Here is a 144,179-nt window from a genome sequence, read left to right on the forward strand (position 1 = left end):
TCTCGAAAACATTGTTCGAATCCATGGATTTCCTTCCATATTGGTCTCTGACCGAGGTAGTCAATTCATTTTGCAATTTTGGAAGAAATGCTGTCAATTGTCACAGATCGACGTAAGGCTATCAACCAGTCACCACCCCCAAACTGATGGTCAGACGGAGAGGACCAACCAGACTCTTGAACAATACCTATGTTGTATGCTACACCAAACCGAAAGCAATTGGAAAGATATTTTATGGATTTCCGAATACGCATACAATAACTCCGTACATTTAGGAACCGGACAAAGCCCCTTTTATACCATATATGGACATCATCCTCGAACCTCAGAACTCCATTTGCCTCAACACTTAGAAATGCCTTCAGTGACTCATCTGCACTCTACTATTACACAAGCCTTTAAGGAAGCAATAGAACACTTAAAACAAGCAAAGGAGAAATACAAGAAAAATGCTGATCGACATAGAAGTGAAACTCCACAATACCAGATTGGAGATCAAGTTTGGCTGGCTACAAAACACATACCTCTAAAGGGAACTCGAAATTTCACTACTAGATATTTGGGACCTTACACCATTAAGGCCATTATCAACCCGGTGGCCGTCAAATTGGAATTACCCTCTAGTATGCGGATTCATCCTGTCTTTCATGTTTCACTTCTAAAACCAGTTCAACCTGGGACAAGATTAACCAAACCACCTGACCCCATCCTAATAGATGGAGGATCTGAATTCGAGGTAAAGAATATTCTGGACTCTAAGATGGTTAAATCAAGACTTTTTTATTTAATTGACTGGAAGGGTTACGGACCACAAGAAAGGTCATGGGAGCCTAGTGACCACATTCATGCACCTCGGTTGGTGAAGAAATTCCATCGGAACTTCCCAGACAAACCAGGACCAAGGGGAAGAGTAACTTTATGAGGGGCCTTGCAGGGGAGTGCTGTCATGATGTCTATCCCCGGGCATCCGGATCAAGCCCATCAGCCCCAGGAGCAGGCATCCATATATTTAATAAAACCTCAGCAGCCCCAGCTGGGGGCTGTCTGGGTTCAGTCCTGGCGCATTAGGCGCCAGGCTCATAATAGAAATCAGTCCTGGCGCCATAGGCGCCAGGCTCATAGTCTTTACTTTCCTCATGCAGACCATGCTGCAAATGAATCCAAGCCAATGTGAGGCCTGGATGGGACTATTTTACGACAGCGACTATTTTTTACTTGGGTGTGGTTCTAGGGACTTCTTACCTGGAACTACTTTGGAGGCTATTTAAACCACGCCCGAACAGCAGCACATGATTCACGTTATTCTGCATCCAGCAGCGTAACGCTCACCGTGCCTGCAGTCAGCATCCAGTCTTCAGCCACGCCCGTCTCAAATCCAGAGTTCCTAGCAATAGAAGTAAGGAGAAGTAAAGGTTAGAAAACAGATATTATTTCAATCCTTACCTGAATTCCGGATCCATCACGTCTTCGAACTTGAAAAGGACATTATTCTACACGCGTTGCATCGCCAGCTGCAGCGCTGCGCCATACTCACCAGTCCTCACAGCATTTTTCGATCCGTCGCAGCCTCCATCATTTTCTCCGCCCAATTCCACCATATAGGGGACAAAAGAAACATAAGGTGAGCCGAATAAGCCAACAAATACAACCTCTCCACCATAGACTTACCTGATTAACAACCAGAGGCATTATTCTGTAACAAACCGCAACTTCTTACGCCGCACCTGTAAGGAGAGAGAAACCAGCAATTTAAACACACGCATCTTTTGCCAGACAGTGTTGGGTAATACAGACTCTTACTTGAACACCATCAGCTGCCACCAGATAATGTTTCCTTGGACCCAGCTGCAACACAAGAAAAGAATGTACAAGAGTGAACATCGGACATATTGAACTCTTTGAACTTTATACTTACGGGTTCTCGGCTGGAACTTCAGAGTCAATATTCATCCGGAACTCTTCCAACACCTTCAAACCAGTGAAGTAACTGGTATCAACAATATCTGCTTTAGATCATGGCTCAACAAACTATTGCCATACCACTAGGTTGTGGTATCTACACGCCCCTGCATTCCACGCAGGATGGAGAGCTCATCATTTACAAACATAAGGTGAGCTTACTGAAAGTGAATCGGTGGTGATTAGTCAGGAGAACAGTGGGGTGCCATTACTAGAATCAACGGGTGGCTAAATCCCTTTCTCCACTTGCAGGAGAATACTTCTACGGGTCAAGCAGACGAGGTTAGGCGGTCCAGTCCAGTCTGTCATCTCGGCACTACGCTTCACGTTGGAGGAGGTCACAGCTGTCCGGGTCCGATCGACGCCCCTGTGGGAGCCAGTTGAGCGTAACACCTACACGGCAACTGTGTATTTTGGGATTTCCCATGCAGGTCTTATCATACATTAATACAATGTAGTTAAACAAATGTTCTTAGTTCAATATTTGAATACATTGTTCTTAACATATGCTCATGGATTAATTTCATTGACGCGAGTAATCCTTTACACACAGGTCAACGAAGGACGAGGTCTCAGTTCACAACCTCAACAAGTGGCCTGCAGGCAAGTTACATATTAGCTACACACAGAGGTCAAGATGGCCATGTTGTATTTCGAAATGACATTGTCCACCATTTTAACTCACAGGGTGACTTTACAAAGCGGACCTAAAATGGCGGATTGACCTAAAATGGCGGCTTACATTGATTTTAAGGTCAGGATTTCTTCGCAAGTGACTCACAAGCAGCTTGGCGTAGACCAATATACATATATTCATTGCAATAGGAGGCACAATATAATTTCTCATTTGACAAACCCTCCTTTTGGCCTATGCCAAGAGCTAAACTATTTCGGATCTCCTTGCAAATAACTCCATGTCTCATCGTCCATGCAACCTGAATCGCTGTCAGAAATATCTATTGCCATCAGGTCATTCGCTAAAATTTCTTTTAACACATATTCCTTGGAAGTTTTATCTGGGGCATACACTTTATGTCCCATCGTACCTACCGCTTGTGTGCAACATCCACCTAGCATCGAACATATACTAGGTAGACACTGGATACAACAACAAAGGAACATAATTCCCAAAATGATCAGTAAGACCGAAAGTACCTTCCAACCCCAAGATCGCAACAAGTCCCAGAACCAAGCGCTAAGATCCCATTTTCCCTCAGGAACATGCACTTCTGAACTAAGGACGTGTAGATTCTGTATTGCCTTGAAGATAGTTGGGGAGGAATCTGGCACAAAAACACAGCAAGCAGACCCCACTAATTTACACACTCCAGACATCTAATGCATTCGGTTCTGAAGCGCTACTAATCTTATCGCTTTCTGTTCTAATGTCATATTATGTATGTCCGTGGTCCGGTTGATGGTTCTCTTCAGTACTCTCGCTAGTCTTCTGATATCTTCGGAATTCACTATCTGCCCCCAAAATGGCACAACTGATTTTGCTATATCTCCCAAGATTTGTGCTGGAGTGTAACCGTTCTCGTCCCGCCGTGGATGAGCCTTTGAAACTTCTATTGTACTAGCTATGAACACCCCAGGTAACAGGATCCCTAAATAACAGGTTCCCTGTCAATCCCAAGGTCTGTCTTCCTCAGTCAAATTTGCAACGTTGGCACAACCTTTGAAATCTCCCATTGACTGAGTACCATTCCTCTGTATGCAAAAAGAAACTGAATCGGGGCTATGGTTAACAGTGTAAGAAGGAGGCATGGCATCCTTATTGCCTATCGGAGCAATTTTAAAAGAAATCAAAGATTGGAAAGGATGAGACAGTCTATCAAAAGGCCTAATAGAATCAACGTTGGGCTTACGCCTATTTGCGAAAAGCGAGCATCCCAGGGGAGTCAGAACACGTTTCTCAAAGCTATTTAAATTAGTGCCATCAAAGTTCTCCGAGATGCTATCGTTCCAACGGCCAAAGAACAGTGCTCTAAGAGAAGTATAACAAGCAGTTGTCAAAGGTAAAGGATGAATATACCAACCTAGCCCCTTATCCCCGTGTTGCGGTAAATGTGAGCAGACCCAACAGTTAGACTTATTAAAAATGGCATGCGTAGCATTCATGATAAGTAGCAGAGTATTATTGTGGTACCTTTGTCTATGCTGGGAGTCCCTAGGGGACAGAGTATGTGAATGTACGAAGGGAGTAGGAACAGTAGGTACATTTTCAGTCGGAAACAAGGACTCTAAAGGATGAGTTTCCTCGAGGTACCATAAACCTAAGACAGTGACTATTATAAAACCAAATATCATTATAAAGACACAGTAATACGTTTTCGGGGCCCAGGTGCATTGTCCATTGTCCCGGTTGGTCACACAATCATTTACAAGTCCCATACGAGTGGTAGCGGTGGCAGGCATTGTATTCTTCAAACGGAAGCCCCCAATGTTCGTTGCTGGCGACCTCCCGGCCGCGCGACTCCTTCCACAACCCTAGCCAACAGAATCCCCTTTCTCAAATTTGGGCAAAAACAAGCCCTCGATAATCCTTTCCTTCTTCGAATGCACAGCCAAACCGTGCCGTAAGTCTATTTTCTTGGAAGCAGATTGTACCTTGCTTTTCCTGGTACTGATTGATCCGGAAACAATGTGTTGTCACTTCCCGTTGGAAGCAACGTATCAGAGACAAGTGAAGATGCCGAATTTGAAACAGCAGTTTCCGGATGCAAAACTTTTGGCGAGTGTGGAGACAAAATGGCTGCTTCCCCAAGCCTCACGGGCTTAGAAAGATTCTCCGACACACTCTCGGCGCTATTTACTGCTTTGGGATCGTTGGTTGCAGCGTTAGCGAGGGGTTCTGTTTCTTCTGTATCACGTGGCACTGGGTGAGGAAGTTTCTTGACGTGTGACGCGTGGATCCAATACTTTCTTCCTGAAACCCGCACCGCTGTTTGGGTGACCAACAGGACCTGGAACAGGCCCCACCAGTGAGGTGCAAGGCAGGAAGAGCGTTCAAATGCCTTGATGAGCACCCAGCTTCCAGGCAGTATGCTGTGGCCCAGGCCCTCGTATCGCACAGGTAAAGCCTCTCGTACCTGATGATAAATCAAATACAGGTTTTTAGTCAATTGGCTGCAATAATCTGAAAGTAATACATTTTCAATGTTTCTTAAAGAGCTACATTTAGGAAGGTTCCAAATATTGGCAGGTCTCCCCATTACCACCTCAAATGGAGAGAGCCCAGTCTTAGTTTGAGCGGTTGTACGCATAGATAATAACATGATCGGTAAGGTGTCCGGCCATTTTAATTTAGTGCCAGCACACGTCTTAGCGAGCTTGTTCTTGATGATACCATTGTGTCTTTCCACTAGTCTGGCACTCTGAGCGTGTCTGGCTGAATGGAACGGTTTGTCGATCTGTAATGCCGCACATATCTGCAGAATTACAGAAGCGACAAAATGTGGACCATTGTCCGATCAGATGACTCTTGGCAGCCCAAACCGTGGGAAGTACTCCTTTAACATGGTTTTTGCAGTAGTCATGGCTGTAGCATCTTGGACAGGGAAAGCCTCAACCCATTTACTAAAAGCACAGATGACCACTAGTACGTACTTCTTATTGTTGCATCGTTCCATTTCAATAAAATCAAAGTGGATAACTTCAAAGGGGACAGAGGGTGGCCCAAAACTTCCCCTTGGAGTTGCTGTCCCCTTTCCCACATTGTGTTGTAGGCAAATCATGCAATCCTGGACATAGCGTTGGCAGTTTTCGAAATCTTGTCATTTACCCAAACTTTCTCTAACATTTTCGTTACTTTCTGGGCACATACATGCGTAGGACCATGGGCCATGATGACCATCATCATTACATACGCGTCAGGGAGTAGCCATTTCCCTTCAACTATGTCCACCCAACACCCGTCATCATCAAGTTTCCCCAAGCCTTCAGCCCACCTCTCGGATTCTTCTAACGTGGCATCAGCTTGGATATCCCATACAGACCCAACACCCTCATCCATTGCATAAGCATTTACAGTCTCCCTCGAAACATACATCTCCGTACAGAGATCGGTAGCAGTTTGTCTAGCTATCTGATGAGCGAAAGCATTCCCTTTTCCTATGTCATCTGTAATCTTTCGATGTGCTGCACATTTCATGACGGCTAACTGAGTAGGGAGCGCAAGCGCTGAGAGTAGTTGTACTATTAGGGAGCCATGTTGGATCTTAGTGCCATGAGAAGTTAAGAACCCTCTCTCTGACCAAAGTCTCCCAAAGTTGTGAACCACCCCAAAGGCATACTGACTATCAGTATATATGTTTACTGCAAGCCCTGTGGAAAGTTCACAAGCTCCGGTCAATGCTAAAATCTCTGCGGCCTGCGCAGAGTTATGCATGATTCTGTTGGTTTCCACAACCGTGCTTAATGTGGTGATTGCATAAGCAGCTGTGGATGTACCATCCGGACGTTTAAAGCAGAAGCCATGACAGAACAGCTCTCCTTGCGGATTATCCAATGGAGTGTCTTTCAAATCAATTCTACCCTTTGTCTCTTGTTCGGTAGTATACAGACAGTCATGTGACTCTTCATCGCCGCAAGTAGTATCTTGTGGGAAAGGTAGGAGTTCAGCCGGATTAAGAACACAACACCTCTTAATTTGGATGTGAGGAGCAAACAAGATCAATTCATATCTCGTCAACCGTGCAGAAGTGAGGTGTTGCGTTTGGGTTCGGTTCAGTAGAACATCTATAGAGTGAGGCACCATCAGGGTTAGATTATGGCCTAGGACCATTCCCTCACTCTGTTTTACAGATGCAGCATAAGCAGCGACAGCTCGCAAACATCTTGGCAAAGCGCATGCTACAGGATCAAGGACGGAAGAAAAGTAACCGCACGGCCTATTCTTCCCTCCATGTTCCTGTGTTAATGCAGCCAAAGCACATCCATCACATTCATGCACAAACAACACAAAGGCCTTTGATGTGTCCAAAACTGGTGCAGAGCATAATGCAGTCTTGAGCAAGTCAAACGATTGCTGGTGTTCCGCGTTCCACAGCAATGGCGAAGAAATGCCCTTCTTTGTCAAAGCCAACATCGGTTTGATTACTAGTGAAAAATTTGGGATCCACAACCTACAGTAAGAAGCCATACCATTCAAGGCTCTAACTTCCTTCTGTGTATTTGGGACAGACATGCCAGAAATGTGTTTTATACATTCAGGTGTCAATCTTCTTCCCTCCTTTGACAGGAGATAGCCTAAATAGGCGACCTCCTGGCAACAATATTGAAACTTTTTAAGCAAAGCTTTGTGACCATGCTTAGCTAGATGAATAAGCAATAACAAAGTGCCCTCCTTACAGGCGCTCTCAGAATCAGCAGCTAAAAGCAAGTCATCAACATACTGAAGCAATGTACAAGTAGAGGGCAATTCAAGGGTATCAAGCTTTTCTTTCAAAGCCCTACTATAGATGCTAGGACTCTCTGTGTACCCTTGAGGTGCACGAGCAAATGTGAACGAGCATCCCCCTAAGGTGAACGCGAACAAGTATCTACTATCCTTGTGTATAGGAATACTAAAGAAAGCATTCTTTAGATCCACAACACTAAAGTAAGTAGCTGTAGCTGGAATCATGGTTAAGATTGTCGTCACATCAGGCACAATTGGAAATTGTGGAGCAACAACTTTATTAATGGCAACAATCAAGTCCCAGACATCACTGTTATCTATGTAGGAGAACAAACTGGTGATGGGAAGCCTTCTCCATTCTTGAAAATCAACCTCCATCCCAATTTTAAGTGACATTTCACACTGGAAGGAAATACTCTGAAGCTTTATACCAATCCACAATCAGCGGAAAACCAAATCCCATGACAGAAGAGGATGAAAAACCAGCTCAAAATTTGACCGAAATCCAGATAAAGGGTGAAGAGCTGTTTTTCCTCTTTCAAATAAATAAGCAGGGGAGAGCCTGTTCTCACCAGTGTATGACTGGATAGCAGAAGAAGCTTCATCAGTGAAGCATTATTTAGGAAACTTTCAAAAGATCAGGCCATTCCCACATTTAAACGGGTTGTGAGAGATGTCACCTCTCCCTTTTACTTGGTCCCGACTGGGGGGTAACCCCATGGGCATCGACAACACTGAGAAAGCATTCTGCTCAGCTCAATAACCGCCTTATGCGGTTGAAGTTCAAGTGAAAGAAGAGGTTACCATCCCAGGACAGGTGCGACAATTTACAATTCCCCTAAAAATTAAGTGAGGACTGAACCTCAAAAACAAGGACGCCTACATACATTTGGATTATCATCTCTAACAACAAGGTTTGTATTTACATCCGAAACCTCTAGGTGACCTAGTACACGACACTATTCGAATATTGGTGGATAACAGCAACCCTCTAAGTATCACTTTTGGTGCAGACACCTTTATTGGAATGGCAGTTGATACCCAACATTACTCTATTGATTTAGGTAATGAGATCATCTGACAAATTTCAAATGACGGCTTACATATAGATGATGGTATCCCTTCAGAAAGGATTTTCACCGGGCAAAGGGCGAATTGCTTGTACTCTTCCTGCCCTTATGGAGTGGAAGAGGTGACCTGTGACATCAGGAAGGATGAGGTGTATTCCGACTCAACAGTAACAGTGACTACCTCCCTAACTTAGAACTTAGAACCTCACGTCCAGGCAAAAACCATAACAAGAGATCTCTCCACCCATCTGGGGGATATTGCCAAAATTGCCATGCCCAAGGTCTTTCAAGGCTTTAAGCAGAGAGTCGAAGAAGGAATCAATCTCGCTGATGCCTGTGAGGTTGAGGAACAAAAACAGGAGCTGAAACAGTTGTTTCTGAATTGTCAGGATATCTTTGCAGTGTATTCAAATGATTGTGGATGCACAGAGATACATTCAACCACCAAACACACAGATCCTGAGGTGGCTCCAGTATTTGTGAAGCAATTCCGGTTAACTCTCACGTCTATGAAGTCACTCACAGAGATAATTAAAAATGTATAAACCTGTGGGATAATTCGTCCAATCCACAGCACCTTTAACAATCGGTACTGGGGATACTCAAACCAAATGGCCAATGGAGACTTTGCGCAGACCTGAAGGAGATAAATAAATGGGTCGGAATGTCAAGATTGCCTCTTCCATGCATAAATCAGGGATTGGACCAGATCCAAGGGTCAAAGGTGTGTACCAACATTGATCTGACCAACGGTTACTGGATAGTACCTGTGAGTAGGGAAGACCAGCACAAGCTTGCCTTTAGCTTGGGGGGGCAGCAAAACATGTAGACCTGAACCCCCTTTGGATACATAAACTCTGGCAATGAATTTAACATCTTCCTACATAAGGCCATGCCCGATTTGGGCGAAAGGGGAAACCTGGCCTATGTAGATGATGTCTTAATCAAGAGCTGAACTGTGGAGGAACATATAGCGGAAATACTCTATGCTCTGACCCAGTTGGAGAAAGCCGGAGCAAAACTGTCCTATCAGAAGGCACAGTGGTGTAAGACCCGAGTCAACTTCTTAGGGCACGAAATCACGCCTGAGTGTCTCAGTCCCCAAGCAGAAAAGGTGGAAGCATTATTGAAATTGAAAGACCCTACTGCTCTGAGAGAACTAAGAAGCCTTCTTGGACTCACTAATTATAGCTGAAAGTTAATTGAAGACTACGCAGAGGTTACTCAACTCTTGCTTCATTTATTAAAGGCTGGAGTCAAGTGGGAATGGGATCCGGAACAATCTGAGGTAGTAAAACAACTAAACTAAACTAAAGAGAAGCCTTTCCCAAGCCCCTTGTTTGGCTTACCCCATAAAGAACAAGGAGTTCTTCTTGGAGACGTGGTTTTCAGATACTTGCTTAGCAGTGGTTACTTCCTCCCCTCTTCGTGCAGTGCCTTTGACATTGTTGATAAAATCTCACATGTCACCTATAGGTTCTGCATCCCTAAAGGAGAACATACGAAAGAGAAATGAGTCCATATAAATCAGTTGAAGAGATGTCACCCCAGAGAGGGTCTATGACTGATTGAAGAGCACAATGACAGTAAAGCTCGGGGGATATATGTGATTTCTTCTAATATATTTCTCCTAATGGAGATTGCATCGAATCCATTTCACTGAAAAAACACTTTTTTATGCAGGGGGCAACCCCCCACAGCCCACACCCACCCTCACCCCTCCCTACCCTAACTTATACCCTTACCCAACACCCCACCTATTGTGTATTACACATATACCATTTTCCCTACCATTTTCAGGGAGATTGATTTGGTGAAATCACATTAGGGGAAATGGAATTCAAAGAAATCTACAGTAACAGAGCTCAGGAACCATCTGAAGAATGAAAGGGAAGTATGGATACCCGGATGAAGAATATTGTACATATATAAAGGGAGCAACATAGTACATACTCACAAAGAATGTATACAAATCTGGGGAAATAAATAAATAAATAAATAGTATGTGTGGAAACGTTCATGTAAGGGAAAGAAATGTCAATGGGCCTCATTACGTGGTAGGTGGTAAGGGATTACCGGCACCGGTAAGATCACCGGTGCCGGTAATCGCTTACCACCCTATTCCGAGGTCCCTTAGTGGGTCCCTTCCTCAACGCCTGGTTTTACCAGGCGTTATGGATGGGACCCGTTAAGGGACTTCACAGCTAATTGCAGTACCGTTATTAGCTCCATCCGCATTCCCATTGAGCCCTCTGGGGGCTCGAATGGGAATGGGGAATGGTTCCCGGAATGGGGATTTACCGGGTCCTCCAAGGTTGGAATGACCCGGAAAGTCACTATTTCCGGATCGCATGGAAAATATGCCAAATGCATTATTACTCTTATGCACACAGATAGGCCACAGTTAACAAAATCAGTGTTCACTTTTACAAAAGACGAAATAGGCCTTTCTCTTTTCAGGCTGTCATTTGTATGATGGAAATTAAGTCTCTTTATTCCTCATAAACGCATTCTGTCACTTGACTTTATTTCTTAAATGTCAGGTATCATTCCTCCTTTATGTCTTCCAAATGTGCAGTGTTTCACATGCGTTTTTTTTTCTTTCCACATGCACTGCTGCAGTTTTACATAATTTCATGCCATTTCACTAGAGTTTATGTCTAAATCACTGTTATGTAGTGGCTTTTATATTTATGATATGATATGTTATTTATAATGCGCTTAATAACCAGAGGATTCTAAGCGCAGACCGGGGGATCGAACCTGTGTTGCTCTGTGTTGTCTTGCTTCCAAGGCGAGCGCATTTCAGCTGAGCTATCCTCCCGAGAGCTCAATGGAACTCTACACTAGCCAGCTTCACTCTGAAAATAGGGGCCTAGCATGGCCTCTCCAACTCTGTCACTCTGAGGCTGTCTTTCCACCCCACACATTGTTGCACAGGTCAATACGCTGCTGTTATTTTGATGTATTCTGTAGTATACGTATTCAGAGGTGGTTCAAGGCATGCCTACCAGATAAGGGGAATCCGGTAATACAATACATACTTATATGATATATAGGTACATATGCTCCCTTAACCAGTGCCTCCCTTCAATGGCGTTTACAGTTTCCACATAGGATGACTTCATAGATGAAGTAAATCAAGGTATAAAGCCTTTGTCTAATCAAAGATGTGAGTGCGTGGAATACAGTTTGTTGTTGGCCAGATTACCTTACTGAATTCCGAGCTGATAATAATAGAACTTTGCCATATTCTTTGAGTCTGTCCGGTTATTTGTGTCTGAGATCATTATTGGTAATTCCATGTAGCACATGAGACACTGCAAGGTGCTAGAGCACATGTTATTCTTTAGTTCCAGATACACTGCATTCCATAGTGAAACAAGTCACCATCATTGATGTTTGTTCCAGACTCAGATGTGTGTGCTGGTTTCAATGAAGTATCAGACACATTTGAACCACTGATGACATTCAGGGCCTGTTTTACAAAAATATTTTAACATGGGAAAGTCCCACTGAAAACATTTTCGTAAATCAAGCATCAGCGTAGTAGTCACTCGAATTAAGCTTTATTTCTGTTTGCTTGGAGGCTTAGTCAATGGCCGTGCCATTAGTGCACCCCCAGCACATCCAGTGGTAGCTATGTATGCTCCAAACTATTTAGCATTTCCATGACTTTGATACCTAGTATGACCCATTTGGTGGCACAGACTATGCCTGAGTTCCCCTGCATGGAAACGGTTGGCGCACGTGACAAACGTGAGCGCAATCTGTGCACACAGACTCCCACCAGAGCTAGAAAGAGGTGATGCGGAACCTCTCCTATCAGTACTAAGAATATCCATGTGCATCCTTCTAGCCCTGAGGAGAGAAATGGAATGTGTTGGGCTCTGGCAATGCTCAAGGTTGGGTGGCGTTATTTGGCACTTTTATTTCTCATAGGCCTCGAGCCAAAGGCACGCTAGATGGATACTAGCAGAATCTCAAATGAGGAAGAGCTTTGGTCTGAAAGAGCTGACCTGGTAACAGCTGCGTTTAAAAGATCGCGAGACCATCCAGAAGTGCTTGGTTGAAGCTTTATGGGGGACGAGGAAATGCATGAACTGATGCTGGTCTCTATTGGGCATGATCTGCATGGACCACTCTTGTTATGAGTTGCTGTTGCCTTCTTCTCTTAATCGAGGGCAGTGCGGTGAACACCGAGCTCACTTACGTGCATCTATTTCGCTGTCAGGAAGTTCAATTGTTTCTTTTGGAATTAGGATAGATAAACATGCACGTCCTATGCAAATTGAAAGTGCTGAGGCAGTTTCCTAGTGACTAGGTTGAAAGGTGCATATTGGGCAGAAGTGTCGGTTGATGTGTCCTGCTTAACCATAAAACAGCCAGGCAATATCACTTTTCATAAGCATTGCTCGAGGTGAGCAGGGCATTTTGATGGATGGCACAAGTAGTCATTGGTTAAACAGTGTTTTGGAAACATCCAATTAGTTTCAGTTGCAGGCTCTGCATTTCACTGCAAGATTATTGCAATTGTGTAAAAATAACAATGCAATGCAGGGTAAATCAATGCAATGCAAGCCCAAACAAAAATGTGATGAGGCCTTGGGAGTGGGTAGCCTGGCAGCCAGGCAATAAAAGAGGACATACATAGCATTCACACGCTTCACCTTTATGGACCCCCTCCACCAAATTACATGTCATCCTTTAAACATACCCATTCCAATCAAGAACTGGTTCCGTCCTGGTTGAAGAGTTGAAGTGAAGTGTGGTTAGTTGAGAAGGGACACCATAGTGATCCTTTAAAGACACAATTCCGTTTGTCTAATCCCCCAGTCAAAAAACATGCTGTCATTTTTTATTTAGAACTAAATTATATATACAGAACGTAAGGGGGTTAAAAACTGTTTTCTAATGCCAGCAGTTGGAGCAAGGATACAGGAGTTGCAGGTGTTTGGAGGTATGCACATCCTGAATTAAATGAAGACTTACCTTCAACACACAACTGTGTCCTGTTCGCACAAAGGCAAATGACAAGATGCTATGTTGCCTCTGTCACTTGGCGTGGAAACAGTAATTGTAATTGTTTATTTAAACAGCGCTTATACACTGGTGGAGTTCTTCAAAGCGCTTCAAGGCGGTATGGGAGCAAGAGAATATAGATGTCATTGTTAGGCCTTGAAGTTTCTGACTGATTTAACAGTAGAAACTAGCAATCTAGGCCTGACAGCATTTCTCCTTGGACAATTGCATAAGTGTTACAGACACGACCAAGCTAGGGAGGGAGACAAAAAAAAGTTGGTGGGGGGAACAGTACAAACAAACCTACTAGTCCTAGTACATTCAAGTCATGCATGCGTACATCCAGAGGTGCGAGGAAGGGGTCAGGGGAGAACAAGTGTGTCCAGTCAAGCAGGGTTCTGGGTTAAGTGCAGAGAGGTTGATCCGCTCATGGAGAGTAAGCTGAAGGTGCAGTTCTGCTGAACATAGTGCAGCGGCCCGGAGGCAAGTGAAGAGACTGGGGGGAGAGCCTGGGACCTGTAAGGCTCTGGAGGTGAACCAGGCAACCAGTCAGCAAAAACTGAACAGAGTTAGGGAGAAGAAGGAGGCAAGAGGGTTCAGAGAAGAAGAGAAGAGGTTAGCAGGGGAGAGGTCTTGAGGAGTTCCCAGAACTTAAGGTGCTTCGGCTCAAGATGGAGAGAGGCAGGGAGGCTGCTCCTGAGGGAGGCACCCGCAGAGGATAAAGATCTACCCTCAAACCTCTTTTCGGAAAAACTGCTCTCCTGCAGAGAGTTGGAGGAGGCCGAGCAGAGGGCTCTAGAGGGAGAGTATTTAGGAAAAGAGCATTGTAGATAGTGTGGGCCCCGGCCCCAGAAAGCCTTGTGGATTATGCATAGGGTCTTGAACTTGATCCTTGCAGCCACAGGGAGCCAGTGGAAGGATTTCAGCACCAGAGAGATGCAGTCCCTGGGCTTGAGGCCAAGGATAATTCTTGCGGTTCAGTTCTGATGAGTTGTAGAGGACGGAGAGTAGAAGTAGGAAGATTGAGAAAGAGGCTGTTGCAGTAATCCAGCTTAGAGAGAACCGGGGCTCTGGAGATGGTGAGCCTCTGGGGGAAAGTCAGGTAAAGTAGAATACCTCTGAGGATGTGCAGTTGGTAGTGGGCTTTTTTAGAGATGTCAGAGATGTGAGTAGAGAAGGAGAGAGTGGAGTTGAAGATAACCCCTAGATATTTTGCCTCATTGGTCAGTGATGGTGCTGGCCCAAGAGAGGCTAGCCAGTGTGAGAGTGGGAAAGCGGGTGCACAGATCCCAAGGAGGATGATCTCTGTCTTACTGGCGTTCAGGTATAGATCGTTGGCAGCACACCAAGATTGAATTGCGGACAGACAGTCAGGGATGAGCGAGGAAGTAGAGCAGTAGCCTGAAAGAGAGCTGTGTCATCCACATAATACTAAAGGTTAGAGGTAAAGGTAGAGATCCTGTGGGCCAAGGGAGCCATGTAGGTATTGTAGAATCAGGGGGATAGGTTAGATCCCTGAGGGACACCACAAGTAGAGAGAGTGATAGAGGCGTGAAAGGATCCAAGTTCCACCTGGGGGGGCCGTCAGAGAGAAAGGATGCGAGCCACGCCAGAACCTGATCTGTGATGCCCAGGTCACAGAGAAGGGAGATCATGATGTTGTGGTTTACCATATCGAAAGCAGAAGAGAGATCAAGAAGAATGAGGACATAAGGAGTTAGAGTCAAGATTTGAGAGCAGGTCTTCACAAGTGTTCAAAAGACCAGTTTCCGTGCCTTTGGATGCTGTAAAGTCAGACTGATGGTCATGGAGAAAACCAAAAGATTCAGTGTGGAGGTTGAGTGATAGCCAGTTTCTCCAGGAGTTTTCCCAGGAAAGTGTTGATGGAGATCGGCCGATAGTTTGCCGGAAAGAAGGGTCGGCAGAGGGTTTTTTGAGCAGAGGTTGAACGAGAGTGCTTGAGAGGAGAGGGGAAAACTCCAGTGGTGAAAGAGAGGTTGCAGAGGTCGGCCAATGCTGGAGCGAGAGTGTCAATATTTTCCTTGATGGTTTTGGAGGGGGAAGGAGTCCACCTGTTTGGAAGAGGCTTTCCTAGATCAGACTTGTCTAGAGAACTCTTTAGGTGTTACACAGGAAAGGGAGGAGAAATGAGGGGGAAGGGTGGGGGCAGCCGACGGGCCCCAAGAGATGATGGTGCAGTTAAAGGGTGAAGTAGAGAGAGAGAGGACAGTATGTCCTGTTTTTTGGTAGTGAAGTGTGCGGTCAGGGGTGAGAAAAGGGCCTGGGTGGGTGCAGTAGAGGATGCAGCTGCAGCAGGGTTGGCCAGTTCCTTGGAGACTTTGAAAAGTTCAGCCATATTGTTAGATGTCGAGGAGATGCAGGCTTAAATATAAACTCTTTTCTTGTGGAAGAGATTCAGGCCAACCCCCCCTGTGGAGGGATACATTTGGCAATATTTTTAATAACCAGCTGCCAAGTGGTTCAGGACTTCCCACATTGGAACAGGAAACAATCACAAGTCCCTTTTACTACACACAGTGGCTAAGCAAGCTGTCTTGACCAGGGACAATGACTTTTGAATTGTGCAAATTTAGGTGTTACAAACTGTGCCTAATTCGTGATTTGAGGTCCACACCAACTCTGACATTTATTTCGGCCTCAGAATACATCATGATGTCTGGACCGTCTTGACAACAGAAGGTGGTCAAAACCCTATGCTAGACAAATGAGGAGCAAACGCTCTGCTACCTATTCACTGGGTGGCATTGCCCTGTCTGCTAGTCAAGACCAGAACACTTTCCACCCAGCAGCCCCGATCCCTGGGCCTCTATGTCACACCACCATGGAGGCAGAGGATGCTGTTGTTTCAGAGATCTGGAAGGATAATTGGAAACATCAATATCATAAACTGAGTTTCACCTTGCATACCACAGATTGAAGCAATTGTATGGCACCTGTATTAATCCTCCCCCATGCCCTTCCATCCCAAACCTGGGGATGGGGTTTATACCAGTGTCATTGCTACACAGAGCAAGAACATTGACCATTAACAGCCAAGGAGAGATTTCCCAATGAGCATGTGCAACAAGAGCAGACGTTGAACTGTAATTGAATGTTCTCTCAGTATCATTGAGTGTTAACTCTGTGAACAGTGTTTTAAATGCTGAGCTGGGATTTGGTAATTATAATTTGCAAGGGGTCCAACCACTTAAAGGTACTCAACTCAGCTTAGAAGGTCCATTGCATCATAGACAAGTGTTGCTAGTCACACGGTATGTTTGGAAAACCAATGCTCCTTTCTGAGCTGAGAAGTGTCACACCAACGTGCATTCACCACCGGTGACACAGTGGGCCCGCTATCTCTAACAGTTGCACACTCAGATCTAGACATATTGAAGAATGCAGAATAAGAAAGTGAGTCACATAGGTGTGTATGTGTAAGAGTCAAACACTACACGTGGTTCCCCTCTACCTGACACAGTTGCACATGAAAAGAGGGGAACACAGAAGGACAGAATTGTCACTGGCTGTTCGAGGTGCACAGCTGTTGTTTGTACGTCATACCTCTTCTCTTAAAGCAAATATTCTTGCAAATGCCTCTCGAGTGCACTTCAAACTAGAAAGAGCAGATTGTTTTTGTCAGTACCTTTTAACATCTGTCCAAATAGATCCTTAGATTCATAAAGAAAAATTGGCATATTCTAGAAGGCGACTCGAAAACCTCTAGTGCACCAGATTTGCGCTTTTAGGAGGGTCAAAAATCTCAAAGCAATGATATTGAACTACTAGTAGGTAGACAAATTAGAAATACAGAAACCCGGGGGCTACCTAAACCACTAGGTCACACCCCTTGAGGCCATTGTAGCTGTTGTCCACAGAACAAGAGAACCAGTGAGGTGGATATATGCCTCAAGAGAATAATGATACAGAATGGATTATCCAATTGTAATACTCTGATGGTTGTCTGCCCATGCCGTAAACTGTACGTAGGCAAGGCAGAACGCAAGCATAAAGTGAGGATAGGAGAGCACAAAAGCTGCATCAGGAACCATGTCCTGAATGCAACACTGGAGGGCCATTTTATGGCGAGGGACCACCAGTGCGGTGAACTACACTTGACCATACTCTTAAAAATCTCTCCAAGCAGTGATGGGACAAGAAGAAAATGTATGAACAAGAACATCGACTCATTCTTCTCACCAACAGTGTTGAGACAGGACTCAACGAGAGCATTGCCCAGTTTAAGGGGGGCAGTTTGAGCTTTAGAGTGTTGTGATTATTGTGCACACAGCACTTCGACGAGGTTATACTTTGTAATCATCTGGTTACCTGCTCCTCCATCTAGTTACATTGCCTTTCTTTAAATTGTACAATATGAATATCATACATTACATCAGCATATGTGTTCCGATAATACATTGTGATGGAATTACTGGCAAGGTCACTAATGGTAACGTACCGTTTGAGAACTCTGCCATATATCTAATATAGCAATCTCTATTTGACAAAAACGTCATTAAGTATACCTTTTCTTATTGCCTAATGATGTTACACTTCACTTAAATATGGCCGGTTGCATATTAAAGCTGCTTGTATTACGGTATCAAACAGCCCCTGTCACTATTGCAACCACGTAACATCTGCAGATGCTACAAAGGTTTCATGTTTAGTTGACACGAACGCAGCCGGCAACAAAGAAAGGACGTTCCAATGACGGAAGCCAATGTTCGCCTTACTTACGAGCGTTAGTACCCGAATAGGTACGTTCATTTATGTTTTTGGCCACGCAAATACATCTAGAGTAGACTGGACAGGGCAACTAGGATTTAAATTGATGCTCGTGACATTGGGTCATTACGAGTATGGGGGTAGGGGCTTAACAGCACCGTTAAGGATGGCGGTGCCGTTAAGCCTCTACCGACATATTCCGAGGTCCCAAAGCGGGTCCCAGTAGGAACGGCTGGTCTGACCAGCCGTTCTTTGCGGGACCCGTTAAGGGACCTTGGAGCTAATAACTGGCCCGCAATTAGCGCCGTTATTAGTGCCTTCCCCATTCCCATTGAGCCCTATGGGGGCTCAAATGGGAATGGGGAATGGTTTACTGAATGGGGACTTGTCGGGTCTGCATAGGTCGGAATGTCCCAGTAAGTCCCCATTCAGTGACACCTGACCTGGACCCGGGTTTGGAGGTAGCCATGGCGCTAACAGCGCCATGGCTACCTCCAAACTCGTAATGACCTCCATTCCATTTGTAAACGCTGATTTAACGTTACTGCATGTCCCACGCTACATCAACAAAGGCGACCATTCATATGCATAGGGCTCATTACCATATGAAGAAGAACTACAATAAACATCACAGGTCAGCGTTGTTGAGACTGTACTACTGTATGTTTCCATAAGACACTATGCATACAGTGTTCAGTTAAGTTACTCTATTGCATGGTTCAAGACGGATATACATGGTCTCCTCTCTTACCCTCATGTTCTCTTGCTCTAGGTGGTTTGCAACACGCTCTACAAAGAGCAAGAATTACTGCTTCTGCTTGATTTACTTTAAATAAAGTCACAGATATTCCTGATCTTTCCATTTTAGTTGTGTCCTTTAATCTAGTCCACAGCTATAGGATTCCCTGTGCATCTCGTGTCCATCAGTGTATATTTATTCGCTTTGTACACACTCAGTGGTTATGCAATACTGGTTTAAGGAAACTTGCATTATTATGTTTTGCCTGTAGGTGAACCTATTGGAAACAATTTTTTGCAGTACCAGTGGTAAGCACCTTTTAGAATATTTGAATTTAAAGGTTGTGCATATTAGTATATTAAAAACAGCATTAATTAAGGCTGTTCATACATGTCGCTACAGGTGGTCACGGGCGCCCGTAGACAGGTCCAGTTTATTGAAAGAACGAGCCAAAATCCAATGCATGGTGCTGCTTTAAATGCTTGTGTGATTATCATAATACACTGTGTAACTAACTAAATTCCATTTACTACAACCCTCTGAAGAAGTTCTGCGAACGAAAGAATAACCATAAGTGGAACGAAAACATGTCAGACATAATCCGGCTATACTGTAATAGCCATGCAATATAAGTGTGTGTGTTCTGCTACATTTAAGTAGCACGCTGCATTTAAGATTAAACCATCGGTTTTGCAACACTGAAGTGCTACGTGTTGCATAATGCTTCTGGAGATTAGTTAATACTAAGCGCTTGTGTAAGCAAAGCGTTTTATTTTGTTATTTCTATTTAGGAATTACTTAGCTTATTGTTTATATCAGTGTGTTAAATAATTAAAAATGAACACTCAGTATTTTGTTGGGGAGCACAAGTCACTTTTACGAGGAGTATATTGAATCTTGTAGTTTTAACCAGAAAATTGATTTGATGAATAAAGTATATATATATTTTGGATACAAAATTGGTGGTGTGGTCTCACACAGTTTTAGCATTTATGCAAGGTCTTTTTTTACCTACCTGACCAGTTACACATAGCATTAACAGTTAACAGCTAGTTATTCATTCATTGTTCTGGACCGGACAACTGTACTGTGTATTGTGGGTTGGGTCTTTATTTACTGTTGTGTTATTTAACCAGGGGTGACCCACCCTATTCCACTTCCAGGCAGTCTCATTGGGCCTCATTACGAGGCTGGCAGCTGACCCGCCACATTACGAGGTCTGCAGCGGGTCCCGCTCTGGACGCCTGGCCAGACCAGACGTGCAGAGCGGGACCCGCTTTCAGTACAGGATGCTAACAAAAGGCCCGTCATTAACGGGCCCGTTGTTAGCATCCTCCCCATTGAGTCCTATGGGCGCTCAATGGGAATGGGGATGTACCGGGTCCGGGTCCGAAGAATGGGAATTACTGGGCCCGCTAAAGTCGGCATGGCTCGGTAATTCCCTATTTTCGGGACCTGGTACCTGGTTTGGGGGTAGACATGCCGTTAAGAACTCCTAATGAGGCCCATTGTGTTTAACAGGTAAATCATATGCCTTGTGCTTTACTATTGTGAGGGCAAAACAAGGCAGTAATGGGTCTAAGGAAGTGTCAACATAGAGTCCATTATATATAGGGATGCCGTCTAAGGTTAGGAAATAATACTGTTTCCACAGTCCCTTGAAATAATCGGTAACACCCGGGGCATAGCAGGAATCAATAAACATGTTGGCAGATTTGTCTTTGCTATAATTTCACTCAAGGAGTAAGTGCTGTCAGAAGCGGGCAGTACTGTCAGCCATAGAGTTAGCTGGTGCGGCTTGACGGCCTGAGAGGTGCTTTCCTCTAGTTACTGTTGAGCTTCTGTGGAGCGTTCTGGTGCTGTGCTGTGCTCAGTGTCCCATGTGTCTCGCGTCTCCCGTGCTCCGGTCTTGTGAGCTAGTGATCTGCGGTCTGAGCTGCAGGGACGAATCTGGGACGATTCGAGGACAATTTGAGCCATAAATCAGTTTTGCCTCGATTTTGACAAGTATATTATAATCTCTCCCCAGCGGGCGGGCGAGTCGCTACTGACTGTGACTAGGCATTGTTTAGGCCGGGGAAAGCGCACAGTGGGGGCTGGGGAGGAAAAATTCTTGCAGCATCAGACAGACATAAACTCTTCAACACATTGATTACACGGACACAAGTTATTGAGAGAGTGTCTGCTAACCTTCGTAAATAGACCTTGGGATTGTGACAGGCGTACTGCCATAGCCCACGGTCTGCCCCAATCCCGGGAGCAGGTTTGATTATTGTGTTCAGTGGCCATTAAGGAAACTCCAAATCCCCCCGTTTAAATCCCACCAATAAAGACACCAAAATGCCGGGGAAAGCGACAAACCGTAATAAAACTGCTATAACATAGGGGAAGAAACCCTATGACCTACGACCCAATAAAGTGGTGTCTACTGACACGAGCAGCAAGACGTCCTCGGAATGTGGGTTAATAAAAGAATCTAGAGCAACCAGACGTGGACGCCCTGCTCACTGTGCTCAGAGAGGCACAGCTTCACCTCACTGATGAGGCCCAACAAGGCTAAAACACGTGTATGGGGTTGCTGGTGGTACTCTTGTTCAGAGAGGAATTGCCATATCATTTCGGTGCTGGACTGCCCATGTGGGCGAGACAAAGACTGATATGCAAATGGATATTTCCCATCTTTGAAAGGTACAGTGAGCAAAAAGCGTGTGCTGCAAACTCTCATCTCAGAACAGGTTATCATGCCATGTTCTTTCTGGAGAGGAGTGCCTGCTACCTTTTTTAAATATGGGGGCAACCAGACGTTGATGCCCTGCTCACTGTGCTCAGAGAGGCACAGCTTCACCTCACTGATGAGGCCCAACAAGGCTGAAACACGTGTATGGGGTTGCTTGTGGTACTCTTGTTCAGAGAGGAATTGCCATAGCATTTCGGTGCTGGACTGCCCATGTGGGCGGGACAAAGACAGATATACAAAGGGATATTTCCCATCTGTGAAAGGTACAGTGACCAAAAAGCGTGTGCTGCAAACTCTCATCTCAGAACAGGTTATCATGCCTTGTTCTTTCTGGAGAGGAGCGCCTGCTACCTTTTTTAAATATTTGCAAGGAACTTGGGGTTGGTCACCCTGAGTTACCTGGGGGCAACCAGACGTGGACTCCCTGCTCACTGTGCTCAGAGAGGCACAGCTTCACCTCACTGATGAGGCCCAACAAGGCTGAAACATGTGTATGGGGTTGCTGGGTGTACTCTTGTTCAGAGAGGAATTGCCATAGCATTGCGGTGCTGGACTGCCCATGTGGGCGGGACAAAGACTGATATGCAAATGGATATTTCCCATCTGTGAAAGGTACAGTGAGCAAAAAGTGTGTGCTGCAAACTCTCATCTCAGAACAGGTTATCATGCCATGTTCTTTCTGGAGAGGAGCGCCTGGTACCTTTTTTGAATATAGAGACAAGCCTATGGTCCCTCAAAAGGGCCCATTAGATGCCTACTTCCCAAGCAAATGTGTGGAAGGAGAGGCCTGACCGGCCCCAATAAAGGCAATGCCTCACAATTAAAGGGAGAAGGCAGTTACCTCCCCCTAGATCTAGACAACCATTCCCTACTACAATTGTGCTATGCATTACAAGAACGTGTGGGAACACAAGAGGGGAAACCAGCAAGAGAACATACCCGGTGTGCCCAACAACCAGTGACAATGTACCAGATACACAGGTGGGGAAAGGAGATATTGCACCTAAACTGGAGGAATTAGTGGAAATCTCAGTACCAGGGGGTATGGACCTCCCTATCCTTGTATCTTCATCATCTGAAATGGAGGCTGCTCCAACTATTCCCACCCCTTTCTCCTCAACTGCACTAGCATCTAAGGTACCACGCCTATCAGCTGGCCCCAACATGGCGTTCGATTCAGCAAATCTGTCATGTGAACCTATGCAATCGGAATATAGCACTCATGAAACTTCACAGCCTGGAAATGCCATACTTAACTTTGCCATCAAAATATTACTAAAATTGTGTGGAACAATGCATGAGGACCTAAAAGCACAGGGGAGGGTGATTTCTGCCCTCCATAAACACCTGAGATCACCCAATAAAGCATCTATGATCCCCTGCATTGATTGGAAGGAAATACCGGCAACAGCTGCCCCGCAAATTAGCCAGGACAGGGCAAATCCACCACAGACTGTGGATAAGGAAATTACAACCCAGGAGGAGAATAGTACTCCTGGGGCAAGTGTGGAGGAACCTGAAACTGGGGGGCACCCATCCAGGAAACAGAGAAGACTGGAAAATAAAAGTTTGGAGAAAACTAACAACCCTCCTCCTCGGAATTCCACCCCACGACCCCCTGGTAAAAATATATCCAAGAAGCAACGTAAACGAGCAGCACGAAGGAAAAGAAGATTGGCTCAAGCAGTGGGTACCCTGACGAGCTGGTTTATGGATGAACAACCGGCCCAGATAAGCCAACAATCATTCAACCAGTTGGTCCCCTGTGCCTTAACTGGCCCTGTTCTACAGCACCTGGAGTCAGTACTTGTGCAGGAGCCCGTGGACATGCCTGGCCTAGCCCACAAATTGTCCATCGTGGGGGGAGGCGGGAGAGTGAGGCCGAGTAAGGTTGACATAAAAAATGTGACCATATCCCCGGTGGAGAATGGTAAATCGGGTCCACAATTGAATCGACCCACACTCTTCGACTTCTTCTCAAAAATACCATCACTTCGAATCCTAAATTCCAGTGATATTGACTTTGTGGAACCTTTACGAATAAAAGGAGGGAAATTCACAACCATCCACTGTTGTTTGCCCGAAACCGCTTCCATGATAAGGGCAAACCGAGCATCGCTGGAATACTTAGGATATGTGTTGGATGTGTCTATACCGACAGAGTCGAGGGTGGAAAATTGTCACAAATGTAACTGCGCATGCTCAACTAGCCCTGCTATAACAAAATCAGCAGAAACTGTCCAAAAGCTTAGTGATGAGAAAAGCTTAGTGATGAGCAGGTATGGGAGTGGCTACAAGGAATGTTTGCAGAGAAATAAGAGAAACATCGACCATCTTTAGGTGGAACACGAGGGGCTTTAGCCACTGGCTGAGTGAGGGGGCCTCACGTGACTTGATCTGGACCAACGACTTATTCCTGTTACGGGGAATTTGGGTAACTTTTGAGTTGGAATTTGACGGCTATACAACATATCAAACCATGGCAAAAAGGGGAGAACGGGGAAGACCTAAAGGGGGACTCCTAACAAGTGTTAAATCCGCATATAACTCTAAATTAATTTACCAGGATAGCCCGGGGGGGTTATATTCTGGTGATCCAGATAAGCCCGCCGGGTGGTTGGGCCGGATGTAATGAGGTTCTGATCATTAACATCTGTGACCCCCCTGGGAAACTGATTACGGAGTCCTTGGGGATAAACTGGATACATTGTTAACCACCTGGTGTACGGGGGAAGAAGTGACTGCTATCATTTTTGGTGGGGATTTGAATGCTAAATGCCTAGACCCTGAGGGATGTGGGAATTACCCCTTTGTACAGAATCTCTGCAAAATACCTCAGAGTAAAAGTAAAGGGAGATTATGGCTAGACATCCTTAAGGAATGGAACCTGACCTTACTAAATGGCCGTACTAGGGGGGACATGCCGGGTAAAGAAACTTCGGCAGTAGGAAAAAAGTGCTCTGTACTTGACTACATGACCGTCTCTGAATTCTTATTGAACCATGTTGTACATCTAAATGTTAAGTTGAACAATTATAGTGATCATGGTACTTTAACATTGAGCGTGGATGGAGGTGGGGAAATGGCCGAGGGGAGTATTTGGAGAGAGTTAATATCTAACCATGCTGGAAATAAGATCATGTGGACCCAGCGAAACATTGTCAAAATGATCTCCATAACATTCCCCAATCATACCAACATTAAACAGCTAATGTGGGGAAAGAGCCCAGAGGATATTGAATGTTGGATAACATACTTAACCCGCACATTGTTTAAATGTAGCCCTGCTCTGGGGCTGAGATGGAAGAGTGGGGGAACCCCAACATTTGATGTCAACATTAGAGATCAGAAACATATGATGCGATGAGCCCTAAGAAGTATAAGAGTGCTAAAAACTGCTCAAATAGATGAGGGTGCGTTAAAGTTTGAGACTGCAGAGATAAAACAAAAATATCAAAGGTGGCTAAGAGAGTACCGCCAAATATTAAAAAGAAATCAATGGAAGAAGTTTGTTGAAGCTCTATGTAGTAAGAATAGTCGCAGAATTTGGCACATATTAGCCAAGGCGGGGGAGAACAGAAGTTGAGAGTCCTCAACCCTATTGCGGGGGATAAATGGGTAGAATATATCTCTAATAAATTCTACAAAGAGAACATGACTACCACTAGTGGTTTGGTGGGTGTAATTTCATGGCCCCTTCCCCTGAGCTATAAGATCATAAAACAGACTATTATGAACTTAAAAACGTTCAACGCCCCAGTTCTGAAAAGAGATCTCCATAATTGGGCACAGATTTTGCTAACTCTCTACTCCAGAATACGTAGAACTTGTCAGAGACTGTCCTCCTAGAAGCTATCTGTGCTAATTCCAGTGTACAAAAAGGGGGAGCAGACAAAAGCAGCTAATTATCGACAACTCTCAATGCTGGATGTAACTAGCAAAACCTTCAACACATTGGTACTTAAAGAAATAGAAAAGTGGGTCACGGAAAATCATATCCTTAATCATGCGCAAACGGGATTTAGACCAGGGGCAGGTACTACCCACAATATCAGGGTCCTTGACCTATTAATAAATAACATGAGTAGCAAAGAGCCACACTGTACATCGCTTTTGTAGATTTCAGTAGCGCCTTCGACCTGGTGGGGCGGAACATCCTGTGGTCTACATTAAAGACTATGGACTGCCCAAAGTGGATTTTAAACATACTAATAGCCTTGCACAGTAACACCTCCACCAGGGTTCGACTTAACGACCAAGGCGATGTAACTGATACAATCTAAATGAATATGGGGCTAAAGCAGGGTTACGTTACTGTGCCCATGCTCGACAACTTATATATAGCTGACCTGCTGGCTCGTATGTCATTAAAGTGAAACAGCCCTTCAAAGTTGGGGAAGAGGCCCATAACAGGAATTCTTTATGCAGATAACTTGATCCTCTTTGATCGTACAATGTCTGGCATAAAGAACATGTTGAATGGATTATTAGTCTACTCCACACAACTAGGTCTCGTAATCAATTTGGAAAAAATGAAAATAATGACAATCGCACAAAACTGGGAACCCCACTGGAAATTGTCCCTGGGGAACCCTCAAACAAGGCCCATCAACATAGAGAATCAACTCATGGTTCTGTAAGGGTACATCTTTCAAATCTAGTGGGAGGTGTTCTGTAACAATTAGAAAATAATGCAGTTCATCATTCGAAGGTTCAACATTTGAGGGTGCCAGGAACATAGAATCTGGGTACAGAATATAAAAACAAGAACAATGCACAATAAGCATCAGAAAGTAACAGCTATTCATCTTTAAGTAAATGGGAATTAGCAATGTTCAGGTTTTTCATTTTGCAATTCTGTTGGAGTCCACAGCTGAGCTCAAGTAAGTAATAGGACAGTGCTTGTCACTGTGCAATTAAAACACACCTCCTTGAGGAATACTGTCACGTTCATCACAACAATGGATACATGGTTTCTGGTAGTTCAGGAGACCCAGGGCAGAGACTTAAGATAACTCTTGTGTGATATTGACAATGTCCTTGTCTACTTCTGGGGAACAGCGAAGGGGCTCGGGATTGAATCAAGAAATCAAGAGGAAGGACCTGTAGGATGTTTTCAATAAAGGCATAACTCATAATCCACCGCTTGCAGTATTCAGCCATGCTGAAAAAGCCTTTATTCTGTTTGCAGCTTACAGGGTATCAGTAAAACCCATTGTCAAGCTTCTGTACTGGTAGAATTGATTGGGGTATTGCAAGGTCTTCGGGCGGTACATCAATCCCTTGCTGAGGCAGCCTCAATGACAGGCTTCATAACTTCTCTTGAAATGGAATATTGTGGGATACGCAAAACATCTATCTTCAGTTTCCATCTGACATCATTTTCATGAGAGAACCATGAATGCAGATGAACCTGGTGCACAATCCCTGTTCCAACATAGAACACCTGTAATGTCAGATGGGTTCTGTAACACAACCAAAACATCCAGTTCCCTTTGTGCAGAATGTCCAAATAGATACCTCCGGAGGAACAGGAAATAGTTTAACCAATTTTACATAGCAGATATAGTCCCAAAGGTACACAGGTACTGAAGAGCTCATCAAAAAGGCGTGATGTTCAGAGACAGAACTCAGAGTGACAGTCAAAGGTTGTGAAACAGGTTGGGGTATAGGCCGATCACCATTACCCAGGGCATGTATTGTTAAATGACTGTAATCAAGCAATCCCACTAAGTCAGTGCCTGGTCTGGGATGCCCAAGGGAAGCCCTTATTTATATATTTTTATGTCCGGTTCGTGTACTCTGGATGACCACCCTTATTTAACACCCCTCTCTTAGAATCCCCCTAATCCCACTGAGCCAAGAAGTAAGTTTGTTTTGCAAATTTAAAAGGTTTATTTGAGAATTAAACAATATATATATATATATCACACTTTTTTAATAAATTAATAATTGATATCACACTTCAGAGAATGCTTTATGGTTTCCAGGAGATGCAGAGATGAATAAAAGGCAGTACAGAAATGCAGTTTTCAGTAGGTCAAAATAGTTTGAATTAGATTATATTAAACTAAGAGATTGGGTTTTGCACAGTTCTGGCTGAGTACTCACACTATATTTTGGACAGGAATGCGACTTCGTCACGGATCGGGTCAGGATTGGCTGTGGTTCTCTCGCCACTGGGTACTGGTTCTACGCACAGCGATTTGGGTCAGCTCTCAGCGATCTGGTCTGGGTTTGGTCTCTCTGGATCTCTGGTCTCTCTGGATAATTCTGCCTTCTGGGTCTGCTACCGGTTCTGGAAAAAGTTCTTGGCAAAGAATTCAAACAGCTCTCCTGGCTGTGAATAGTTTGGTTGGGTTTTGATGCCTGCTGAAGAGAACTCAGCTTGTGGGTTAGGCCTTTACTTTGAGTTCTGGAGCCGGAGTTCTAAGTTCTGGTCTCTGTCTTGCTGGAGTCAGTCCAGATCTCTGGATGTGAAGTCGTCTGTCAGCGTGCTCCGCAAGGAAATGGAAATTGAATGTCCCTACCTGTCCTGCACAGTCTCCTTTTATGTGTTTAGAAAGTGGGTGGGTCGGCTCATTCTGCATGCCCAACCCTCTCAACTTATCATTGGCCAGTTCCTCCTCTCTCTCTTGATTGGGGGAACTGGGTTGTGAGTCAGAGTGATGAGGTAGGTTTATGGTCAGAGGATCCTCCCCTTGTCAAATTGCACACACATCTATTTCTGATACAAATACCCATTTATCTATGTACCATTTTTCTAATATTATATGTCCAGTTATCATATTTTCTGTAGCACCAAACCATCCGATCCCTGTCTTTGTAAGATGCTGTGTCCACTTATGACAGACTTCTGCCCTTTTCATCAACCTCTAAACTTTTCCAGGTTTTACACACATGTGCACAAGGAATATGGGTATCAGATGATAAGGTGTCAGATTTTTAACATGCATACATTTGGAGTACCAACCTTTTTTTCTGCTACTATCCCCAAGAACATACCACAGAGTCCTAACACCTCTTAAAATGTTCACAGTAAAAATCACAAGAATTATGATGTTATTTATATAATTTTTACAAGTCCGCACTGTGAATTATCCATCTTTTTAAAATTATGCTCTGACCCCGAGGGGTGTGGTTTTCCCACGCATATGGTGGAATTTCTGGTTTATCCACTTCCCCCAAGCTCAGTTTGCTCACAGATGCAGTGCCCCTCCCCGTTTCCTTCCAAGAGGAAGCCATTTACGACCCCCCTAATTTAACATTTGCCTAGGCCAAGGACAGTGCTTTGTTTAGTTTCCTGCAGTCCCCAGGTGCCCCTCCCCTAATTCAATCAGAGAGGTGTCGTCTCCTTTTGGCAGGGGCAGCAGAATGCAGCCAGGCCTGGGAACACAGCTGCTGATCAAGTTTCAACTCCTGTCGGGGGTAGTTGCCGGGCAGAATTCACTCTCTTCAAGCCAGGCTTCAGCCAAATGTCACTTTGGTTCCCAGTTTTCTACATTCAAACCAAACTTGCAATTTTTACACATGCAGCTAGAATGCTGATTCTAAGTTCAAAACTATGACATTTAACAGTTGAAAACTATGTGACACTCAACAGTAGGTCACTCATTTATTTTAAACATTTAGATTTTAATGTCTTTCAGTCCAATTTCACTTGAGCTGCTGACATCCACAGCTCAGCCAGTTTTGTTATAAACATTGTATTGGACTCTTTCTCTTTCCAGATTTAGTATGCACACAAGAATACATTCTGCCAAATGTCTGCTGGTGTTCAGTGAGATTTTTGAATATCTTGCAATGTTTAAAATAGGCATTTTTAGCTTGCATTTCAGAGAAACAAAGGTGATTTCAAAGCGCTTTTTGAGCCAATAGGCCCTGCTGTTTTTCATTGGGCACCACCTTTTACCCATGGCGCTTCCGGTCCCTCACGCTCACACTGGTGGGTGGCAGGTCAGGTGACCATTTTGTTGTGCGCAAAGACTGTGCGGTTCTCCAGGATTCTGGCGCAAATGTGGGCTTTTCCACCCTCTTGGATTTCCTAAGCCCACAGCACCAAATGTTGCAGCATAATAGTCCAAACGTGGGTCATGCCACCCAACAGTATGTCTGCCTCTGAACAAGAAGCTTGTGGAAATTCCGAAGCTTTTAGTGCAGACCATGAAGTTCTAGATTACAATAGAAAAGATGTGTTGTTGACACTACTAAAGCATTGCATATAAGCAGCAGATGGATCAAGTGGAATTTGTTGCACAAAGATGTTTCTGGACCCTGCTCACTTATTGGGAAGTGAGGGGAGTAGAGAGCAGGGCCAGAGGAAACATCGGAGTAAAGAACTGAAGAAACAATCGGACTGTTTGCTGAGCTGACTAATTTGTACATTTACATTTTCAATGGCCGAACTACTTACAATAGTCTACTCAGCACCGTATTGATTGTGGCATATTGTTGCCTATTCAGAGATCCACATGGATCAGGACTGACAAATATACCCTTACGTGTAGCCCTTATCCTTACCCACTAGGCTGGTCCAGCTCTGGGTCCTACTCTCCCTTGAGACGGTTGGAGTTGCTGAATATTTAAAGCCGTTGAATTAGTTTCAGTTGCCTCTTTTTCTGTCTTGCTTTTCATGAAAATGCTGTTCAGCTAGAATGACTTCTGTTCGTTTATTTCCTTGACAATCTATGAGTAACCTCTAATACAATTCAGAATTCTGGGCTGTTACAATTACGAATGTGGACACGGCAGCTTTGTGCACTGTTTCAGCTGCATGGGGTATCCTGGAATAATGATCGACAGAGCGTTTTGACCTTATCATAATATTCTGGATTGTTGTTCTTTCACTGATTTCCAGCCTTGATCTTTGTCTGGTCTGCTTTCCTAGGCCAAGAGAAGTGTGCCATGAATTCTTTCAAGTTTCCTTTCCAGTGTTCTTGTACAGGCAGGTTGCATTTTTGTAGGTTACATGTGTCAGACGATCCTAGTGTAAATAAAAAGCTGATGGGATTGTCTCACATTGTAGGGAAGTGTTGGCCAATTTTAAACATATCTGTGTTTCTCCACAAGGCATGAACCAGTGCAATTTAGGCGCTGGGCAATCATTGTAAATGAAGTGATAATTGGCCGTTTGGATGTGTGGAAGATGTTCCTGCCTGCAAAGGTGAGGCACTAAAGATATCTCACTTAATGAATTTTAAGGCTGAGAGTGAACATATGGCGGGCTCAATGGCAATTGTAGAGGGGTAGACAGCTGTTGGAGTTTCACGCATAGTAGAATATGGGCTGTGTGACTCAACCTGTTCATCAGGTAGGTGTGGAGGTGTGATGCCTTCACATGTTTGTTTGTTTGTTTGTTTTACATGTGTCTGATCAAGTGGTGGGTTCATTATGGCAGGATTGTAAGAGGCAAGAATGCTTTCAAGCGATTCTTCATGTGAAGTGCTATTGGAGTTGTGGACTGAGCTTGTTATAGCTTTTCTTATTTCTCAGGATGGCCCTCAGACGTCTTTTAAGTCCTTCAGTTGAACTTACAGTTTTCCATGGGCATCTTTCAGGACTATAGCTTTGGATTTGATCTTTCATATGGTAGCTTCAAAATACCACTCATGAAAGGCATTCCAGTGAGTCTGCTGGACTTGCATGCCAAGGGATTCCAGAGACCTCCTAAATCTTTTTATCCAGATCTAAAGTGCTTGGCGAGATCATCTCATGTGAAATAGTGCCACTGATCCAGAAATGTGTCTGTTTTCGGCGAATAATGTATGTACATGATAAATAAATGGGATTTCCATTAGGATAAAATGGAACTTGTTGTGATTGACCTTCCCCACTCTCATAGGATTAAAGCAAGTAATGTCTTATGTAGGAGTCGGTGGCAATACTCCACAATGATCCGCGCTATTGTGCCGAGACAGTGTTATACCCACATAGTAGTGAAAAAATGGGGAAAAAGAAAGGAGACATTGTTACACACATGAATGCGGAAGACGGGTGAACCTAATCAGGTTTGCTAGGACAAAAGAGGATTTAAATAGAAATAGGAAGAATGAAAACATCTTGTAAATAGAGAAAGATTGAATAAATAGATGAGTGTCAAGTAACTCGCGACTCCCTGCTGAGGACACAGGATCTAGGATGACTCAAAAATTAAGAAAGTCAAAGAATTCCCCAACGTCAGATATGCATTGAACATTGGACCAATAGCTGCACATATATTTCAGATGCAGAAAGAGACATGACAAATGACATAAATGCTTGCATTCATGCAGGTCACTTGCTGGCACTCAATATTCTCTGCTGCATTTCCTATGTAACAATGTATCCCTGGTTATAATACCTTGTGGGGTTTCGTAGGATGGAATGTGCAGGTCGTAGACAGTTTTGAATTGTGTTTTGATCATATTATTTCAAAATAAATAATCAAAATATGAAAGATAAAATAAAAAACTTCTTCAATCAGGGCAACACATGTGCGAGAATAATAACACTGATTGCATAGAGTAAAAAAAATAACACATAGTGCAGTGCCTAAATGCAAGTGCTTTGGGTAGAATAACCAGATAAATCTTCCGTTGGGCTTTCAAGTGCCGTTATACAGACCAGTTTACGAAAGATAGGGGGGCCGAAAGAGTGAGTTAACAGGGAAGTGCCCTTACTCTATAAACATGATACCACAAAATGTAGGGCAACTGCCAACTGTGATTCTACTTTGGTTAAAACCAAAACTCGTCTGATCTCCAAAAACAGGCAAACTGCCTGTTTTGTGGATAAAACTACTGTGGTTGAGGGCAGAATTAGTTTTAAAAGAGGACTACAGAGATCTGCTGTGGATTTAACCACTTGCAGAAAAAGAAGAAGAAGGCTGTGAGAGAGGACAGAAAGGGATAGAGTTGAATTTCTAAGTATCCCTTGCTCCTATCCAAAACTGTCCCTGTGTAGCGCTGATGTATCGCCTACAAATAGGAGACAGAATAAGAAGGTAAACTATTCACTTCTAGTTGCTGTTAATAACATCCAGCCTTGTTGAAGTCATGCTCCTCAACCACTATCTTCCACTATGTGTCTGTGTTGGAAGAGACAAATAGCCAAGCTAACACTCGGTAGTGTGTGCACATCCACTGAGTTATAAAATCTTTATTGACCCAGGGATTGTGTAACAACCCCACACACCGAAGTTTAAAAAGGATCGCAAAAACAAACACAAATTATGACTCCTCATGAATTGTGTTTTAAACCAACATAAAGACGATCCTCACTTCACTATGAGTTTCCCTAGATGTTAATCTTACTGCATACAGTGGAGTGAGGTAAAAAATTGCTCATATATAGAAGGTTACGTTTGTATCTATGGACTGTAGCAATTACTGTCTACCGGTTTCAGCGACAGCATGTGTGATGTGGTTGTTTTCTTCAGGACAGTCTTTTGGTTTTCAACTAGAAGGTAGGTCTGGTTAGTACATACCAATATTTGGATTTCAAGCAAACAAAGAAGGCGAGAGAATTACTTTACCTACTTACTCCTTAATGTGTCTTTTTGGCTGGGACAGACGGATGACCCTGTGTGATAAAAAACAACAATATACACATGTCACCGTTTGGTAAATAACTGCCAATAATGGCTTTTGAATGAACAGTGCTATTGATACTATTCAAACTTAAGCATACACAACACAAGATATGGTTGGTTCCTACATCTTATCATACATTCTCAATCTGGTGTTAATCTATGGTCCGTTAGCTCTTATCCTAAAGGGGACCTCCACTTAGCATATTAATGCCTACTGGTCTCATTTTGTAGTGTAAGCGTGCCAATTGTGGTATATTTTTCTCCAAGACCCAGGTATATATAATATCATATAATATATATATATTTACATCATGTCACGTCGGCAACCATTAGGGATCACTAACCTGTGTGTTATGGTTGTATTACCATGGTGATTTCATCTGGGGTCATGCGGTAAAATTCATGTGGCAATTTGTGTCCTCCGTTCTCTGCAGGGGGGTTCTGACCTGGTAAATAGGGAGCGTTAGTTAAGGTGCGCCCTATCTTTGTGTCCTGGTCTTTTTTCTCGGATTTGTAATACGATTATAGGAACGTGTGGGCAGCGGGATGGGAAAACCAGCCGGGAGTCTAAAGCTAAGTGACGTGAGTCACTTGCTCCCAGGCCGTAATCCCTCTGCATATGCCTTTGTTTCCACCCCGTGGATGCTCGGTCTTACCTGGTAGTTTCAGATACGGTGTGCTGAAGTTCGTCCGTGCGTGTCCGGATATCTGCAGCATCCGTCTGTTCTGCCCGTTGTGTTGTTCGTCACACATCATGTGACTGTTACCGAACGCATCGTGTTAAATTCTCTAACACGAGCGTGCGTTCATATTCCGCCCCGGGTCATGTGACGAATGCCATGAAACAACGTTGCATTTCATTGGTTGTCACATATGCGTGTAACCCGGAAGCCAGTCACCTCTTTCCATCAGACATCAGTGCCTGGCCACTTCAATCTTGGCTAGTCCTACACATATCAATGAGAGCGGGTATGAGCAATTGCTCTCACTTGCACCACCTGATATTATTCGTTGCCCCTGTGTTGTTTTGTATGTCATCTTATAGCCAAAAAGATGGGATGGCTTTGTTCTGGGTGTACAGGTTAACCCTGGTTTGTTTAGGGGAAATGATTTTTAGATTTTTTAGATGGCATACCTATATGTCATTTTGTGGATAGAAAATCAACAAATCTCCATATCAATATGTATTAAATTTGGAAGGCGTGGTTTGTACATATTGAGGGCTGAATTCATTTCATTGTGCTAACATTTCAAGAAGGCATTTAGAACATATTCCATCTATGCCCAGAGGTTTAGCTGATCATAGCTAAAGTTTATCAGGGGATATTCTCATTCAGACCTAATTGGTCTGATTTTAGGCGAAAGAACAGACCAACAAAAAATTTAACAAAAGACAGAACAGAAAAAAACAGCTAGACCAGTCTTCATTTAGATTTTTCAGACATTGACTTGAGAAAAAATGGTTTCTTTTCCCAGTTTGCCAGGGGACTCCCTCAACACATTGACATTCCCTCTAGTGGGTAATGGGAAAGGACACTGGGGGACACACCTACATACCCACGGTGCAGATTCTGGCCAGTGGATCCGAGGCACACAGGCATCAGAATTGACATGTAAATCACACACCAAGATCGTTTTGAGTCAGATCATGTTCAGGAAACATCTACGCACAGCGCTGCAGGAGACAAACTCAAAATCGAGAATAGAGACCCATGTCAGAGGAACGAGTAAGCCCACCTTTCTCGGAATCAAAACCAGCTGTTTACAGATTTTTATACATGTATCATCATAAAAGAATCAATACAAAGTGGGTAAACGATTCTATGATCTCATCAAAATGAAACTAACATATTAATTAGTTTTTTGTGTGTTCCGCTTACAACCAGGTACCCAATATCATGTACACAGTTAGTGGGCAGATTAACACTTGCAGCGGAGTATGGGTGCACATCACCTGCTTTGACGCTCATCCTTGCAAACTGCCAGAAACAGAGGCGTACCCATCCTACTTAAGTTCACAACGTGCAAGCAGTCTTTAATTCTAATTGTGCGAATTTGGCATAACATAAAACATACAGTGAATGCATGTGTTTTCTTTCGCTTTAATATTCATCAGTTCAAAATGGCTTCCAAATCAACCGGACTTGTTTATGTTTGTTTATGTTTATTCATTTATATAGCGCTCCGAACCCGGAGGTAAAAGGGCGCTTGGGTACCCGGTTACATGGTACAGTATATACAGTTTACAATTATATATTTATATAGTTTGAAAGTAAAAACATAAATACGGTATTGTCTGTAGCATCAGCCCTAGTGGAGAGAAAATGGTAAATGCTAAATGCTTGTGCTTTTTGTGACAAGTCCCTTGGTACTGACATCATGTTGCACTTCAAATTCTGTTTTCACCTCACAACAGTGAAAAGTTCCTCCATGCATATTTTTGCAACACGTTTACATTTAAATCCCCCGGGCATAGCCAGCATGGCCCACATGATGCTCGGAGAGTTAGAGTTCTACTATTGTGCAACCAGTCATCTCTTAGTAGAGCTATTACACGTCTATACCATATAAGGATATGAACTTCAGGCGTTCCCTGAAAGTACACCTGCTTCATTTCAATCTGGAAAACAATGATTTTCTGAACTTAGTTTTCGTATAAGTGTTTGTTTTTGTATGTATTGCTGCTATATTTGTTCAGTTTTATAGTACATTGAGCAATTTTTACTTACCTACGGGGCTTAATTGATGGAGTGGGAAGCTCAAATCTTTAAAATATAAATTAAGGTGTTCGATCTATCATGGCTTTTAGTTTTGATATGCCTTAGCTGCAACAATCTGCACTATTAGGCACTTCTTTTAAGGGCGTCACAGGTTAAATCCCCAATATTTACACCATTAATCACTTTCTATGTTCCAGTCCTTGCAAATATCCCACATCCAAAATAGGTGATATTTGAAAAAGAAATGACATTTATAATATCTCCTGTTTCTCTGTTGCCACCACACACATAAGAGCCACTTTCTGGCACAGGGTTTCTTTTTGAAACGAATCTCAGGCTGCTGCCGTTGGTTGACCAACACTCTGCTTCTAGAATTCGAATCTCCTTCATTCAATAAGTAGTTGCCTCTACGCTGACTTTTTCTTGTTTTCCCACAACCTGAATTTTGGGAGCTTTCCCTCAAAACCAAAATGGTGCTCCAATATGCCGTATCATCAGGGCTAGACGTGCCAGGTCCTGAGTTGAACCGGACTTCGCATTTGCAGTGTGTTCAACCCGGCCAGTAAGTTGTCACGGGATTCACCAGTGCCCACAAACCATGCTGAAGTGCACAGCCAAGTTCAGGAGGGCAGGGAGGTGAAAGGGGTGGGGGCTCATGGTCAGCTGAGCTGCTTATCTGAACTACCACTCCTCAGGGAAGAGTTAGTGGGCTAATCATGGCACTAGGATCTCTGGAGAGGGCAGATAACCATATCAGGTCCCACTTCCTATGTCTGTGTTGGTTGTGATTGGCTGTCAAAGGCGGATGTGTGAGTATCAGTCCCAACCGCCAGCCAGAGGCATCTGCTAGAGCCATCAGGCGTGTCTTGGCTCCTAGTACTCCAGTGGTGTAAAGGATTACTTTACCGCCATACAAGGAGTCATTGGCATCAGTGCCGGTTCCAGCATGCAGGAAAACATTGCCTGTGTGGCAGCGAGGCGGACAGCCAGGATGAGCCGGAGGACAGCACTGTGCACAATGCTGTACAGATAATCTGCATGCCCATCACCACAACAATTCTCACTAATGTGAGCAAAAGAAGGTAAAGACCAGCGTTGGATTTATGAGGAAGCAGCTGTCATGTGTCAGAGATTCTGAAGAAATATGAATGGTTTGTACTATTCCATAGCAGGGAGATATTTTAGGAAGACCAAAATACATATTTGCATTTGTAGCACAGCGTATCATCGAGAAGCATAACAATTTCCTGGTTTGTAACTCTCGAATAACAAGGAGAACATGACAAATTCTACCCAGCTCTCGTACACCAGTGAGAATCTGCAAATTACTCACATTCATGACTCTTGTGTACTGGGAAGAGCTCAAAGAAATTAACATGTTTGTGACTCTCGAGTATCGAAGACAGGGAATCTGGCACTGAATATCAAAAAGAGTGTGATCAATTCTTATGTTAGCTGCGCTCATGCATTGGGGAGAATTTGAAAATGTCTCATGTTCACAGCTTGTGCGCAGCAAGGAAAACCCAAAGACATGGGCCTCATTACGAGTACGGCAATAACCCATCGGTGTGACTGGTGGGTTGTAGCTGGAAACATAATACTTTTCCGGCACCTGATATCCCGGCGCCACTGGGATGTTGCAAGTCCCAGCCGCCCGGGATGTCAGGCGCCAGAAAATGTTGTTTCTCATTCCTGTGGAATCCCATAGAAGTCCATGGGAGTGGGGAGACGGAAGCAGCGTTGCTAATATAGTGTGGTGGTCCGGAAAGAGTGCCAGTATGGTGCTATCAGCACCCTTATTCCCAGACAACCAGACTTGTAATGAGGCTCATTACCATGACTGTGAATCTCAGGTAGTAGGCAGAATCTGAAAAATGTTCATGTTCTAGGCCCTTGTGATGGAAGAAACTGAAAACATCTCATGTTTTGGCTCTCGTGTTGCAGCAAGAACCACGAACCATTCTCAAATGTATGTCTATTGTGTGTCAGGGACATTGTTTAAATTGTTTTAAATTTTGTGTACATTTGTACGAGCGCGCACATCCCACAGGCAGATAGGCGCTGGTCACGAGGGATGGTGGGGAGGGAGGTACCAGGTAGAGGTGGAAACAAGCTACATGAAAGTATCCATTAGATAAATAGCAAAGTTTGAAGTGTTTCCTGAAGACATGGTATGATGGTCCGTTACGTAGGTAGGAAGGTAGTTTGTTCCAGAGCGCTGGTGCACGGACAAGGAAGCTGGCGCCCCCTGTTCTTTTCCTCCGGTAGCGAGGAGAGAGGAGGCAGTGTTTGTAGGCGGACCTGGTGGGTCTGGAAGATGAGTGCTTTTTATGGTGTCCGTGAGGTATTGGGGAGCCTCATTGGCAATATATATGAAAGTGATAGAGAGTATCTTGAATTGTATTCTGTCCTTAACTGGGAGCCAATAAACTGATTTTCTGGCTTCCGAGATATGGGCATACCTTTCAATTTCTAGTGCTGCCTGTAGAGCATTATTTTAGTGGCTTGGAAATTGTGTAGATTTTTTTCTGAAGTTACAAAAATAAGTCATTGCAATAGTCCAATTTGGATCTTAGGAGGGCTTGTTCAATTTCTAGTCGATTGTGAATTGAGAGCAATGGCTTAGTAGAGTTGATTAGTTTGATTGCGTATCCCAAGGAGGCAGCAACGTGGTTGACGTGGCAGGTCATGGTTAGAGAGGAGTCGAGGAATATCCCACGGGTTTCGGCGGACGTTGCTACTGAAATCTTGTGGCCATCAATGGTGAGTATATTGTAATCCTGGTGTAATTTGGCCAGGCGTGATGAGGAGTTTGTTTTTATCATCATTAAGGCAAAGGATGTGATCTGCCATCCAGGCCTGGATGCTTTCGTAGATGGCATTGATGCGAAGTTTGTCTGTAGGGTAGTCTCCAGAGAGGAGTATGAGGATTTTTTGTATCATCCGCGTAGTGGGCATCTGAGATACCAAGAGCATCTAGGTGGTCAAAGAGGGGTTTGGTGTACATGTTGTACAATGTGTGTGAAACACAAGATCCTTGGGGGATGCCACAGGATGTGGGAATGGGGAGGGCAGTGGCCTCACCTGCAAAGACACAGGTAATCTGTTGGCTAGGAAGGATGCAATCCATTTGGTAGCATCTGGTGAGAAGTGTGCAGAGGTAGACAGAGTCATGATCGATGAGGTCAAAGGCCGTGGAGACGTCAAGTAGTAAGAGAAGTGAGAGGAAGCCCTGGTCAATGACTACATCAAGTTGGTTTTTGAGGTCTGAGAGGGCCGTGTCAGTGCCATGTTTGGGGACTAGGGCATGATTTGTTTCTAATTGGTTTGGATTTGTAAATAGGCAACACTGTCCATAATTTTGAGCAAGAACGGGTCTGTAGTAACTAGACGGTAGTTGGTAGCTGGGTCAAAAGATGTTTTCTTTAGGAGAGGAGAGACCCAGATTTCTTAAAGTGAGCTTGGAACCATGCAGGAGGCAAAGGAGATGTTGATAATGGTGGTGATGAGTGGGAGTAGGGGTTCTGCACACTCTTTGACTAAGGAGGCTGGGCAGGTGTCACCCTTGCAGTGGGAAGGCTTGAGGCCTTTGATGAGTTTGGCAAGGGTGGCTGTGTCCATTGGTTGGAAGTGAAAGGGGCGGGATGCTGGGCACAGCATTGGGTATATGGAGGCTGGGTGTAGGTTGAGGGGTCTGCGGTAGGATACCTTGTTGTTTGAGTCTTATTTATCTTGGAGTTCAGCGATTTTGGCCATGAGTGTGTTTTGGATACGGTTGCACCAGGCATCATCCTTGAGGATCGAGGTGGGTGGGGAGATGGGGGTTTCTAGTTCTTTGAGGATGGAGAAGAGCTCAGGGGAGCTGGAGTAGGCTTTGGAGTACTGTCATTTTAGGTTGCCGCTTTGGAGGCTATAATGGCTTATTTGTATTGAAGTGATGTGGTGGAGAGGTGAGTTTTGCTGGATGTGGTTGGTTATTTGCGTCACAAAGCTTCAGCTGCTCTTTTAGAGGCTCTAGCAGAGTAGAGGTCAGGGGTGAACCCGGAGTTAAGGTGTGCCATGTTCTTGGCTTTCGTAGCTTTGAGGGGAGCTAGGTGGTTGATTGCTGAGCCTAACAGAGCGTTGTAGTGCTCCAATAGGGTAGAGGTATCCAACGTGGGTGGGACAGGCTGTTCGGGGAGGGGGGTGAGGCGGTCACAGAAAAGTGTGACAGAAAAGTGGCTGGGGTGGCTAAAGGTTTGGGTGGTGGTGCAAGGGTGGAGCGGGAGAAGGTGATAGCGTGGTGTTCAGACCAGGAAATGGGGGCAAGGGACAGAACATTGATATTGCTGTTGTGATCCACAACCCAGTCCAATATGTGGCCCTGAGTATGGGTGGACTGAGAGATGTATTGAATGCAAACTAAAGCTTGCAGTGAGTGGGAGAGGGTGGTTGTGTCGTGATCAGATGGATCATTGAATCCCAGATTAAGGTCCCCCAGGAGCAGGAGTTGAAAGGAAGGCTTGAGTTTAGAGGAGATGAGCTGGGTGAGGTCATCCTTGAAGGAGATGATGGGGCCCAGAGGCCAGTAGAGGAGGTGGATGGTGGTTGAGGCAGTATGTGAGCAGGCCAGTCATGAAACATGTTTGCTGCTTCCTTGCATTATGGAGAATATGAACATGTCTCATGTTGACAACTCTTATATATGAGGTAGAACTTGAGAAATTCTCATATTTGAAACTCTCATGTTGCCGGGAGAACCTGAACATTCTCATGTTTCAGACTATTGTGTAGAAGGGAGACCTTTAAGAATGCTCATGTTTGTGGCTCTCCTGAGTTAGGTAGAACATGAAAAATGTTAGTCTTTACAGCTCTCAAGTAGTATGGTGAACCTGAAGCATTCTCAAGTATATGGCTCTTGTAGCCGGGAGGGCATGATATATTCTAATTTGTTAGGCTCTCTTGTTGCATTACCTAGAGTGCTCTCTACCTTGTAGAAACGTGGTTCTCTTGTGCGTATTACTGTATGTCTAAATTGGCAGGACTAAAGAAAAATGGCCATAAATGATAATGACATTTGAATGTTTCAGCAATCACAGTCAGTCATTAGAGTTTTCCAATTCACAACCACAAGCTCCAACAAGCAACAACATTACTACTCTGTGTGTGTGACATGAAGCAGTCAGCACGTCTTCATCAAAGGAGCTAGTGGTATGTAATTGTGTCTTGTCGTAGACTGCCACTATGTAGTGCTCATTCATCTAAATGAATAGCCATAATTTGAACTCTAGCACTGAGATGCTTCTCTTTCGGTTAAACACAATAGACACAGTAGCACTAAACACTTGCTTCTAGTTTCCATAGCTTCTCTCACAAATTCATCTGGCCAAATGGACCACTTACTACAACAGCTCTAGAGTCAATCATCATGTGCTATGCGTCAAGTAAGTAAGCATCTTTTACCTGACCTGCAGAAGGTTCCCTATATATTCTTATTGATCCAACTGCATTTATGATTTCAGCCTATGAGTAGTGTACACAGAAGATGGTTCAGGTGGTGTAGACAAAAGAGCAATGATATGTCCTGACGATGAAGAAGACAATGAATTTGTACCTCATAGGTGGTTTGTTGATCATGTGGCTTTTCACATGTTTTTCTTACCTCAGCTCTTCACACAGTTTATTTTCAGTATTAGCACAGTTGACCTTAAAACAATTTGACCTAAAACATTTGATTGAATGTGTTTGACCTTCTATTCGGTTAAATTTAATTAAATATATATATATGGGGGTGAGTATGGGTATAGATTAGGTTGAGGCGAAGTGGAGGGAATTGCGGGGGTCTGCCACGGCATTTTAGACCAAAAAAAGGTCCAATAAATGTGATCAAATGTGATTAGTTTATGTCAAATAGTCTCAAACCTTATTTTCCAAGTACTGCATCAGGGCCTCTGTGCACAGTTTAACAGTGTCTCATGCTGGAGAGTGTGGGTTCTCTGAATTCTCACCTGACACATATAGCTGACAATCAGCCACTTTAGCATTGAAACATGGGTTAAGAAATTCCGTGAGGAGTGTTCATTGTTGCATTTAATTGCAGCTATACATGTATCGCCCAGACGAGGTTGGAAGCACATCCTTCACCACATGCAATGAATCCACATCACCCGGCAAATGGTGGGCTCTTTACATGTTGGACAAGTTCAGGCCAGTAGTAAGACCTCACTGAGAGATGCAATATCCCACATGACACGTCTTGTGGACTCTCAAATGGGTACAGCAAAGATCAGACATCAGTCAGAAGATGGCACCAACGTTGTCTATGCAATGGAAGGTGTTGGGTCACTGGCATTCTCTCCTATTACCCATAGGACGATAGCACACAGGTTGCATACTCATTTACAGCAACCACATGTCATCTTTTGCCACAACCAACTCTTGGATCATTTTTTCTCCTCCCACCCACTGTCAAATGATGTCACGTGTTTGTATATGATGGGAGGAGGTCATTGGGATTCTCTCCTCCCTAGAAGCCACAAAAAGACAAAAGGATGGCACATGTGCAGCTCACTCAGGCAGAGCTACTGCTCCAATGTCCTCTCAGATTTCCTCCTCCCAGATGTCACTGATCACAAATTTGACAACACGCATGTATGTCATGAAAGGCAGTAACTGTGATTCTTTCATTCCTTGCCATCACAAAATGAGAGAATATTCACTTACATCCACAGACTGGTAACGTCCTGCCATCCTCCAAAAATCGGTAGGATGCTAAACAAAATAAACAACCTATCCTAATTATTTTCTATATATCCCTAAATTAAATCATATTCCCTTGTTGTACCGCTACTCGAATTTAAATCAAATGAAATGTCCTTCCCTATTTACCTACGCTATCCGAGCCACCAGCAACATCTACTATATATGCAAAGAGGTCCCTGTGGTGGGTGGAAGTTAGTTTTGCAAATACACCAGTTATATATATATCTGCTTTTCCCTGCTTACAAGACATATCACCCCCAACACAAGTCTTTTATGTATCCCGTGGGGCTAAACTCTCACAAACCATGAAGACATTTCAGGAACTATCAGCCTGACTGCATCTGTGGAAAAAGTAGATAGTTCATAGTTTACCCAAATTATCCATGACCATTTATCAAATTGTCAGAAACTTGAAGCGTCTCTTAGTTCAGAAGCCCACACACAAAATGTCATGAATACAACTCAGTATTACCTCAGATTACTGAGATTAGTGAAACCCTATGTATCAGAGTCTAATTGTACGATCTTAGCTCGTGCGCTTATTCCGCCCAGGATCGACTATTGTAATGCCTTACTCATGGGGGCTAACAAAGGTAGTCTTGGCCATCTGCAGGTTTTACAAAATGATGCTGTGCGCCTGGTAAGAAACGTGTGCAGGTACGAGCCTATTGCGGAACACAGGAGAAACCTTGACTGGCTCCCGGTGGAGGCTAGGACTCGATTTAAGACACTTACTATTGTGCATAAATGCTGCTATGGTCAACCCGCAGAATATTTAAAGAGACGCATGAAAGGGCACGTCCCCAAAAGAGCCACTAGATCTAGTGACTTAATAAGTATTGTGGTTCCTAGCAGTAACAGGTCAGAGGATATGGTAGATCCTATCCTGTGCAGGCAGCTACAGCCTGGAATAAACTACCAAAAGAACTGCGTGCCAAATCTAATCTCTTGAAATTTAGGAAACGCTTGAACACCTTCCTGTTTGAATAATACTGGATCTTCATGTACTTTGATCTAGGTTTCTGAATCTTGTTTTTCCCTTGCCATCTTCTGCACCCTGATTCCTGCGGGCTGGGGCACTATACAAATGGATAAATAAATACAAAATAAATGGACTTATTTTCAGGATTACATTTTTGCACTTTAAACTGATTGCCTCTCCTGTCCAGTTCACAAGCTCTTTTGTGTGCAGTCTGTTTCCAACCACAGGCAGTTCACGTAAAATGTTTTTTTTTAAGTGTCTTTGTCTCTTAAGATTGTTTGTTGTTCTCTAGTCTTTCTTTCTTGGTCTTGCTAGACAATGAACTCCAAATTGCAAACAAAAGGTGCTGCAAAGCTCTTAAATGGCAAGTAGAGACTATAGAAGTTATAAATGGCAGGCATTGTTTCTCAGTGAACACTAGACAAGAGTCAACTGTCTGGCGACTTGCTCAACTTTAGCTTCCCATAAAAGCAGCAGGCCAACACTGGCAATGAATGGAAACGTATTTTGGGTGCAGGTCGTCATTACACGATGCCCATGCACCCTAAACCTGCAAGGATTGCCATGCCATTTTTTTCAAGCCATCATTAGGGAGACCATTTTTGAATGTTATGAATTGGGTATGCAGGGTATGTCCTATTTCCTACTAATGGAGAAATCCTAATATTTGCCTCATGGAGATGATAGCATTCGCAAATGTCAGACCCGCGGTTGCCACAAGCGACCCCAGGACTTCTCTCTTTTATGCAACAACCTCCATGTTGTGTAACACGATGGGTGTTTGTATACACACACATTTTACGCTCAAGGCTATTTCAGTGTGTGGTCATGGTATCTTGAACGAAGACTTTTGAACCAGAACTAAGTTCAATTTTGAATCCGAACATAGTGAAAATTAGAGTTGTGCTGACCACTTTATAAAGGATTTCTGCTTTAGGCAATCTGTTGTATTGCCTCTCCAGCTTTGTTTTGGGGTCTGGTGCAATAAGGGCCCATCTTACTCCCTTTTCTCTAACACTTGGGGATCAACATATGATATATCTGTGTTGATATAAGGGGTGGAGGTTGGTTTTACCCAACAAAAGCTCCCTGTGGATGGAGAAACTCTTTCCCCAGAAAGACCTGCTGCTCATACTGAGGCTCTTGAAGGAATTTGTTGTAAACCAACAACCATTGCAACTTGATCTATACTGGCCGGATTTTATATCTATGCTTAGGTAGACTAAAGATGGCCCTGTGTCTTTGTTTTGTAAGCACTGCATTTGAGTTATGGAGTAAGCTCACAAACCAATGTACAGAGAGTGACATTGTCTAGCAATATCACTATTAGAGCTGTAATTAGCCGGTGTCAATGGCAAGTGGTAAGCAGGAGTTCTTTGACAGCCTCAGTTTGTAGCTGCAAGATTTCACTACTTCAGAGACGTTCTACTTGACGGATAGGCGATGGTCCAACAGAACCCATTCTCCATGCCTTCTCTTTGTCCCCTACGACCGGCCTGGAACTTTTAATTACATTATTGCAGCAACGTGCTTTGGACACAACAACCGTGTTGATCACACACAGACATAAGAGAAGCCTAAGCAAAAATGGTGTCCCCAGAAACTCCACTATGAATTCGATAGATACTCCAAGGGAAGGAGTTGGGACTCGGGAGAAAATTCCATTGCTATTTGAGGGAGAGGCATGGGAAAATACTGGGTGATTTCAATAAACTGAAATCCGCACCCGGGGGATAGTGCTCAGCCAATCAGGTGGCTGGAAAATTGGGTGAGAATACACTGTGTACCAGCTGCTTTTTCCAGCCACCCAAGGCCATTCCCCATATGGTGTCATATTGATTGTGCGGATGCAACAGGGAGACTATCCCTGTTGCCTCCCCACTTCCCCACTGTCCCTCCACCCCGAAAGACAGCTGAACCCTTTCCTCTCTCCCACCTTATCTGCTGGACTAGATTTGTGCTCTGGTCCTAGCACTCTCCCGCCCATGGCCACCTCCATGCAAATGGAAAATGCACTAATTCCCTTTTCCTATGGCGGTGGTCATCTTATTTTTTTTCTTTTTTACGGGAGATTGGGCTTGCGCATACCAAAACTAAAATGAAACTATTTGCAACTTTGGAGAGCCAGAGTGTGTGAATAGTTAGTATCCCCTTGTCGGGGGTCTACATGGCTGGTAACAGCCCACAGCCCTCGCTGAGGCTCAGTCTCACCGGCCATTATTGGCCATGTATTCCCCCCATATCCATGAGGCTGGATTTATTGCTAAATAACCTTCAGAATTCTGAATGGGCAGTTCATTGTTCAGCGGCTTGGTGCCTGCAGGCATTGTGCACTTTACAAATGCAAACATAAATAAATACATACAATTGTGCAAGCCATAGTAACTGCTGTTGTTCTGCTTGTACTGGGTAGCTGGAGACACCACCAGGCACGAAATGGACCTGTTTGCAAGTTCAATGTATACACGTGCATTTCACAATACATTGCTGAATTATTTTGTATGCAGAAATGATGGTAAAGAAACACGTTTTTCCATTAGTGCTGATTGATGAGCCAAAATCTGTGAAGATGCGGTATGTTGCTGGAAGGAGAGCACAACTCCTCCACTGCCATTCCTTGCTTTGGAGTCAGGACGGTCTTATCTTTGATGAAAACTGTCAAGCGAAGTGACAGCTTTCGACCTCCTCCATCATCACGTTCATTGTTGGAGCTGTGGACCTGATCTCAGAGTCATCTGGCATCATGGCAGCAGGCATCTTTAAAGCTCACATTTGGCATGAAGATCAGACAAGCATTGGAACATAATTTACTCCTTTTTGTTTTAGAAACTTACGGAAGTCTGTAGATAGTATGCCGACCGACACATTCTGTGAAGTTACCCGCAAGAAAGGCGTATAAAATACAAAGTTCAAAGCAACAGTAAAACCAAGAAACCCTCCAATAACGTGCTGCTTTTTTATCTCAGATTTTATTTTGAAATTTTAAAATGTATATGTTGGGTCCCCGCTTCGCTCTGAAGCGGGCCCAGGCAGCTGATCCGGCGCGCGCCGGAATAACACGCAGGAGCCGGGTCTTGTGTTCAACCTGCTTTATTAACTGCCTCGGCAGAACTGCCGAAACCCCCCTCGTCCCTCCCCCTTCCCCTGACGTCACGTCCGGGACGTCATGTCCTGGGGAACCAACAGGGGTCCGCCCACACAACGATGTGGGCAACCTGACATCTCCCCCCTTTTTCACACGTTAGTTGAAGGGCTCCTTTCTTACCCCATCTCCTCGATAAGTCGCATTGGTTTCATGCGACTCCTCTGCGGTCGTGTTGTCTTGCTCGGGGTCGGTTCTTCCATGGCGGGTGGGGAGCGGGGCGCTTCGCCTTCTGACTCTTCTCCGTCTCCCTGATATGCTTCTTCGCGTGGTCTGTCCTCATCGCTGTCTCGGTCCCAGGTCCATTGGCCTGCTGGAGCCAGTCTGACTCGTTTGAAGTGCGAGCTGTTCCGGGTTATTGTTGAGTGGTCACCTCTTTGTGCGGTGACCATAGGACCCTTCTTATGTGTCACGACCAGCGGTGTGGGTGCGAAGGTGGCTTCCTCTTTCCTATTCTTGGGTTGTCTTAGCCATACTTCGTCTCCTGGTTGCATTGTGTTCTCCCGAGCCCTCCTTTTCCTGTCCGTGATCTCCTTTGTTTTTGCTTTGTTCGCGGTGTCGTTTGCTTGCGCTTCTTGTTCCAGCGGTGTTGGATTTTGTGGTCTCGGGTCCTCGGGTAGTCGCGTGGTGATCGGTCTTCGGAACATCAGGTCTGCCGGGCATACACCCGTTGTGCTGTGGGGGGTGTGCCTGTATTCTCGTAGAAGTTGATTAAGGGACTGTTCGAATGGCTTGTTTTGCACATGGGCTATTTGTAGGGTCCTCTTTATGTTGGCCATGAATCTCTCGACCATGCCGTTGGCCTGTGGCCATCGGGGGGTTATGCGTCGATGTTGAAACCCCATGTATTTTGCGAATTGCTGAAAGTCTTGACTGATGAAAGTGAGACCGTTGTCGGACTTTATGGTCTTGGGGATGCCATAGGCAGAGAGCATCCTGTCGATAACTGGGATGACACATGTCGTGGCGCTGCTCTCTACTATCTGGGTGTCCGGGTATCTTGAGTGCTCGTCCATGAGTATAACCACGTGTGTCCCATTGTTCAGTGGTCCGAATAAGTCTATTGCCACCTCTTCCCACACTTTGTTAGGCAGCGGTGAGGATTGTAGGGGGTTCGGGTGTGGCGGGGGTGCCACTTGTGCACAGACGTGGCAGTTGCCCACTATGTTTTCCACCAGGCGATCAAGTTGGGGGAACCAGACTTTCTGGCGAAGGAGGCGCTTTGTGGCGACTACGCCCCTGTGTCCTTCATGGGCTAGGTATATTATCCTTTCCCGGAGGGTTCTCGGGACGATGACCTTGCAGCCTTTTAGTATGACGTTATCCTCCACCACGGTCAACTCGTCGCGGACTTGATCTAGCCACTTGATGTCTTCTTTCGTGGTTTACGCTTCACCTCTGGCCTGCTGTTTCATGAGGACCGTCTTGTCTACCTGAAGGCAGTGCCGGGCAATTCGCAGTGCTGGTTCTGCTTCTGATTGGACGGACAGCTCCAGCCACCCTACCAGAAGTGGTTGTAGGTGGTGTATGATGTAATTTATGTACGCGTCCGCTATAGACGGTTGGGACGCCGTCGTGGGCATGGGATGTCGGGAGAGATAGTCCGCAGGGTTTTCCTCTTTTCCTGGTCGGTGTTGTATGGTAAATCTGTAGTCCTGCAAGCGGAGTCCCCATCTGGCAATTCTTGGTGGCATCCTGGCCTTCGGGCTGCCGTATATGGTGAGTAGTGCCTGGTGGTCCGTGATGATAGTGAACTCCTTGCCAAACAGGAATAGATGAAAATATTCGCAGGCCCAGACAACCGCGAGGCTTTCTTTTTCCGCCTGAGAGTATGCCTGTTCTGTGGTCGTCAGGCTCCTACTGGTGTATGCTACCACGTGCGTGGACCGTGGCTCCTTGGGGTCTTTTTATGTCAATATGGCGCCCAGTCCCACAGGGCTGGCGTCCACTATCAGCTCGGTATCACGGCTGTCGTCAAAATATGCCATGTCCTCTGCCTGTGTGATGGCCCTTCGTATTGCTTCGAATGCTGCTTGGCACTCCTTTGACCATGTGAACGGCGTGTCCTTCCTGGTGAGAAGTCGTAGGGGATTGCTGACAGTGGCATAGTCTTTCAGGTACCTGGAGCAGTAGCTGGCCAGTCCCAGAAACGATCTGAGGTCTGTAATGTTGACGGGGGGCGTGGCTGAGTTGAGCGCTTCCACTTTCTCTGGGTCTGGCCTTATGCCTTTATCTGAGAAGATGTGCCCGAAAAACCTCAGCGATCCTTTGGAGAATTCGCACTTGGCTTTGTTTAGGGTGAGCCCTGCGTCGTCTAGCGCCTGACATACTCTGTGCAGTGCCAGGTCATGTTCTTCCTGTGACTTGCCGTATACCAGGACGTCGTCCGAATAGTTCAGACAGTTGGGAACGTGCCTGATCACCTTGTGGATCTCCTCCTGAAAGATCTCAGCAGCTGAGGATATGCCATAACTGAGCCTTTTGTATTGAAACAGGCCGAGATGAGTGACAAACGTGGTGATGTAACGGGATTCCGGTGCTATTTCGATTTGGTGGTAGCCCTTTGTGAGGTCTAATTTGGAGAATATTCTCGCCCCGTGGAGGAGGTGAATCATGTCCGTGATTCTCGGCGCTTGATGTCGCTCCCTCTCGATGGCTGTGTTGGCTCTGCGCATGTCGACGCATAGCCGTATGGATCCTTCTGGTGACTTCTTCGGGACGGGGACGATGGGTGAAACCCATGGTGTCGGGCCTGAAACGGGTTCTATAACATTCATTTTGATGAGCTTATCCAATTCCTCTTCTACTTGTCTCTGGATGTTGAACGGGATGCCTCAGTAGTGTTGGGCTACCGGTTTGACCTGAGGGTTGATGTGGAGGTGCACTTTTCGGTTGCGTAGTTTGCCTAGACCTGTGAAGAGTCTGGGGAATGATTGTTCAATTGAGTCCGGTTTGGCGAAGTACTTGTGGGCCATCAACTGGTATAAGATGTGTACCAGTCCCATGTCAACTGCTGTCCGGAAACTCAGTATGCACCCGCTGTTGGCTTCTGTGTCTAGAATGTACAGTGGGATCTTCGCCGAGTGTCCTTTGTGTGTGCATGTGGCTGTGATCACGCCTTTGCATGGCAGGGGTGTCCTGGATCCATAGGGGTATATGTCCACTGTGGCTTTTCGGATCTTGGTGGGGCGGTCAAGGACTGATATGCGCTTTCGCTGATGATATTGACCGTCGCTCCGGTGTCCACGAGAAACTTCAGTGGTGTGTCATTTACTTGGAGTGTCAAAATGGGGCTGTGTTGGGTGGCCGCCGTGTTGTCCTCTAGGGCCCACACGTACCCTTTCCTTCTCTGATCCTCCTCTGACGAGAGGGTATCCGTGCTGGTGGGGGATCGGGTCTCCACATACCTTACGAAACGCCGCCTGTGTGATCTTCTCGTGTCCTCAGATGACCGTTTGTCTTCGCGTGTGTAGCGACTTCTGCGGTCTCCTTCTTCTTTCCTGGTACGCCGCCTTTCGCTGTCCGCTGGCGGCCTGGGCGGGCTCTGTGGTGTGGGCCTGCGCCTATCCTGGTATCGGTGCTTGGGCGTTGAGTGGGTCGGGGCGTTCTTGCACATGGCCCTGTAGTGGTTCATTCCCCCGCACGCGGCACACTTCTGCCCTATGGCCGGGCATGTACCAGTGTGCGGATATTCGTAGCCGCATTTGAAGCACGTAGCATCGGGGTGTTTGTTGGTCTGACTTGGATGAGTGTATATCTTGTTGATTACTTCCGCGTTGTCACTGGGTTGGTGTATGGACACCTTGCTGAGGTTGTCCAGTTGCGAGTCCACCGCTGCTTCCATGTGGGCCAGTGCCAGGATTTCTTCTAGTGACCGTTGTTTCTGTAACAGTTGTTTGCGGAAAGGCTGTGAGAGGCATCCAGCTATCACTTGAGATCTGAGCGCCTCTTCGTTGGAATATTGTGGAATTCACAATGTTTCAGTTTGATGCGTAGTCGCATCACAAAACTGTCTATGGACTCCCCTTTTTCCTGTCTTGTTGTGTGGAACATGTGACGCTCATAATCCACGTTTGTATGCGGTGCGAAGTATTCGGACAGTTTGGCATGTAGTTCCCCATATGTGACGTGTCTACGTCCAGCAACTCCCCCGCGATGTCTCTTACCTCTGGTCCCACTGCCATGAACAGTGTATTTTTCAGCCTCGTGTCGTCCGTCAATCCTATGGCCCCTGTGTAGAACTTGAAGTCTCGTAACCATATGTTCCATCTGGGCCCCAGGTTGGAGGTGTCTCTGATTTCAAATGGGTTGGGCATATGCATGACTTGGGCTGCTCCTTCCTGGTGTGCATGCAGGATGTTGTCCTGCGCTGTGTCGGCGCTTCCAGATGCCTGTCCTGCTCCTCCTGAGGAGGACGCCGGGGTGGTCGCAGTGTCCGACATGACTGCGCCGTAGTAAGGGTGTTGTGGCAATGACCTTTGTGCTATGTGAGATGCCCTGTGTGCACCTACTTTGTTACTTCCTTGTGGTGTGGCCTTTGACCTGTATTCCTGCTGGGTGCTGGATACACCAACACGTCTTCTTTTGAACACCCGCGTGTGGAGGGGCGGGGCCGCTTGTGGCGGGTGCCTCCGCGGGTCCAGAGCGCCCGTGTCCCCTGGGCGTCTCTGAGCGGGTGTCTGCTGTGTCACGCGGGGCCGGGGCCGTGCTCACACGGCGTGCTCGAACTCGGCGGCGGGGCCGCTCGTAACGAGTGTCCTGCGGCGCCGGAGCGCCTGTGTCCTGGCTTGCGAGTAATGTCACACGGGAGCCGGGGCCGCGCTCACACGGCGCACCCGTTGTTGCTGAGGGTGAACGGGCTGAATGTGAGGCCTCTGTCACGCGGGAGGCGGGGCCTTGCAGGGTTGGCAACCGTGCCCGAGGCGCGCCGACGTGCTAAACTGCTCGGCCGCAGACCTCGGCACGGCGCCTGCGGGGTCCGCGCCCGCTCGTCGCCAGTGTTGGGTCCCTGCTTCGCTCTGAAGCGGGCCCAGGCAGCTGATCCGGCGCGCACCGGAATAACACGCAGGAGCCGGGTCTTGTGTTCAACCTGCTTTATTAACTGCCTCGGCGGAACTGCCAAAACCCCCCTCGTCCTTCCCCCTTCCCCTGACGTCACGTCCGGGACGTCATGTCCTGGGGACCCAACAGGGGTCCGCCCACACAACGATGTGGGCAACCTGACAGTATACACCAAATCCTCTCCCTGCAGTCGCATTTCTTTCAGAAAGCCACTGCACGTGTTTGCAAATGTCCATTAAGAATGGTGTAGTTTTTCCTTTTACCGTGCTTTCATTTTAACAGTGAAGGAAGGAGAGTTAAGCAAGATTACTGTTATCTAGTAAACTTTTGTATATGTTATGTTACTGTGTCCCGCACCCATCTTCCCCGTAATGTTGTTACGGTGCCTAGTCTAGCCCGGATAATAGCATATTGTGGCGACCTCCCTCCACGACCACCAGCGCCACTTCCGCCTCTCCAGCCCAGGTTAAAGCTGACCATTTCCTGTATAGGAAAAGAAAACCTAAAAGACACACACACACAAATCAGTGTTTTCCTACAGACTCCAGAACCAGATCTGTCTTTGCCAGGAAGGCTGTCCAGTCATTTGGTCGACAGACAAATGGTCGACGCAATTTGGTCGAAAGACAAATGGTCGATTTTTTTTTTTATTTATATATATATTTTTCAGGTTTTCGTTTAGGAAACAAAAAGGGTTTTTTAGCAAAAAAAGAGGGTTGGGGGGCGACCCCCCCCCCAAAAAAAAAAGTGAAAATACAAAAAAAAAAAAAATTCGACCATTTGTCTTTCGACCAAATTGCGTCGACCATTTGTCCTGTCGACCATTTATTTTCGACCAAATGACCTGTAACCGCCAGGAAGGCCTTTGCTCAATCCAACTCCTGTGTTCCAGTCTCCACTACGAAGGCAGGAAACCAGGAAGTTGGTTTCATGTCACGCACAGTGTGACCAGACAAAAAGTAATGTTCTAGTGGCTTCAGAGTGCCGTGTTGCAACTAGAGCATTACTTTCTGAAGTCGCAGTGCATGCAACCATTTCAACTGTAAAGTACTCTGTGGTCTCCCCATCCAGCCCCCACCCCACAGAAGCAATATTGTTACAATATAAGGATTGATTATTAAACAGAAGTAGTTCTGCAATGCACTTGTCTCTCAATAGTGCCAGAGTTTATCATGGGAAACACTATCAAAGGGCGTGCGAACGTCCACAAAGACTGCATAAATCCTGGAGTGCTGGATTGTGATGTATTTAGACAACATTGCATTTAATCTGAGGCATTGGTCCAAAGTGCTAATACCAGGGTGGAACCCCGCCTGGAGATGTTCAGAAAATTCTTCTCAATAACCCATTCTTGTAAAGGTGAGTTTAAGCTTTTTGCAAACATTTCTCTGGGAGCATCCAATAATGAGATGGGTCTATAATTACCCGGCTTTCAATTGGCACAATAATCGCACTACGCCAAGAGATTGAAACAACACCCATTTTTGCCACATAATCAAACAGACGTTTTAACATAGGGGCCCAGACAATTATTTCATATTGGAATAAATGAATTGGGAGGCCATCCAGGCCAGAGCCTTCCCCCTACCCAGCCCCGTGATTGCATCAGTCACCTCGTACAATGAGAAAATGTCAGGCATGCTTCTATCTACTGTCATTTCATCACTTTCCCAACAGGCTTTACAATATAGTGTACAAAAATAGCTAAACCACTCACTTGGCGAGATATGGCTCATCAGCTGATCTCCTTTCTTGCAATAATTCAGCAAATCTTGCCATTTTTTTCTCATTAATAACCAATTTCTTATGGGATTCCCTAAACTTCTTCAAATATGGTTTGTCTAACAGAGTAGTTTTCTTAAGGTAGGTTAATAGAAGTTAATTTGCCTCTTGGCAATCACATTCAAACCATCCCTGATTAGCTAATGCCTGTTTTCTACTTCTCCCTGTTTGTTTGGTGAAGGAATGGGAATATATCATTGTCAGATCATTGTACAGGTCTCCCACATTTGTGTTCGTCCCATCACTTAGACATATACCCTTACCGAGTCCTACAATACCTGCATAGATACTTGGTTTAAGTACGCACAGATCTAGTGTGGAACCTTTCAGAGCTTTTTTAGAATGCCCCGTTACCACAAGAGAGTTCCCATCCCTCTGGCCCCCTGGATTAATACTGCTCTTAATTCCATGGGTCATTGATCAACTCAGAGGATAGTGATCACTGTCACTGTGTTTGACCACTTCCAAACTGTTAATCCTATCCCATTCAGCCATACTTACTGTTACATAATCAATCCAAGACCTTCCCTAGTAGCCTACACAGATAGAACTCGCGGGCTTATCCGGGGAGACTCCACATTGCATGCAACCAATGCCAACTCACGCATCAACCCTGCTACTTCCACTGCAGCAGGGTGTGTTCAAATTGGTTTTGCTGACTCCAGTGGGGGTATCCCAACTTCAGCATCTTGGGCATCCTAAAGGCCATCAAGAAGTGCCAGTCGTTCATATTGAATGTTAAAGTCCCCCATTGCCATAATTATTGGGGTAAAATTGGACTGTGCCTGGAGTTTTTTAATTAGCTGACTCATACACTTCAAACCAACCAAACTATTCAATCCACCCACTCTATTATAATGCCAATAGCCAACTCAAGGCACAGAAGGTCTGCCGTCCCAGTTGGGATCAATTTAGCTGCCATATCTGGGGCCGGATTAATAAGTGTTACCAGCCCACTAATAGGCCTACCTCTTAAACCTTTAGTTGTGTTTACACTAAAGAAACTAAACCCTATAAGCTCCAGGGAGTCGGTTTCCCATATCTCTTGGAGGCAGATTATATCATAAGAATGGATAAACCATACCCACTCAGAGTCTGACAGTAGTTTATTGAACCCTGCCACATTCCATGATAGAACTTATATGTTTAGCTTCTCATCTGCCCCTCCCTTGAATTGCTGGCCTCTTTGGGCCAATACAGCTGGACCCCCCCCCAACCATACTTAGTAGTGAATGCACCCCTTCCAACCCATCTTCCCTTGATCTATCTGGGACGGCTTTATAATATGGCAAAACTTGGAGCAAAATCTGCTCCCATAGCAGTGCCTCTCACTTGTAAATAAAATCGGATGACAAATAATAAAAAGTTGTTTTGTAGGGCAATGGTAATTAATTAGACAACACATTTTTCTGGCACCCTATTTTGAATGTCATGGTATGTTAAGTGTTCTCTGATGCAGTCAATAGTATCCTCCTGCAGGATACTGATGTAAAGGGATTCGATATCCACAGTCACAAGTTGGTTTATGTTGGGAAGGAAGATGAGACCTTCATAGATTTAAAAAACTGAGGAGGTGTCCCTCAAGTATGTGGTTGTACGTTGTCTCAAACGTTTTTAAAAACAATCAACACATTTGCAAACAGGTTCCAGAAGAGAACCAGTCCCGGCAACTATGGGTCTGCCTGGAGGATTAACCTCATCTTTATGAATCTAAGGAACCACATAAAAGAGTGAGACCGGATGCAATGAATTATTGAGATATTCAAATTCATATTTTGTTATCCAGTTTCTCTGGAAGCCAAACATAGTAGTCTTGTGGAAGTAATTTAGAATGTCTGGAGATGGGTATTTTCTAAGACTGATATAGTTGTCCTTAACATTGAGAAGGTCCAATACATTTTTAAAAAAAATATTGGTTGATATTCATCACTACTATTTTACCTCCTTTATCCACTGGTTCAACTGTTAAGCCAGGATTGATTTAAGTGCTAGCCTTAAATGTTGGAAATTTTGTTTCTAGTGCATTTGTTGGTATTTTGAAGCGGCGCAAGATCAGCAATTATACATTTTTCAAATGTAATAATTTCATTTGGAATTTGATGGTGAAAGGGCGTGTAGACAGATACAGGTCTTAAGTCAGTGTCTGCCTCCTGAGCAAATTCTGCAGTATTGTCAAAGACAACTTTGAGCTGGACATTGCAAAATAAAATGTTCATTTCAATTTCAGCCTTAAACCACTCTGTGGAGCTAGATTGAATCAATGAAAGGCAAGGACTGAAAGTTGTGCTAGTGTGAGCTCACTTTCTGATAAGTTGAAAATAGGTATAACGGAGGTTTTGTTTATCAGCAAAATGGATGCCTGCATGATCTGAACTGCCTTGGCCCTCCTCGATATAGTTAAATTTGAAGGTAGGGTTCCCAGTATCTCGCCCCCATTCTAGTCTCCCTAACAAATGGGGGCAATTGTTTCTAGTAGGTATGCGTTCCCCTCTATATAAGGTGTCTTCGGGGGCACAGTCACTACTCAAAGTATCAGAAAATATGACTCACCTTCTCCTATACCTTGGCCTGTTTTTATAGAGGAAGTGACGTTCTGTGTTCCTAGTTTCTAAGCAGTAGTTAGCTAGATAAGGGTATATACTCTCAGCTTAAAATTGCAGATGTCTTTTGCCAGTTTGCTAGATTTTTTATTCAGAGTGAAAGTCTTAAAATCCTCAATTTGCTTATTAATTTCAACAAGCTTGTCTCTGGCATTAGAAATTACTGTGTTGTCAATAAATATACGTTCTTCTATATCTAATTCTCGTTGTAATGTGGCACTAATCTGTTGGGCATTTGTTATCGTAAGGATGATAAGGTCCCTACTGCATTTAGGGCTGATGGAGCTGAAGTTAGTTTTATATTTACTATCATCTAGGAAAAGATATGGTTCTTGCATTCAACCCAGATGGAAAGATATTTGCTTTTGGATATTCATGTACAAAAATGCCTGTGGCATTCTGTCCTGAAACATTTTTTCTTAGGTTTAGGTAAATCGTTGCCAGAAATGTGGGCAGAAATCTCCTGATTGTTTCTTCTGGGGTAAAAGAGGGAAGGGCCTCTAATGATTTCTGAGGTCTGTTCTTCACTTTAGCTCAATGTAGCACTCTCTGCCATAGTGGATACACTAAGAAGAACAAATAAATCGCACTGTGTTTTGGTAGAGGATCCCATTCAAGTCAAGCAGCACATTACACATAAATGAGGACGAGTTAAGACTTACTGGACTGTAGAAACACTTTTAATACACATAACACAACCCCCTCAACATAATGAGCGAACAGCAGAGATTTCAGCTGTGTCACAGTTTGTTTGTCATCTTCCTTAATCAGGGTGTTAATGATATGATATGATATGATATGGCATTTGTAACGCGCCTATACACAAGTGTTTCAAGGCGCGACGAGGCAGGGGGGGGAACAAGGGGAGACAGACAACGATCCTACTAGGCCAGGTGTCATTCAGATCGCGCAAGTGCAAGGGTAGAGGGGAAGGGAAAAGTGCAAGGGGGTGAGTGAGAGGGGAAAGTGCAGTACAGGGTTAAAAGCATACAGGATATATAACAAGGGCCAGCTGGTGGCAAGTGTGAGGTAAGTGCAGACAAGTGCTGGGAAGGGGGGCTGTAGGGATACAGACACAGTCCGGAGTGCATGGGTTGCCCGGGAGGCAGTGCAGGGGAGTGTGGCTGGGCCAAGGACCGAGAACGGTGAGTGGCCCAGTTGCAGATTAAGTGCAGTTTCAGTAATTTTAGCAGGGGAGAGGGGGAGAGAAAGTGGAGGCAAAGAGGAAGGTTTTGAGGTGCTTCCGGAACTGGAGATGGTTCTCCTCAAGTTTCAGGGAGGCAGGAAGGCTGTTCCAGAGGGAGGCCCCTGCAGCGAAGAGAGATCTGCCCCCAACTCATTGTTTGGAGAAGCGGCTGACCCTAAGGGAGTTGGAGGTGGATGAGCGAAGAGCTCGAGAATGAAGATATTTAGGAAGAGAGAGTTGAAGGTATTTTGGCCCAAGGCCCCAGACGGCCCTGTGGACAATGCAGAGGGTTTTGAACTTGATTCTCGCAGTCACTGGGAGCCAGTGTAGTGATTTCAGTCCTGGAGAGATACGGTCCCTGGGCTTGAGGCCAAGGACAAGTCCAGCCGTCCTGTTATGGATGAGTTGCAAAGGGCGGAGAGTAGAGGCGGCCAGATTTAGATAGAGGCTGTTACAGTAGTCCAGCTTGAAGAGAACCAGGGCTCTAGAGACAGTGAGCTTCTGGGGGAAGGAGCAGAAAGGAAGGATACCTCTGAGGAGGTGTAGCTGGTAGTGTGACTTCGACGTCGGATATGTGAGGAGAAAAGGAGAGGGTGGAGTCGAAGATGACCCCAAGGTTTTTTGCCTTGCAGGTAGGAGCAGGAAGAGGGCCAAGAGAGACCGGCCAGTGAGCTGCAGGGAAGGAGGGAGTGGGTGTGCCGCTGAGAAGAATCTCAGTCTTACTGGCATTAAGGCAGAGGTCGTTGATGGCACACCATTCCTGGATAGCAGAAAGACAGTCAGAGATGAGGGAAGGAGAGGAGGAGGCTGAGGGTAGCCTGAAGATGAGCTGGGTATCATCCGCATAGCACTGAAAGTTGGGGCAGAGAGCGGCAATGTGGTGGGCAAGAAGTGCCAGATACTGGTTGAACAGCCAGGGAGAGAGGTTAGATCCCTGGGGTACACCACAGGTGGAGAAAAAGATGTCAGAGAGGAAAGACCCGAGTTGGACCTGGGAAGGTCGATTGGAGAAGAAAGAGGTCAACCACGCCAGAGCCTGACCAGTGATACCCAGGTTATCACGGAGACCGTTGAGCAGGATGGTATGGTTGACAGTATCAAAGGCAGAAGAGAGATCAAGCAAAATGAGAACACATGGAATGTTAGAGTCAAGGTTCGAGAGCAGGTCCTCACAGATGTTCAGGAGAGCAGTATCCAGGCTTCTGGCAGCTCTGAAGCCAGACTGATGGTCATGAAGACTACCAACAGATTCAGTATGGAGGTTAAGCTGTGAGATGGCCAGTTTCTCCAGGAGATTGCCCAGGAAGGGAGTGATAGAGATTGGGTGATAGCTGGGCAGGAAGGGTCGGAGGAGGGTTTCTTAAGAAGGGGGTGCACAAGGGAGTGCTTGAGAGGGGATGGGAAGACTCCAGAGGCAAAGGAGTGATTGCAGAAGTCAGCAAGGGCAGGAGCCAAGGAGTCGATGTGGTCCTTCATAGCTTTGGAGGAACAGGGGTGGACCTGTTTTGACAAGACTTTCATGGATCGGACTTGACTCGAAACCTCGTCAGCAGTGGAAAAGGGGAAAGGCAGAGAAGGAGAGAGGAGGGGTGGCTGCAGAAGGGCCGGAGGAAGGGCAGGAAATAGGGGGGGTGGGTGATAGGAGGAGAGTGAGGACAGGATGTCCTTAGTTTTTGAAATGAAGTGAGAGGCAAGTGCCGTGCAGAGGGCCTGGGAGGGGACAGGAGAAGTAGAGACTGCAGCAGAGTTGGCCAGCTCCTTGCAGATTTTAAAGAGTTTGGGCGAATTGTTAGATGCCGCAGAGATGCGGGCTTGGAGAAGGGCTCTCTTCTTGGTGAGAACAGAGAGCCGGTATTGCCTTTGGAGCAGGCGGCAGGTCAGTTTGTCAGAGGATGAACATGAAGCACGCCATTTCCTCTCTGCCACCCTGCACTTGCGTTTATGGGTGACGAGATCCGAGTCATACCAGGAGTTACATTTGGCTTTGGGCTTCAGGCAGATTCTCATGACAGGGGCAAGGATATCAAGAGTATCAGATATAGCAGAGTGGAGCGTGGAGAGGGCTGTGTCAGGGTGGGAGAGAAGGTGGCAGCGAAAGCCTCGACTGACACGCGCGTCATGGGTCGGATGACCGAGTAGGAAGGTGGCAGTGATGAGGGTGGCTTTGCCTGTGGGGTAAGAGGGTGAGGTGGGAGGAGAGGAGAAAGTGATCACTCCAGGAGAGAGGAGTGGAGAGAGAGAGAGAGAGGGGAAGGTCAGAAGAGATAAAGGCATCAAGAGTGTGCCCTGCAGAATGAGTCGGCCCAGATGGGAGAATAGAGAGTGAGAGAGAGTCGCAAAGGTTGTGAAAGAGTCCAGAGGGGGGACAGGAGGCATCCAGGTGGATGTTGAAGTCTCCTAGAAAGAGGAGTTGAGTGGTTGAGGACAGGAGTGAGGAGGAGAGGTCCGCCCACTCGGAGAGGAAGGAGGAAATTTGACCAGGTGGCCGATAGATAGTAGCCACAGTAAGGGAATGGATAAGAGAGAGAGAGAGTCGGCAGACAAGACATTCAAAAGAGGAGTAGGTCTGTGTGGGAGTAACAGTGGCAGGAATCCACTTAGGGAAGATAAGGGCCACACCCCCCAGCACGGTTGGGCCTGGGCACAGAGAGGATCTTGTAGCCGTCAGGTAGGAGTGTGTCAAAGCTGGTGACAGAGCTGGCTGTGAACCATGTCTCAGTGAGACCGAGTGATCATCCTTCCTTTTCATTCTTCAGATAGTTCCACTGCTCGACTTTTATTTGGCCTCCCAATCAGTCGTAAACCATGTCTGGGGAGACAGCTTTTCAATTAATTCATGTGGACCCATTTTTCTTCTGTCTGTTCTCTTTTTTGGATGCAGATCTTGTAGGAAACACATGATATGTTATCTACAATTTCAGGGACACCTCGGCATGATGGAAGGACATTGTTCTCCTTGTACTGTTTCCTTTGAATATTGTACAAGTAAACCTTGTCCCCTACTTCATATTCTTTCTTAGTGATCTAATAGGTCTTCCTTCCTTCAGACAACTTTTCTAAATTGCTCTGAGCATATGTAAAAGCATGCCGGAGGTGCTTCCTTAAATCTTCAGTGTACTCATGAGTAGTGGACGCATTTATCAGTGTCTGCTCTTGAATTCTATAGAGCAGAGACTGCGGTAACACTGCTTTTCATCCATTCATGAGGTCAATTGGAGACATCTTTGTTGCAGAAGATGGTGTAGACCTAATAGCCATCAGGACAAGCGGTAATCTGATTTCCAAACTGGGTCCAGAGTCTGCCTCGAACTTCTTCAAGATACTCACAATAGTTTTGTTGTATCTCTCTACTCAACACTTGAGGCCGGCGGTATACAATGTGGAATTTCTTTACCCCTAAAACCTCCCACATCTTTGCCATCACCTCACTGGTAAAATGTCTTCCTCAGTCTGACTCAATCCTTTGCGGTAGGCCGAAATGAGAGAAGATTTGGTTGATCATTGGTGCATCAGCTGTCTCAGCCTTACAATTCAGGGCTGGAAGACATTCTACCCACTTTGCGAACAAGCATGTCACAGTCAACATGTACTTGTTTCCTCTAGAGAAACGAATCACGGGACCGATGAAATCGACTTGCACATCTGACCAAGGCAGTGTCATTCCCATTTGTTGGAGGGAGCTCTGTGTGTGAGTGAACTCTGTTGAAATTGAGCACACACAAGCCACCCCTTTAGGTAACTGTTGAGGTCCTGTCCCAGGTGTGGCCAGAAGGCAACTTTGTGCAAGATTTCTAATGTCGTGTGAAACCCTGTATGACCGGCAGTGGCCATTTAATAAGTGTGAAATGAGGCTTAGAAATGAGGTATGTACCACCCACTGCTCACAACCCGATAGGGCTCTCCTTACCAACACCCCGTCTTGTATCCGGAACATCTTTGAAAACTTCATCAACACCCAGAGGTCGCCTTTACTGGTATAATCTGACACTGTTAAAGGAAAGCTTGGGGTCTTCAATGTGTCAATAACATCTCCCAATGATTGGTTCCTCTTTCTGTGCAGTGATCAAATCTGCATCTACGGTATCTTTACTCCACTGGGCTGTTGAGAGTTCACTCTTTGCACAGGTTTGCGATCTGGTGACAGCTGCAACTTGGATTTCACCCAGCAGCGATTCTGTTTCTATTAAATCCCCCTGCAGAGCTCCAGTTTTAGCCAGCTGGTCAGCCACGTCATTCCCAGTCTTATCTGGCCCGTCTATCATGGAATTACCTCTTTTCTTCCAATAGATCATCTCATTGGAGGTCACCAGATCATCAATTGACTGGATCAGTTTGTTGTTGGCACAAAGCATGCCTCGATTTTTCCAGTTAAACAGGTGCTCCACAAACCCATTCCTGATATAATCGGCGTCAGTAATTATGAGCAGTTCATTGAGTTGGTGGTGCACTGCAGTGAGGATGGCTTGATGAACGGCCATCAACACTGCAACCTGACTACTTCAGTGTACTATTTTAAAACCAGCAGAGGGTTCCGGGGTATCATTCACCCAGGCATTCCCAATGCCAGCCACCATTTATTTTTCCCTATTGTGATCAACATGGTAGAAATACCCATCCACATAAACTGTGGGTATCCCCTGACACGTGTCTTCTTCATAGACCTTGTGTGGGAAGGGAAGGTATGCCTCCATGAGGTTGGTCATTAGACTTTCGCCCTCAAGACAGTTTTCTTGAGCACAATCATGCAAGTCCATCAACCCTTGCGCTAGGGAACTCTTCTTGGTTTGGCCATATCTGACCTCCACAGGAAAGCCTTGCATGGACAGAATCCACAAAGTAATTCTGGAATTACTAACATTCCCCAACTGGATTCTGTCACTTTTGTCGATATTTCAAGGGTTGGTGAGGAGTCTCGACAATGATGTGCTACCCTGGATGAATGAGCGGTAATACTTCAATGCCCATACCATTGCCAGGAGTGCCTTCTCGCAGTCATTGAATCGTTTCTACACAGAGGACAGTGTCGTGCTTATTATATAACACCACTGTTAGGCAAGTATTTGAGAACCCTCTCTCCAAGAAGAACTCCTTGTTCTTTATGGCGTAAGCCAAACAGGGAGCCTGGGAACTGCTTCTTTTTAGTTGTTTTAACTGCCTCAGATTGTTCGGTATCCTACTCCCACTTGACTCCAACCTTTAATAAATGGACCAAAGGTCAAGTGACCTTTGTGCATTCTTCAATGAAATTCTGACTATAATTAGTAGGTCCAAAAAGGCTTCTTAATTCTTGCAGAGTAGTAGGGTCTTTTAATTTCAATAAGGCTTCCATCCTCTTCGCCTGGTGATTAAGGCCCTCAGGGGTCAACTCATGCCCTATGAAGTTCACACAGGTCTTATACCACTGGGCCTTTGAAATAACAGTTTTGCTCCAGCTTTCTGTAACTAGGTTAGAACATAGAGGATTTCTGCTATATGTTCCTACACAGTTGAGCTCTTGATCAAAACATCATCCACATAGGCCAGGTTTCCCCTTTCACCCAAATTGGGGATGGCCTTATGTAGGAAGATGTTGAACTCATTGCCAGAATTTATGTATCCAAAGGGAGTTTGGGTCCATGTGTACTGCTGCCCCCCAAAGGTAAAAGCAGGCTTGTACTGGTCTTCCCTGCTCATGGGTAATGTCCAGTAACTGTTGGTCAGGTCAGTGGCGGTGTACACCTTTGACCCATGGATCTGGGCCAGTCCCTGATCGATGTACAGAAGGGGGCATATTGACATGTGGATCTGTTTGTTCAACTCCCTCTGGTCTGCACATAGGCTCAATTGGGCATTTGGTTTGAGTATCCCCAGTACCGGACTGTGGAAGGTATAGTGGATCGGATGACCCACAGGATTTTACATTCTAAATAATCTGTGTCAGTGACTCCATGGACGCGAGAGGTAAGCAGTATTGTTTCACAAATACTGCAGTCATCTCAGGGTCCATGGGAATGGTGGTTGAATAAATGGATCTGCATCCACAGTCATATGAGTCCACTCAAAAGATATCTTGGAAGACCTGTATCAGCTTTTGTCTTTGCTCTTCGGTCCCACAGGCATCAGCAAGATTAATCCTTTTCTCACCATCTGCTTGAAACCTAGGAATACCTCTGGTTTGGCAATTTCAACGGTATCCTCCAGTTGGATGGAGACATCTTTATTGATGGTGTTGTCCTGCACAGGGGATTTGAGGTAGTGGTCCATCACTCTGAACACTACCTCCTCCCTCCTAATGTGACTGGTCACCTCTTCCACACTGTCGGGGCAGGAAGAGTACACCATGAAATTCCCCCCATGCCTAGTAAAACTATTTTCTTTAAGAATACTGTTGCTGATGTCGAAACAGTCGTTTGGGCATTTGTCCCATGATTTCATTACCTAAATCAATAGAATAATGTTGGGCATCAACCGCCATTCCAATAAAGGTGTCTACACTCAAAGTGATAATTTGAGGGTCACTGTTATCCACCAATATTTCAAATAGTGTCATGTTCTACATCTACTAGAGACATCGGATTTAAATATCAACCTTGTTGTTGGAGATGGGAATTTAGATTCATATAGGCGTCTTGATGTTTGAGGTCCTGTCCTCGCATAATTTTGAGGGGAAGAGTAAATTATCACACCTGTCCTGTTAACCTCTTTTCGCACTTGAACTCCAACCGCATAGGGCAGCAAAGAAGCTAACCGGAATGCTTTTCAGTGTTGTCAAAGCCCATGGGGTTATCTCCGGGTCGGGACCAGGTTTTATTATTTATTAGGTCAAACTGATTGCGAATCGGCTCAGAATTTCACTTCCCAGATAAAAGGAGGAAGGCACATATATAAGGACCCAACAATTATGTTCTATGCTTTTGTTGCCAATGGAAATGTTTAGCATACACCTGCTAGGCAGGAGATGTTTGGAATTTGGGATTTCTAGACCTGCTTCCCATTTGTCAATCAATTTAAATGTGGAATGGTCTGATCTTTTGGGAATTTCCAGAATAATTCTTCGCTGATGAAGCTCCTTCTATTATTCAGGCATACTAAATGGGGGGAAAAAACTGCTTGCCCTTTTTTTTTAATGTCTGTCAAACTTTGAGCCAGTTCTTCCTTGTCTGGTTTCATGGGACTCAATGTTTCTTCTGATTTTGGTCTGGTGTAACATTTTAGGGTGTTCGCTTCCAGTGTGCATTACCACTCAAAACAAGAATCGGGAAGGGTTCCCATCACCAGTTTGTTCTCCTACAGAGATGACAGTGATGTCTTGGACTTGGTTATTCTTGAAATGGAACTCTACATTCTTAGAGTGTTGATCAATTAATTATGTGACAGGTACCATTCAAGCTTACATAATTGTTACACATTTTCTATTTCATAGGCGGTTAGATTGAGTCCAGAGGACCTTGTTTACACAGTCAATAAGAGGTAAAAAAACCTTCTCAGGAGATCGTTCCCCAGTAAACAAGGTTTGCCCTCGGGAGTCACAACTATCACCGGATGTTTCAGCCAATGCCATCAAATTTTTATTTCCACATCCAGAGTCCCTTCAACGGAAATATAATTGCCGCTGAAATTTTGGAGTTGTCCAGTAAGTGGTGTGAGTGGAATTTGGTGGCCCTCGCTCCGTCCTGAGTTTAGTTGGTCAAAGGCCCTTTTGGACAGGAGAGTGGCTTGGGATCCAGTATCCAACAGATCTGATCATTCACACTCACAATGCACCTTGACTGGTGCATAAAATCAGCCTTCTTTCTCCTCCAAGGTGCAAAAAAAAGTGTGAGATTTCTAACAGCCCCGTGGTCATTTTCTTAATATTGAACTCCGACACTGTGATTTTGAGCAATGTTCTGTGTCGGAGTTCGGGAATCTGTAAAAAAAACTTTGCAACTCACAATGGGATTTGTTGGGCAATCCACATTTTCCCTGGCTCTGTGGCTCTACCCTGTTACCTGGCAACAGTTCTCAGAACCTGTTTGGAGAAAGGACACCACCTCCGTTTCAATTCTGTCTGGCTCACATATTTGGGGTTGAATAGTTTCTGGTCTGAGTCGGTCTCCATACTTACCCTGTCCCACTCAGGGTCCTCCAGCACCCATTTTCCTTTGGAGGTCTGCTTACCTAAATCCTCCAGGGATTCTTCTCTTTCAAAGGGATAATCTGGAGTTCTATCACAAAGTGGGTTCTTCTTTGACCTCTCCTACTTACCCTTTGCTCTTTGGGTTCTAACATGTTGGGGTTAGAAGATACTCTTTCAGCCTGAGCAGTTTTTAAGGGTTCTGTTTTGGGTGGGAAAGGAAGCTTCATCTGGGCTTGGCATCTCCCCTCCACCCAAGCCCCCTTCTCAGGATACTGTGCTTTGTCAGAGGTTTCCTCCTGCCATTTCCCCCATGGGACATCAGACCTGATGTTGGGCAATTCTGGGAAGCAAGGTTAGGTTGAGAGTTGGTCTGAGCCCTCAGCATGCGCTCCAGGTCACCAATCAGTTGCTGGGCCTGTTGCTCCAGTTGCAAAACCTTGTCTGGTTGGTAGCGAGCACTCAAGTCATACCTCTGCTGCTTCCGAAAAGGGTAACTGTCCCTTCTCCCAGAGTAGCACGGGAACTGGAAACTTCCCACAAAATGTTCCATCCTGAATCTCCCTTCTCCTGGGATTAGAGATCTATTGTCCTGGAACCGGCGAGAGAGAGGATTGTTTTGGAAGTTCTGGTTTGGGACATATCTTGGGAAAAAGCTCATATTCGGAGGTGGAGTGATACTTCTCTCCTGAGGGAGGTTGGCAGGGAAGTTTACCAGGGCAGAACTTACCTGATTAGTTCCCCCCCTTGGGCCAGGGGAGTATATGCATCCCCCAGGATTGGTTTAGTACTCTTGTACCTAGGCCTTAGATAGGTTTCAGTTTCAGAGGGATCATTGTTCTGGGCCCCTGCCTCACTACCATTCGATTGGGCCGGTTGGGGGTTCCCTTCTGTCTTCCTTGTTCCAGGAGGGTTACTTTAATCCCCCCCCACCAGACACAATAGAGAGGTAGTTTTTACCTCTTCCACTTTTTCAGCATGGTTTGGGGGGTATGGCTGTGTTTTTACTCTCAGTCGGCTTCTGGACCTCGTAGGTCCTGGTGGCCTGTTCAATCACCCAATCCAGGGTCCTATGCTTTTGAAGTCATGCACCAAATCAGTAATTATGTATTTGGGGAGCACATGGAAATATGTAGCTATGAACTCCCTACTATTGGTGTTCACCCACCGGGAAGTCTTAGCAAATGCATGCTTTAGCTCCTGCACAAACTCCCTAGGCACCTGATCCTCCCTACATTGCAAGTTATATGCAGCCTTACGGGCCTCTAGTGGTATCTGGTGGCTGGAATTGTTTTTCATTATCGCCGTCTTATAGGTGGGAATACATATATTAGTTAAACCAAAAAAAGGTCAGAAGGTAAATATCATTGTTATTATCCTCATCAATTTGTTGGGTGATCATTGAACAAATAATAACCCTACCCAGTGTTGACAATCTTATGGAAAACACAATCTCAATTTTATTACACAATTAATATAAACAATGATTATTTTCCACACAATATTACAATTTAGAAAATTCAAAAAAAACATACAAACATTCTTACAACAAATTGCATAAAACAGATTACACAATTATCCACATAACACACCAATCATTATATCACAAGTCACTATAACCTGGTTACCAATAGCGTGGATCCACTAAGCACATTTGTCCCGCTATGTTTCTCTGGCCCAACTTATACAAGTTTCTCTCCTATATGGCTTGACTCTACTGGACATTCATCAAGGGCAGAAAATGTGTGTATCATGGAATAGCTTGTGGTAGATTCCACTTCTCTATCACCCGGGTCTTCCTGAGGATCCCTATAGGGATAAAGCACCATTTTTTTTTTTTAAACTTTATTTTATTAACATTTTCATAATATAACAAACAGGCTGGAAGCATTACCATAGATTCAACATGTCATCAGCCCCCAAAATAAGAGAAAAGAAGAGGAGCCCCCCCCCCCGCCCACCCAGATAAGAAAAAGGAAGAAAAGAAGAGAAAAAAGGAAAAAACAAACCCTCCCCCCCATTAACTTGGATCCAGTAGAACCCCCTTTGCAGGGAGATGCGTTGCAACCTTTGTGTGACCGGAGTTCGGGAAAAAAGCAAGAAAATTCCAACTGCGTGATAGGCTGTATGTCGTCCATTCTCCCCCGGGACGTGGGTCCTCATTTCCATCCACCTTCCCTCCTCGAGCCTCAGTGGACCTCCCATCCCCAGATCTGCTGTACTCCGTACCAGTTAGTCTGAAAGGAGGTCATATCATTGTTCATCATCGCTGTTAATTTGTCCATCAAGAACATGTTTTTAACCTTGTGTGTCCAATCCTCCTTCGTGGGCATCTCCCTGCTCTTCCATTTCTGGGCCAATGCCACCCTCCCGGCCCTCAGCATTGTTTCCCACATCCTCGGGTATCTGTGTATCTCCGTATCCTCTGGGGGGAGGCCCAGCAGTACTGTTAGGGGATTGTGGGGAAGCGATTCCTCCGTGACTTCGGCGATCCAGCCCCTTACCCTCTCCCAGTATGTTTGCGCTTTCGGACAGTGCCACCACATGTGGCCCCTCGTGCCTGCTTGGTCACATCCCCTCGGGCAGGCGGGGGAAGTTCCCGTGAACATTTTTGACAGTTTGACGGGATCTCTGTGCCACCCCTGTAGAATTTTAAAGTTGTGCTCCATGTCTGCAGTGAACAGGTTCCCGTGGAATGCTATTTTGAATATCCTCGACCAGGAGTCCTCAGATATTTCTTCCCCGGCCAGCTCGTTCCAGAAAGTGCGGAACCCCCTCCTTTTCTCCAGGTCAACCGTGTTGAGGATTCTGTACATTGCAGATACCGCCCCCTTCCTGGAGGTTGCAGTATCGAGTAGTTTCTCGAAGGGGGTCATCTGCCTCTTGAGCCGCTGGCCCCATGCTTGATCGCACAGGATCCCCTTCAATCGGAGGTACTCGAATATGGAGATTGTCTCCGGGCCGAGGGCGGCCTGCAAGTCCTCGTATGGTAGGAAATCTCCCTCTTTGAACAATTGTCCAGTCCATTCCAACCCTGAGTCCGACCAGGACTGTGCATTACGGAACCCCTTGTTTCCTAGTCTGAGTGGGTGACCCCAAAGGGAGGACATCGGGGACGGCCATGATGTCAGATGTGCCGTTTGGGGGCCCTCCCTCCATATTGCCCAGAGAACACCCAGTGTTGGGTGGGATTTGAGTCTGTTCGGGATGAATTTTGGTGGGGCCCATAAGAGGTCGCGTACCTTGAGTGGGTGCGCATCCATATCCTCCAGATACGACCAGTATGTGCCCATCCCTTCCCTCATGTGTTCCAAGAGGACGCGCAATTGAGCGGCGCGGAAATAGAGGTGAAAATCAGGGAGCCCGAACCCCCCCTCCTCTCTAGGTAAGGTAAGAACGGCCTTCGCGGTTCTCGGGGTCCTGCCCTGCCATACAAACTCGCGCACCGCGTTCTGGAGGACCCTGAATGTTTGGTCGGGGACGATGGTGGGGAGGGCGGTGAAAAGGTATAGTAGGCGCGGGAGTATATTCATCTTCACTGCCGTCATGCGGCCATACCAGGACAGGATCGTGGAGCCCCATCTCCGTAAATCAGCGGTGATCTGTGACATAACAGGGTCGTAGTTGGCAGGGGCGACTTTGTGCAGGTCCCTGGTCAGGAGGATCCCCAGATATCGGATTGAGGTCTTCCCCACCGCTATTCCCCCCAGACTGTCCCGGGAGTCTAGCCCTGGGTCCTGAGTTCTCATGGGGAGGAGGACTGATTTAGATGTGTTGATCTTTAGGCCTGAGAATCTCCCAAATGCGGACAACAGGGACAGGAGAGGTGGGAGTGAGGATCTTGGGTCCACCAGATAGGCCAGAATGTCATCTGCAAACAGGGAGAGCTTGAATTCTACGTCGCCTCTCCTGATCCCCTTGATGTCTGGGTGTGATCTGATTGCTATTGCCAGGGGTTCCATAGTTAGGACATAAATCAACGGGGATAGTGGGCATCCCTGTCTTGTTCCTCGCGATAGAGGGAGTGGGGCCGACAGTCTACCATTCACTTGGACTCTGGCCTTAGGGGCCCTGTACAGTGCGGCCACCCAGTCCCTAATGTGGGTCCCGAAGCCCATCTTCCGGAGAGTGAGCTCCATGAACCTCCACTCGACCCTGTCGAATGCCTTTTCTGAGTCTAGGGAGAGGACGCTCGCGTCTAGGTCCGACACCTGGGCATAATGAAACAAGTCTATGGACTTGCGAATATTGTCCGAGCCCTGTCTCCCCCTAACGAATCCCACCTGGTCCCCATGGACCAGCTTCGGTAGGACCCCCTCCACCCGGCTCCCGATGACCTTGGCCAGGATCTTAACATCAATATTCAGCAAGGAGATCGGGCGGTAGGAGGAGCACTCCGAGGGGTCTCTACCGTCCTTGGGGAGAACTACGATGATTGCCTCCATCATGGAGTCCGGGAGAGGACCACCCTCCAGGACCGCATTGAACACCCTGACCAGGTGGGGGGCGAGGGCCGACCGAAACCTTTTATAAAAGTACACTGAGTATCCATCTTCGCCCGGGGAAGTGCCCACCTTCATGCCGCTGATCGCGTGTTCCACCTCCTCCTCAGTCACCGGACCCTCCAACCCCTCTGCCATCTCCCTGGTCAGAGACGGGACCTGTATGGAGTTTAGGAATTCCTCAATCTCCCCCCCGTCCCCTCTGTACTCAGACGAGTATAGCCTTTCGTAGTATCGGCGGAAGGCCTCTCCAATGTGAGAAGTATCGTGTCCCAGCTCCCCCACCTCATTCTTTACCGCCTTCACCATTCTACTCTTCTGTACTTCCCTCAGCCTCCAAGCTAGAATCCTGTCCGCCCTGTCCCCCTTTTCATAGTACTTTTGTTTGACCAGGTGGAGGCTTCTCTCTGTTTTGTGGAGGAGAAGGTCTTTTAGTTGGAGCCTATAGTCGTCCAGGGCAGCCACCCGGTCCCGGTCTAAGGGCTCCGTGGGGGAGCCTCCCGGCTGAAGTTGGGCAATTTTTCCCCTCAGATGCCTCTCCTGGGCTTCCCTTTCTCTTTTCCTCCGGGTTCCCAATCGGATCAGGACTCCCCGCAGGGTTGCTTTGAACGCGTCCCACAAGGTGTCTGTACACACCTCACCGTTGTCATTGAATTCAAAAAATTCTGTAATGGCGTCAAGGACTTCCTGGGCTAGGACCTCGTCCTTCAGGAGGGCATCGTTACACTTCCATCTTCCCCTGTGTTCATTAAAGCCCCCTCTCGCTATGGTGACTCGCACCAGGTCGTGGTCGGACCAGGGGACAGGATCCACCCTATGGCCAGAGATAAATGGGTGCAAGGTTTCATCCACCAAGACATAGTCTATCCGGGAAAATGATGTGTGCACGGACGAGTAGTAAGTGAATGTGGGGGTGTCCGTTCTAGGGGACGGGACCGTGTCCACCAGGCCCAGCTCCGAGTTGACCCTCTGGAAGCCCCGTGCCATGGTCTCATCGAGTGCCCTGGGGGCCTGGGGACCGACCCGTTTCCTGTCCCGTATTGGGTCCAGGACCATGTTGAAATCCCCCCCCACCACCACCGTCCCATGGACAAAGCCTTTAAGTTTATCCCTCACCTCTTCCCAAAACTGGATTTGGCCCTCATTTGGGCCGTAGACAACGGCTAGGGTGAGTGGGGCACCCTGTAGGGTTCCCCGCACCATCAGGTAGCGCCCCTCAGGGTCCTTCAGCACTGCCTCTTTCTCTAGCCCCACGTTCCTCGCTACCAGGATGGCCACCCCTCTCTTTTTGTTCTTATGGGATGCACTGAAGACCTCCCCGATACCTCCTCCCCGGATTTTGGGTTCCTTCCCCCGTGGCCAGTGGGTTTCCTGCAGGAAGAGGATGTCGAGGTTGGCCCTTCTGAACTCTCTACAGACCAGGGATCTCTTTGTGGGTGTGTTCAAGCCTCGTACATTGAGGGATCCCACTCCCAGGGCAGGTAGACTGTCAGCCATAGTCCCAGATTCCCTCCCTCTCGGTCATTACCCACGCATCTCTCTCCTTCGCATGCTCCCTTGGTTCTACTTTACGGATCTCTTCCCCTCCCCCCCCGGTGGGCCTGAAACTCCCCAACTGCCCACCGTGTCCCAACAGTGTCTGAACAACCCCTGCTCCCGAATATTCCCCCACCCCCCTCCCCGGCGTCCAGCCAATTAGTTCTGCCATTGCTGGCTTTTGGCCGAACCACCAGCCTGCCCACCTCGGCCAGGCATTTCACCCATAAAGCTCATCCCCTCGAGCCCCTAACGTTCCCCCCCGGTCGTAACCCGACCGTGTGACCCCTGTACTTGCTGTTCGTGAAGACGGTGGTAGTGGTAGACTCCAAATCTGCGCATCTCCGTCTCGGATTCAGTGGGGCACCCCCGTTCTCAGTCCTCGGAGTCGTGCCGTTCTCCCTCTTTTGCTGGAGATGGAGTGTTCATTTTCCGAAATTTCCTTGCGCCGGTGCGCCTTCTCCTCTCCCCGGATGGACCGGGGCTGTTCGTTCTGAGGTTTTCTGGTCCCACTGGACCCCTCCGGGGGTGCGGTTCCGCTGTATATTCTTGAATTGCGTTCCGGATGTCTTCTTCCGTGATCAGGGTTGAGCGTCGGCCCATATATTCAAAGCTCAGGGAGAAGGGGTAGCCCCATCTATAGCGCACGCCCTGCTCCTTGAATAGTAGTGTGAGGGGTCGGCATGATCTGCGCTTGGCCAGCGTGTAGGAGGAAAGATCCTGATATATGGAGACCTGGGCGTTGTTGTAGGTAATTTCTCTGGTCTTTCGGGCCTCCTCCAGCACCTTTGTCTTCTCGGAGTAATAGTGGAATCGGACCAAGATCGACCGGGGGGCCCCCGCTCTGCCCCCTGCCCTATGCACTCTGTCAAATGTTGGCTCGGTTGTCATTGCCTCTGCGAATAGGAGGGTGATAATGTCTTTCACTATTCGAATGACGTCCCTCTCCGTCTCCCCCTCCGCTTCAGGCACGCCGAAAATTCTGAGGTTGTTCCGCCTCTCTCTGTTTTCAAAGTCATCCATCTGTCGAGCCCTTTCCTCGTCCCTCTTCTCCAGGGCTTCCAACCTCATGCATAGTTGTATGTCCTGGGCTGCTGTCGATGATTGGTTGGCCTCCACTTGTAATAGTCTATCTTCGACCTTGTCCACCCTCTGGTCCATTTTTTCGAATTTCTGGGCTATGTCTGAACGCATGTCCCTGATTTCCTGCAGTATCGAGGCAAAGCCTCTTTCCATTGCTGCCGACGAGGGGGCCGCGTCTTCCTGTCGGGCCATGGTTTCCCTGGGGTCCGTGCTCATGTTGCCTCTGGGGGTCTCCTGGAAACGGTATCCCTGTAGGGCTTCCCGCCAATTCATCCGATAATCTCCTGCGACTTGTGGTGTCGAAGCTCCCCCGCTCCGGGTCAGTGTCCGACCTCCCTCAGCGGTTCAGCTGGGGGTTTGGCTCTTTCCTGGGGGTTAGCCTTTGCCTGGGGGGGGCGGGCACACGCCCCACCCGTTCCTGGGAGGGGGCCTCACACCCCTCTCGATGTCGTTCCCCGTGCTCCGGGGCTTCTTCCGGCCCGTGCGGCCTGGTCCAGTGGGCGCGGAGGGCACCTCTGCCTCGGCGCCGCGCCCGAGGGCTTCTGTGGCTAGTGTAGGGAGGTGGGGGAGGGCACACGCCCCGGTTTCTCCTTTCCACGAGGGGGCAGGGCGGAATCGGTGCGTCCCGGGGGTCTTCCCCGTGGTGTTCTAGAGGGGGGGGGGGGGGGCGGGCCCCTCCGCGTTGCTACTGCTCACTTTTCTCGCCCCCCTCCTCCGGGGCCCAGCGGTCCGCTTCTTCTGGCCCGTACGGCCTGGGCCTGTGGTCTTGTGGTGTGTGGGGGGGGGGGTGGGCGCGGGCACACGCCCCGCCAACGGCAGGCGGGGGCCTCTCACCCCGTCCGCCCCGAGGTCTTCCTTCCGCAGGGGGGGAGGGGGAGGGCGGAATCAATGCTCCCCGGGGGTCCTCCCCGCGGTGTTCTTGGTGCGCGGGTGTTTCCACTCGCGCCGGCGGGGGGGGGGCAGGCCCGGACCCCTCCGCGTCGCTGCCGATCACTCCTCTTGTCCCCCTCCTCCGGGACCACGCGGACCGCGGCAGCCCGATGGGGGCGGGGGGAGGCCGAGCGCCGGTCCTCTCCGTTCGGGCGGGACCGGCCACGGGGGCCCCCGGCCGGTCGCTGTGCCTCCGTACCTCTGTTCCGTGTGGTGGGGCGGGGGGGAGCCCGTCTCCCAGGCCGCCGCCGGGCTTCCGGACCTCCGGTTCCTCGTCGCGGCGAAGGGGCCTCAGCTGCGGCGCCCGCTCGGACGCGATCACGTGTCCGGGCCGCGTCCTCCTCCGCAGTGGCCTTTCTCGGGAACCCCGGGGTCTGCGGACTCCGTTCTTTTTCCCGCGGGGTGCCCCGGGGGTTCACCCGCTTCGTCCGCCGTGTCGGGCCCGCCGGGGGGGTCTCGGGGGGGCTCGAATCCCGCTGGACGCCTGGCTTCGGGGAGAGCAGCACGTTCAGGCAGCCATTGCCTGCGCGCCCCCTGGTGGCCTCTAAAGCACCATTTTAATATACTTATACAGTCTTATAAATAGATGTAGCACAATAAACCCTTACCCTAAGGGTTTTCAGGTGTTATATTCAATAATCTACCTGTGTGGTGTTACTGTGTCAAATACTGTCGACCACATGTAACCATTTGTTTGCTCTAGCTGTCTTTCCTGTTTGGAGGAGTATCAGCCTATCTTCATCTCCATCAACTAGAAGGAAAAAACAACAACTTAAAAAGTTGCAGTTTAAAAGTCTCCCAACTATCTCTATTATGCTGTGTCTCTCCGACCCATCTTACCTCATACAGTGGTCATGGATTCTTGCGGTCTATGGAGAGAGACAAAACATAGTGCATGATGTATTACACACCTGACCTGGTAGACTTGAACCGTCCTGATCATCAACACCTTTGTACAAAAACATTTAAAATCTTACTTGGTGGGGCATAAGGAAGGTTCTCTCTCCACACCCCACAACACGGTGTTCATGTAGGCAATCTTGCCACAGTATGTGGAAGCTTTTTGTTAAATCTCCCAATCTTAGGTGCTGTCAAAATATATATAGAAAACTCAGATAAGGGCTATGCCTCACAAGGCTTAGCTCATGCTAACAATGGCTCATTATGCCTGAACACTTACTTGGGTATTGCTACTGTGTTACATCTCAAATTGTTCTCACGTATGACCCCTATTGTCCACTACAGTGTTGTTCCAAACATGCTTTGCCTGAAAAATGCCACCAAGAGTTAATTAGTCCAAATTGGCCCCTTAGTCTTAAGAAAGATCTAAAACAAAATTTGATTCTCCAAGCCTCATTAATGATTCTAGAATGGTATCTTACCCTGCATTCTCAAACCGGCTGAACACGCTGGTCCACGGTGGAACACACAGGAAAAAATGGCCGCCCTGTAGAAATACAGCGGTGTGATGTCATTGTGTAATGCGATGATGTCATCAAAGTGATGCGCTTGAAAAGGTAAACAAACATATCCTCTCGCGGCTGCAAATGAAGGGTGATGCAAGAATCCCTTGATCACAATGCACGTCCAAATAAATTAAAAGTCGAGGTATGGATTACATCACTGCAGTAATATTAGAATACTAAGTCTTGTCCAGTCTCCTGACTGGTACGTTATCCAAAGGGTAATGATCCCACACAAAAATCAGGGGGAGATCTCACAAGTGGGTTGAAAACCAAGTGGCTCAAGGCACAATCATTCTGCATGACATTCACACCACTGTAATGCGTACAAGAACCTCTGTATGCTTGCATGTTATTCAACTCATATATACATACACAAATTTCGATCGGCAGTGTTAGCAACACATCAGTGTGTGCCTTTCACACCACTCTAATACCTTAACATGATACATAACAGATATTTGCATGTTATACGATAAGTGTGTATATATATATATATATATATATATATATATATATATATATATATATATATTACATTTTTGGGTGGCTTATAACTTCGCTCCCTCTGGACGAATCCTCGCCAAACTTTGCAAAAAAAAGTATATGGGCCACTCTGAATTCTTTTGCAAAGCTTGGAGAGGTTTGGTTAAGGGGGTGTGACGGAGTGAGACTCCGTCAGAATCAATGAGTAGTAAAACATAGACATTAGGCATTCAGGAAGACCAGGAAGCCACCGATGTATGGTCTTTCCTCTAATGTTTATACTCTGTTTTGGGTTGCCTAGGGGACGGCTCGTGAGGAGGAGAATGCGGAGGACGAGGTGTTGACGTGGGCTGACTGAAGAAAGGGCGGTTGAGAAAGTCGTCGACGGAGTGAAGGGGAGAAGAGATGGAGAAAAGAAAAGTGTAGATGAAATTGACGAGGCGATTCCCAGCGAGCGGCACAGACGTTGTTTCGCGGCATACAAAGCCGGCTGACAACAGAAGCTGAAATTGACGAGACGAACCTCCGAGGACTGCAGAGTCGTTGCTTCGCGGCTCTCATAGCAGGCTGACCCCGAAAGGAGAAACTGACGAAGTGATTCACGAGGAGCCAAGACAAAGTAACTGCAGGCTGTCGGGGCTTGAATTACCAATTTCCAAGGTACGAAACTGACAGAGAGAGAAGGACAGAGAGAGAGATTGCTGGGTCCAACGCGAGGAAGAGAGAGGATTCGGGCGTCTGTTGCCGCAGGAGGGCTGTTAAAGTTAGCGCCGTTGCGCATTTTAGAGATGATCTCACGGATGACGAGTGAGATCTCCAAGCTAGTTTGAAGATAAGAAATGAGCGCCGTTGCGCCAGTATTAAGGTTAAAAGTTAAAAGAGACAGTGCGACAGCGAAGGGGAGATAAGGACTGAACGAAAGTTGGCACACATCTGACCCAACATTACGAAGACAAGGCAAAGTCAAGCAAAGCCAAGTAAAGGGCGAGAGAGTTACCGGTCAGAAAGAGAGTGAGAGGGAAGAATTGTAGAGAACGCCGTAAGAGGCAAAAGCAACCATACCTAAAGACCAAGCTCTGACAAGTGAAAGTAGTGAAAGAGAAACTCTCAACTGTTCAGCTTAGGGGGGGCTAGTACAGGAAGATTTCAGCAAAAGAGTACATGTAAAGGGACATTTCAAAATACTTAACGCTGGCAGCAGTTAAGAGACCTTTGCCAACCAGAGGTCTGAATCCACAAGGGAATTAAGAAAGCGAACAGAGAAAGAGACAGTGGCGGTTCACTGAGAGAAGGCCTTAAGAAACAAGAAGAGAGAGAGAACTGAAAGAGAAGAGACATTAAGTCAAAGTCTTGAAGAGTTCAAAAGAAAAGAAGTGGAAAACATACATCCCAGACTCCGGCCTGACCTTAGAGAGGCCATTTGTTCCTGCTGAAGTGCTACCCGTTCAAGAAAAGACATATCCTTTTTGTTAATCTATGAAAGAGAAAGAAAACGTTTAAAAAATTAAAAGAAAGGATTACCGTTGTAATCCACAACCTACGTATTGGCTCTGAGTCTCATTCATGTGTTAGAAACATAGCCTGACAAGTGGTGTCAGAAGTGGGATTCTGAGAGCGTCATGGAGGACCTTATTAAGACCCTTTCCGAGGGACAACAGATGCTACAACAGGCCATTCAGATGCAGAATCAGCAAGCACAAGCAGATAGATTAGCGTTTCAACAGGCGCTACAAATGCAGCAAGCGCAGTTGTTGGAAGTCACCAGTATCAGGAATACTCCACAAGTCCCTACTTCAGTATTACAAAAATACTCAGTAGGAGAAGACCCAGCCCATTTCTTCGTAAACTTCGAGAGGGTCGCTCGAAATGCCCAATGGCCTACCGAGAGATGGTGCCACTACATCGCACCATTGATGACCGGTGAGATGCAGTCAGCTTATCAGACCGCAAATCCCACTGGGGATACCACCTATGGAGACATGAAGAAGGTGGTACTAGAACGGATGGGACACGATGAGGAGACCTATCGTATCAAGTTCCGAGAGGTCAAACTGGGGGGAGAGGAGACACCCAGACAGCTGTTCTACCGAGTGAAGGAACTGGCCGAGAAGTGGTTGCAACCCACGGTGTCTTCACCGGCTGAGATATTGGAAAAGGTCATCATGGAGCAGTTCGTAGAAGGGCTACCCGGCCCAATACAACGATGGGTCAAACAACACCATAGATTAACGTTGTTGGAGGCAGTGGAAGTAGCGGCAGCATACCAAAAAGCGGGACAGGGCCGGGTATTGACCTACGCAGCAAGTTCTAAACCACACGTCCTGATGAATAAACCCACAACCCAGGCAAGATGGCCTCATTCCATGTTGAGAAAACCCGAAGGGGAGAACCTCCGGAGCAGACCTAGCAGTGAGGGACCCTCAAATTATCGTACAGCGACAACGTCTATTCGAGGCCCTCAATGTTTTGATTGTGGAGAATGGGGACACCTCGCCAGATTCTGTCCAAAGAAACCAAAACCAGAACCAATGGATGTGAGTGTACTTGAAGCTATGAAAGAGAGAGACTACCCGGAAACTTTGCACGGAAGACAGTCGCAATACTTGTATACCTGTGAGGCGGAGGTCGATGGGAAGCCTACCACGGCTCTAGTTGATTCAGAAAGTCTGCAAACAGCGGTGACATCAGATCTGGTAGGTGATAGTCCTCATTCAGCAGGGGAAATTCCTATTAGATGTGTGCATGGGGATATAAAAGCTTACCCAGCAAGAAAGATACAAATCAGGGTGGGTGGAGAAACAATCGGAGTGAAAGCAGCAGTACTACCCAGCCTACCGAAGCCCTTACTGATTGGCTCCGATCTACCAAAATTCTCTAAACTAATTCATGAGATTGAGAAGAGCTGGTGGGAAATGGCCCCTTTTCATGGAGAGGAAATAACCTCCCCGTACCCCAAACCTCAGAAGAGTCGGAAACTAAAGAGGAGGATGAAGGAGGAGTGGAGAACTAGGAATGTGTGCCCAGTATCCGTAGATTGGAGGTTGGATGAGGAGGGCGATAGTTTCAGAACCGCTCAGGACCTAGATCCATTACTCCAATATGCACGAGAGCGGGCTAAAGAGGATTCACATGGAGAAGGTCCTTATTTCATCAAGGAAAAGGGGTTACTGTACAGAGTGAGTCGATCTAGGAGTGGAGATGTGCTGAAGCAATTGTTGGTACCCAGCAAATATTACACCACGGTTCTAGAAGTCGCCCATTTACAGGTTGGGGAGGGACATCTCGGAACTGAAAAGACCTCCAAGAAGATTTTGGATAGATTCTACTGGCCAGGGATATACCAACAGGTGGCTAGATTTTGTCAGGCATGCGAGGAGTGTCAAAAGAAAAACAGAGCGAACATCAAGAAAGCACCTTTGCAACCTATGCCGTTGGTTCTTGAACCCTTCAGCCGAATAGGAATTGATGTTGTCGGACCCATGGAGCCGACCCGAAGAGGTCATAAATACATACTTGTTATTGTAGACTATGCTACAAGGTATCCGGAAGCTTTTCCCCTAAAAGCAACAAATACACAACAAATATGTGATGTCCTAGTTCCCTTCATTGGACGAGTGGGAATTCATAGAGAAATTGTCACGGATCGTGGATCCAACTTCATGTCCAACGTTCTGAAGCAAGTCTGTGAAACCCTAAAAATTGATCATTTGAAGACAGCGGTATATCACCCACAGACCGATGGTTTGGTGGAACGTTATAACCAAACAATCAAACAAATGTTACGGAAGACAACCTCGCCAGAGAGCAAAGACTGGGACAGAATGCTACCCTGGATATTGATGTCCCTGAGGAACACTCCCCAGTCGTCAACAGGCTTTTCACCCTTCGAACTGTTGTTCGGGAGACCGGTAAGGACTCTATTAGATGTGTTGAAAGAAAACTGGGAGGAGCAGTCGGATAATGAGGTATCGTTGACTGAATATGCCTCCCAATTACGGGAGAGAATAGAGAAACTACAGGCTATAGCTAGCAATAACCTACTCCAAGCTCAGGTAAACCAGGAACGGTATTACAACCAAAAGGCCCAGCTACGTACTTTTAAAACAGGAGATCAGGTCCTGGTACTTCTACCCACTTCGGATAATAAGATGTTGGCTACCTGGAAGGGGCCTTTTGAGATACAAGAAGTGTTAGGGCCATTAACCTACAAAGTGAAACAACCTGGCACTAGACTGTCGTGTCAAACATATCATGTTAATTTACTAAAAAAATGGATACCACCGGTTCAACCTATAGCTATGATTTCTAGTGAACCCTCATCGGAAGAACATTTTCCCCAGCTTAAAGAAAGAATAGGAGTTGAAAGTTTGAATATCAATACTGAACTGAAACCTACCGAAAAGACGGAGCTGTCCCATCTCTTGCAAGAGTTTGCAGAGATCTTTTCTTCTCTTCCAGGGAGAACCAATCTAACGTGTCACCACATCACCACCAAACCCGGCTCTGTAGTTCGTCTCAGACCATACCGAATTCCTGAGGCGAAGATTCAGGCTATCAACCAAGAAGTGAAAGAAATGTTAGATTTAGGGATCATCGAACCATCATACAGTAATTGGAGCTCTCCGGTGGTCCTAGTACCGAAGGCGGACGGCACCGTAAGATTTTGTATGGATTTTCGGAAGGTAAACGAAGTTTCTAAATTTGATGCCTACCCAATGCCACGAATAGAGGACCTCTTGAATAACCTGGGAAAGGCCAAGTTTCTCACTACCATTGACCTAACCAAAGGTTATTGGCAGATTCCTTTGTTACCATCGGACAAAGAGAAGACGGCATTTGCAACACCTACCGGATTATATCAATTCACAGTTCTACCCTTTGGCTTACATGGGGCTCCAGCAACATTTCAGAGGCTGATGAACCATCTAGTAAAAGGTCATGAAAATTATGTCGGAGCATATCTGGATGACATCATCATTTACAGTCAGAGCTGGGAGGAGCATCTAACCCATCTACGGAAGATGTTTGAGACTCTGAGAGGGGCCGGATTGCACATAAACCCGAAGAAGACTCATGTGGCAACCTTTCATACGAAATATCTGGGGTATTATGTGGGTCAAGGGATGATAAAGCCACAAGAGGAGAAAGTGAAGGCCATAAAGCAACTAAAATTCCCTGAAACACCAAAGCAAGTAAGGGCCTTTCTGGGGTTTGTGGGGTACTACAGAAGGTTTATTCCGCATTTTTCCACGTTGGCTTCTCCTTTAACGGACCTATTAAAAAAAACTACTGGGAATAGAAAAGAGTGGAAAACAGATGAAACCATGAGGGCCTTCAATGGCTTAAAAGAAGCTCTAACTAATCAGGCGGTTTTACACTGTCCTGATTTTAGTGAACCATTTGTTCTACAAACGGATGCTTCAGGCACAGGATTGGGGGCCGTACTTTACCAAGATGAAGGGGGAAGAGAAAGGCCTGTCCTATTCATAAGCAGGAAGTTACTTCCTCATGAACTAAGCTACCCGACCATCGAGAAGGAATGTCTGGCAGTCAAGTGGGCCATTGAAACACTTAGGTATTACCTACTCGGTCGAGAGTTTACACTGATAACTGACCATGCACCGTTAGTTTGGTTATCCCGAAACAAAGACTCGAACCAAAGAGTATTGAGGTGGTTCCTTTCCCTTCAGCCCTTCTCATTCAAAACTGTTCACCAACCGGGGAAGATGCTTTCACGGGCTGATTTCTTGTCCAGAGCAGAAACCCTTCCCGAGCGTAAGGGCTTAGTAGAGGGGGTGTGACGGAGTGAGACTCCGTCAGAATCAATGAGTAGTAAAACATAGACATTAGGCATTCAGGAAGACCAGGAAGCCACCGATGTATGGTCTTTCCTCTAATGTTTATACTCTGTTTTGGGTTGCCTAGGGGACGGCTCGTGAGGAGGAGAATGCGGAGGACGAGGTGTTGACGTGGGCTGACTGAAGAAAGGGCGGTTGAGAAAGTCGTCGACGGAGTGAAGGGGAGAAGAGATGGAGAAAAGAAAAGTGTAGATGAAATTGACGAGGCGATTCCCAGCGAGCGGCACAGACGTTGTTTCGCGGCATACAAAGCCGGCTGACAACAGAAGCTGAAATTGACGAGACGAACCTCCGAGGACTGCAGAGTCGTTGCTTCGCGGCTCTCATAGCAGGCTGACCCCGAAAGGAGAAACTGACGAAGTGATTCACGAGGAGCCAAGACAAAGTAACTGCAGGCTGTCGGGGCTTGAATTACCAATTTCCAAGGTACGAAACTGACAGAGAGAGAAGGACAGAGAGAGAGATTGCTGGGTCCAACGCGAGGAAGAGAGAGGATTCGGGCGGCTGTTGCCGCAGGAGGGCTGTTAAAGTTAGCGCCGTTGCGCATTTTAGAGATGATCTCACGGATGACGAGTGAGATCTCCAAGCTAGTTTGAAGATAAGAAATGAGCGCCGTTGCGCCAGTATTAAGGTTAAAAGTTAAAAGAGACAGTGCGACAGCGAAGGGGAGATAAGGACTGAACGAAAGTTGGCACACATCTGACCCAACATTACGAAGACAAGGCAAAGTCAAGCAAAGCCAAGTAAAGGGCGAGAGAGTTACCGGTCAGAAAGAGAGTGAGAGGGAAGAATTGTAGAGAACGCCGTAAGAGGCAAAAGCAACCATACCTAAAGACCAAGCTCTGACAAGTGAAAGTAGTGAAAGAGAAACTCTCAACTGTTCAGCTTAGGGGGGGCTAGTACAGGAAGATTTCAGCAAAAGAGTACATGTAAAGGGACATTTCAAAATACTTAACGCTGGCAGCAGTTAAGAGACCTTTGCCAACCAGAGGTCTGAATCCACAAGGGAATTAAGAAAGCGAACAGAGAAAGAGACAGTGGCGGTTCACTGAGAGAAGGCCTTAAGAAACAAGAAGAGAGAGAGAACTGAAAGAGAAGAGACATTAAGTCAAAGTCTTGAAGAGTTCAAAAGAAAAGAAGTGGAAAACATACATCCCAGACTCCGGCCTGAGCTTAGAGCGGCCATTTGTTCCTGCTGAAGTGCTACCCGTTCAAGAAAAGACGTATCATTTTTGTTAATCTATGAAAGAGAAAGAAAACGTTTAAAAAATTAAAAGAAAGGATTACCGTTGTAATCCACAACCTACGTATTGGCTCTGAGTCTCATTCATGTGTTAGAAACATAGCCTGACAGGGGGGGCAAAGTTATAGGGGGGGTCCCAAAACTTTTGCTTTTTCCCATAGACATAATGGGAAAAAACATTGTGCACGCTTACAGCCCAAACCGCTGGACGGATTTACACCAAATTCGCGGCAGGAGCAGGGGCTTGGTCCCGAAAGCGTGCTTTTGCAAATTTGGTGTAAATCCGTCCAGTAGTTTTTTAATAAATGACCAAAATGTAAGTCAAAAAAATTTGGGATATCTCCGTTCGCTCCGCGGACGGACTTCCTGGTTCGCTCCGCAGACAGTGCCCTGATTGGCAGAGCGGCATGCGTGATGTCCGCGGACATACGACGTGTTCACTGATTGGACGGCGTGGTGCGTGAAGCGCGTCAGATTTTCTGTGACGTCCGCCATCTTGCATTCGCCGACGACCGCGGACAGCGCAGTGAAACTTGGATTTAAAATTGTATTTAGTGGAGTGTGTTGGTGTGTAAGAGTGTTTTGGGAGGGTGGGGGAGTAGGAGATAGGTTCAATGTTCTGTTTTTTTGTATGTGCTAGACACTTTTGTTGTGTTCAATTTGTCTGCGGACAACACAGCTGTTCTGAAATTTTCTATATAAACTAAATGGTGGGGTGTTCTGAGGACGGAGTATGTGTCCGTTTTGTTCGCAAGCAAGCTAAAATTGAGCTAAGAACACTTGTGGTGTCCTTAAATGTTCATACATAAACAAAATGGGGGTGTCCTGAGGACGCTCTCCGTATTGTACTCTGGCAAGTTGAATGTGTTCTAAGAACACTCGCGGTGTCCTGAAATGCTCTGATTACTTACCAGTAATCTTCATTACTCCTAGTCCTACTCTTCCTCGTCACAGGACTGATGACCCTCCTCACCCTCCCTGCGGGGAAGGTCCCATGCTCCGGCTTGGTAATATGAAACTGAGTGATGTGGATGTGGGGGAGGAGTTATAGGAATTTAAAGAAATAGAAGAAGGTCCTTTGTCGAAGGCAGGGGCCTCATGAAGTAAGTACTGGGACGAGGAAGAGTGGACGTGGAGGTAATGTTTGCAATTAAACAAAATGGGGGTGTTCTGAGAACGCTGTTCGTATTGTTCATTGCCAGGTTGAAAGTGTTCTAAGAACCCTCCTTATGTCCGTTGACATTACAATTTCCTATCGGACTTACCCGACTTTTTGTCCACTAAACAAACGATAAATCATTCTGCTGTGCGCCGACATTATCTGATAATCCTATCACTTGCCCCATCGACCTGGCTGACCTGCTTTTGCGACACTAAATCATATCTCCCGCCCCTAAGCCTGACATTATCAAAGCATTCATATTCCCCGTCTCTCTCCGTGACGTTACAGGGTGCATAGCCAAACGCGCCCAGTCTTCTCCAGTCCTACACGACTTACACAGAACCCGGAAAACAACACAGATCATTTCACAACACAGCGCGCCACAATTCGGAATATGAAACTGTGATTTAAAAGCAAACAGCAAGATTGTACATTTCGTAAAATACTTTTATTTGACATCAAATGTTTAGAGAATATTCAGCGATTTGCATTTGTCTTTGCTGTCGATCCGCAAAAGTTCATCTTGAGTCACGCGCTGTTCCTTTGCGGTACACAGGGTGTTGGTTATGATAAAGAAGCACTATGGTCGCACTGATAATTGGAAGGCTGTTCCAACAACGAGGCATTAGACCACCATCATGGTTGGTATTTTGCTTCTAGCCACTAGTACCGCGTAAGGGCATATTGGTCCTTGGCGATTGTCCCATAAAATGGTGAGGGTCATGAAGTTGTTTAGAAGTAGCTGCACCTGGCAGTTAAAAAATCAGTCGGCCGGGGTCTGAAAATCGTGGCATTGACAGTAGGGAAGGATGTACCTGTTTTAAAAACATAAATTTGTCTCACGAGCCGATCTTCATTAAAAATATTAATTTTATTTATTAGGGCGTGAAACTATTTGCTAGCGAGGATAGTGCGACGGAGTATGTTAAATTATTCCCACTAACCCACCCTCTCTCCTCTGCCTTTTTCAGAGCCGTCTGAGCACCAGGGGACCACTTCAGCGGTGATAGTGCGCGGTACAAAACAATATGCCACATTGAACGAACAAGTACAACTTAACCGGGCTTTAACGCCACGCTATTGTTATTATATTCTGTATAAAATAATCCAAAGGGTTACTTACATTATATTGGCATTTTCCATTGTATACGCGTAATGCAGTCCCTAAATACGACTCTGTCTGTGCCAACGATCTTTCTCATAGTGATATAATATATAAAAGCGGTTTAGTTTCAGAAATTTCATCCTTATCGTCTCTTACGTTTCTGCACCCCTCCTTCAAAAGAAGTCTTTTGGCACGGTCCCTGTCTGTCAAGGTCAAAAAACAATAGAACCTTATAGTGCAAGTCGTGGGCCACTCAGGCCCGCGAGCAAAAAATGGAAGCAGCTGACCTTCACTGTGAACGAGCATAAATTCTTACTTTGCAACATTCTGTGTAAAGCCATCCCTGAGAAATTGCTTTTTACACTCCATCTTTGTATATTGTCTGCGTGCTAATGAAAAAAGTTTGTTAAAGGGAGTTTATGGTTAACTTGCGCTACTAAAAACCCATGAAATTCAGTAAAGAAACTTTGTTAACGGGTTGTTATGGTTAAGTTGCGCTACTCAAAACCTATAAAATTCAGTAAAAAAACTTTGTTAAGGGGACGTTATCATTAAGTTGCGCAACTAAAAACCTATGAAATTCAGTGAAAAAACTTTGTTAAAGGGACGTTATGGTTCTATGACACTATATCTGTCCATAATGTTCTCATGCAAGTTGAAACTGTTCTAAGAACACTCGTACTGTCCTGAAATGTTCATAAATAAACAAAAATGGAGGTGTCCTTAAGAACACTATGCCTGTTCGTAGTGTTCGCTAGCAAGTTGAAACTGTTCTAAGAACACTCCTGGTGTCCTGAATTGTCCGTAAGTAAACGAAAATGGAGGTGTGCTGGGGACGCTATGTCTGTCCGCATTGTTCGCAAGTAAGTTAAACTGTGCTAAGAACAAACGGCTGTCCGTAACTGTTCATTTTACGTGTGACGCACTTTTAATTAGTTCAGGACCCGAACACTGTCCGTAGAACATCAACACGCATGCGCAAAACAATGTCCGTACATTGGGTGGCCTGCGGACGGCCGCTTCCTTAGCGAACATGCTCACGAAGCAATCATGTGACCGCGCCCACGCTGATCGCGTGTTCTGAATGCGGACACTGTTCGTATCTCCGAACAGTTTAAAGGTACATTTCCAAGTAATCCACAATATTTCTCATTAAAAACTCACCATACCACAAATCCCACATACTAATCCTAAATTTCCACATAGTTTTTGTGACTTTTTGAAACTTTTTTGGTGTTCGATCTGTCTTGCGGACGGCGCGCATGTCCGTGAACCACGTACACGCACCCCTATAAAAGACCACACCCTAGAGCTTATTCTCATTGTGTTTCTGGCTATTCCACAGAGCACACTGCATTTTTCTGCAAACTTTGCAGATTTTGAGATTTCCATCTCCAAGACGATGACATCCACGGCTCCACTATTGCCACCTGGTGCTACATCTGCCTCAGCACCACCCCCACCCCCTCCACCACCACCATCTCCCCAAGGGCCTGAAGAGGGGAACAGGAGTGAGGATACAGAGGAGGAAGAAGAGGATGACGAGAATGAGGTAGAGGAAATCCCTACTACCCGCCCTCGGCGTGATTCTTGGGTGTGGCGGTTGTTTACCGTTCATGGGAATGTTCCTAAGGCTTGTGCGAACCGTGTCACCTGCAATGAGTGCAAAATGGTGCTCAGTCGCGGGAGGCATGGTGCGTACAGCTTTGGGACCATGACCGTCAGGTTGTACCTTGCGAAGAGCTTAGTAGGTTGTTTGCCTCTACTTCATCCTCCGTTTCTGATCCTGTCACCACAAGGAACACCTCTGTGGGACAGCGTCTTCCTCAAGCTGCCTCACAGGCCATACAGAATTCTGATGACCCTTACCTTTCGAGGGTCACAGTTGTATGTATGTACTGTGACACAGTACTCTGCAGGGGGGAGTGACTTTGCAGTGCTTTTGAGACTATCGTCTCAGAGCACGAGAAGACCTGCTCACTACCCAAATAAAACCCACTCTACATCTTCCTCTCTCAGCTTGCCTTTCTTATCCCTGTGGTTGGTGTCCCCCCTTCCCCATCCTTTCCCCTCCTCGCCTACTGTGTTGTGTATAAAAAACCAAAAAAAATACAAAATAACAAAAATCAAACAAAAAATAAGGCTCTTTTCAGAGCCGCCTTTCACAGTTAAAAAATAGAAGTGAAGATAAATAAAGCAGGGCCCTTTGTATATCTTAAAAGTCTGCGGACAGTTCGTGAACATAAAGAAAATTGGGGTGCTACCCTATTGTAACCATCGCATTTTTCTCTGTGAGCAAGTGGTGGCTCTGAAAAGAGCCTTTGGGAGGTGTTTGTATGTCAAAAATTATAAATACTTAACACCTACATTAAAATGGATGCTGTATTTCTAAAAAAGGTTGCAATGCATTTTGTACATTTCTCAGAAAAATCTGATTGCCAGCATAAGTAAGATGGACTCCATCTCTGCGAAAAATGTATGTACTAAGAAACATAATATTTTCATTGTGAAAAGAGGACATGCCAAAATCTCTTAGGAAGGCACACACAGCCTTGTTGACATTACACCTTGCTTTCTCCATTTGTGGACCACATGAGAAAGAACAAAGCCACATTTGAATCTGCGCAATCCTTGAAAAAATTACTTTGGAGTTTGGAAACATGTCCATGATCTTCTGAAGTCCTTCTTTCATTGCAAATTGCAAAGAAATTCCAGACACATGTCCTAAACTGTTCCCTCCACAATGAATTACAATTATGTCTGGATGTTCCTCTATCTTCAAAGTTGCACAGAGAGGTAGCAAGTCCAACCACTTCATTCCACGCACTCCATGCCAGTGCACTTCCACATGTGGCAATCCAAGATCTATAGATACTCCACAGCTTTCTGCATGCACCTTCAACCAATGTATCCATGAGTCTCCCAAAATCCACACAATCTGTTTTTTGAAACACTCAGACATAGCTATCTGTTCTTCTCTCAGCAAAAAGAATATCTGAGAAAACCTCTCCTAGCACAACACACTCACTAAACTTTACTGACCAATCCCTTGCTACATACAATCTCATTTGCATGCCTCCCACCCCAAATTCCCGGGATGTAATACGCAGTGTCCTAGAACTTCCGCCATGTCTGCGAACATATCGTAACATGGACAGCCCTTCTACCATTTCCACTTCACTCTCTGTACCATTCCCTCATTGGATGTAGCTAAGAAATCCTCTACATGTAACTGCATCATCATAGATCAGCACTGCAAATGTACGGTGAATCTCTCAGAGTACAAGTCTCATACCATTGGCAAGCACGATCTACGAGAAATACTTTACAAGTCTCCAAGATTTCTACTTGCAGCTTCGTCCATATCCATATGCATGAACACAAACTACAGGTATGCATATTTTCTATACAGTACATGAACACATTTTCTAACCGACTTTTACCTTGTATAATCTGTAAAATGAATCTACGATCATTTTTTCATTGTCCTAAAATGAACTGTGACTTACAAACCTTTATACCGTTTAATTTCTTCATACACACACACACACGCAAATAATGTTAAACCAACATTTTTGAAATAAAATATATAGACTACATATAGTCAAACAAAATTACATGCACACTCTATGATCAAATCTCAAACAATAATATTTGTACAAACACATAATTGGTTTTAATTTCTTCAATTTATATAATTACTTACATTTATATAGGACAAGGAGGCTATGACATTGACTCACTATTACATGTAAAAGCAGGCTATGACATTGACTCACTATTACGTGGAAAAGCTTAGCTACAGGAATAGTGGTATACAGTGGTACATTATGAATTTCTCAAGCCATAGTAAAGATATTTTCTTTCCTACAGTTAGTCATAAGATGGTTTTAATGGTTTTGAGGAAGGCGCTGAGCATTTCAATTTAAAAAAATCTATGTCTAAATTAAAAACACTGCTATATACAAACCAAATTACTAATTTCTTTCTTTTACAATTGCAGTGAAGACCATTCTCCAGAAAAGAAGCAGCCGAATTTGAAGTACAAAGAAGAACTAAGAAGCAAACTGCTCATTTTAGAAAAAAAGTAAGTACAATGTTACCATAATATTTGAATTATTACTCAAACACACTGTAAGGTTAATTCATGCTATTTCTGTGCCTAAAAATAGAGATTCTGCACCATTCTGACCAAAAATCCCCCTGTCTTAAACAGTGATTTACTGCAGAATGGCCCACAACTTCCTATTTTTCGACACACAAATTACCCAACTCAGCCGCTAGAATTTAGATGTTATAGAACAAACAACTGTTTTAATTGTATAGCTTTAGATATACTATTTATACTTCTCCAAACCACTGGCTTACTTTTTTCTGTCATCTGAACCCAGTTTAGTAACACATTAATTCAAGAATACCCGTCCCTAGTAGTTGTACTTCCCAAAGCACAATCACACACCATTAGATACATCTTTATCATCTTACTCAAACATTCATGCACACAACACACATGCATTCCAGAACGCCCCAACCCATACCTTCTGTATTTTTTTCAAGAGACCCTAAAGAATGCCTACCAAAAAGCAACTCCGTAGAAAGGAACACAGAAGTAGGGCAAATGAAAAGAAAACTCTCCAACATAAACATCCATCTATAGCAGAATTTGTAAAAAAAGTTGAAACACAACTGCTAATACAGTCATGTAGTGAAACAGAAGAAGTTTCTAGTACAAACACTTTGCCTCCTCTATCAAAAGGTAAAACAAACCAAAAAAAAACACAGAAAATCAACTATCACTACAAATAAAACTTCTTCTATAAATCTTGATGTAGTACAAAGTAAGCATACCAAGGAAAGTATATTAGCCAAAATGTTCCGTCACAAAGTCCTTCAAAATCTTATGAAAACAGGAGAGAAACCAGGTTCAACACTTCAAACCTATCATAGAAAAGTAATCTTAGAAATGTTGATAGACAGTGCAATTCTTCTCAAAAGAAAGTTATTTATTTTAGTGTTAAACAGAATAAAACCACTAACAAAACTAATAACTAAATTACAAAAAAGGCTTCTCAATAAACTAAATGTCAACAAAAATAACTTCTTAAATATCTGTGGAGGTGAATGGAGTCACACTACAAGCACAGAACCATACTTTAATGAAGAAGCATACAAACAAAAGCATACAAATACAATTGCCATACATAGCAGTGGTCGAGGTTATGAAAAAGTTAATAATACCATAAAGGAACAAGAAGTACGCCATACAAAAATATGCCCTGAAAACGTAGATTTACCCCTCCATTCAACTGAATCAGAACATCTAGTGTACAAATGACCATGCACGTCAATGTGTAACATTCCCAAAAAAATGTTCAAGTCTTTACGCCAATTCCTCAATCTATATGTGAAAAGCAAAGAGAAAATCAAAATTAAACTAATGCAAAATATGGATGCTTGTTCAGTACGCAAGTACACAGGACTACAAGGACATTCATTGGCCTGCATTAAAGGACCTACTTGCAAAACAACCTTCCATGATATCAAAAGGATATGAACACATCATGCAAGAATAAGAAATCTAGTTTATAAACTGTACTATGCTAAAAGTCCTGCTTTAGCACTAGCCAATTTAAATAACATTCTTCTACATGGTACAGCAAAAGACCTACTAAAAGAAATCGACTATATCCAGACAAAATATTTTGGAAGTGAAACCCACTTACAAGATGAATTAGCTGTAAACCAACTTCGTAACAATTCTGCACATGGCAACCTTTCACTACACACATACAAAAAAGAAATACTAAAATTCCAAAGTACTTCAGCTGAAGTACCAAACCACGTGTGTGTATGTTGCCGCAGAACTTTTTATAAAAGTAACACAAAAACTGTAGACCTATCATACAAAATAGAAGACAATGAAGAATCTAAATGGTTTGAATTAGCTCTCTACCTTATAGCAGAAAACAAATACGAAATAACTGACCCCATAATACTTTGCAGTTACTGCACTACAAAACTTGACAACAACCAAACTCCTTCACGTGCTATCACAAATAACTTGGAATTATATCCACTACCAAAACCCCTTCAACAACTTCATTTATATGAGAGCATCATAATTCAAACAGTGCACCCATTTCAAGCAATAATACGCCTTCAACCAAAAACTGCAAAATTACCTCCCTCTGAATTAGTGAAAGGTATTCGTGGAAAAGTAGTGTATTTACCATTAGATCTAAAAGAAAATGTGCACACTCTAGGAGTGCAACACCCAATGCAACAATCTTTAATTATCTTGGTAAATGGAGTACCTACAAAAGACAAAAGAAGTTGGCAACAACTGGTAGATTTACATAAAGTTAGAGAAGCCCTGCAATATCTTAAAGAGAATAATGAATATTACAAAGAAATTAATATTGACGAAAACTTGGAAGATACAACTGAAATAATTCAAGAGACACAAGAAGCTTGTCAATTTCAGCTCCTAGATCCTGCTACAATATCAAACACTTTAGACCATTATACAATTCATCCATTGCACTCTAATGACACCATAGAAGGTGCACTGGAAATGTACCAAATGCATCAAACAAAAGGATCACCAATCAGCATATGGGAAAAAAGTATAGAAGCACGTGCTTTTCCTCTACTCTTTCCGACTGGCAAAGGAGGAAGATACGATGATAGACCTATTCAAATATCAGCATCAGAATATCGCTCATTACGAATGTATTCTGAAGATCCCAGATTTCGGCAAAATGTGGAATACATATTCCACCTACTCTTTGAAAGTGAACTAGCGACTTTATATTACGGAGTTGCAAACATATTAAAATCAGGATCACACTTTCAAAATATGACAGCTACACAATTATTACAAAAGGTTCAACACAAAGATGAGGTTTTACAAGCAAATCTCACAAATCTATTAGCAAATGTGCGTGGTACTAAAGAGTACTGGTTTCGACGTCATGGAGATGTACGTTGTATGATCAGAAACCTTGGCCCACCCACTTGGTTTGTTACATTAAGTTGTGCAGAATATGCATGGGAAGATTTACATGCTTTCCTATGCATATCAAACGAAAACAAAACAAACATAGATATACTAACACCTGGAGAACTTTGTTCTCAGGATCCTGTTAATGTTTCAAGATATTTTCACCATCGCTTCATTGCTATGCTACATTTTATTTGTAATAAAACTGTTCCTCCCCTTGGAGAAGTGCAATACTTCTTTTGGAGAAAAGAATACCAAGCCAGAGGAGCACCACATGTCCACATGCTTTTATGGATTAAAGATGCTCCTAAATTTGGTCAAGACAGTGATGCCACTGTTTTACAGTTTATTGAAAAATATGTCACTTGTGAAATTCCATCAGAATCCACAAATAGTGATCTTCATGCAAAATTTTACAATTCCAAAGACACAAATGTGGTAAATATTGTCGTCGCAAATACAAAAACAAAGGGAAATACTACACCAAATGCCGATATGGTTTCCCTAGACCAGTTACAAATACAGGTCAAGTGAACAACCTCATGTCTTCAGTTAGACATAGTGTTAAAGGTAAGTCACCTAAAAATACATATTGCATAAAAAGAAAAGAAGAAGAACAATATATCAATGATTACAATGCAATCATTGCCCACTTATGGAATGCAAACATAGATGTGCAGTACATTGCAGACAATTCTACTGCAGTTGCACGATATGTCACAGCATACTTAACCAAATCAGAAAAGACAGAGCTCCAAGACTTCTGAAATGAGCTGTCATCAGATAAAACAGTGTCTCAGAAATTATACAGCTTGGGCATAAAAATGCTGTCCCATAGAGAATGTGGATCCTATGAAGCAGCTGATCGATTAACTGATACTGCATTGTATGGTAAATCTGCAAATATAGTATGGCTAAGTCTTGGTCCAGCTAAATCTAGAAAAAGAGTTCTAAAATCATACGAAGATATAGAAACAACAGCCAAGACATTTTAAAAAACAATTTATTGGACACATACTGCCCAAACAGGAGTACCACTTTGGAAACCATGTGTCTATACCACATAGCCGAAAACTACACATACAAAAATAATATAAAACCTGATGAACAAAACCGTAAATACAAAGTGACAAACTGTGAAGGCAGCTTAGTAAAACTCACCAAGCCAAATTTAATTAATCATATCAAATTGTCATTAGAGGCTCCTCAACATAAAGAAGTATATTACATGTCCCTGCTACAACTCTTTAACCATGGAGAAAAGAAGAAGAAATACCAGATAACTATGACTCATATTAAGACTCTTTGAAAGCAAATGAAAGCAGTATAACTGATGTAAACTTTGCACAGTGCAAAACAATGTTGCACAATGAACAGCAACACGAAGAAGAACTCCAGGCTCAACTAGATAAGGACACTCCTGACAGTAATCAACCTTCTGTCACAGGAAGCCAAGAACCACTGGGAGGCCCACTAATAACAAATGAGGCAGAATTAGCTATAATAGAAGTAGAAAACACCATGTGTCAGTATGAAGATGAAGAAGACTTATCAATCAAAGCTGAACAATGAGCAATGTAGCATTTTTCAAGAAGTAACAAAAGAAATTGCACATGGTGTACAACATGAAAACAAAGAATGCACCTGTCAAAATTACAAACCTATCCTATTGCATGTCAGTGGAGAAGCTGGTTCTGGCAAAACATTCCTAATCAAAATCATCAGTAAGTTCCTTCAACAATTGACAAACAACAAACTTTCAGCTGTTGTCACTGCCCCCACAGGTTTAGCTGCCTACAACATCGGTGGTGTCACTTTACACCGATTACTACACCTGCCAGTAGAACACCAAAACAAAATAGATTATTACAAACTTTCTGCAGAAGCTGCAATGGAACTACGCAGAGTATTGAAACAAATGAAAATGCTACTAATAGATGAAGTGAGCATGGTGTCCAACCTAATGTTGGCTTTGATTCACCTCAGATTACAAGAAGTACTCAAAACAAACTATGACGAGCTCTTTGCAGGAAAACACATTATTGTTTTCGGAGATCTTCTTCAATTGACATCAGTAAAAGGTGAGCCTATTTTTAAAACATTAGGACACAAACTCTGCCGTAAAACTGTTGGCAGCATAGGAAATGTCAACCTTTGACAACATTTCCAATACAGAGAATTAACAGAAAACATGCGCCAATCTGCAGATCTCACTTATGCCAACATCTTAAAAAGTATCAGAGTTGGTATACTTTCTAAAGAAGCAGAAGCAATATTGAAAACCCGACACATTTATGCACTTTATGGTGATAATGCATGTGCTACAGATGTTATGGAACAATTAGCCCACAAAAATGTCAATTGTATGGCCTTAATGCCAACTCTTGCAAGCTGTTTCAAATTCAATGAAATAATGTTAAGTAAAGAAATGCCACCAATAATGGAAATGAGCGCCACAGACAAACTAGAAGTACATGGAATGACACTACCCATGTGTGACCAAGCCACAACAAGACTAAATAGTTTATAAAAATCAATCTCAAACACAGCAGGCTTGGAAAAGATATTAAAATTATCCTTAAATTGCAGAGTAATGCTGAAACGTAACCTTGACGTGGACCAAGGACTAGTTAATGGAACACTGGGTACAATTGTTGGCTTTCAAACATACCCACGTGACAACAAAATTCAGTTTGTCAATATTCTCTTTGACAAACTTTCAGAAGTAAAAAGAATAGGACGCTCAACAGCTTGATTGCTTCTCTTCAAAGACATGTATGTACGCACGGAACAATTTTCTCTAACTCTTGCATACGCAGTCACCATTCATAAATCACAAGGTCTTACCTTAGACAAAGCAATGATAGACATTGGTAACACAGTCTTTAAAGAAGGCATGAGCTACATAGCACTATCGCGCTTACGTACACTTGACGGTCTATTTCTAATCAACTTTGATGCAAGTAAAATAAACGCTGATATTCCTTGCATTTTAGAATACAATAGACTTCGTTCACTAAACACATCCCATCTAAACACATATTCTGTTCCACAAAAAGTAAAACATCATAAAAGAAAAATAAATCAAACAGAAACGCAACAGGATGTCACTGCAAATCCTCCAAAGAGAGTAAAAGAAAGTAATACTTCATCAAGTGCCACAAGCAAAAAAGAATCAATTAGGGAAAGTAAACCAGGTACTTCTTCAAAGAAGGAAGACAAAATCCAAAAAAAAGCAGTCAGATACAGAACTGCCTGGTCCATTTAAACTCTCAAATATAGTTGGTGTAAGTTGCTACGCAAATGTAGCAATGAATATTCTATTTCAATTACCACCAATTGTTGAGAACATTTACTTACACAGTACAGACCCATTGTGTTTGCAAATATTAGTACTTCACAGAAACGCAGCAAACAATCCTGACAACACGTATATTGTTTATGGAATAAGACAACAATTGGACTACTGTGCTGGAATGGTGAAATTCACTATAAACTCACAGGAAGATCCACAAGAAATTCTAATGTACTTACTATTAGTACTGGAAAACAAAAACATACCTATAAATGGAATCTTCCAGATTTCATACATGTGGAAACATACATGCACTCTCTGCAACAATGTGACACAAGAACAAATCCCAAATGAACGCTTTGTGTATATATCAATACCTAATTGTGAATCCGTTCCATTTCAGCAACTTGTACAAAATGCAAACCATGGTAGATTATGTTTGACCTGCAATTCAGATAATCACTCCACGTTAATAATACAAACACATAGTAAATACGTAATACTAATGCTTCTACGTTACAATGCAGATGGTACCAAAAACAACTGCAAGCTGACTGGATTCACACATGGTCAAATATCACTTGTTAGGAAAACCTTCACAACAATAGGTATAATCTACCACGCAGGAGCCACAACCAATTCAGGGCACTACACTGCATATATAAAAAAGAAATGTGGATGGATTGAATGTAATGATAGTACCATTACTCTAAAGCAGAGATTACCAGCAAATCTTACAAACGCTTATTTAATGTTCTTAAAACCAAAAATGCTACAACAACTAATCAGATAAATTAATACCACTCAAATAGAGAAAAAAACAGACAGTTAGAATACACCAATTGGTATCTAACTGTCCCAAAATTTAGAAATATCCAAACAGATAAATCAATACCACGAAATTATATAAAAAAATAAACAGTTAGAATACGCCTACTGGTATCTAACTGCTCCAAAATGTACAATATCCAAACAAATATCTAATATCTTACTGCTCCCAAAAACTGGAACAATCCAAAGTATAAAGCATTAGCCAGAAACAACAAGTAAACACTGAAAACAAACAAACAAATAAACTGTAGCATAACACAAAAAGTTTTTTTTTTAATCCAACATGGATTTTTTTTCTCCCACAGACCCAATGATTTTAGCAACAAACACAGAAACTGAGAAAATTGCACAGTACTCTGGTTTGTCATCTACTAAATATGAGGGTCAAAAAAAGAAGAAAATGTTGATTGTACAATGTAATAAGTCTTTTTAAAATACTAATACTAACATGATATTTTCTTTTATCACAGAAATGAACAAGAAAAACATGGACTCCCGTTACTAAACCAAATAGTAAGTATAACATGATAAATACAACCATCGCAGCATATCACACCCATACTGGCTTATACCAATGTTCCTTATAAATTTGTTTTTGACCCAAGGTTATAAGCCACTATGAGTGTGATATGCTGCGGTGCTTGTGGCCAGAGCATAGACTCTTGGGTGCATGGCATATGAGTGTGATATGCTGCGGTGGTTGTGGCCAGGGCATAGAGTCTTGGGTGCATGGCCAAATGGCCGTGAACCCAACATTCTATACCCTGGCCACAACCACCGCAGCATATCACACCCATAGATTCAAGCATTGCAACCATTTTAATGTCCGCAGACATAAGGAAGTTCCTAGAACACATTCAACTTGCCAGAGGACGATACGGACAGTGTCCTCAGGACACCCCCATTTTCTTTATGTACGAACATTTCAGGACACCCCGAGTGTTCTTAGAACACTTTCAGCTTGACAGCGAACAATACAGACAACGTCTTCAGGACACCCCCTGTGAACATTCCAGGACCCCACGAGTCTTCTTAGAACACTTTCAACTTGACACCGAATCCATTCTGCTTATTTACGAACATTTCAGAACAGCTGTGTTGTCCGCAGACAAATTGGACACAACAAAAGCATCTAGCACATAAAAAAAATACAACATTGCACCTATCTCATACTCCCCCGCCCTCCCCAAACACTCTTACACACCAACACACTCCACTAAATACAATTTTTAAACCAAGTTTCACCTCGCTGTCTGCGGTCGTCCGCGAATGCAAGATGTCCGGCGCCACCAAAAATTTGATGTGCTCCACGCCCCACGCCGTCCAATCAGCGAACACATCGGATGTCTGCAGACATTGCGCAAGCCGCTCGGCCAATCAGGGCACTGTCCGCGGAGCGAACCGGGAAGTCCGTTCGCGAAGCGAACGGAGATATCACTAATTTTTTTGCCTTACATTTTGGTCATTTTAAAAAAAACTGCTGAACGAATGTACACCAAATTTGCAAAAGCACGCTTTCGGGACCAAGCCCCCGCTCCAGCCGCAAATTTGGTGTAAATCTGTCCAGCGGTTTGGGCTGTAGGCGTGCGCAAAGTTTTTTCCCATTATGTCTATGGGAAAAAACAAAAGTTTTGGGACCCCCCCTATAACTTTGCCCCCCTGAACCAAACCTCTCCAAACTTTGCAAATAAATTCAGAGTGGGCCATATACTTTTTTTGCAAGGTTTGGTGAGGATTCGTCCAGAGGGAGCGAAGTTATAAGCCGCCCAAAAAATACTCTTCCTATGGAAACACCAACTTAACCATAACTACATGGATGCTATAGCGTCCATGTTATATATATACATATATATATATAGCAAAGCTGCACTCCCGGCGTGGCAAACAAACATCTCCACATCAAACTCTGAAGAAATGAGAAACTCGTATGGTAATACATATGAGTTTATTCTTTACAAAAAAAAAGGGGGATGATAGCAGCAAAAACACAACAACAGCAGGACGCCATGGGGCAAGTCCTACACCACAACCAATTTTGTGCTACACTGAGCTCTTGATCACATACAGGGAACTAGGTAAACACAACGTATATATAACATTGTTTAGTCCTACCTCTATCACAATTACACTCCCAAAGTGTTGTAGCACAGTGCGGCCTGCATGGCAGCCATCTTAAAACATACCAAATAAACGGTATGTATCTTGTTTTCCGATATAATCAAATCATAATAAAGGTAAAATGATATTAACAAAGTGCAAATTGAAAACAAGGAATTGTAATACCCTAGAATGTACTTGGTGTAAATACAAACCAAGACCATAAAAAAGTGTAGTACGATGCTGTAAGCGATGACCACACTTACATAAAATGTATTTAAACATCAGAAGCAATAATCAACCCGAAGTGGGGCTTCATTTGGCACAGTAGATAAGATATGTGGACAACATAGTACGGGCATGACACAGTGCTCCAAAACACATAATTAATAAGCGCACACAGTATTGAATCTTAATACTCTTGAGGAACAGCCATTCCATTAGTGCTATATAGCACCAATGAGGAGCGATAATATTAAAATGTCCATGACATGAAGGGAAAAGGTACAAATGCAGCCGGAATTCAAAGAAAACCAGATGTATAGTCTTGACAATTCGAATGGAATGAAAGTGCAAATGCAATTGGACTTAATAACACTACATATATAAAATGCAAACATGATAGCAAAAAATAGCAGCATATCAGGGTTACAAATAATTATATTGATCTTGACATATACGATAAAGTGCAATTGCAATCAGAGTTCAAATTACTCCCAATCTAAAGTGCAAGAACAGTGGCTTAAATAGCAGCATAACAACTACACCTATAGTCAAAGCATATTGCAAGGAATAGAAAGAGCAAATGCAATCAAACTTATTAGAGCTCCAATTATAAACCTGTTATCATACCATAGTGCATAAGATGAAAGTGCAAGTGCAATCAGGCTTATTATGACTCCACATGTATGGTGCAAGTACTCTAATGGTCAAAAGAGCCCACTGCGGCAAGATAGTTGCAGCACTACATAGTCCCAAACAACAAAAGAATGTTCATATCCACTGATAGTCCAAATATGAAAAAATACACAGAGAGCAATAAGAGAAGGACAACAAAGAAAAAATCAAAACAAATGGAAAGACCAGTAGTCACAATTAAATGTTCATGTTCCCCATGTAGTAAAAGACAAAGACAGCTAGAATATGGAAGAGAGATACCAAGTAACTTACAACATTGAAGCTTGGGGAAAAAACAAGGACAATCCCCTGACAATATTAAAGATAATATACATATAAGAAAAGTGATGACTAGAGCAATAGGAGACTGGTAAAGCACAGAAAATGTAGGTACCCAAGAACGTATTTAGCTCCTCATCCACATTATGACCATTAGGGTACTTCTTATCAAAGTCTAAGATAGATTTTGTCTCCATTTGTCGTCATTTCAGAATGTGGTCTCCACCTCTCTGATGAATAGGAACATGTGCCAAATGTTAATAAATGAAAATCATTTTCATGTTCTTGTTTAAAATGTTTTGCCATGGGGTACGCTGGGTCAGAATTTTTAATAGCTCTAAGATGCTGCAAAATCCTTAATTTCAATCTTCATGTAGTGCTCCCGACGTACCACTTCATGCAAGGAAATGAAAGAACATTCACTACAAAAATGGTGTCACAATTAATTGAGTACTTGATCTCCTGATTAAGTTTGGTAACAGGGTGTATAAATGATTTCAATACTGTTGCGTGTGCACAGGCCATACACTTGGAACATTTAGTAAATCCAAAAGGTGGGCCAGATAGCCAAAATATATATATAGGAAAGTCTGCTACCCCTCAGTGGGCTTAGCCGATGCAAGACTAGTTGCCTTATAGGTGGACCATTTATAATGATTCTGGTCCTCCAGTCCTGAAAAGAAACTGGAGTACTCCAGTGAGAAGGTCCATTTAGCAAATGCTACACAATTCACATCATTTCTGATCTGGAATGGTGCCATCATTGGCTCATAATGCTGTAAGTGCTCCCATAACATATTTTTTGCATTCTTATGGTAGGGAGTCAAACAGCTATTTATGGCCTTTATCTGTTGGATCGGGTCTTTAACAAAACCCTTCTTCAGTTGCCCTGTCTTTTTCTTCTTCTGCACCAGAGTCCATTCACCTTCTGACTCAGAAATGCGACTGGTACTCCCTTCCCTGTCTTCTAGGCACTCCCTATCTCTATGAGACTGGGAATATCTTACAGAACCATGGGGTCTGGACTCCTCCCGCCTTGAACAAAGTGAACTCTCAGGGTCACTCTCCCTGGAGTTCCTTTTAGGCACAGGGTAGAACCCAGTTTCTTCAGGGAGTCTGGGGAATTCCCCCCTTCCCCTGAATATACAGATGTTTTTAGAATGCCTTTCCTAGGCTGAGGTTCTGGCTTTAATCTTCAGTGAAGCAAGCAAGGTGGTATCTTTGTGGTATAGATGAATTGTACTGATGAATAGACAGCTCCATTAAACTATTACTCCTTTTTAGGATTTGAATTTGATTGTGCACGACAAGGCCTAACTCATTATGAGTCTTGTCTCTTCAGAATACAACAGCTGAACAGTAGCCTTTACAGTAGTTACCTTTGCAGGCTCTTTTCCTCAAGGTTGTTGAATCGAGCGAAAAAATATTGCCACCCCACACAGATAGTGCATTTGGTCCACTTGGGACTCCCAGATTTAATTATGTGCATAATTGTTTTGATTTGTTTTTAAATGTCCTCTCTCGACCAGATGCTATTATCTCATTTCGGCTCTCTTTTGTTCACCTAAGGGCACGGGCAACATGGGCACTTTAGTCATTGTGGATTCACCTGATATTGTGTAGGTGGGTCCAAGCATGGGTATTCGACTATGATATGTAAAGTGTAAAGTGTGGCTGTGTGATGGATTCTTATCTTTTTTAATATTTGTCAGCATTTTTGGGCAATTATTCTCAAAAATAACAGCACAGGTGGGCACTGACATTTCTATGCATCACATTTCAATCAGCACTCATCAGAAGAGTATTCTGGGACAGCGAGCCTGCGGCAGATCTAGCAACAAAACAATCAGTAATTCCATTTTATGATTAGGGCTCTCACCTATGCCCGCTCTATAAGTTAATATACTTATCAGGGGGGGCATCATGGATTACGCGTATAACACTCTGACAAATAATTCAGGGAGCTTCCTGGGCCAAGCCCGTTTTCCGCACCATGTGACGTTCAGCACATGACCGAGGTCAGTAATTTACATAAAGCTGAAGCTGTTGCACTTCCGGGCTAGGACTTCTGCCCAACTTTGTAGTGGACTCTACCGTTCTGGCCCAGTCTCTTAAGGTATATTCAGATTTGTAAGGTCTCACAAGCCAGCCTAAATTTCCAGCTGAGTACTGGATATAAATGGGTTTATTTGCTTGTTCGTTTGCCAGGTTAGTAAAGATTCTATAGGTAGCCGGCAGTAGCTGGACGCTCACTATTTTTCTAAAATCCTAAAAGGGCAAATACTTGCTCCACATCCCTGGAAAAAAACACAACAGGTCCTGGGTATTGCCCTAAGAGCGTGTCTTCGCGGTATTGACTCATTTTTAACCATTGTATGAAATTTGGGCTTCTCTGGCAATCCTGGATTCGCCCTTTTAGTTGGAGCATCAGGGCAGTTAATCACTGTTACATTTGGTCTCTCCTCTCTCTTTTTTAGGAGAAGTAAGGCCGATTTCAGTATGCCTCCTCAGTGTCGTACTAGCTTTGAAGGCAGATGATAAAAGCCATGCCTGTTGAATGAGAGTAGGTTACAGTACTCACACTGTCAATTGGCCAACTGAATGTAATTGTACTCATTAATAGACAGCTCCATTAAACTATTACTCCTTTTAAGGATTTGAATTTGCTGGCACACAACAAAGCTTAACTCATTATGAGTCTTGTCTCTTTGGAATACAACATCCGAACAGTAGCCTTTACAGGAGTTCCCGTTTCAGGCTCTTTTCCTCAAGGTTGTTGAATCGAACGAAAAAACATTGCCAACCCACACAGATAGTGCATTAAGCCCGCTTGGGACTCCCGGATTTAAATATGTCCATAATTGTTTTGATTTGTTTTTAAATTTCCTCTCTCACACCAAGGTTTGGTATTGGCATCATCTGACCTCGCCTCACATTTGTTCACCTGAGGGCATGGGGAGCATGGGCTCTTTAGTCATTGTGGATTCACCTGATACTGAGTAGGTGGGTCAAGCATGGGGTATTCGACTATGGTATTGATTGTCATGCATGCATGTAAATGCAGATGATTGCCGATGGGTGAGCACAGGTTGTATTAATTGTTAAGCTATATTGTTGATTCTGGTGGCCATATATATGTATATGTTTTTCTTTGTAGAAATGTTTTTATATCCCTGATGAAGACGTCGTCAAATAACACTGTTACGTCAAAACCGGTTGATTTCGTTAGAGCCTTGGAAATGCAACAATATAGGATAACTCAGATGCACTCCAAGAAAGAACAAATGTGAAAAAGTGAAAAAAAGAAACACACATTTACTATAGATTGTGGTTTTTAATAGATGAAATGTTTTGGTGACATATTTTGTATCTGTACACTGTACCATTATGTTTCTGGAATGTTCCAGATGAGTGTGGTAGGGTATTCTGAATGCTGGATGAGTGCTAATGTTTCCCTTTTTCCGTCCCGTAGCTTTGTGTGTGGCCATTATGTAGTTTTTTCTTGTATTTAATTGTATTCTGTAAAATTAATTGATGATAGATTTTTCATCCCTTGATTTTGTATCAATTTAAATATTTAAATGCATACTTTTGATACCTTTGTAATAATTATTAAGTCCTCTGATTCCTCCGTCAGTAATTCTATAATTGTTGATTCCTCACTACAGAGAGTTGGGATCCCCTGCTTTTCCTGCATAATAATAAATTAATTTGCATCCTTATTAGACAACGTCTGGCCTTCTGGATCAGTTGGGCTAAACCTGGGTGAGTCCACCTGCCTCATGCTCCTGTGTTCTTTGTCGGTGGCAAACAAGAGGTCCCCTCCCATTTGTACCTGGGTGGTTGTAAATGACAGGCCTAAGGCCCCAGATTAGATGGGAATCTCACCTTGATCAGTGGGCCTTGCCCCATATCGTGACTGGTTGAAGTGCCTCAGAGCCTGTTTGTAATCCTCAATTTTGTTTGTGAGACTCCCAGCCCTGCTTCTCTTTGTCGTTATTTCCTGTTGGTATTCAGAGAACTGGCTTTTAAATTCGGACACTATGGCCTTATTAATCTCATGCACCCTGCTCTGAGCTACCAACCAATCTTTTGTTCGCTGCACCTCATGCTGAAGTTATTCATTCACCCTCTGTAAGCCTTGTATGCTGCGTGCATATTCTTTCAGGAGACTAATCTCTTTCTCTTGCTCATCCCTACAATCCACTTCCTCTGATTTTTTATCTTCTATTTGTCTCCCACACCTTTCTAGCTCATTCCTTTCTTCTCTAATTCAGGTCAGTTCCTGAGACCCTGACTGTTCCTTTTCTATCTCCATTTCCAACTGATTTATCCTCTGTAATAGGACAGGGATCTCCGGATTCAAGAGTTCTGTTTCCTGAATTAGCTGTCTCCTCTGTTGTTTCAGAGTACTTATACCTTGGTGCATTTCATCAAACTCCTTTTGTGAGTCAATTTCTTTAATGATAAACAGACTATTTTCCCTTTCTAAGGTCTTGATTTTTTGCTTGAGGGCCACAATGTCATCTAGCAACCCTCTACTATGACCAATGTGGTCATTCAATTGGCCTTAAGGGTGGATTAAGGTATCCGCACCGTCAGTGTATGCATTATGCAGTGCTGAAAACTGTATCTCTCTCTGCACTCCTGTTGTGTTTTCAGCTTATTTTTGAGTTTCTGAACAAGATCCTGGGCCTGTGACAGGTCTCCAGCCTGATTAATCCTACTAGCCTCACTATTTTGCCAATGCTCTTCCACTAAAAGCAAATAAAAATATAACTGAGCAGTTACCTGAGCAATGTGTATCTGTTCTTCACAAGCATGTAATTGCTTACAGAGTTTAACTCCCACACAATTCTGGTTTGCCAGTTTCCATCGCCCTCAACCCAGTCTCCTTTCAGAAATAATATAGCTAGGAAATGCTCCCTGGCTTCACAAATGTGTAAAGTAGTCATTTTCACAATGGAATTTTGCACCTTAGTCAAACTTTCTTTATGCGGGGGCAAAGTCACCCTGTTCCTGCTTGATTTCCTCACACAAATCATTTCTTACACAATCTTTATAACACAATACACAATAATGTTTCACCTATACAGGGGTCAAGTCCTTGTGGCACTTTAATAAAACAAAGATGTCTTTCCTTCCACTTTAATGCAATTGCATCAAAATGTTGTCTGTCACAATTAACTTGTCATGGATCCGAAATAGGTAGCTAAATCCTGGCCACGAGCCCTCAATTTGTAACAGTTTATTGAGAGGCCATCCTCAACATGGGGCGTTCCTACACTCACCACTCAAGGTGTTATGCAACAGACTCTTTAACAGATTAATTTATTCAGCCCTACTTCAGACATATATGCCCGTTGGACCCCCTCCCCCTGAGCTAACAATGAGCCAAGAACCAGGCTATATCTGTGCCACAACAAAATAAAACTTCTCTCAACATAAATAAATCACAAAAGTGAGTTGAAAAGAACACGAAACACAATTCTACACTTTCTACAAATTTCATTTCGAGAAATAATTAGCTCTGGTCAGTGGACACATTTATAGATGTAGTGATGTGCAGTTTTTATTTTCCTGCGTGCTTAAAAGGCTAGCAGTTTAATACAAATGTGTCCAAATGCATATGGCAATTATTATTTCACCCACACTTTCACTTTACAATAAACACAGGGTGATTTAGCGGTTTGTTTTTCAGACCCCCGCTCTACTATGATGGGGTGGGGAAGTCAGACAGAAAAACTTGAATGATTTTGGGAATTATGGATTACAGACCTCTCTCCACTGAAAGGCCTGTTTTAGGGGAGATTTGGGCAAAAAGATTGGGCTGATTTAAAAGCAAATACACCCCTCTTTCTTAAAGAAGGCGGGGTCGACAGGACAAAAAGGATTACCTAATTAAATTATATGCTATAGTTTTTCAGCGCACACTGGGAAGTATACTTTGTTAATTTCTAAATTTAAGAAAAATTACCCTGTGTTACATAAAATGGGCAATTAATTAAATTAATATTTTTTGTTAATTAGGTTAAGGATATACTCAGTTTTACCACCCCGCCCCTGCCCACTATAAAGAGAAAGGATTTAAGACAAGCAGATATCCCCACCTTTTGGTTTCCCAGGGCTCAGTTCTACTGACACAGAAAGCCTCTGTTTAAAGTTCAGGACTGCCAGCTGCATGTCAGGACCCTCTGGAAAGATAGGGAAGGGGTATGGTCACTCCACTCTCAAGGATGTCCTCCCGCTCTCCATCCTAGGACCCAGTCAGTGTTTAGGCCTTCCTAGCAATAGACAGCTCCACCCAGATGCACTTTCAGCAATCTCCTCTGGTGTTTCCTTGCAGCTGTCAGATGTACGTTGCACAGCACTATTTTAATGGTACATTTCAGCAGCTCTGTGACTTCCTCCTAGTGCAGTCCCCCTTATATAGAAGCAATGACATTATCAATTTTACGATCTTGGGGGATTAGGCTGCAAGAGGTCACACAAATAGACAGTTACCCTTCTTTCGTCTCCAAAATCCAGCCCATCTCACCATATTGGTAAAAGAGGCTGGGGCAGACATATGGCAGCCACATTTGCAATCCCCATTTGTTCTCCTGTCAAATATTTGGCAAAAACTAGTTATGTAGCAAAACTTCATAATGTTACTATCAACTGCCACAATATATATATACTTTTCTTTTCAGTTAATCATGTGGAATTAAATTAAATGGCAGCCAGGTCTGCACCATGTTGCATGGCCGTTTAGCAAATATCTGCCGTTTTCACAGAAAGTGTAATACTTATGAACATTCCTACCCAAATTCCTAATTTTACACTTCAGTAGTTCGCCAACTCTTACATTCAGGACATTTTCAGATTAGCCAGGAACCTAGTTTGACTGGCCATTACAGTCTCCTCACTTCTAGGTACATGAATTTTATATCTTCAAAATCACCTGGAAATTACCTAAATAATAGTCCATAAATTAGGAAAATCCACCTTATGTTTTTTTGGGAAAAAGGCGTAAATTATAATAGTTCTTTTAAATTCATTGTAAATCTGCATGTGCAGCCAATGGTAGATCTGCTTCATCCAGCCATCTATCTCCCTAGCCCAGCCTGTGACCACATTGTGGTCATGCTCTAGCCAAAGCGAACTGTCCTAATATCACTGCCTTCAGAACCTGCAGTCTGAGGAACACTGCATTTTCCACACCTTCAGCAGGACACACTTTATTGCATTTGTAATTAGATGGGGGATGTAACATCCAGACTTGCAGTGGAGGAGTTCTTTGTGAAGTTTGTCCACCCACAAGCCAAAAGTGTTCGCCTTGGATCTACAGGAGATATTTCATGGAAACAAAGTGGCCTTTTCTTTTAAAATGTTAGCAGGGGTACATTTCTCAAATATAAGCTGCAAACACCCATACAGAGCCGTTTTTGTGTCAGTGTTTGAAAATCCTGTTTTTCATGTGAAAGGGACCTTTGATTCCTTCTTCTTTTGTGGATTAAAATGCTTGAAAAACACACATGCAAAGTCGTTTTTTGTGTCAATGTTGAAAAATGCTGCTTTTCAGATGAAAGAGACCTTCAGTTTGGGGCCTTTGTATGCACCCCACAGAGACTATACCTGGGATATAATGGCAACAGCTGGTCGTATGAGACTTGACTGGTATATGAAAGGCATTGCCCTAGTCTATGATGGGAGTGTAGTGTGACATTTCATGACTGCCCCAATTGAATGTGTTGTCAGCATATTAGTTAGTATATGGTTGACAACTAAAACACCTTTTTTATGTTTTAATATTTGTATTTATTAATCTTGCACTTATTGCAGGGTTTCTTCACATCGGTTATGTCACTTCCAGGGATATCTTCAGGACCAAAAGCCATGTGGCATCACTTAATCTTGCAAATTGTCCTTTGAACTCACTTTCGGTGATGTCATTGGGAGAATTATGTCCCTTCGCTATCCTGCCATTTGGTGAATTGACGTCCCTGCCGGTGGATGGTCTCAGAATGTAAATCTTAAAGAGTAACTGGAATCTATAAAAAATGTACTTATGCAAAATAATGTGTACATCAAGTTCCCATAAGACTGCATATAGGAATACAGCATGTACAGAGAGCTGTGGCGAGGGCAGCAGCGCAAGAAAGACCACTGACTGCCTCCCAAAGGTGTCATACATCCTCCAAGCAGGAGGTCTAATTTCACAAGGTAAAGGGGGAAAGAGTGGAAATCAAGATTAACTAATCGATGTTCACCCAGACTTTCCCTCTGTTAATGATGCTTCCTTGCGGCAGTTAAGACTGGTTGCCAACTCCAAAGTCCTGTGTAATGGGCAATTACCCAGGAGCACTAAACTAAGACAGCCTCTCAGGGATTAATTGCTTCACATATGTATGGGCCCAGCCGGCCGGTAAGGAATGGAATAGGTGTAGAAAAGAAACTGCCCCAAAGAACCAGCTTACAGTGAGGTGGTAATTACGTTCGTTGGGTGTTTTCGCTGGCCCTGGAGTGCAGCCCAGTGCTGGAGTGCAGGTGAACCTGAGTGAGAGCCGAGCATTTCAGCCCCCTCCTTACTTGACACTGTCAGAGTCTCCCTCAGTGAGCATAGGGGAGTAGCATATAGCCAAGTCAGCACACAAGAGCACATAGAGAAAACATACACGGTTGTGGCGCTGGCAGCCGAGTGGCTGGGAGCTCTACACTGTTCGATGCCTGCATCGAAATGTTGATGTTACTGGAAGATTTTGGAGCCACCCAATGGCAGCGTCGCACACCTGCTGGAAGAGCACACCACACAAGCAAGTCACCATGCAGTTAGGAAGCAACTGTGGAAAGGTGTTCGATTTTTCATGTAAAGGAAGCTCTTTGGAGAAGGCAGGATGTTTCCAGCGCAGCCTAAAAGAATTGGTCCTTTTGTAAGGTGATTATTTTAAGATTCCGTTCACCCTGGCCCCACTCAAGGGACTTGCGGCACATAATCCTCCCCATGGAGGATTGCAATCAGTGATTATATGAGGTGTTCAGTGGCAATGCCCCCCGGCCGTTACTGACAAGGGGGACACTAACGCTAGTTTTGTTCCTAAATTCTATTTATGTAATCTCTTTCCGTTCCTGATGATTTGTGTTGGGATCTAGTATGCATCTGTATAAATAATGCTATGTTTTTAGGTTGATGAATTAGACCTCCTCGGTCTATTTATATTTTGGTAGGGTAATGTCTTCATCCAAAATAAACTCTAGCTGAGATAACTGGCTTTAGGGAAACACTTGGGGTTTAGATAGCGTGCCTGTCATGTTTCTATGTAGGTTTAATAGTTGTTTCAGGGCCATTGTCTTGTTGTAATGAATTTGCTCCATTTTAAATGTTGTGGCTTTAAAGAACAAGAATTCACATATGGTGTCCTTTCTATATACAGGGACCACCGTTTCCCCCACAGTTAAGGTTTGCAGTTATATAGGACTAGCAGTACTTCTCAGCGCTGCATGGGTCTGTAGTTGTCATGCACATGGAGGTCTGCTATAGCCTTGTGTATGTTGTATTGCGTCATATCCTCCTATTATTGAAAAATTGCAAAATAAGCAATATCTGAAATAGCCTATACTGATAGCACAGGTACAGACCCTGCTCCAACCTGGTGCAGGGCAAATGCATGGGGTTGGTCAAATTTCACTATCGCCAGTACCCCCCAGATTGGTATGCTGACCGTGGGACAAAATGTCAGCCCACCAACTGTTGTGGGGGTGGAGCTAACAATCGCAAAATCGTCAATCTTCAGAATCGCCTATACTGATAGCAAAGTGTCAAACCCCGCCCTGTGCAGGGCGAATGGGTGGGGTTGGTCAAATTCCACTATTGCCAGTGCACCCCAGACTGGTATGCCGACTGTGGTCCAAAGTTTCAGCCTACCAACTGTTATGCGGCTGGAGCCAACTGCGAACATACAAACACACTTTCACAAATAAATATATAGATTCAAGTAATGTATCACTCATTTTAGGCCTAAGTTTTGGCTTCTGGCCCATGTCCTTATGTATGGTTTTAGTTATAAGGTATTTATTGTTAGGATTAATTCCCACTGCTAAGGAATTTTATCACTCTTAGGACATGTGTATAGGTACAGCACACTGGGAAATATTGCTGCTCAGGAAAGGTGCTAGGTATAACAATGCAAGTAGTGTTTCAGATATAGGCCTTAGGTAAAGGCCACAGTGGAAATCTAGAGCTCACAATGATCTGTTTGGACTTTCAGGTCTTCAAGCACAGGAGCAGGCGGTCACCAGTAGATCCATTTAATGTATAGTTATATGGACATTTACTTTAAGCATTGCTCAATTTAGTTAGTATTTCTGTCAGGTGCACAAGTGCATGCTACTAGTGCATACATGCACAGTGTAGGGGGCCTATGCTTTGCATGATATTTTTGGATGTGTCACATTGCTGAATAAGTGCAACGTGGGTACTTGTTTTGCTTTGGTTGGGACACAGTCAGGAGCAGTTGGATAGGCCTATCCTGCTGTCTCCAAGGGTGTAGCAATTGGTGGATGGTTGCTCTGTTTGTTGTTCTTTGTAATGAAGCCCATGACACGGTTGGGTAAGACAGAAAGTCCTTTATTAACTACTTGTACATAAATTAAGTTCCAACGTAAGGACCCTCACTCCAGCCACTCTTCCTTTCTCCTTCCCACTCTCAAGCACCACTCCAGATCCCCACCCCCCAACATTCTTCTAGAATGCTGGACCATTCCTCACTCTTACAATCCATCCCTCCACTCTAACAACTAACAACCATATTTACACCACATACCTCCCCTATTTATCACACCAAATAGCCTCACGCTATTCCCATGGCCTTTACACCTTCACAACTCTTCCTAAATTCCACATCTGCCCTCCACTCACTTGCACAGCTCCTGCACCAACTCTCTCCACCTGCATGGGCTCACCATACAACAAATCACCCTTTCGCTTCACCACACTTTCCTTATCCTAATCCAAACTCCTTTTTAAACTTCAATTCTCCTACACCTCTTTTAACATTACACTCCTCCTTTGTCTTCTCCTTGCATAAAATACATCCTCTCCTTATCACTTCCACATCAATTTCTGCAAAATTAGATCAACCCAGCCAAGCCAGACATACATGTGAGTTTCCTTTCCTTCCTTCCATGAGCTCAAAAAGAACGTCACCTGCCATTGCATGAGTAGACAATCTCAAACTTGTATTCTCTCTTCTACAACAACCTTCCTTCATTGACGACAAACTGCTGCAGTTCTTTTAGCTTATATTATGCTCCTATTTACTCTCTCTACCACTCCATTACAATCAGGATGATAAAAGGATGTCCTCTTATGTTTCATCCCACACACATTGAAGCACTCCTTCATTACTTTTCCACAAAATTGTGTACCGTTATCGGTCAACATTGATACAAGGTAACCCTCCCTACCAAGAACCTCCTCTAAATACCTCACAATTACTTGCGCTGTTGCTTCTCTGATAAATTGAATTTCCGCCCAGCATGACAATAAATCAATCAATATTATAATGTACTTTCAATTTACACCACCTACTTGTACAGGTCCTGGAACATCTATTGTCAGATCCTCCCACACTTTGAGAGTTACTTCAGAACACAGCATTGGCCTTGCACAACCACCTATTTGTTTCCCAATATTTTCACACTCTTTGCACAAATCCAGTTTCCTCTCCACCAACCTTGTAAATCATGGCCACCAGTAATCACTTCTAAACACATGTTTTCTCTTGGCAATTCCTTTATGCCCTGAATGTGCAATATCTACCAACTTCTCTCGCAATGCCACAGAAACAGCCACGTTTCCTGATCGATAAAGCATTCCATTCTCAACGCTCAATTCTTCAAAAACCTTCCAATATGCCTTTACATCACCCACCATTCAGTCTCTCCGTGGCCATTCAACATGCAACCTTTCCATAGCCGCACCAATATTCACATCCTGCGTTATTTCTTCCATCCATTCTCTTTGAGTCACAAATACTTTCTCACACCATTCCTCCTCACCCGCTTCTTCCTTTCCTCCTATCTGAGATAAAAAAAAGTCCACAAATTCATTATCTTTTCCTGTTATTACTTCAATAGTAAATGAGTGACACTGTATTCTTGTCACCCATCCTTATAGTCTTCTAGATACTTAGATCCTGATTCATGGAATTATTTGCATGGAAAACGCAGATTTGCGCACCTTTCTGCCTCAAAATCCCCATACTTCAAACAGGTATTTTCAGGCAGAAAGGCACGCAAATCTGTGTTTTTCACACAAATAATTCCATGAATCAGGCAGTATATCTAATCCTTTGGATTACTAAATTGCCTTTAAAGGACGATGATCAGTAGGTAATATGAAGTTAGAGCCCCACACAAATGTCCAACACTTCTCCACGGACCAATGGAAAGCCAATGCATCCTTTTCTAACACTGAATATCTTTTCTTTGGACCTTTCAACACATCTCAATGTCTGTACAATACTTTTTTCTGTTCTGTCCCCATACCTCTGAGAAAGCACTGCTCCTATTCACATACCACTAGATTTACCAAGATAGTACTTATTCATTGTGTATCAAATTGGCTGAAAGGGCCACTAGAACTATTTCTTCATTTATTTTGCAAAAATCATTCTCACATTTCCAGTTCCATTCATACTCAACAACTCTTTCTAACAATGTTCTTTTTTGCACAACTTTGTACACATTTTTTATAAAATGTAATTGTACCCAAAATGAATGCAACACCCCTTTTTTGGTTTGATCTCTCCTTGAGACACCTTATGTCCCAAATACTCTACTACTTGTTTCCAGAAAAAAACATTTGCATTTGCTCAATGTCAAAGCTCTCACATTCAATGCTTGTAAAACCGACCTTAAAATCTCATCATATGTCCTCCTCAGACTCTAAAATCATCAATATATCATCTTGAAAGTAAAGAACATTTTGCATGTCACCAAATAAATTATACATAGCTTTTGGAAGACAAAAGAGGCTGATACAAGCCCAATGTCATCCTAAGGAATTGAAATACTTTTTGTGCATTATGAAAGCAGTCCATTTTCAGGAACCTTGCTCGAATTCAATTTGGTGATACGCTGATGACAAATCCAGTTTTGAAAAAAATATTCCTTTACCAATCATACTCAAAATTTCTCCCATGTTAGGCAGAGGATATCTTTCCACCACCACACATGTCTTCAATTTCCTAACGTCCACACACAATCCTATACACCTATTAGGCTTAGTTGCCACCCCAAAAGGCAACACTTATTCAACTGCATTTGCTCTCCCAATTATTTCTCCATCACACTATTTCTTTTACTCAGTCTCTTAGTGTATATGGTATGGAGCAAACATCCAATGCTACAGGAATGTGTCCTTCTTTCAGAACAACTCAATGTACCATTCCATTCAGTTTTCCAATTCTTCCTGAAAATACATTGAAATAAAATTCAGTAAATATCTCAATTTTTTATCAGCTTGTAGATGCAATACTTGTTCTTCAGTATTTGGATCTAATTTCATATTTAAATGCATTTGTCCTTATAGAGATGCTCGTTTTTTGCCACGTAAATATTTCCTGAGTTTTTTTCGTACTTTAAAACCAAATTTTCCCAGAAAATATACTAGCAAGTCAATGCGGTCCATGTTTTAACCTCCAGTTTTTACGTCCGTAGGTATTCAATCTTCTACTCTTCAATCAAATCTTTCTTCAAATGTATTCCTTTCTATCACTGTCACATTTGCTCCTGGGTCAGCCATCATTCTCAACGGTCTTCCATTAATGTGAACTTTTGCCAGACTTTCACAATCTTCGTCTTCACATTTGACCATTTTGCTGGTAACCACCTCAGGGCTTGGTGTCCTCTTCGTCCTGCGACAATGTACTCATGTAATCACCCACAAGTTGTATGCCCTTCTTTGCACCTGAAGTTGCTTGAACATTTTTACAACAATTTGAAAAATGGCCCCACCTTTTACATTGTGTGTACATTACTTTCCTAGCTTGGCATATCAGAGCATATGCTAAGTGTTTTTTACTGCCACAACAATAGCATAATCATTCCATCGTGAACATAGTACTCGTAGCACATTTATGAAAACTGCTGCCGTGCTACATGCTCCATAGAAACGGAGGATAGCACAGGGGCAATGTGCTGGTTTTGGAAGCAAAACCGTACAGAGCAACAGGGGTTCCAATCCCAGATCTGTGCTTAAAAATCAAACTCAGATATTGACAGGGTCATTCATAGAATTCACTGCACAAGTGGCGCACACGGCTGGTGCACAGTGTGCGTGCGACTTTCTGCGCCAGCCGCGTGCGCCAAAATCCATTTCCGCGCACAGCGTATTCATGGATTTAAGCTTCCAAAACCAGCCGTGGCGCAGAGACCCTGCAGCAGTGCCAGTTACACCCCCAACCCCTCCCCGTGCGCCATGCACAGCGCACAAATCCTGTACATGGCGCAAAGGCCCCGAACCACAAAAACGTTAGTAAAACTCCCCGCGCACCCCTCCGAATACATGTACACCCCGGTGCGGGGAGTTTCCCACGTGATTGCCCCTGTGCGAGCGGGGTATGTGTGTTACTGGGGTGCGCGGGTACTTTCACACGCGATTGGCCCTGTGCGAGCGGGGTACATGTGTTACTGGGGTGTGCAGGAACTTTCACACGCGATTGGCCCTGTGCGAGCGGGGTACGTGTGTTAATGGGGTGCGCGGGAACCTTCCCACTCGATTGGCCATGTGCGAGCGGGGTACGTGTGTTACTGGGGTGCGCGGATACTTCCACACACGATTGGCCATGTGCGAGCGGGGTACGTGTGTTACTGGGGTGTGCGGGTACTTCCACACGCAATTGGCCCTATGCGAGCGGGGTACGTGTGTTACTGGGGTGCGCGGGAACTTTCACACACGATTGTCCCTGTGCGAGCGGGGTATGTGTGTTACTGGGGTGTGCGGGAACTTTCACACGCGATTGTCCCTGTGCGAGCGGGGTACATGTGTTACTGGGGTGCGCAGGAACTTTCACATGCGATTGGCCCTGTGCGAGCAGTGTACGTGTATTACTGGGGTGTGCGGGTACTTTCACATGCGATTGGCCCTGTGCGACTGGGGTATGTGTATTACTGGGGTGCGCGGGAACCTTCACACGTGTTTGGCCCTGTGCGAGTGGGGTACGTGTGTTACTGGGGTGCGCGGGAACTTTCCCACGCGATTGGCCCTGTGTGAGCGGGGTACGTGTGTTACTGGGGTGTGCAGGAACTTTCACACGCGAATTTGCTGTCAGAGTGGGTTACATGTATCCAGTGTGGTGTGCGGGGAAACCTACACGTGAATTGCCAGTGTGGGTCCTCCCAGGTGTCCCCTCTACCCCGTCCATGGCCCCTGCAGGCAGCCCACATCACAGAGGACTACCCTGCACCCCTGGACATGTCCCGCAGGCAGCCCGTCCACCATGGCCATGCCCCCCAGCCAGGCCATGTGTCACGTTGCACTAGTGATCACCAACTCATGTACCCCAGCACCCCCACCCTCCAGCAGTGAGGGACACCTGCCAGCAGGCCCCCACTCATGTCCCCCTACACCCCTACCCCCCAGCAGTGAGGGGCACCTGCCAGCAGGCCCCCACTCATGTCCCCCAGCATCCCCACCCCCCAGCAGTGAGGGGCACCTGCCAGCAGGCCCCCACTCATGTCCCCCAGCACCCCCACCCACCAGCAGTGAGGGTGACCTGCCAGCAGCCCCCCAGTCATGTCCCCCAGCACCCCCACCCCCCAGCAGTGAGGGGCACCTGCCAGCAGGCCCCCACTCGTGTCCCACTCATGTCCCCCAGCACCCCCACCCGCAGCAGTGAGGGGCACCTGCCAGAAGGCCCCCACTCATGCCCCTCCCGCACCGCCTCCCCCCAGCAGTGAGGGGCACCTGCCAGCAGGCCCCCACTCATGTCCCCCTGCACCCCAACCCCCAGCAGTGAGGGGCACCTGCCAGCAGGCACCCACTCATGTCCCACTCATGTCCCCCAGCACCCCCACCCCCGAGCAGTGAGGGACACCTGCCAGCAGACCCTGACTCATGTCCTCCAGCACCCCCCCCAGCAGTGAGGGGCACCTGCCAGCAGCAGGCCCCCACTCATGTCCCCCAGCACCCCCACCCCCTAGCAGTGAGGGGCACCTGCCAGCAGGCCCCCACGCATGTCCCCAGCACCCCCAGCCCCCAGCAGTGAGGGGCACCTGCCAGCAGGCCCCCACTCATGTCCCACTCATGTCCCCCAGCACCCCCACCCCCCAGCAGTGAGGGGCACCTGCCAGCAGGCCCCCACTCATGTCCCACTCATGTCCCCCAGCACCCCCACCCCCCAGCAGTGAGGGGCACCTGCCAGCAGGCCCCCACTCATGTCCCCCAGCACCCCCACCCCCCAGCAGTGAGGGGCACATGCCAGCAGGCCCCCACTCATGTCCCCAGCACCCCCAACCACCAGCAGTGAGGGGCACCTGCCAGCAGGCCCCCACTCATGTCCCCCAGCACCCCCAACCCCCAGCAGTGCAGGGCAACTGCCAGCAGGCCCCCACTCATGTCCCACTCATGTCCTCCAGCACTCCCACCCCCCAGCAGTGAGGGGCACCTGCAGCAGGCCCCCACTCATGTCCCCTAGCACCCCCACCCCCCAGCAGTGAGGGGCACCTGCCAGCAGGCCCCCACTCATGTCCCCCATTACCCCCACCCCCAGCAGTGAGGGGCACCTGCCAGCAGGCCCCCACTCATGTCCCACTCATGTCCCCCAGCACCCCCACCCCCAGCAGTGTGGGGGACCTTCCAGCAGGCCCCCACTCATGTCCTCCAGCACCCACACCCCCCAGCAGTGAGTGGCACCTGCCAGCAGGCCCCCACTCATGTCCCCCAGCACTCCCACCCCGCAGCAGTGAGGGGCACCTGCCAGCAGGCCCCCACTCATGTCCCCCAGCACCCTCAACCCCCAGCAGTGAGGGGCACCTGCCAGCAGGCCCCCACTCATGTCCCACTCATGTCCCCCAGCACCCCCACCCCCCAGCAGTGAGGGGCACCTGCCAGCAGGCCCCCACTCATGTCCCTCTCATGTCCCCCAGCACCCCCACCCCCAGCAGTGAGGGGCACCTACCAGCAGGCCCCCACTCATGTCCCACTCATGTCCCTCAGCACCCCCACCCCCCAGCAGTGAGGGGCACCTGCCAGCAGGCCCCCACTCATGTCCCCCCTACATGAAATAAAGATGCACAATCATGGCCCACTTCTACACCAAAATACCACAGCACGTCACCCCACTACTGAGATGCAATGATTTCCCAATCAAACCCACACTGACATGCCCATCTCAAGACACAAACCAAAAGTCAACTATGTACATCAACACATGTCTGTCACACACACACACTCGTTGCCATTGATTGTGTAAACCCACATTTTCACATGCATTAACCCAATGAGCAAATCCCACACATGGAACTAAAATATGAAAAGGTATTATGTATAAAAATAAATCAATAAAATGAAAGCATAACAAAATAGCAAACATGAAATGAAAAGCATGTGCAAAAGAAGAGTAAATGAAAAGTATAACCAATACAAAGAAATCCAAAAGAAAAATAGTCCAAACTCTCCCTCCACCAACGCAAATCCAAAGGAAACGTAAAAAAAATCCATTGATCCATGGTGAAATCAAAAGAAAAAGTTCAAAATAATCCATTGTCCAACTATGTACAATCCATTGCCCAAAAGAAAAATCCATTAATCCATGTACAAAATCAAAATCTATCCAACGTACAACTATGTACAATCAAATTTCCAAGGGTCCATGAGCACAACGAAACAAATGAAACCTATCTAATAACCTACCTAACAAAAAAACTATTTACAAAAGTGTGGGGCATAGTCCGAAAGCCCCAAAATAAAGAAAACAAAGGAAACCTAACACTATAAACCATTTACAATGGCGACGGGCAAGTCCTGCGGCTCACTCAGTGATGTTTTCGGCTAGGGCATCATCGAACTCCATGTCTATTTGCTGGAGGTGGGCCTCTGTCCTGGCCCCGAGGTCTTGCAGGGAGGCACTCATGGCCTGTTCCAACTCCCTGAGAGTCGCCTCGAGGCACTCTGCCCGCCTCGATGCCCGCCGCATGGAGAACTCCACCCTGACCATGGTGAGCCCCGCCTCTTCCGCCCGCGGCCGCTCCGCACCTATACGCTGGCCCAACCGCAGTCACATGGAAGACACATCCATTCTAGGGTTCTCCTGCCCTCTGGCCGATGCCTGCTCCCCTGATGTCGATGGCCCGAGCCATCATTGCTCCCACCTAGAGCCTGCTCCTGCTGCTGCTGCTGCTGTCCATGTGCCCTGTCCGATGATGCCTGCACATCCTCCATCAGCTGGTCTCTAGTTGTGGTGTCCACCCCTTGTGGACCGCCGACTCCCGACTGTGGCAGGTATGGGATCTCCACCAAGCTGGCTGTCTTAGTCAGGCCAGGTCCACAGGGGGCCCTGGTGGAATCTGGGCTGGAAGACAGCAGGGAGAACGACTGGCGCATAGTCTCCACAGAGGAGGAGAGGTCCGCCAGAGTGCGCGTAACATGTAGGAACCCACCAACCAGGGCCCCTCCCAACAGTGGCATGTCGCGATGCAACTGTTCATGATGGCGTGCGTTCTCCGCCCAGGAAGAACGCACATCATCACGAATGTCACGCATGCGCAACGCGACACCAATCAGGACGGAGCCCATATGTTTATTGGACCCCTCGTCTGCAGGTAGTGGAGAGGCAGATGACATGGCACTCTCCCCTACCTGCGGACGGGCCTGGGACGGGGCATCCCTGCTGGTGCATGGTGGTGCAGTCACAGGGTCAAGGACAGGGACATGCACAGGCCCCTATGCGGTGACCTGTGCTGCCTCCTGACCCTGGCCCTGGACTGCACCACTTGCACCAGTGGTACTACCCCCACCAGGCCCCATGTGCGGCTCAATAGCGGGCTCCTCCTCCTCTGTGGAGACCACCAACCTGGATGTCTCTATACCGTCTTCTGCCATTGCAAGCCCCTGTGGGGGCTCACCTGGCCCATCCGCCACAGCCGTAGTGGCAGACGCGGCACCAGCCCCCTCGCTCCCGGATGATGGCAAGTCCTGGGAGGGTGGTGGGCCTTGCGTTGCCGCCCAGTGGAGGCATCCCCGCCGCTTGGCTCCATAGCGCCGTCTCCGCCCTCTTCTTCACTTGACGCTGCATAGAGGGAGACATAGAACACAAGTATCAGGGTACAGTACAATATTCGCCTAGACAGGAAGCAATAAAACATGAGTGGCAGTGTCTAACGTCACTTCCATCCTGTCCCTCCACAACACATGGGTGAATGCACGCAACACACATGCATAAACAGGCACGGCGCCTGCAATCAACATCAGCATCCATGTACAAGGGCCTCTATTAATCCAAATGTTGCCTTCAAACTCACATGCATCATGGCTCACATATCACCGGAGGGTCATGCATCATGCCTTGTACACCACAGACACATTGGATAGACAAAGTGCATACAACGGTGACCGCACTGCATGAGTGAATGTACACATCATCACGGACATGTGTCATGAATCCATGGCGTATCAAAGTCACAGACACACTTCTCAGACACATATACATGTGCACCATACATGTACATGACAGCAGCACCCATCCCTCACACCCCCACCATGTGCAAGAAAAGCCACTGGCATGCTTTCATGTGTGCATTTGCCATACTGCTCCCCATGTTGCATTGGAACTCATGCACCAACCATGTGGTTCGGACATTTCTGGTCTCATATGCATGAACATGTTGTCCCTGCACACACACATCCATACATGGCCCATGTCACACATACAGGCAAGTATCAGGCTACCAGCACACTGCAACATGCCCTGTCTCACACAACAATGCTTGGACACTTACCGCTCAATTCCAAACGGGTCTTCCTCCGAAGGATCTGGGCATGGAGAGCTGGGCATACGTGTTCCAGGACCCTCATCTGGATGTCACTCATGCTGACCCGGCCCCCCTCCGCGAGGTGCCGGGCTTTGTAGAGGGTCCTGGACCTGAAGTCCTCCCAGCGCTTCCTGACGTGCTTGATGTCGCGGTTGGCACCCCCTCCGCGTTGATGGCAACCACTACGTCGTCCCAGATCCTCTCCAGTCCTTCCTTGTTGGCGCGTGATGTTCCGAAGAGGGCATCATACTGCCCCAGGACATGCTCCATCAGGACACCAACTTCCTTCACACTGAAGCTGGTGGCCCTCTGCCTCTAGGGCTGGGGGTGGCCAGTGGTCTCAGATGGTGTTTGCCCCGACAAGTAGGCCTACTGGGGGCCGAAGGCAGGATATGACAATTGGGGAATAAATACAAAAGGTAGTTAACGACGTTGCGCCTTAGAATCACGTGACAACAAGGTCACATGGCAGGTCTTACATAATAAAAAGAGATGATGGACAACATAAAGGAAAGCAGTCGAAAAACGAAGAGAGAAAGAGACGCCATCGGCGGGGCAAACAGTGGATGTACTAAAGAGGATCTAAATCTCGAGCTCTGGACAGAGCAAGACGAAAAAAGAGAATACAACGGTAAGAGTAGACCAATGAATAGAGCAAGCTAAATTGTACTAAATGACTCGAATACTTAAAAAATTAAAAAATTAAAGTATCGTGTCCGTTGTGTTTTTCCATTTTAGAAAAACACATGTGGATGACCTCAATCACGAACAATGTTGAAATACTTGATCCGGTCCTACAAGCAATAATATGCACTGCGGGAACAGCTAATCATTATCAAGATCAGGGATCGGATGTACACAATCACTAGGTCAGTATGATAAGTATGGCAACAATTCGATCCATGTGACAGTAATCATAGATGAAAATGGGAAAAATATCAAATTATTAACAATCCAATTTTCCTGAGTAGGGGCAGATTTTATTGGTCCCTGAGAGGTAGAAGCCGTTGAACATTCCCTTCGAGATATTAGACTTTCCTGGCAAAGTGGACACAGAATTTGAGGGTAAAAAGTAATTACAATTGATTATTTGCATGGAGAAAGCCATAAGTTTAGACATTGTCAATTGACTGACCTTATGAAGGAAGATAAAGGATTTATCAGTTAGCGATTACTCATGTGAACCCTGCACTCAGCAAGACAGACAGATGATGTCAGAATAGATGTGGAGAAAGAGTTAATAGTAACAACTTCTCCTTTTTGCTGCCACTAAATGCAGAATGTTGTACGTATTAAAAATGTCAACTTGGATATGCTCGAGCATTAATATTCGACTATCCCATACTTGCTTCCCATAGCTATCCGCCTGATGGTTGGACTGTAAGAAAAGACGAAAGGGACCTCATTGACAGTTGATCCCAGAGAAATCACCAACAAGAAGACAAACATAATTGTACATGTCAATAGAATGTGGTAGAATTTTTTACCCCTGAAGAATTTCCTTGTGAATAGCGTGAAAGTGTGAAAGGAATGAAACATGTCGGGTACGGTATGAATGCAGTATGAAAGTGAGCATGTGTGAATGAGTACAAAGAAAAAGTCTTATGGACTGAGATTTACTCCTCTATGAAAGAGGTGATTAAACTACAGATCCTGATGATATTATCATCTTTCTAAAGTGTTTAATAATTGATTACTACAGGATATTGAATGTGCATAACTTAATTGAGATTTATTGAAAAATTGTTTGTTGTCTAAAAATTACTTGAGAAAGTTTGTAAAAAATATTTTTCTATATTTGTAGATGTGATAAAGTAAAAAAATGTAATTGATGAAATGCTATTAAAAAAATAACTATTTTTGATATGAATTGGTGTAGTACATGAGAATTCATCAACTATTAATCATAAATGTAAAAAGAAATAACGACGAAAGGATTTGGGGAAGCAAGCGACCCGGTGAACATAGTGTATTGCGAAACAAAAAATTTTTTTTGATAGAGGGCTGGTCACAAGTGGTCGTTAAAAATTACCTCTGGTCTCTCTAAGTCAGTTGTGTGTTTGCCCCGACATGGCCACCCCCGAGGCAGGCGTGGGTGGGCAACTGGGTCCTGGGGCTGGGTTGTAGAGCGATTTTATCCCAGTCAGGAGTCTTCTGTTCCAGCAGGGGTGGACACAGCAACTGGAACCCTGGCTGATGTGCAGGCGCCAAATACCAGGGCACATGGGCAGCAGGCAGGCAGGCAGCAGCAGATGGCAGGTGGAGCGTGCTCAGGGCTCTGGGGGGCAGTAATTCGGCCTTCTGGGCAGGAGCATGGTCTTCTGTGTGTTGTTGCATGGCCAGCTTGATACGGAGTGATTTGGCACGTGAAAATCTTGCACGTCAGTGTGTAATTCAAGGAAAGGCACACGTACGCGGTTTCATTGGACCAAAGGCCCTTAGCCCGTAAGCGCTTCTGAGACGTGACTCGCGCAGGCGTTTCCCTCGTGACGTGGGCATAGTGGTTCAGCGCGCATGAAAAACTGCACGTCCGTGTGTGAATGCGTGTAATCCGAGGAAAGGGCCTACGCTCGTAAGTGACATGATGCGCGCAGGCGTTCCATGAACACGGGTGCATGTTCATCGTACACATCCAAAAAATGCACATCCGAGTGTCAGGTGTACATGTGGGCCGCTTTAAAAGGTACGTGTAGGATCCCATTTCCTTGTACGTGCTTTTCGTGGAGAGCGAGTGGGTGAATTCTGTACTTCTTGTCGGTTCACACGCGATTACTTCACAGCGTTTCAAGTTCCTACTCCCTGTTACCTCTGACAGCGTTCATTTTTTTTTGGGCCTGTTTCATCAAACAGCGTTCACTTCTTCTTTTGTCCTGTCTCCTCAGACAGCGTACAAATTTTCTTTTGGCGGGGGTGTTGCCAACGCGCACACCCGTGTTTTTTTATGTTCTTTTTCCAGGCAGACGGTGAGTTGCGTACGCATTTACCAACTGTGCTTGCCTCGTGTGTCGCGTACCCCTTCAGAGGTCATTGTAGGCTGCGTGTAACACGCGTACGATTATTTTTGTGTTTCTGGGTGCCACAGCGTAGTGCGGGTTCATTTTTCCATGCACGTGGTCTACGAGGGGTTGCATGCACGTTACTTTTTGTTTTCGGGGTGCCTGTGCATTGAGTGACCCGTCATCTTTCCTCAGGGTTCACAGACAGCCTTGCTAGAGCACTAGGGTACAAATTCCATCTAGTACCCTAACCCTTTAACCCCCAATTTCCCAGGACAATTGTTTACTGCAACTCCCATACGCACAACAACATCAGTGCCATGGTTGGGAGGCGACCAAGCGGTAAGGGAGGCAAAGGTAGCCGAACTCCAAAAGGTGGGCGTGGTGGGCGCGGTAGGAGACGTGGCCAGGATTTGCAGGGTGCCCCTAGACCCCCATGTGTGGAGGACCAATCAGGGACACCCATGCTCCCCACCCCATGGTTGAGGGAAAGGTGGCTGACACCATCCCATCTCAGCACTTATTGGACCAGCCCATTGTGGCACCTGTCCCGGCACAGGATGACTCCCAGGCTGACTTCCAGGTCAGCAAGTCTAAGCCACGTGTGCCGGTGCAAGTTGGTGTCACCACGCCGCGTGTCATCTGCTGCCCCATGTAGGCAGGGTGGGGAGGCTGCAGGGGCAGCTGCAGCTCTATCCACCCCAGCTCTGAGTCTCCCAGCTGGGACAGTGTCGGTCCTGGTCCATCAAACTGACGCTGCCCCTGCCAACATCACACTTCAGCCAATGCCTCCACCAAGACCTACGGTCATTGTGCCTTTGCACACTCCCAGTACCCAGTCCACCTGTGCTTCTGCCCCTACTGACTAGAGCGGCGCAAGCCACTCAGGCTATGCTCCACCTTTGAAAAAGAGGAAGAAGGATGCTCTGGCACTACAGGCTGAGACCCCAGACATGGCTACACAGTCCGGCACGTCAAGGAAGCCTAGCTTTAATGACCCTGAACTTGATGCACTTGTGACCTATGTGTCGGCACATCGCCGCAAAATGGTGGTGACTGCAGAGTGCATGACCACACCTGGTCAACGTAGGGCACACTGGCAGACCATCGCGGACCGCATAAGTGCCCTTGGATTTGTGAGGCGCACAGCTGATGATTGCTACAAGCGGTGGAATTACCTGAAACGCAGAGCAAAGAACAAGCTGGGCTCAAATCATGCCGCTACTCTGTTGACTGGCGGTGGGTCTCAACCAGAGGACAACTAACTCACTGAACCTGACTCTGTTGCTGGGACCTTCATCGCAGAGGAACAGATCCAAGGCGTGGGAGAGCTACCTGATTACGAGGCATTGTCCAGTGAGTGCCCATGCATGTGTGTGTAATCCATGTGTATGTTGTTTGGGTGACGGGTTCTGATTGAGTGCCAGGTGAGGGTGTGTACTCCTGAGTGTTATGGGTCACCCATGTGCTTCCTCCAATACATTCATGTGCCTTTGATTTGGGTATGACAGTATCCCTTCTGCCCACAGTAGCCAATTAGCCCCACATTACTGCTGTTGCACTTGAACTATCATCTTGCAACAACATTATTCTGATTTTTTCTGTGTTGATTCAGGCTGATTGTTTAGATTATCCCATTTTTCATATGCTTTTTTCATCCCTAATGCCACATATGTGACATGCTTCTGTCATTGTTTACACCCCACATTGTGCCACTTTAGTTACCTGGTTATGTGAATGTTTAAACCATTCAGGGCGAGGGAGTATTGGTCTGCTGAAATGTATTTTTAGGGCCTGTTTACAAGTGGAACATGATAGTTGTTTCCTGTCATGTTGAAGTGACCAACCATTGATGTGTACATCTGCCTACAATCACTGTCTAATTGTACACTGGATGTGTTGCAGTGTGTGGCACACGCATATTTTGCAACACTATTCTGCATTAATCTTCTCATCATGTCCATGTGACATGGATGTGTGACAGTACTCATTCACTGACATATTGCTGTAGTTGTCTCATTTACCATGGCTATGCTACATGGCAGCTGTGTGCTGGCATGTGTCATGTATGTGTATTGGACATGCCACTCACAGGCTGATGTGTGATGCCAGTGCTACACGACATGCTGCGAATGTGTTGCTTTTTCCATCTTGGTGTCCTCATTGTCTGCCTTTTTGACTCCCCTTCAGGATCATTGACAGTGCATGCATGCCAGGGTTATAGTCATGTGGGGCATGTGTTAACCATGTACACGATCTCTGTCTTGTCAGGCCTATGTGTGTGCTATGGTGCTCATGCCTGTTTCCATTTCTTGTGTTTCATGTTTTTGCAGGTGACGGCGCACTTGATGCTGGTGAGGTTCAGGAGATGGTGCAGACCCAGGAGGATTCTCAGCCACGACCAGGCACCAGTGGGGGATGTGGTGTGGTGGTGGGTGAAAACACTTTGGTACTGCAGACCATACTGTCGAGGGGTGCCTCTGAGTGCAGCTCCCCAGACCTCTATTCAGGTGCTGAGTCGGATGATGAGACTTATGTGCTGTTGCATGTCAGTGCTTCTGGCAGGGATTCTGTTCTCTCCAACCCACCTGGACCAGGGGTAGAACCCTCTATGGGGATATCAGTGGTGGTAGGACCGCCTTTGGCGGTTACGGATGCAGGGTCACACTCCACAGCATCTGATCCTGTTCCTGGGCCAGCAGATCAGAGGGGGAATGCAGTCCTGCAGCCTCAGGCAGTGCCAGCACAGCAAGGTGCAGATCGCCTTGCCCCAAACAGGTGTGGTGCCCGCCGACGCAGTGGCCGTGCGCCACAAGGCAATACTGTATGGGAAAACTCCATGTACGGTATGGCAACCCAACAGGCAGCATCAGTAGAAATGATGGCTCAGGCAACGGAGAGGGTGGCCACTTCCATTATCCCCCCTGAAAGGCAGATGGAGCAACAACAGCAGGCAACAGACTCCATTTGCCAATCACACAGGGAAGACAGGTTGGTGTCCAACAGGGACCAATGGGCAGCACTGGAGACTCTGCGTGAATCCATATTAATAGAGTCACAGGGCCAGAGGGAAGCCCTGAGGGTGGAACTCCATAACCACAGGCAGAGTCTGCTTCAACTTGAGGCTTCCCAAAATGTTAGGGCAGAACAGCAGCTGGAGCAGCTCACACGTTCACTCTCAGCTGAGCTGCAGGCAACACATGAGGAGATCCGGGCATCCCACGAGGCCATGCTGCAGAAGTGCAGGCAACCTGTGACGTGCTGCATGGGGATCTCCACACTTTAATCCTCCAGAATCAGACCTTCCAGACCTGCATGCTTGCTGCCATGGAGGACCATACCAGGGCTTTGCGTGGGCTGCCTCCCATAGTGCCACCACCTCCTAATGCAGCAGCAGAGAGTGAAGAGAGCGACAGCAGTTCTCCCACAATGGCATAGCCGTGCAGGCCATGAGCCCATGGAGGTATTTATTTTCCGCAACATCCACGCAGGGGGGTGTTGGTGTGCACCCTATCCTCGAACCTCCTGGGTGGCCTCCCCCCTGTCCCCCACATGGCCATTTCTGATCTTTTTTTTTTGTTTACAGTGTGTTGCCTTGTGTGGCTCCCATGGGCATCCACTGTATTCCGGCTGGGCACATGCAGGCTTGTCCTGAGTTTGGGTTAGATGCTTGGGTTTGTGACACACACACCCCTCCTGCTTCCTGTTTCCATGGGCTTGCAACGGGTGTGACCAAGTGACAGTGACTTACACAGTGACATTGTTCTCCCATGAGCTGTGTGGGCAGTCTGTAGTCAATACTGTGTGTACATCCCTAGTGGGTATTGTTGTTGTATTGTACACTGCATGGTGTATTGATATGTGCTTGTGCATCCATGTCTTCCTCCTAATTTGCAGGTTCCTTCCTCATTTCTTCACAAGGCCGTCTCCTTTGCAGATGGGGTTCATGTTGTATGCAGTACACTGACACATTTGCGTGGCAGCAACACTCTACACTTAAAAGGGGTCGAATAGCTGGCTTATTCAGGTTGTAAGAATACCACTACTTTGACTTAGTACTGTCATGTTTTTGCAATGTTTTATGGTGTGTTGCTGTATTGTGTTGGTGGTAAGTATTTGTTCATGTGTGCTGTTTGTTATTGATTACTGGGAGCATATTGTCTGTGGGCAGTTTCCATTTGGGACAGTGCACTTTGTGACACTTGTGTCATTTCTTGTGCATTGCCTTGTTTGCTTTCGCATTGGATGACATGCCATGGTGTGTTGGGTGGCAGAGCTGGGGAGGGGTTGGGTGACATGGCGCTATTTTCATGTTGTATTTTGCAAGGGGGTAGTCATTCATGCAGCATAAATGTGTGTTTTTTTTGTGACACAGCATTGGTTGTCTTTCGGCAGGTAGGGATGCACACAATGTAACAATTCCAGGTGACCAATCTCAGGCTGGTATGGTTGTGACAGTTGACTGTCCCTTATGTCATCATCATTGATTGTCAGCTGGTATGTGCCAGGGCTGTGTGCACTCCACAGGGGTGTGATTTTAGGTGAAGTAATTAGCCACCAGCTGCGTACGGGCTGCCTCACCACGTGCCCTTTCCCCTCCCATGCGCAGCGGCCGTGCTTGTGGTTGGGGATGTGGGGGCACCACCATATCCACGGGCAGGCCCCGGCGTGTTGCAATGTTGTGCAGGACACATGTTGCCACTATGATCCTGCACACTACTGGGGGCGCGTATAGCAGCTGCCCACCAGAGCGGTCACGGGAGCGAAAGCGTGACTTGAGCACTCCGAATGTGCACTCCACTATGCCCCGGGTTGCTATATGGGCTGTGTTGTATCTTACCTCGGGTGGTGTGGTGGGGATCCGAATTGGCGTCATCATGCGGGTGCTCAGTGGGTAGGCACTGCCCCCTGGGAGGTGATGATGGGTATCATTAGTGGGGTTGTGACATTACTCAGTATCTGACATGCATGCATGTGCACAGGCATTTATACTCACCAAGCAGCCATGCATCGCCATGCCGCCCAGCTTCTCGGTCCCGGTTTAGGGTTGACATTCTGTAAATGAAACTGTCATGGGTGGACCCTGAATAGTTGGCATATACTGAGGTGATGATTCCCTTGGCATCACATACTACCTGCACGTTGATGGAATGCCAGTGCTTAAGGTTTCTCTAGATGTGCTCAGTTGCCCTGGGAGGACGTAGAGCCACATGAGTGCAGTCAATGGCACCTAGGACTTTGGGGAAGTGTGCCACCCCGTAAAAATCCTGGACGACAGCCTGCCTTTCTGCAGGTGTTCTGGGCAGGTATATGTGCCTGCGGACTGATGGGCGTGCAGTCATGATGGCCAACACCTGGTGCAGGCAGCGTGACTGCGTGGCCTGTGAGACCCCCCCACTATGGCAGTAGTCCGCTGAAATGAACCAGTGGCCAAGAAGTGCAGTACATTGAGCACCTTTTCCAAGGGGCTCAGTGCTTGGGAGCACAGGGTGGGTGATGTGAGGTCATCCTCCCACTCACTCACCAGGTCGAGTATTATGTGAGGTGGAAACCTGTACTTCCCATACACCTGGTCATCAGGCATCCCAAAAAGGCTGGTTCTGGGTGTAAAAATTCTGGGCCTGACTATCCTCCTCCTCCTCCTGCGGTATCCCACGACCACTGCTGCGAGGAACGGTATATTCATCTTGGCGTCTGCGCTTGTTTGTTGTTTGCGTGCTCTTTTATGATGCGCGGGTCCACGTATGCCTGCTTCCTGCTGGCGTACGTGCTTCCGGATTAACGCGTCTTTTTTGGCACACACGTTAGCCCCATTCGATTCCATGAATACTTGTTGTAGGTGTGCGTGTGGGCGTTCTGCGCATTTGCCTCCTGTACTTCCCCCGTGATGCCCACATTTTCACGCGTTGTTCCCCATTCCGCCTGTTACGCCCCATGTTACGCCTAATTTTGTTGTGTGCGCTTCACTATGTGCGCTTTCGCTGTGCGCGTAGCGCACGCTGTTTGAAGACGTGTGCACCAGCGTGCGCCACGCAGGATTTCAGCGCACTTCCATGGATTTACACGTGCACAGACTTCCATGAATCGCTGTGCGCGGGTTTCGCTGCGATTTTCGCACTTGCGCTGCGATTCGCACACTTTCGCACGCTTGTGCGGGAATTTTCAGCGCACATTAATTCCATGAATCGGCATATAAGTGTGTTATAAAAATTTAATTAAATAAAAAATATTGTTTCCTATTTTCTTCCACAACTTTCTTTCTTCTGATTCTTTTTTTAAAACTTCTGTTCAAGATGTTTTTTTGTTAAACCTTCAGTTTTGTAACATACGCCATTGAATGTTCAACTGTCAATGATATTTTTGAAACCTCTTGTAAAGTAGGATCATCTTCAAGCTATAGCTCTTCCCTGATGCGGCTGTTGCAACTGTGGATCATAAATTGATCTTGTATATATTCTTCTACGACTTGCCGAAATTGAATGTAATTGCTAGATGTCTGACGGCAGTGACATACTCCGCCACACTTGAATCATGTGCCAAAATTATAGTGTTCTAATATGGTTCTTGTTTTGGGGTTAAAGTGACGATCTAGTTTTAACAAAACTACTTCCAACTCATTCATATCATCTACATTGTGAGTATTCCCTGTGACATCTGGTAAATGTTGAAATACCCGTTGCCCTTCATAGCCATGGAAAGGAATTAAGAGCAACACTTTCCTATCTACAGCAAACGCATTGCCACATACTGAATGCATGTAGTGCATAGAACCCTTCTTCCATTGGCTCCACTTTACTTTTGGAGCCCCAGGAGAGTGCATTCAAATAATTGGGTCAGGGACATTTTGCATGCTCATATTCTACAGGTGAAAATGTATGTCAATTATGCGAACATTGGAAGTCTTGTGTATTCTATGTAATCTTTTCAATTCTTTTAAACGTTTCCTGATGTAAAACTCGTCGGGCACTACCGTACCTTATCAATTTGGCAGATATTCCCATGTTGATTCGATCTACCTAACTAATGAACATTTTATGTTCATCCAACAGAGATTGCGCCATCCACTGAGAGCACTCAGTGCTCAAAGACTCGTTGCTTGGAAATGCACACAATGCAGAGAACAACCAGGGCCGAGTGTCTTATTGCCCAGAGATGGGCACATGCCACTTGTTGCATATGGAACATACCTTGATATACAGCAATCCTTTACTCTAGGGACTCACGGGATTCTCTCTCGCAACCACAGTCCTTGCCAGCAAACAAAATTGCCTCAGATGTGCCCCTTGTTTGCCCACACTCATGGGATCACACTGTCACTGCACGCAGTACGAATGATCACACTGTCACTGCGCGCAGTACGATAAGGCATCTTCAATCTTCACCTGCTGGTCCCACTTCATTATCTGGGTTGGTGGATGATGGTTCGTGGGGGCGCCTTGCACAACGCTTGACACTCGTTGCCAATGTAATGAAGTTTGTGACGCGTTTGGGTAAGACAAAAAAAGTTATTTATGAACTACTTGTACATAAATTAAGGTCTAACGTTAGCACCCCCTGTCTTGCTGCTCTGCTTTTCCCCTTCCCACTTTCAAACTCCTCTCCAGAACCCCTGTCCCAAACATTCTTCTAGAATGCTGGAACACTCCTCACTCTCACATTCCATCACACCACTCTACTCACTAAAAAACATATTTGCACCACATTCCTCCAGAGATAGTGAAAGGACATCCTACACTGACAGGCCATACACTGGAGGCTATGTGAGATCACTCGGGAGAACGGTAGTGGAGTTTGGACATGGGCTGTCTAGGTCGACATGCCCAGGTTCTATCCCCCTCCAACAGGTGCACCTTAGTCCAGGTGTTTGGTAACCTGCTGTTCCCCACTTGGCATTACCCCATAGAATGGATAATAGTTCTGCAGAGCAGATTGCTTGTGTATTGGGAAAGTGTTCACCTGTTAGTTGTTTAGTTTCTAGATGAGAACACTGAGATCAATATTGCATGGTTGTGGTGTTGAATGATTGTGTGAATTACTTTAAGGGAGGGAGATGTAGTGACTTGATGAATGTTTGTTTTGTCCTGCTGAGAATGCTAATGGAATGTTGGCGCGTGTCAGTGATTGACAGCTCAGGAGCATGTTGATAAGTTCTTGAGTGTGAAGGTTCTGAATATGTCTTGGGTCCAAGCTGGAGTGCATGAGAATGGCTGGTAGGTGGTCTCATAATGTGTACAGTTAAGAGTAACTATAACCTATTAACAAATGCATATATGTACAATGAAGATTACTTGGACTTTTCAACCAAGTGGCTCACAGCTGGACTGTGTCTGGACTTCAACATCTATCCATGTTTGGTTACTAAAATCTGCCTTGCCAGGGTTCAAATGTGTGATCTGTTCCAATTACAAAGTTCTCAATAGTGATAGCTTATATTAGTTATCAATGTGATTTCCACAGAATATGCAAAGTGTGACATCATGGAGCAGGGGTGTGTATTGAATGGGTCAGAACGAAATCCTAAGCAGCGTGGTGTTGCAGTACACAAAGAGATTCAATAATTCTCTCTCTTTGCCTTTTCAATTGCGAACAGCAAGATGGATGACTTGGAACCCATTTCAAATAAACATAGCTTCCAATATAACATTTGCCATCTGCTCCTGCAGGAACAGCAACAGGCCTCTAAGGAGGACCCAAAAACTTTGTCAGAGGACCATCAGATTTGGTGAGGTTTGTGGAGATGTCAGCACATTTAAAATCCTCCAAATAGATTGGAATTTAATGGCAATATCCTACATGGTTGTAGCGGCATAATTGTGCCCTCTTGGTGTGGATTGACCTGGAGGCCAGTCTGCAGCCGCAATGTACCAATCTTCTTGTGATTGGTGATTTTAAATATAGAAGCAATGATCCAGCACAGCATGTTGCTTCTAATTTCATTTCTGCCATGGCAGACCTGGCTCTGGTAGTGTCTGAACCTACGCATGTACTAGGTAATCAGTTTGATCTGATTGTTTTTAATGTCACAGGCATTAGGGTACAACAGGCACTTAGGGTTACATGGTCTAATAATTTCGTCATTCCTTTTGGACTTGAGTTTAATCATGTGTTATCCTTATTCTAGTATCAAAATATATTTAAATGCAATTGGCGTTCAGTTGAGCGCACCTCTATTGCTTCCCTATCATGGTACATGCTCCCAAAACCGTGAAACTGGTGAACCCATCCTGGACTTTGGCTTCCTTGGGGACTTCCCAGGCCCCAGCCAGGCTCACCTGGACTCAGCGCTGGCGCCGCTGGCGCCAGGCTCATGGTAGGTGCTAAATACATGGGCCTTATACTTGGCTCTGAGAGGCTGAGCCATTCAGTACAGGGTGTGGCTTGGGACTACTTTACCTGGAGGCAGGATACGGTTAAGGGTGACTATTTTCCTGGGACTACTTGCAAGGCTATTTAAACCGCACCCTGCAAACTGAATAAGCTTCGCGTTATTCTGCACTCCTGCAGTGTAACACTCACTGTGTCAGCTCAGCTCTTGCTTCCTTCTGCCACGCCTGTCCAGAGTCTTCTTTTCCATCGGCACCTGAGAAAAGAGAAGAACAGGAGTTAGAAACGCATTGAAGGCCTTACCTGCAGAACATCCTGATCTCGCCTTCTGCTTACCCGGGGACCGCCACATCTGTAGAAGCGCAGAACTGAAGGTACCCTCTCGGGTAGCTACTCACCTGAATTCGTCCACCTCTAGGAACTCTATCGAACAGTTCTTCATCGTTCCAGCATCGCACCGCAACTCAACCCGTCAAGCAGCTCTTCCATCTTCTTCCTGAAACTGCGCTGCACCTGCCGAACAGAAAACAGACAAAGCAGGTTAGTCGTACACAGCAAGGAAAGCTAAATACAGCGAACAATTAGCGCGTACCGCACAGTGCTATACTTACCAGCTGGAATCCTGCTCATCATTGTCAGGAGAGTCATCCATCATCCAAAAACCGCTTAAAGCCGCACCTGAAAGACAAGAACGAACATTAGATATCTTGAGCAGAAAGACTTAAGGCAGCTATTTCAAGGAGTTATTGGAATAGAGACTTACCTGCTTACTCCGGCCTTTCCACTTCAGCAATCCATCGGATCAGTAAAGTAACTAGATCCTGGAAAGACTGTGACACTGCGCCCCTGCCAGAGTGTACAGGACGGAGAGCTCGCCCATTAAAAAACCAAGGTGAGCCAGAGGAAGAGAAGTGAAAATCAGAAGGAGGGGAAAACCAAAACCTGCTCAATTCAATTGGCTAACATCTTGTTTGGACTTGCAGACGAACATCTCCTGAGGCAAGAACGAAGGGAAGACGCGAGCTAGCACCCTCAGTAAAGCAGAGCGACACCAGTGCAGACATCATCCTTCGAACACGAGCACGCCCTCGTGGAGACCAGGTGAGTGTGACATTCCCATTTACATGACTTGTGTGGCACATCTCCAGTTTTAGACCTCTCCTCTTTATCTCAGATTTTCTTCACTACAGTTGATCTGCTAGCACCTCTTAAAAGTATTAGAGTCTGTGGCTGTCCGCCCGAGCCATGGTTTAATAAGGATCTTAAATTGCTGGGCCTCAAGTGCAGGCAAGCTGAACAGAAGTAGCACTCCTCCTATGCTTCGAACGATAGGGTGTCCTTCTGTGCTATTACCATCACCTATCATAGGGTCATTAGTGATTCTATGCACAATTTCTTTAACAGTCAGATTCAGAATACAATTAACCAACCTAAAGAACTGTTTAATGGGTGCATTCTCTGTCTTCGAGCTCTTCTCTGCAGGACTCTAGTCCTCCTTCTCGAGGTCTGTGCGATTCCTTGGCTAACTTTAAAAAAAAAAACAATTGTGGATATTCGTGTTCAGTCCGGGTTAAAGACTAATAGCCTGCTGCACTCCGCCTGCTACTAATCTTGTATTGACCTCTCTGCCTTATACTGATCCCGCCCATTCCTGGGTGCTATTTCTGTCCTTCTCTTTGATGGACATTCTCTTTGCGACTGATAAGATGAAACCTGCATCACCTATTGATGCCATTTCTTTGAATATTGTTAAAGAAATTGTGCACTGTATCGCTGCTAATGTGGTTTCTGCCATCAATCACTCTTGCTCCATGGGTGATATTCCTACTGGGCTCAAACATGCCCTGTCCATTCCCCTGCTTAAGAAGCCATCCTGTTATCCGTCAATTCCGGCTAATTTCTCTGATGCTATGTAAGTTTTGTTAAGATACCAGTCTTTTTCAATTTGGGTTCCAGCCAGGGCAGTGCACCGAAATTGTGTCTGTTTCTTTGTTGAATGACCTGACGTGTCTTTCTGACCAGGGTGGAGTGGCAGCACTGATTATTTTTGATCTGCCAGCTGCTTTCGATATCATCCTCCACTCCACCCTGCTCATTCGTCTCTCGGGCGCCGTGATCTCTGGTGTGGTTCTGTCCTGGTTTCGTTCTTTTCTCTCTAATCCCTAACAGTCTTTATCTCTGCCCCATTCTGGTCTGCACCTTTCTCCCTGGTGTGTAGTGTCTCCCAGGGTTCTGGCCTTCCCCTACTCTGTTTAACATCTATATAAAGCCCTTCATTCGGTCCCACGGTTTTTGCTGTTATTCATACATGGATGATACTCAGATCATAGTTCGTCCTGATCTGGTTCATCAATCCAATGTATCTCAGCGGAGGGACTGCTTAGGTGCAATGGGGGCTGGATGAGCGATAACTGGCTCAAATTGACTGGAGGAAAGTTCGAGGTGATGGTGGTGGGTCCTTTATCTCCGTCCTTGCTTTGGACTTTGAATGGATGTTAAACTTTCTATGTCACTTTCTAGGGCAGACCAAGATTGGTACAGTCTGCCAGTCAGGCCGCTTCTAGTTGAAGATTTTGAGAAAAATCCTATGGTTTCTCCCTTAGCATCTTCGTGCTCCTCTAGTTGCAGCTCTATTGTTAAGCCAAATTGACTACTGCAACTCCCTGTACCTGGCACAACCAGCATTTTTGATCAAGTGCCTGCAGATCCTTCCGAATTCTGCAGCCAAGCTGGCCACTCGTACTCCTTTAAGGGATCACATCTCTCCGATTTTGTCGGCTCTCTACTTGCTCCCTGTGACCAAACTCATGCACTTTAAATCTTTGTGTCTGGTCCACAGGGAATTTCATGGTGTGGGGGCCGGATATTTACAGCTCATGTTTCGCCCCTATGTGCCCTGTCGTCTCTTTTGCTCTAGGGACAGATTTTTGATTTCGGTCCATAGATTTCGATATGTGCGGATTGATGGTCGGGCATTTACGTGGCTGCTGCTAAACTCTGGAATGCCATTCCGCTTTCCCTGCGGTCTACTGTTGATCATCTGCAGTTCAGTTGCTCTTTGAAAAACCAGTTATTCTGATAAAATATGTCTAGCTGCTGTGTTTGCTTCAGGAAGCTCTTTAGCACCAAGATGCCCTTTGGGGTAAGGAGCGCTGTACTTTGTACAAAATAGATAACATAATATAACATTGTTGGAGGGACTGTAATACTGCAAAAGACATTGTTGTGACCAGTGGGCTGACACCAGAAAATGGTTGTGAGCTAACTTGACTTCCCATACTCTGCATTATACATTGTTGACCAGGTGCTTTCTTTTCTCCAAGGAAGGTGGCACAGTGCACTTTCTGCCTCAAAGCGATATTTTGGAAAACAGGTAAGACTGTTATTGGAAACAAAGGCACTGAACATTGTGAGATCTCGAGTTAGACTAGTTGTTCTAACTGTTCCTCCGTGTTAATCTTACTGTCGATATTGAACATTCCATGTAAGGTCCTTTTCTTCTAGCATTGTTGAAATGTTTGCTGTGCAGTGGAGAATGTTAGTGATGGACAGTGATAATGTTTCATTCATTAAAACCAAGTATTCAATATTCCTCATGAAACCCTTTTCCTTGAAACATTTGCTCTTTAAACATACTTTGTTCGATGCTATTAATGGTAAATATGTATACATGACACTGAAATGATGGGTGCTATGAATAAACTAGAAGAATGTTTGGCAATGTTAGGTTATCTTTTACCAGTATGCCTCAATGTGCCTCAATGTGCCTCATTAAACCCTTTGCCTTGAAACATTTTCTCTTTAAACATACCTAGATCAACCACTTTGTTCTATCCTATTGATGTGTATACTTGACATTGAAATGATGGCTACTATGAACAATGTTTGTCAATGGTATGTCATCTTTTTCCAATGCAAGATAACCCTCCACACATTAGAGCAAGTCTCTAGGCCGTGCTTTTTTTCTCACTTCCCTGTCATAATGCTATGAATAAAGGTATATAACACAAGTTTCATTAGTTACGTCACATGCAGGAGGGATAAAGGGATCCTTATTTGAGTACCTTAACACAGCCATTAAGTAGCTTGTTCTTGACTGATTAATGCGGCTGCCAAATAGCTTTGTCTTGGCAAACTAGTGACGTTGATGACATCATCGTTTTACGCAATGATGTCACAACGTGATATTTTACAAGACAGGCATTGCGGTGCAGTTAGCTCCAGCACACCAGTGAACACAGCATCTTATGTGAAGAAGGTAAGATATTCCCCACTCCCTTTTTTGCAAGCAAGGTGTGAGGTTTGAGGGGGATTTAGCCCCTAGATCAAATGATCTAATCTTATATGATGTGGCGTGTTACAGGCAAAGCATTGACTCTACAGTGGTCTGGGCAACAACATAGGATTGTCAAGGAGAACATGTTGAGAGAGTGATACCCCAAGTAGGTAGGAAATAGATATAGCTATGGGGAGTAGTAAGCTTGAGGACATTGTTATAAGTCATAGTGTTTATTATATTTGGTGCTATGTATGTATTTCCTGCAAGCCTAAAGATTGAGAGTCCTAACAAGAAGTACCTATTTACTGGGGTTACTCAAACTTCGCTATGAGGGAGAGACCATTATACAGACCCCACCTAAGAACAAGACAACCCTTCTCCATTGGTTGGGGTAAGATAGGGTAATGATACTATCCGAGATATTATCACAAATTGAGTAATGTGGGAGACTGTTTAAACTATAATTGTTTAAACTACAACTTTGTGATTCGGTGTTGTCTTTTTCCTTCTAGGTGAGGGTGAACAGGATAAGCTGGTACTCATCCATACAGGAAAGACAGCTACAGCAACACAATCTGTTGCAGTGTGGTCGAAGGTTTTTAGAATCAACTACACCAGCAAGGTTGATTAATTAATATCAAACCTATGACTCTTTGGGGCTACGGGCCTTTGGTCTAGTCATAATACTATTAAAGTATATTTTAATTGTGTCCTTATCCCCGTAGGGATCCCCTGGAAGATAAGAGAGCTATAACAGCGGAATCCATCACAAGCTATTCCAAGATACACACATTTTACGCCCCTGACATATGTCCGGCAGAGTCAAGCCACATAGGACAGAAACGTGTAAAGGTTGGGCTAAGATAAACATAGCGTGTCAAATTGATCTCAGCGACCAACGCTATGAGCAACCAGGTCACAGTAACTTGAATGTGTTAAAGTACATATGTGTGTATCATTTTTACACTAATTGATGTCATAGTAAATATATGGATTTTATAACAATTTCTATTTTTGAAGTTTAGTGTGGAATATCTTTGTTTTTTTTTAATTGTATAATACAATTGTTTTTGTAGTATTGTAAGATATTGGCATCATAGGAGAGAGCCATTATTTGTTTCAAAGCTGCTCATTCTAGAGTTATGTGAGGACACTAGAAGTGACAATTGATTATGGACCTTTCTTTGGTTTACTTAATAATAATCATTCATTAAAATACAAGCGTCTCTGATTGACCAGCCTCTTTGGAACCTAGTCCATCTCTTAGTCACTAACCGCTCTCTTGTTTTCCCTGTGAGTCTCCTTCTGCGCATATGCTTGATGAACAATGTAAACATAATCTTAAAGGATTGTAATGAAAATAAAACGTATAAAAGATGGGTAGATTCTCATTCCTTTTATTGGTGGAAGGCATCTACTAATAAGGATCTAAGTGCTGGAATTCGACCATGTGTTTCACTGTTTCTGCCGCAAATTCATTGTTTCTACCCAATGCATACAACTTTCTTCAAGAAAGCTGTTTTGCAAAACTGAGATTATTTCGAGGATAAGCAAACAAAGTGGCAAAAATGTATCTGTTTTGGATGAAAACAATGTCAGCCTTATTTGTAGGACTCTTCACATCAGTCAGGCTCAATGCAATTTGCTGAAAAATTCAGCACCTTCGCTATGGCCTCGGCGTGTTGTCTTTATGTTCGACTCTTTGCTTCGTGATCGCGTTTGCAGGTGCTGTGGAAACCACTGCGAAATGTCAAGAAAAAGTAATTTATTCCGAGAGCGAAACCTCTCTGCTGCTCAGGAGTTTTTAAACAAAATATCTTGTTAAAAAAATAGAATGTGCACATCTGGTTTCAGTCAGTTTCAGGACGGAGTACTCCAACATGTACACAGTTACTAGAAAGCGTGTGCTCCAATCTCCCTGACATTCACAAAGAATCTGCGTCACCAGTGTAGCAGCCTCTATGGATATAGTATTGCCTTGAAATATCGCCAGGCCTCTGGGTCTTTTTCACCTGCTCCTCTAAGTAATGAGACATGGGAGGAAGATGGACACATTTGCCAAATGATTTAGGGACAATACCAGCTAAAATTATTGTTTTAGAGATAGATCTGCTGCCCACATTACATTATAACATGCTTAATGTTGGGGTTGGCCAGCTGCAAGGCATTCATAACTTTGAAAGTCAAGGGAACTGAGGTGCGAAGAGATTATGGAATAATTAAGGAATAATTAATGATTTCTGAACAAGACAGTAATTATTCCCATTGTGTCAGTAAACTGGTTACTTAATTCATTCCTATTCTGTTCGAGCGAGTGTTAAAAAGGGGCAAAGCAGCTCATTTTAACAGCACCCTAGACGACTTGCGCAAACAACTCTTTCAGAATCGGAGACTGAGGCGGAGCTCACCACTCGGAGATCAATGCAGCTATGTCTCCAACAGTGGAATACCCACCGATCCCCTCACATGCCACAGATCACCACAAGACCAAAGATTCCCCCCCAAAAATAATCCAACGCATTTTAGACTAGTTGTGTTCTAATCGCAATCTTTGTTTCAACGTTGGCTTTAAGACCTCTATTAAACACCTTCGCCCTCTCAACAAGGCTGAGCTATTGTAGGTAAAGCTATTGCTTTAATATTCAACACTGGAGTGAGTTTTGGAGAAGGTGAGGATTATTGGGTCTTATGAATTGCAATGGGTCAATTTGTCAGCAGGCTGGTGTCTTTCCTTGGGAACTTTATAGGAAGGAAGATTACCAGTGAGTTATCACCTTATCATTTTGGATAAAGCACCACCATAGAAGGAAATTACACATCATTGAGACTCTCTTTAGTTATGCTAGAGTCCAGCTCTTCAAGTTCAGCTTTCTAGAAAATCAGATGTGAAAAGATGAAAATGCATCAAAACTAGGATGCTGTCAATTAATATGATCTTGCAAACAGCACATGGTGGCCTTTAATTAAGAGGTGATCTTCTCCAACTGGCAGGGATGCCACTAGATTCTGACCTCGAGCTGCCAATGGTAGGCCAGAGGCAATACACTCCTAGTGGAAGAGCTTCTGCCAGGCATAGTGCCTGCACCACCAAGGAGCTGCCGGAAGCTGCCTGTTAGTAACTTATGAAGCAAAGCACCAGCTCATTAGAAATAGTACAGCCTTGTCTTGTTGGCATTGGTCATTCCCTACACCCCACAGTGTAGGTACATTAACATAACTCTCAAATCACATGCTTTTGGTGGTGTCACTCGCCAAGGAATGCATTCACTCCACCAAAGCCCCACTAAAAAGTTAATCTTGTGCTTTTAGCCACCCTGGTGCCAGAAAAGGTTGAGAAGTATGAGTTTGAGAATAGGGAATCCCTTTGGCTTCTGTAATGCCTTCTGGGTGGGCAAGAGTTGGTACGAGGCTACCTTCACTCTGGTGCCACCCACCAGCACGACTGCCATTGAGTAATTGAGCAGCCCTTTCTGTCACTTGGTTTGGTGAGGGCAGAGGGGAAGGCGGGGCAGAGCTGGAGCTACACACTGAGGGATGCTTTGAAGTATGTGTATGAACAGCAACAGAAAAGCACGTGCCTGTCTAAATTGTAAGCAGCAGGCTTGGCTGTTCCAGAAAGAGTTCTTGATTCGGAGCACACGAGGGGAATTGAAAGTCAACAAACTTGTGATGCAGACTGTTGGTGGTAGAGCTGGCTTGCTTCACTTTCGAGGGCAGAAAAGGCCCTGCAGTTTCACTTGCAGCCTAGTGTTTCAGTTTGATTTTTAGCATGCAGCCGTCAGGACTGTAAGAAAAATGCCTTTTAAATGGCAGGGAGTTGCACTGACGATAGGGCATAACTGTTTTCAGAGGTCACAAGCCTGCCTTCAATCGACATACGATAAACTGCCAGGGCAGACGCGGGCTTGGCACAGTCTCACTTCCACATGAATGGGGATTGGCCGGGCAGGGAGGGGGCATGCCAGGCCGGCGGTGGACTGGCAGAGGACGGGAGGCTGGGCGTGAAGCATGAGCGTGAATGGTTGCACGCTGTTCATTTGGGACACCATGCCAGCCCTATTAGTCAGATCATCAGGTCTGCTGTGAGTCAGGCGATCCGTCAGGCCAGGGTCACATTCTCGCACACATGACGGAATGTTAAGGGAGCAACACTAGCTTGGTTTATAGCAGCCATTCTGAAATACGGATATGTGCGCAGGGATAAAGATCGCTTCTGTTGGAGATAACGTGTAACATGGTTTCTTGGAAACACTGAATGTTTTTTAGTGAGCTGGTGGATCAGGGTTGCAACCACAAATGTTGTGGGAACCAATATTGCCACATGTACCTTTCGGATTGGGTTTTAGAATGGTTTAGAAGCACTGCTTTGTAAAATTACTGCAATGGTCATTGTTGTAAAGTAAATTAGCTCTGTACAGTGACAACATCGCTGTAGCCTGCGTATAGGCACGTTATAAATGCCATATCATTTCATATCAGAGGGCCTCCCTCTGGAACAGCCTCCCTGCCAATCTCAAATTTGAGGAGAAACCATCTCCGGTTCCGGACGAACCTCAAGACCTTCCTCTTTGCTTCTGCCTTCGCTCCCCCTCTCCCCTGCTGATCTGCTCTCTCTTGGCCCTGTGCACCTGGCCACCCTCTGTCCCCTTGGCCCAGGTACCTGCTCACGCTGCCACCCTCCTGCACTGCCTCCTGGCCACTCCTTGCACTGGGAACTGTATCTGTACCCATTCAGCCCCCCCACTTTTCTTCTTTTTCTGCACTTACCCACTCTGTTGCCTTCAACACTGCACTTGCCACTTGCTGGCTACACTACCACTGTGTATTGCCTCTATTTTTCTATTTATTTATAGTTATTATTTATCTGCTCTCCTCTGCTCTGCACTTTCCAATCTCCCCCTTCCATGCACTTTTCCCTTTTCCCTTTCCCATGCACTTGCATGTTCTCAATGTCACTGGGCCTAGTAAGATCGTTGCTGTTGTTGTTGCGTTGTGTTCTCCCCTGTTCCCCTCCCTTGCCTAGTCGCGCTCTGAAACACTTTTGTATGAACGTGATACAAATAAAATATCATATCATATCATACCATGCCATATGGGACCTGTCTCCGGTTGAAAGTGTGGCTGCAGTGAGGGATGCCTTACATTTAGTAAGGATGAGCTTTTAAGATAAGCTCTGTTTGGAAAGCAGAAGCGAAGGGGATTCATTGATAGACTGCAAACAGAAAGGTTAATTAACTTTAGGCATTTGTCTATGGAAAGAGAATTGCCACGTTTGGGCTGTGGGGTCTGGAGATTTGCTCATGGACAAACCATCTTTAACAAGTAGGGGCTGCAAGACTGCAGCCATTGTCAGCAGGCTAAGCACTTCATTTCAAAGTATAGATGTGGCCCATTGTACCAGGAATATAACACTACATTTCACTTGTATTATGTTTTTAATCTAGTAGCAGAGAAACTCTCTAAACAGCGCAGTCCTCTGGAATTGGTAGATAAGTACAGAGCCTCCCATCCCTCACCATGGATGGTCCAGCGTACTGTCACAAGGATGCAAGTGCTCCCCCTCCAAGACAGGATGGGCTGTATTCCTCATCCCTTGGATGCAGATCCTTTCAGCTGCAGCACAGTGTGGCTCAGTGGATCAGAACAGGTATACAAAGTTGGTCACCTCAAATAGGGACAGGCCCAGTAACACTAGAAGGGGACATCATATTTAGCAAAGGAGTTGATAAATTCAGAGCTGTACTAAATTGGTCTAGGAAACTAGCACATCAATCGAGATCCAAACAAACATCACCTTTAATTAAGACTGGATTCATGTATGCGGATTGCACAGGGATGCCTAACTCAACACCCAAACATTTGAAAGGCGTAAGAAGGAAATTACCAGTAAATGACTTTGTTGTGTTTCTTCCTGGATGCCTTGGTTTCCTGGATGAGGTTTTTGTGTTTACCTGAACACATACCTGAATATATATTCCCCTTCTGCCGTAAAAGCTCAGTAATTTTGGAGACTAGGCCAGTTCAGTACCTGGCAAACAGTCCTCTTGAGGTGAACGCTCTGTATTCATGCACATTCAGTCCTTGTCCTCTCCCTCTAAAGAGAGTTCTCATCTCTATTTCCACCTATATCCCCTTTGATCAATCATTCAGTGGAACACAGTCCTCTACCCGCTTTGCATTCTCCGCCATTCATCTTGCTCTATTGCCTGTTCGTTTCCATCCCATGACCCTGTTTCATTATCCATCAGCATCACTCTCCATGAACTTACACAGTTCATTCTAGCTAAGTGGTTACAGTCTAATTTGGGCAGCACTTTATTATCCTAATAGTCCTGCTTTATTAGCTGACCTCTCATTTAAGCTGTGAGCATTGTATGGGCTATGGACTAGTGATATGAATCATGACAGACTCCAAGAGGTAAGCATCACCTGCATTTATTTAAGAATAGATGTAGGAACCCCCAGTGCAGCCTCCTCACTCAAGCTCTGTCTCTCCAACTGCTGTATTCAGAACCTAGAATCGTATTTCCACAAACATATTCCAAACCTGCATTCCATATTCCAAGACACTTCACAACACATCTCCTTTCTTTCATTCAACACACCCTCCTTCTCAGCTTTGCAATCCTATTCCTATTCCACACATGACCCCCTCTGACTCTCACTGCACCGCTCATAATACCCCCAACCTCCACTGGTTCTGAATACAATATATCTAATTTCTTCCTCACCACACTTTTCCTAATCCTCACCCATCTCCACACTGCACCAACAACTCTTTTTACTTCCTCTCTTCACATTCTCTTTCATCACCCAAATCCGTTTGTCCTTTTTTAATTTGCTTCTCAATTCATCCACCACACAATCTGATTCTCTTACTCTTCCTGGCCATGACAGAACCACTTTTGCATTAGCTTTCTGGCCTCTCATCATTTCAAATGGACTAATAACTCTGACAGCATGCAGAGACATAGGCAAAGCATAAAGCCTCTCCTGCACTGCCACTCTCTTATCTTTACCACACGCATCCACTATCCAAAAAACGTCCATGATACATCTATTTGTACTTTTCACCATGCCGTTACTGTCCGGATGATATAATGATGACCTCTTGTGGTATATTCCACACCTCTTCAAATACTCCTAACAATAGCCACCATCAAATTGTGTCCCATTATCCATAAGGATGCTGATGGGCAACCCTTCTGTCACAATCTTCCCCTGTATGAACTTAACCTCCATTTCTCCACTGATCTCTCAATTTTGTATTCGGTCCACCGAGACAACAAATCAAAAAGCCCAATAATGAATTTTCCTTGACCTCCTCCCAATTCCACAGGTACTAAAATATCCATAGCCAAGTCATCCTACACCTTACCAGATACCCCAACCTCTACCAAGGACTGCATTTTAGCCACCTCAGCCTTTCCTGCTTCACCACACTCAACACAATCTGCCAGCCTCCTCTCCACATCTTGCTCAAAACCTGGCCACCAATACTTACCTCTTAGAAATGCCTTAGTTCGCGTCACTCCTATATGCCCTTCATGAGCTAAATTCACAGGCTCCGTCCGAATAGCTAAAGGAACAACAACATGCTCCCACCAATATAACAAACCATTTACCACACACAATTCATCGCACATCATCAAAAATATTTTTTCACGTTGACAGAATCCACTTTTATTTGGCCACACAGACTCCACATACCCTTTGATTCACACCAAAACCTCATCATTATTCACAGCCTACAAAGACCCCTCCTTACTCACAATGCCATCATGATTTACAAATACCATGTCAGAAATGTCCACTACACTTTCCTCCTTTTTCTGAACACCCAACCTCGACAAATAATCGGCCAGTACATTCTCACATCCTGGTATAACCTGCACCACAAACTCTGTCTCTGAATTCTTGTCACCCAGCTCTCACATGCTTCGACACCTTACTTAAACCTTTTAATTCAAAGATACTTTTAAGAGGTTTATGGTCCTTCCGTATAACAAACTCCATACCCCACAAACAATTGTGGAACTTCTCTATGGCCCAATGGCACACCAAAGCCTCCGTTCTCTGGGCCTCTCAACACTCTGGAAGCATGAGCAATAATCTCCTCACTGCCATTCTCTCTGATCTGTGATAACACTGCCCCCATACCATTATGACTTGCATCAGCAGTAATCACACTTCTTATGAGTGTCAAAACTCTTTAAGGCCGGTGCCAATTCAATGTCTTCCTTAATTCTCACTCCAGACCAAT

The sequence above is a fragment of the Ambystoma mexicanum genome, chromosome 3q (assembly GCF_040938575.1).
Source record: "Ambystoma mexicanum isolate Mex_15411 chromosome 3q, UKY_AmexF1_1, whole genome shotgun sequence".
Classification (NCBI taxonomy): Eukaryota; Metazoa; Chordata; class Amphibia; order Caudata; family Ambystomatidae; genus Ambystoma; species Ambystoma mexicanum.